This window comes from Loxodonta africana, chromosome 11 (assembly GCF_030014295.1).
Source record: "Loxodonta africana isolate mLoxAfr1 chromosome 11, mLoxAfr1.hap2, whole genome shotgun sequence".
NCBI lineage: Eukaryota > Metazoa > Chordata > Mammalia > Proboscidea > Elephantidae > Loxodonta > Loxodonta africana.
The window spans coordinates 43,481,307-43,625,485 of record NC_087352.1 but is presented as its reverse complement, the minus strand read 5'-3'; positions in this window follow the sequence as shown (position 1 = coordinate 43,625,485).

Below are 144,179 nucleotides of genomic sequence, written 5' to 3'. Positions count from 1 at the left end.
TAACTCCGTCCTCACATGGCTGTTTTCCTCTAGTGTGTCTCTCTGCTTTGCTTCTCTTTTATAAAGGCACCACTCAGATTGAATTAGGATGATGGATGATGTCATGTTTATTTGACTAATAGTATCGTCAAAGACCCTATTTCCAAATAGGTTCACATTTACAGGTATCAGCGATTAGGATGTCAACATATCTTTTTTGGGGAGACAACCCATAGCAGTTGCTATTTAGTAAGAACGTGGACTCTCTCTTTTATTTAGAGACCTTGGTTAGTGATTGAACGTCAGTCCCATCCTTCGCAGGCCAAATGACCTTGGGCAAATTATTTACAATTGTAATGATGTTATCTACCTCACAAAGAGGTTGTAAAGAACTAAAGAGATGGTGTATCTATAAAAATATCTTGTAAACAATACAAAATTATAAAATCTAAACTGTTACAATATGATAACTCTCTTGGCTATACTGGAACTGACAGCCTTAGAGTTCCATTCTATTCTGGTAATTCAAAGATTCACTTATTTTTCAGAAGGGCATTTTCTGTAAACACTTTAATGTGATACTCACACACATGAAACAATGTGGTTTAGCCTTATCTGCATACTTAAGATGGGAATATTCTCACTTCATGATTAATATGAGAGTGAGAAGCTAGCTCAAAATATTTGTGGCATGTTTAAGGCTAATTAATCTTATGATCCTGCAAACCTGATCTGTTTCACAGTTTCTAAGCTAAAATAGAATATACATTATTGAGCTATAAAGGTCTTGGAATGAAATTTTCTCATAGCTTCATATTTATATATGAATAAGCATAAGAAATGGCATTTTGCTGGCTGAACTTCGGCTCAAACTTTGCTGACTGTGTACATTGATAGGTGGGGAATTGGGTGATGGGGTGTGCGTGTGTGTTCCACATGTTCCCCAACAATTTATCCAAATAGTTGCGGGTTTTCGTTTTATAACTGGCAGAAGAGAATGTAGTCTGCTTGCGTACAGAGGCCAGGCTGGGATGGGAGGGGGCTAGATAGATTCAATGGAGTAGATCACATAGCATCTTATTTTTTGGATTCGAAGTAGATAAGGGAGGCCCAATACTGTTGGAACTTTTTACGGGAGGATCTGCGAGCTTCTTGACACAAGCAAGTGACAAGTGACACAAAGTCGAGGAGACAGTTATTCTCACCACTTCTGAAAGGGGCTCTGGGGCTTGCTGAATCTCTAGAGACCAAGTGTGGGCAAGAATGTGGGTCACAGGGACCTCCGTGCTGGTGGGAGCATATTCCAGAGCCTCCTTGTGCAGTACAAACACACAGTGCTGGGTGACATGAAGTTTACATGTTACTTTCAGACCCACCCATCACACACTTGTGTATAAGGAGAGAAACCTTCACGATGCGGTATAAAGTAGTTGAAAGCAACTTAGTGTCCATAACTGGGAGAATGGATAAGTGAAATGTGAATGGATATATGCCGTGGAATACCACACAACAGTTGGAAGCAATAAATTACAGTGAAACCTGTTAGAGCCGGAACTTATAGGGACTGCCTTGTATTTCCAGGTCTTGAAAGTTTTCTACCTTTGACAGTGTGCAGTCTTACCACTTTTGTGTTGCTTATTTTAGTGGAAATGATTTGTGTTTTCCTTCTCTGACAGATTTCTGCCTTACACAAGTTCCAGTTGTATATGTACATATAGTAACGTGGATAGATGTTAAAAATACAGTGTTGACTAGAAAAAAGCGAGAACAGAATAAAATCTGTAGTTCATTACCATTTATGGAAATAAAAACATATTTTAAAGGATCAAACATATGTAGGGAAACACATCAAACACAATGGATGTCACAAGGGGAAGGGGATTGAAGCTGCAAGCGCTGTAGAGACATCAGCACTGTGAAACCCACTGATGTCCCTGTAGGCAAAGAAGTGTATCTGTTTGTGGGTTATTTAGCTATGACATCACTCAGCCATTCTTAAATTACCTACTTTTGTCCACTTTGTTTATCCATATGATTCCAACCATTTGTTCACCAAATCTAGATGAATTTTAAAAGGCAGTGATGAGAAGGTTAATAAAGAACTAAGATGGTGAATAACTGTTGATACCTAATTTGGCAGCTTTGAGTCTATTGTATATTAATTTGTAGGTGGCTCAGTGTGTGAAGATTATTGAGGGTATATATAAAATTCTTAATGAAAACATGCCAGAAATCTGGAGAATCTTTGCAGAGAGAGGTGGATTTAAGAGGTAAGAATATTCCATCTTCTGGGAATAGTGTGTCTCCTCTTCATGAATAGCACAGTGCCTGGGGTTTATACAGAGATTTGCCTCTTTACCAACCTCCTTTTATGTGCTCTTTGGCTCCTTGGGGCCAGTGCTGACAGACAAAGGAGAAACCTCGTCCTTCTGTCTAGCTTACTTAATTCCTTTTTTTTCCTTCTGTCTAATCAATGGATTCTTAGATACACAGGAAGTTGACTAAAGTTGGCTAATTACGTATATTCTATAGAATTAGGTCTTGCTGTCAATCACCTTCTCTCAGTAGTAGGCAGAATAATGGCTCCAAAGATGTTCACGTTCTGATTGCCAATATCTGTGAATATATTATTTTGCATGTCAAAGGGGAATTAAGGTTGCTGGTGGAATTAAGTTTGCGAATCAACTGGCTTTAAGATAAGCAGGGTAGTCTGAATTACCCAGGTGGGCCCAATTTTATCATAACCCATTGCCATCAAGTTGATTTCGATTCATAGTGACCCTGTAGGACAGAGTAGAACTACCCCATAGGGTTTCCAAGGAGCACCTGGTGGATTCAAACTGCCGACCTTTTGGTTAGCTCTTAAACACTATGCCACCGGGCTTTCCAATTTAATCATAAGGGTCCTTAAAAGTAGAAGGGAGCGGCAGAAGAGTTGTCAGAGGGAGATGGGAGAATGGTCATAGAGATTTAACGATGCTGGTTTTGAAGATCAAGGGGGCCGTGAGCAAAGAAATGCAGGCAGCCTCTAGAAACTGAAAAAGGCAAGGAGACGGAACCTTCCTTAGAGCCTCCAAGAGAGATCACAGTCCTGCTGATATCTTGATTTTAGCCCAGTGAGGCCCGTGCCAGACTTCTAACCTTCAGAACTGTAAGATGATAAAATTGGGTTGCTTTAAGCCACTAAGTTTGTGGTAATTTGTTATAGCAGCAAGAGAAAATTAAGCAAATCTGTTTTTCTGTGACACAGACATAATCATATGCCTATACATCTACATTTCTCAAATTTGAGTTGACTACCCTTGCCGAGGACATTTTTTTTCCTTGTGTAGAGTACCTTTGTTTTGAAAAGCCATGCAGTTTTGGACTCAAAAGGTAGGTTTCAGATGAAACTAATAGAAAAATATAAAGTACTTAGTCATTCAAAAATGAGGAAAAAAAGTCAATGTCAGATATTAATATTTCATGGAAAGAACAAACCTCAGGCTATTCCCAGTAATTAGAGAAAAAAATACTTTAAAAGAGAATGAATTTTTTATTTTAAGTTAATATTCCAAAGTTTTAGTCAGTACTGAGTAAATTTCGCCCAGGACTATTTAGTAACCAAAGGAGATGATGTTTGATGCCTGGGTTAAGAAAGATTCGAGAGTGGTAATATTTGACCAATTTTTTCGATAATAGTTCAGATTGGTATAAAGAAAGCTATTTTTTAGAGTATGTAATGTTCTAAGATGATGTGGTGAAATGAGTTCCCTTATGTGGCCTTTTGCCTTGGTTCTTTGGAAAAACAGCTTGAGAGATTTTTCCCCTAAGGCTGGAGGAGTTACCTATGCCCTAATTTTGTACCCCAGAGGGTTTGTTACTTTTTTCCAGGTTGATTGACATTTCCTAGGCAATCTGTAAATAACTTGACTTTTTGTCCGGCCCTGGGCTGCAGCCTGCCCTGATTGGTATGCACCTTGGAGGGATTTGTCAATAGACTATACAGATGAGATGAGTGGTAGCCTACTATGCACATGAAATATATGCAGCATACCAGGAGGTGATTGGTCAGTTCATGACCCTGGTAGGAGTACCATACCTTGAAAATGACAAGGAGTTAGTGCATTAAGCAGCCAGTCTCACAGAGATTTTTTAAGAGACAGAAAAAAGCAGGAAGAGAAGAGAAGGAAGAAAGAAGATAGAAGAAAGTAGAGAGAAGAAAGAAGCAGAGAGAGAAAGGTGACAAAGAACCTCCTCAAAGAGCTGTAACACTGGCCAGGGGCTGTAGCACCGAAGACAGCGAGAGGCCAAGAAGGGGCCCAGAGGCACAGCCAGCAGTGACGACTGAAGGGCCAACAGGAACCTGTCCTGAGGAGGCTGACAGGAGCCTGTCCTCGGGAGGGGAACCTGCCCTGGGGGAGGCGAGGGAGAGGCCCGTCCTGCTGATAGGAGCTGAGAGAGGCTGTCCTGCACTGAAGAATGGAGACTTTGCCTGCATGCTTCCTGATTCTGAGTTGTAGCCTGTTGATCCCGTTCATTATCCTCCCTGAAGTTAGAGGTTCTCATGCTCCTACTAGTCCCATTTTACAGATGGCAATGTGAGCTTCCATTGAACTGAGATCCCTGGTTTCCAGATAAATGGCTCCCATTATGAAATTTTTCTGTTTACCGGTTTTTAATTTAATTGGACTGTGTATGCATGTGAATATATGATGAATGCTAATGGACAGTGAGTGTGGCCTCATAAAATATCTTAAGTGACCAGTATTTCTTTTAGGATGAATATTCAGGTATTGTGCCAACAAAGTGATATAGATGTGAGGGGTTCAGACTGCTGTGCTCTGTGCTCTGATGTCATCCCAAGGGAGTCAGACCCAGCATGCATCAGAGTAGAGACCTGAGCAGATCCACCTGGGCAAGCTTTCATTGGCAGATAGAGATTCCATGTACTTTTCCTAAATTGCTGTTGACTTCAGTGTGAATGTGCAAAGAACTAGAAAGCATCCAGATGCCTAAATCTTTGAAGAGACTAGAAAATATGATATTTAATTGGAGTTGTGCTTTAACACATGGGATAGGAGCCCTGATGGTGTAGTGGTTAAGAGCTTAGCTGCTAACCAAAAGGTTTGCAGTTCAAATCTACCAGCTGCTCCTTGGAAACTCTATGGGGCAGTTCTACTCTGTGCTATAGTGTTGCTGTGAATTGGAATCGACTCGACAGCAACTTTTTTTTTTTTTTTTTTAATGGGGGGATAAAGTAATAGAAACGCTGAGAATGTCTCTGACAGATTCAGACCTGTTTTGAAAGGAGAGGTTTAAGTGTGTATGTGTTTGTTATATCGAACCACTACTAAATTAATAATTAGTGAACCTCCTGCTGAAAACTAAAGGGGATGCTTTTAGTTCAGCTTACATATTAGCGAGTCTGTTTGAATGTTTTCCAGGATCCCTTTTTTTTTCTCTTTCTACCGTATTATTTTATTATATTACTTTCCCAAGTTTTTGCACTTTAAAAAGTACACATGTAAATTGCATAATGGATAGCTAAAATCACAGCACTTATTTGGGGTTCAATAATTTTGAATATTGCCCTATAGCACATGTAAATCCTTTGGAATATTACTTTAAGCATTGTACTTGATTGACATGGGACCTAGAGGCTCTGCAAAGTTCATTCCCCTTAGAAAGGGAAAACTTATGGATGTCTTCAAACTGATTAGATACCCTATACAGAGTTGTGGTAATATTATATGGTAGTATAAGAATTTTAAGGCACCCAGGTGGCATAGTAGTTAAGAGTTTGGCTGCTAACCTAAAAGTCGTCAATGTGAACCCACCAGGTGCTCCTTGAGAGAAAGATGCAGCAGGCTGCTTCCATAAAGATTATAGTCTTGGAAACCCTGCAGAGAAGTTCTGCTCTGTCCTATGGATGGCTCTGAGTCAGAATCAACTCGGCAGCACACAACAACATAAGAATTTTAGACACAAAGCTAGCATGATTCTACAGTACTATTAAAGGTGGATCAAATTCTGAATGACTTTAAAAACCAAAACCAAACCCACTGCCATCAAGTTGATTCCCACTCTTAGTGACCCTATAGGACAGAGTAGAACTGCCCCATAGGGTTTCTAAGGCCGTAATCTTTACAGAAGCAGACAACCACCATCTTTCTCCTAAGGACAGCTAGTACTTTCAAACCACCGAGCTACCAGTTTGTAGCCGAGAGCTTAACCACTGTGCCACCAGGGCTCCTGAATGACTTTAGGTGAGTTGAAGTACTGAGGAAATTTACACATATTTGCATATATGTATAATTTTCCCTAAGTAACTCCATAGAGCTATAGCTGTTATGTCTTGGTTTTAACACTGTGAGAAAACTAGACTCAGAACTTACTGATTTTATGTGTGGACTAAAAATGATGTTCAAATATGTAACTATATATATTTTTTTACAACTAATCTTACCATGTTCTCAAATCCTGTTCTTGCTGAAAATGCCAGATTTTGCCCATCCAAGTGTGTCAATCTTTCTTGTTTTAAAATTTAGCCACCTTGAGTTAATTACTCAGAATTTTAGGGAGTCCTACCCTGTTTCTGTTCTCCCCGTATTGCATCTTGGATGCAAAAGGAAATAGAGGTAATATAATGGCCTGGGCTCATGGGTGGGGGAGGGCTGGGAGGGAGGCTGCTTATGTGTTCAAAACTGTTGTCATTCATAGCTGGTGTTTTCATCTTGTTCAAGACCCAGCTCCCCTGTGCTAATTCAGCCAGCATCTTACTCTAGGCTGTAGCTGCTGTTTTCTCTACCACCTCCATTCATTCCCAGGCTCACATGATCCATCTTTTGGCCCTCTGCTATGAAGTCATTTAGCCCCTCAATTCTATGACTCTCCCTATCAGTGAGCGCACCAGCCAATACCGTGTGCAGCCTTACTCATCCCCTCTGTGACTGTATTAACACCTTAGAAAAACTGCCTCAGACCAATGCATGTGAGCACTCCCCTCCACTGTCTCCACTTGATTGTCCGAGCACCACCATGTTGGATGTAGTGCCATGCTGACCCCATGGTTTCCCAGGAGTGATGGAATCTTTCTAATCTGTGTCCAGGGTAATAAGAAACAAGACTCCTATCTAGGATCTCCATCATCCTTTCCCCCCAAATGATTCCTGGGGGATCTCTATTACAATCTCTCTCCTAAGGTTCAGTTCGAGGCGGAGAGAGACAGAGGGTAGTGAGGTTTTATCTCGTGCCTCTCTCTCTTTTAAACTCCAGTGCCTGAGTCTATAGTGACAAGAAAGAATTTTTCCTCAGGGTACAAACTTTTCTTATCTCAGATATCCTATGTTGTTTCACTAGCACTAGTTTAAGTGTACAACTATGTTCAGACTTCTAATCTTTGCTCTTAATATGAAAAATGCATTTATTTTTGCTATTTATATGATCTTTCCACCCATGCTTGGCGAGGCCAGCTTTCAAGTCACTGTCCTTGAAGGGAACATAAGGATGTTTAATTAGGAGCCCAAAGTTGAACAAAGTTCCCTTTGTTCTAGACTGTCTACGAAGAGATGGAGAGCTAAAGGGCAGCTCATTTATGCACCTTCTAAATAGTTGGAAGGAAAAAAAGAAAACTTTACCCCTGTTGGCATAGTCTTCTGAGAGCCAAACTTGGACTTTTCTATCTTCAGCTGCTACAATGCGGCTGTTGGTTGATGCGCTTTATTTGCCTTCAAATAGAGGAGCCAGAGAGTTCTTTTGCAAGTACGTTGTGAAGATGGATTCATTCCACAGGTGTTGTGAATCTCTGGTTCTCAGGAGACCAAGATCAAAGCATGTTTCAGTGTTCCTGGAGGCTGACTTGGACACAGGGCAAATGGGCATGTGTCCTTGTATCACACTGTGTGCATCACTGGACAATTGGGAGGCAGCAGTCAAGGGAGAAATGAGGTCATAAGGAACTACCACAACTGATCCAGCTGGAGATAAGTTCACAGGAGGAGGAGGGCATGGGACGTTAGAGATGCCGCTCTCCCCTGAGCTAACTCGCAGGTCGCTTGGGTGGGTTTTTGACACAAGGGGAGAAATGTTCTGAGGAGTTAAGGGAACAGACTTGTAGCAGGTAGCTCCATCTGTTAAGAAAGTAAATGAACCCTCTTTGCCTTCGTGGTCAGAGGAGAGTGTAATCCCACGGCTGAATGCCATGTCAAATGTTTCCACCTTTCCTTGGGGAGTGGGGGTGATGGTTTCCTCTCCTTTGGATAGAGGAGCACCAAAGTCACCACCTGTCAGAAAGGACACACCAGACCCACCCCTCACAGCAGGGGGTCCTTAACGCTAGGGCCTTGAGTGTCTAGGGAACTCATGAGTGGCATCCCGGGGTTGGTTCATGCCAACATCATGTGCAAGCTTGGTGTGTGCCTTTGTGCCTTAGTCTCAGGAGAGATGCTGTGACTTCAGCTGATTCTCAAAGGAACCTCTGACTCTAAAGCATCAAGGACCATTACATTAAAGGAAATAATGACATAAATAAGTAACTTATAACTTGGTACATTAAAACCCTTTTCTCTGTCCAGGAAATTCCAGTGAAAGAAAACAATGCTACTGATCACAGAGTTCATCCTCTATTTTCACAAATCTGTTTAGTGATAAAACTCATGCAAAAATGCCCACTCAAAAGAGAACAACAAACACAACAACAAAAGAGAACTAAAGTTTGCTTTGGGCCTCTTATGGATGCCCTCACAGAGCCCTGGACTACAAAAAAGCCGGGAACTAAGGATATCTTCAAATCATTGGAATTCCTCATAGGGAATTCAGCTTTAGATAACTCGTTTGTAAGCTGAGAGGTGGATGTGAGGACCAGCAATAGCATATGACAAATAACTTACTGTAAAGGGCAAGTTTCTGGGTGGAATTAACGATTTGTCCTCAGGAGGCCTTTATTTACAATTTAAAACCAGAGTGCCTTTTGTTGTTATCAGGCTGATAGTTACAGGGAAATTGATTCTCCTCACAGAATGTCCTGATGGTCCCAATAAGCCATTAAGTGCCTCTGGCCGGCCCTGCCCTGTTTTAGTGGCAGCTCTGCAGTGGTCAGCAGCATCCTCTCTGGCAGCAATTAGCAATAATAAGCAGGAGCTCACACAATTGATGGTGTAATAAGCCTTGGTAATGTGGAAGCAGCAGTTATGAAACGCTTCACCGAGTAGAGTTCCTGTTCATGCTGCCTCCCTCCCATCAATTTTCCAGGTAGCAGAGCCTAATGATGGTGCAAGGCAGTGGTGCTGGGACAGAAGGAGCTCAGACTCCGCTCTTCCCTGGCTGATGGAAAGACCCAGACTTTGCTTAATGTGATTGCTATGACTCCCTTCTTCCACCTCAACTGATGTTTCTCCTTGATTAACCCTGAAAGGGTTTTGTGGAAAAGAGGGTAAGGACAGAAAGAGGGGTATGAGCATGCTTTTTCTCTTATATCTGTCTCTCAAGTGAAAAAATTTAACCTATTCTTTACTTTTTATCATATCATAATAGTGGGTTTTGGTGGGTTTACTTTTTATAGAAGGATTTTAGAAATCTTCTCTGCTGTAAAATGATTTCCTCTATACACTTCAAGGAGTCCCTGTGTGGCGTGGTGGTTAACATGCTTGGCTACTAACTGAAAGATTGGTGGTTCAAAAGTACCCAGAGGCAACTTGGAAAAAGTCCTGGTGATTTATTTCCAGTGAATCAGTATTGAAAATCCTATGGGGCACAGTTCTATGCTGACACACAGGGGGTTGCCATTGGTTGGAGCCGACTTGGCAGGAACGGGTTTATTTATTTATTTTTTGGAAAACACTTCAACCTCATGGTTTAATTACTCTGTATATGCAGATGGTTCTCAAAATTATATCTCTGATTTCTCTATTGAGCTTCAGAATTGCATGTCCATCTTCCCACTCCATTTATGTATTTGAATAAGCAAACCCCAAGCAAAAATGTCCAAAACAGCAGTCAGTATCTCCTTGTCCCTATAATGGGGACTTTGCCTGCCACCTGTTCTTCCAACAGCACCTATGCTCTCCATTAGTGGCACTGCCAGTTGCCCAGTTCTCCAAGTCAAGAAGATAACACCTAGCCATCCTAGACTGCTCAATTCTCCCTATCCCACGTTCAGCCCATTACTATGACTTGCTGAGTTCACCTCCTAAGTTTTTTTTTTTGGATGCATTCTATCTTCTCCACACTGTCACTACACTTCTAGTTCAGGCCACATAGATGCTCACCTGTATATGGGAAAAGCTTCTTAATAGGCCTCCCTGCCTTCCCGCTACTCTTAAGGTATGTCCACACCATGGCCAGAGGTCCTGTCCATGAACCATTAAACATAAGCAGCCAATGTTGGTCATTTATTCTCTCCCATAGTATCCCCTCTGCTCTCCTGTGTTTCTGGCCCTTTTAAAAATGGTATCTTGCCTCATTAAGTTGTTGCTGTTAGTTCCCATTGGGTCAGTTCCTACTTATGGCAACCTCATGTACAAGAGAAAGAAACATTGCTCAGACGTGCCGTTTTCGTGATTGTTGGAATGTTTGAGTCCATCGTTGTGGCTATTGAGGGTATCTCATGAACCTTTCTCTCATTTCCACTAGCCCTCTACTTTACTAAACATGGTTTCATTTTCTAGTAGTTGATTGTTCCTGATGACATGTCCAAAGTAAGCGAGCCAAAGTCACGTCATCCTTGGTTTTAAGGAGCATTCTGCCTGTATTTCTTCTAAGACTGATTTGTTTGTTCTTTAGGTAAAAACATATGGTATATTCATTTCATGTACCAGTATACTAGCGCTGTCAAGTTGATTTTGACTCATGGTGACCCCATGTGTGTCAGAGTAGAACTGTGCTCCATAGGTTTTCAGTGGCTGATTTTTCAGAAGTAGATCACCAGACCTTTGTTCCAAGGTGCCTCTGAGTCTACTTGAATCACCAACATTTTGGTTAGCAGCTGAGTGCATTAACTGTTTGTACCACCCAGGAACATCCTTTAAGTAGGGCAGCATAATTCCCTGAGCTCCCCCTCATCTCACTAGCGATAGTTTCCATTCTCCTTTCTCGTTCACTCCCTGGTCCTCTGCCCTTCCGTTCCCTTCCATATGATTGTTCCTCATTGCAACTCTTCAATAAATACTTGGAGGCTGACTGTGTGAATGTCTGGCAGCCCTTCTCTCCTTGAACTGTACACTCCCACACTCTCAGGCCTTTGCAGTTGCTGTTTATGTGCTCATAGGTTCCAAATTATTATCTCTAGTCCTGACATCTCTGCTGAAGTACACCTGTACACATGACTGGTATTCCACACACAACACACCCCAAACTGAATCCCTCTCTGTTTCACCAAACCCACTTCCTCCTGCACATGTGTTTCTTCAGTGATAGCACATCATCAACCCACTTGCTCAAAGCAAGACACATTCGAACCACACCTGGTCCTATTTTTCCCTTGACCACAGCAGTTCCCTGGGCAATCCCATCCTGCCCTGGTGGTTCTACATAGTATCAAAGTGCTGCAGCTTCTCAATTCACATCTTCATCCTGGGGATCTCCCGTATGTAACTCTCTATTTAATACCCCCACTGGGACAGCCAGTAGACCAATCATACTTAGTATATTCACATTCCCTACTACTACCCTATTCCTATTCTTTCAGCTCATGGTACCAACCTCCCATGTCTCTGGTCAAAAGGAATCACACTTGACATCTCTTGTCCTTACTCCTCACATTCACTGCATCAGCCTAGCCTATCAGCTCTATGCTCCTCCAAATTCTAAGTCCAGTCCCTTCTCATCATCTCTCCTGCTTCTACTTTAGTCTCATTTATTTTTACCTGGACTACCATTAGCCCTCACCCCCCGCCAGATTTCGCCTCCTGATTATACTCTTGCCACACTCCTCCCAACTTAAATGTACTTAATGGCTAAAGAGATCTCTTTTTAAAGGAGTATCAATTTATATCATCTCCCTTCCTGAAACACTCAATGTATTGCCTTTTAAAAACAGATGAAAATCCAGACTGATGATTGGGACCTACAGATCTGGAACCAATCCCCTCTCCTTTTTGTTTATTCTTCTCCTCATTCAGTCTTTGCGGCTCCTGAATAGGCTAAGCTTTTTCTGACCTCAGGACCTTTGCATCAGCTTTTCTTGATCCCAGAACACTCTTTCTCTAGAGATTTGTGTGCCTGTCTCCTCATCATGCAGAATTTATCTCAGATGTCCCCGTTTCAGAAACACCTGCCTGACCCACCCTATCTAAGGAGGCCACACAACCTTGTCCAGCTATTTACCATTATTCTGCTTATTTTATTTGTAGAGCTGGCTAACACCTGTAGTAACCTAATTTACTCATTTGTTTATGTATTTATTACCTGCCTCCTGCCAGTCCCCACTAGGCTGTTAGCTGCATAAGAACAGGGACCTTTCTTATTTTCTTCACTATTTCATTCAGAATGATGGAAGTCCAATAGTAGATAGTCAACAAGTATTTGTAGAATGAATTAAAAAGTCTTCAACTTTTTTTTTCTTTCTTTCTCAATTCTGATGTTCAGTCAACCTAATAAATCCTGTATTGCCACCTCTTAAATATCTCTGAAATCTCAGGTCTCCTCCTCCTCTGTTCCTAACATAGTTTAGGCTCTTATCATCTCTCCTCTAGATTGCTAAAACAATCTTATTTTCTTGCCCGCGGTCATATTTTCTTCCAACCAGTTTCTCCAAGACAGCTGGAGTAATATTTCTACAGTACAAACATACTCACGCCATTGTGCAGATTAAATTTTTCATTGATTTACCATTGCTTTTTGGACCAAGGTCTAACTCCTTAATGTGATTTGCAAGAACCTCCATGATCTAAACTCTACTTCATCCATATCTCTACCTCCCTTGTTCTTTGGCATTTCTTGGTCCCCAGAAGAACCGTGTTTTCTCTTGCATCTGGAGCTCAGAATGGACCTCTTCTTTCTACCCCTTTACCTGACTAGCAGCCAACTGTCCTTCAGAAGTCACCTTCTTCAGAAAGTCTTTGCTGACTTGTCACTGTCATGCTGAGTATCTCTTCAGTTAGTGACCACAGAGACCTTTGTTTATTCCCACCATGGCAGTTACTACATGATATTCTAATTATGTATTTGAAAGGAGAGTATAGTTTAGTGGTTGAGAATACAGACCCTGAGGTTGGACAGAGAGATGCACATGAAATGAAAAGACTTCCCTGACCTCATAGATCTGAGAGGAACCATTTGGTGGTTTCTTCTCCCCTCCTTTCATCTCCAGCTTCATTCCCTGTCATTTCCTGCCTTTGAATGTCATGTTCAGGCAGTAACAACCAGGCTGTGTTTCCCTATACATATCACACTGAAGCCTCTTGCCTGGGGTGGTAAGTCCCAATACACACTCCATGTTGTACTTAAATCATCAGTGAAAATGCCTATCTTCCCTTCTAGGCTCAAATATCTCAATAGCACTATGTCTTACTCATCTTTGTAGTCTCAGTGCCAAGCTCATGCTAAATGTTCACTAAATGTCAATTGAACAAAGTGGGGAGAGAGAATAGAACTAGCATTTATTATGTGCAATGTACTTTTCCAGGTGTTTTACGGGAGTAAGAAGAAAGGAGGACATTTAAATAATAGGGAGTGAGTTTGTGTCTTGTTTTTCTTTCATTGTCAGGAAGGTATTGGCTCTTCTGCTTCTAAAGGGATGCAGCAGACTTTCTGACTATTTTATATGCACTATCGTGGGTACTTTCCCCTGCTTCACCCCACAGGATGGTGGGGCAAATCTAGGGTGTTGTTAGAAATATCTGTCATCAAATGTTTCTCTTGTGAAGAGTCCTCTCTGCTTTTCCTTCAACCTGTATCCTTTTCTTTTCTTCTTCAGGATCTGAGTACAATGAAGATTGGTTGCTTTGCTCTACCTCACAGACTTCTGGGGGAAGAGAGAACTCCTCAGACTTCCCTATTTCCATTTCCCGACATCTCCCCATGTTGCACAGAATAGGAAAAGAGTAAGGCTGAATAAAAAATAAGGTAAAGACAATGTTCCTCAGAGTATTGTTAGAGTTATATTGATTAAAATTTGAGAATATTATTTGTAAAAGACTGTCTACTCCGTGGAGAAAAGGCACAGAATATGAATTTATAAATAAATAAAATGAATAATTTCATTTCCCATAAGAGACAGAGAAAAAAATGGATTTTTTTTTCTTAAAGCAAGTTAAATTGCAAAGAAGAATAGGACAATTTGTGAATTTAAATGAATGCTCAAAATATTACAATTGTAACTGCATTTCTGTCAATATAAAGAGTGGGATATTTCTAAAGGATTAAAGATTAAATTTAATTTCAAACCTCCATGAGGATAATTTATTAAATGGAAGTGCTGTTTAGAAAGGAATTACTCCTGTACATAGATATTTGTTTGCGCCTTCAGGTTCTCAAATCGCACCAGTTTAATCTGGACTGAGTATTCAGAGAAGTTGCTCTGACTTCAAACATCTATTTTTAAACATTGAGGTAAAAAATATGGTCTGGGAGAATGTGCCAGCAGGGTAGATATTAGCATGTACTAAGTGTTGGCTTAATTAGCTACAACTAGAACCAGAACGAGTTGCTGTCAAGTTGATTCCAACTCATGGTGACCCAATGTGTTATTAGCTATAAAACCCACTGCTATCAAGTCGATCCCGACTCATAGCAACCCTACAGGACAGAGTAGAACTGCCCCACAGAGCTTCCAAGGAGCACCTGGCAGATTCTAACTGGCAACCTCTTGGTTAGCAGCCGTAGTACTTAACCACTACGCCACCAGGGTTTTATAAGAAAACTTTTATAAACAGACCGCAGCCTAAAATCACCAGCTCTTAACATCCAGTGAGTATGGAGATAATTATATTCTAGAATTCATAGTCCTGAGCATTTTTCCCCTCAACAACTCTTCAAAAATACATTTTGAAAGAACTGGATACTATTTAAATACGATGAAGTGGGAATAATTGGCAAAGTGTTGGTGCCTACACATTTTCTCAAAGAACGCATAATCTATATGCCTCCAGAGCCATCTTCCCACTTGGAAGTTAGGAGAAATTGTTCTGTACCTTGTTTTGCTGAAACTTTGCATATGAATAATTATGTCTGTTAAAATTGGTGCACATTGTTCCTATACTTAAACCTTGTCTCTCTAGGGTTGATGGCAAAGATGCTATAACACGAATGAACTGAGCTTGATCAGCTATGGACTTTATCACAACCAGACTGCTTTTAAGAACCTGGTCATCTGTGTGACTCTTGTGAAGAGGACATCAACAACGAGTGACATAAGCGATACTACCTAATCCCAGAGAATCCAGAATGTCTGCACTTTAGACAGCTCGGAGAGTTAAGTTGGGCTTTTTTTTTTTTTTTTTTTTTGGTGATCTAATATCCCTGAATTCCCATTCTAGATTTTCTCAAGTCACTTAACTTTTCCTTTGCTTTTATTTGTTACATCTGTTTTCATGAACATGACACTTACGTCTTGCTCTTCTTCTGGTCTTTTTGAATGATTAATAGTTTGGGGGAAGGAAATGTCAAAGCCCATCGAGCAGGTTGGGGTCTTAAAACTACTCTCAAAGATTCTAGGTTCAACCCATGGTTAGGTATTTTCTAAATCTACTGATGTTATGAAGGATAGGGCAATATTATTGCATCCTTGGATATTTTAAAAATTGCTACTCTTGGAAATTCTTTGGGAAAAGGGGCTACTATATATATCTAAAAGTCATATTATAAATATTCTTTAGAAATTAATCATCAGCTATTGAAGGAAAACTGTTTGCTCCGGATTTGGGGAAAAGGGGGTGGAAAGTGGTGATTAGCTGCTCTTGCTTTTAGCCTTAATGAATCACACATCTCTATTGATCGCTAATTATGATACTAACCTTGTTGAGCCAAGTTGGAGAGATTGAGGAGGAAAAAGAAGCAGAGTCTGGTTTTGTTTTTGTTTTTATTTGTGCTTTGATTTCTCATTACTATCAGATTATGACCTCATAGGCGAGAGGCGTTAATGAAAGGTACTTGAAATTTGCACTAATTACTTTGTGACTTTGAACTGTCATTGTTATTGTTAGTTGCCATTGAATGGGCTCCAACTCATGGCAGCCTATATACAACAGAATGAAACATTGCCCAGTCCTTACTATCATCTTCATGATTGTTGGTATGTTTGAACCCATTGTTGAAGCTGTTATGTCAATCTCATTAAGAGTTTCCTTTGTTTTCACTGACCCTCTGCTTTACCAAGCATGATGCCCTTTTCTTGCGATTGGCATTTCCTCATGACGTGTCTAAAGTAAGTGAGTCAAACTCTCGGCATTCTCGCCTCTAAGGAACATTTTTATTTTGTTGAATCTTCTCATGGCACTTCGAATTGTGATTTCTTCACTTAAAAAATGAGGGAAGTGAGTCTCAGAAAGTAAATGTGAGGGAGACAAATGGCTGAAAAATGGCCAAACTGGGGCTGTGATGCAGCTCCATGACTTCCCCATGTTCCCCAAAGACAGTGGATGCCAATTCTTTTTCTTTAGTCAAGACATCTGTTCAAGGAGCATTCCCTCAGAGCCCTGGTTCTGCTGCCTGACAGGCTGCTAACCCAAGCTAATGTGTTGAGTGTTAATTGGATAACTTTCTATTTCTCTAAGATTATATACCTGCATTTTAATAGAGATATTCTTCAGATAATGTATGAGTATAGAAGAATGGAGCTGACACTGACAGAGTCACCTGACCAATGGGTGGGGTGGCTGTTTCTGGGACATGGGTCTGTTAATGTTCTTCCAATTGAACTATGAGGTAGATTGACCCTACTTTGGAAATTCAAGAGAATTAGCCTCAGTAATGGTGTTTGTGCTCTTACGTATGAATATCGCCAAGAAGATTCATATGTGAATACCAGTCTTTCCCAGTGTAATGTTTTAGCTTTGTCCCTATTCATGGGAACTTATGGTTTTGTTACTTGTACTGCATATGGGGATGACTGATCAAAATGAAACCCATTATTTTCACTTAGGAAATCACTGTTGTTACTGTTTTTAATTGATGGTGCAAATGGTTAATGCACTCGGCTGCTAACCGAAAGGTTGAAGGTTCGAGTGCACTAAGAGGTACCTGGGAAGAAAGATCTGGCAATCTACTTCTGGAAAATCAGCCATTGAAAACCTTGTGGAGCACAGTTCTACTCTGACATGTATGGGATCCTCATGAGTTGGAATCCACTGGCAGCAACTGGTTAACTGGTTATCTTCACTCCAGGCTCCTGCTCAAGTGGCTTCTGTGCTTCTTAACAGCCCCCACTAGCTGTGCCACATTTCCGGTGCTTAACTGACATAGAACAAGTCCCCACACCTCTGCGTCAGTTGATTCATCTGTAAAATAAAACGGTGGCACTCAAGGGTCTGTAAGTTTCCTTTAAGTTCTAACACTCTTGTCCTACCCGGCTTGTAATCAACCCCCAAATTCCCTCACATTTCTGGGTGGTGAAATGAACAATCTCAGACTGAGATACTCTGATCTCAGGAATTTGAGGCGCCAGGTGGCAGTGGTCACAGCTTATCTCTGATCTTGACAAATTGTTCCTTAGGCTGCTGTGAAACTCATTACTTGAAAGAGATTTGAGGAAGCCCCAGTTACTGTGACTTTGGAAGGGATAAAGTCCTCCTACCTCACTTCTAATCTTCCTTTCATGGTGGCACCAGAAATCTTGATTTTAGCGACAATTTGTGAACACCTACCCATCTTCAATATTCGGTCACTTCTGGGTCTGATGGATGAAGAACCAAGGCCTGAGTTTTTTTCTTTCCCTGGGTAATGAATGCACTGTACTACCTCCATTTGCCAGAGATACAGGCATTGGCAGGGCAGTGAGGGAGCGGAACATTATGGCACAGAGAGCCCACTTGCTCTTCTCCCCGATAATGTGTTTTTGACTGCCAGTGGTAATCTTGAGCCCTGTTTCATTTGGTCCTCTTCTCTTCTCCAACTCCTTAGCCTACATTCAAAACTGCTGTATATTCATATAAACCCTCAACTTTTCCTTTTTGAGCTGAGTGCACTGAACATTTCTACTCATGCATAAAAGATGCCCAGCAAATTCCCATCACAGCCACAAAAGTGTTTATTTTGTTTTCTGAGATTCAAGCTCTGAGGTAGTGCCTTCAAGAGACAAGCACTTACGTTCTGCTATGTGATTTGGTTCAGGTTTTTTTCTTCCATCTTGTTTGTTTATCAGGAGTAAAAGAGGGAACTAAAGGTATTATACAGAGAGAGTTTCCCCCGGTGGCTAATGTTAGGTGTTTTGTGAATATATATGCTTTTAAAAAGAAAAAGAACTATGGGGAATGGGACATAATATAGATCAGGAGTTATTAGAAAATCCTTTGTAGAGTTGATTTGAATTATCTTGAATCACTAAATCTAAATTAAATGCAATGTAAATGTAAAACAGCTGACTTAGTAATAACATTTCCACCTTTTGATTGGCGAGCCTGATATAATTCTTAGTGCAAAAATAATCATTTTTAATTATTTTGGTAAATTACCTACGTCGTATATAAATAAGGCAAGTAAAAGCAATATTTTTGCATCATTCTGTAGCTTTCAAAGTTAATTTTCTCCTGCATAGCTCCGGTGTTCTGATCTCAAAAGATAAAGTGAGGAAGTAAAGGTATCTTATATCAACATGCTAAATTTTAAAGCATTCTTCTTCTTTTTTTTTTTTTCAGAACATAAGACTCTAAAAAACTATGACTTTCGTTCTTCATAATGAAGAATAATTTTTTAGTTACTCCAGAGGTGGGCAGTGTTGTTCACCTCCTCTGAAGCCTCCGTTTAAGGACCAATCTGGAAATTTCTCCTTTGGAGTTCTTATGGATGAAAATCACAGTCCAGTTGTCTTCCAATGCCACTATGAAAATACATATGCGATAACTATGCCCTGCTATTGATTAATCAGATTAGGTTTTACACTGTTAGAAGACCTGCTCAGGTTTCAAGAAGTGCTTGGGAAAATACCCACTGAACCTTGGGTTGGCTCTGGCTAGTTTTAGAGCCTATCTGGTTGAAGCAGCCATTCCAGGGTTTATTTAGTACAGCTCTGCCAGGTATTCCCATTCAAAACGCCAGACTGAGCCAACAGCTTAGTCATGCAAGGTCTAGTTGCCAGTGGAGTGCAAATTTCCTCTCCTGCCCCCAAATTGTTTCAAAGGATATGTTTATCCATAGAATATTGGCCAATGAGAATTCTTACCCCAGTCCATCAAGCATACCAAACAGTGTCCATATCTTTCTGTCTTTCCTTTTTACTGGTTGAACCATGTTCTTCTGGCTATGGCTTTACAGACAGAATAAAAAGTTTGAACAAGTATTTAAGATAGTGCAAAGATTCCATTTTGACATCTGAAGATTATCTAGATTAATTAAAAATCATCCAAATTAACTGGATTATTTTATAAATATTTATAAATCATAAATATTAAAATATTTAGAAATTATAAATAATTAAAAATATATTTGTTTTAAAATTAAATCAGAATACAATAGCTTAATATAAACATATATGTCCCACACTGCCATTTCTAGTAATTTATGCTTCTAAGTGTGGAAAAAAGCAGGTATGTCTTTAGCGCAGGTGTGGTTCACTTTGGATCCAACTTTCTAATGAATTTTAGGCAGTCAAAATAGTTTTGAAAACTCCTGGTGGAGAGAAGAGAATATACCTTCGTTTTAGAGTTAGCATCATTCTGTCAATGGAAATCAGATATTAATCAGATATACTATATTTCATAAAGGCTGACAGTTTAAAACAAAGCAACTTCATCAATTAATCTACACATAATCACATGGACACTGGGAGCAAGGAGTTTCAGAACTCTATCAGTGTGCTAGATTGGATATCATTATAGATGTTACCAAGGGAAAATTTGCCCGAGCTGAAAGAGTCATTTAGGCAAATGACTCTGCCTGATGGAAGGATTTGTATGATCAGTGTGGTATTTTCTGTAGCGAAGCATTACTTTCTGTATGTCTTTGATAGCTTAAGACACGTTCAGCTTGCTCTTTCTCTATACTTTGTTAAGGAAGCAGCTAAAGTAGTGGCTAATCATAATCTAGTCATAGACTTAAAGAGAATATTTAATAATAATAATAAAATCCATTCTGTTTTTTTAAATAAAAAATACAATTTGCCCACAAAGCTTTCAGAAAAGGAAGCCCTGGAGTTGCCCAGAGTGAACAAAATCAGAATCCAGTGCCATGTAGATGCAATAATTCTCTATGTCAGCACACCTACAGCTATCATTTGTTACAAAAGGCTTTTGGGAAACTGAAGGTAGGGCTCTTTGTTTAGCTAGAAACTTATGTGACTAGAAGGAAAATTGCTGGGGAGCATACAGAGCAGCTAATCTCCATTCTACCCTCGGAAATGTGCTCACCCTGCATTCTCTGGTATGAAAATAGAAAAATCGAGATGGCTAAGCATTCAGGTGATCTACCTGTCCTTGGGGTTCAGAATCCTGTTAGAAATGCCTTTATGGTTTCGCATTAACTGCAGGTCTATGAAGCTCTCCAGAGAGTTCCTTCTGACCACTGCTCTCCTCCATCTTCACTCCCCACAACACAATTTGTCAGTGACTTTTCAAAGTCCTTATGTTTCTCAGTCCTCTTTTGTAAAGCATCGATAAAGGTATTTTTTGAAGAATTAATGGAATATTGTATTATTGGGAGAAAATAACCTAGGCAATTGCGATAGTAAAAGTGAAGACTTTTGTAAAATAAATCTGTTTTACCCTTCTGAATTAAGAACTGTACCTACATGATTATCGTATTTCTCAACGTCTTTTTTGTAATTTCTTATCCCTTTTTCTGTCTTTTCAACCACATTCAAAGTTCCCTGAGGTGGAAACAACGTCTGTCCTACTCATCCTTGCATCTCTTGATGCATATGAGGTGAAGTGATGCTTAGATATTTGTTAAATAGTTAATAAATGACCCCAGGATGTAGGACATGTGGCGAAAATGTTATGAGAGTATATGAGATGTATAAGTCTCTCCCCACTATTTAGGATCCTTGGGAGTTGACCAACTGAATTTAAAATAGGGAAAACTGCTTGCTCAAATTAGGGGTGACTCTCCCTTCTTTGGAAACCCTGGTGGTGTAGTGGTTAAGAGCTATGGTTGCTAACTAAAAGGTCAGCAGTTCAGTCCACGAGGTGCTCCTTGGAAACTGTATGGGGCAGTTCTACTCTGTCCTATAGGGTCTCTATGAGTCGAAATCGGTTTGATGGCAACGGGTTTTTTTTTTTTTTTTTTCTTTTTTCCCTTCCTTGGTCCAGGCCAAATTTTTAATTAGAAAAAAAGAAAAAAAATAGTGCAGAAATTGCAACATACCAAAAGACTTGAAGGCAGGTCAAAGGTTATTTTACTGCCACCTTCATCTCTACTCAGAGTAATAATGGATAGTTATCACACAGCACCATAGTGGCCCCAGCCATCTGTTTACATAGTTTCAGCCCTGGCCTTAGGCGATGAACTTTTGGGAACCCTCACCCAACAGCTTTTCAGAGGGTAGACATTGAGGATTTTAAAAATAATTAGGTGTATATGTTTCAAAGGGTGGAGAGATTTCTGCTCATCTACTGTGGTTGTGCAGTGGTTAAGAGTTCTGCTGCTAACCAAAAGGTTGGCAGTTAGAATCCACCAGCCACTCTGTGGAAACCCTATGAGACAGTTCTACTCTGTCCTATGGAGTCAGAATTGACTTGATGGCAACGGGTTTGGTTTTTTACTGTGAGTTCTTACAGCTGAAATGATTGTCTTGATGAAACCAAATCTTTACTTCATTGCTGTAGGTTTACAGCAGGCAGGTCCTTCTTTGTTTATTATAACATTAAACAGAACATTCACACAATTATCGTTATTATTATTATTACATCAGGTATTTTGTTTTGCAGCTTCCCAAACATTTTATGCTCAGTTTGGTGGATGATGTGAAATTTCCTGTTATGCAAAAATTCACACACACATTGTAGTAGGACATATTTAAGAACGATAGTTATTTTCATCCTTTTTTTCTCCCAAGAGAAAGAGGGAAGATAATAAAATACATCTTCTCACTTATTGGCTATTTCATTATGCAACATTTCACATTTACAACAATAGTAAAAAATCTACTATCCGATTATTTTTGTATTAACGATGTATGTCTGGCAGTAACGGATGCAGCGATGCCAGGCAAGAATAACGTTGGCTATGATGGTTAAGGTTATGTGTCAACTTGCCTGGGTCATAAATCTCAGCAGTTTGACAGTTATGTAATGATGTAATTTGGCAGGTATGTAATGATGTAATTTGGCACATGTGTAACGATGTAGTCATCCTCCATTTTGTGATCTGATGTGGTCAACCTTCATTTTTGCATAACACAAATTTCACCCAATGACCTGGGCTTTGGAACCTATCCATGCCAGTAAGTGAGGTGAGAGTGTATCTAGTAGGTACTAAAGGTACTTCATGCCTGATTTTGATCCGTGAGCTCCTGGAATATTACATCAACTGTCACAGGAAGGATGCCTTTTACATCTCAGAAGCTTGAAGGAGACATTACGCAGTGGTAGAATTCTCACTATGTGGGAGACCCAAGTTCAATTCCCGGTCAATACACCTCGTGCACTTCTGTGTGACTATGATGCTGAACAGGTTATGATACCGAACAGGTTTCAGTGGAGCTTCCGGATCAGGTTGCCATGAGTTGGGGACAACTCAAAGGCCTCTAACAACAACTGTTATAGGAGGACAGTGTGCCTGCAGTTAGTGGTGGGGTTCCTGTCAAATCCCTCAGAAACCTGGTGCTGTGGAGCAGTAAGAGCTGGCAGAAAGGCAGACAGACAGGAACAGAGTCTGCTGCTTTGGGCAGTGTGCTAGATTTGGGGAAAATAGAGTTGAATAAGACCTTAACTGTGACCCAGAGGTTTTCGTAGACTGACCGGTAAGAGGAGAAAGGCACCTAGATACACACAAACCAGTGATTTTCCAGCTTTTAAAACCCACACCTTCTTTTGAAAATGAAGCTAAAGAAAATTGACACAAATCTCTCACAATACAGCACACCTGGGTTTCTGGAACCTAGCTCTAGGGTCATGACCTTGCCCCTCCTTGAGAACCAGACATCGATGTTAACTAATGATGGCAACACAATGCCATACATGTTCTAGTGGAAGTGTGGGCAGGGGGCTGTGGGACACAAAGGCCTGGGAAGCACTGCCTTCTGCATTAGGAAAGCTGTTGCAGTGGCGATCTTACCTGAACATAGCTGAATTTCACCTGTACACCAGCAAAATACCCCAGCCAATGCTACAACTGAGGCAATCTTACCCTGTGAGATCCAGAGCCAGAACCACAGGAATAGCCAGTAGTGATTGGCAGTGGAAATACTCCACTAGACTATCACCTTGTTTGAGTCCTTGTTTGGTTTTGCTCGGTTTTGCGGACTCATCTTTATCAATGTTCATATTTGCTGAATGCATTGGTAAGTGAAGTTCCATGGAAATACACAAAGGAACACTGAATTATGTCAAGATAGATGAGTGAGGGAGAATGTTAAAGATATTTCCTTCTGCCCAAAATCAATATCAGTGAACAAAAAAAAATATGGGAGGAACCATGGTGGTATAGGGATTAAACACTGGGCTGCTAACTGAAAGGTGGGTGGTTTGAACGCACTAGCAGCTCCATGGAAGAAACGCCTGGCAATCTACTTCCATAAAGATTACAGCCTTGGAAACCCTGTGGGGCAGTTCTACACTGTGCTATAGGGTCTCTATGAGTTGAAATTTTATTTTACTCTCTAGGGTAAATAGCTGTTTATTCCTGATCTTCCTCCTATGGAAACCCTGGTAGCATAGTGGTTAAGATTTATGGCTGCTAACCAAAAGGTCAGCAGTTTGAGTCTACCAGGCACCCCTTGGAAACTCTATGAGGCGGTTCTACTCTGTCCTATAGGGTCACTATGAGTCGGAATCGACTCAATGGCAATGGTTTTTTCTTTTTTTTCTTCCTCCTATGTGACATTCTTATATTCTTGGAGCTTGAAAATATATTCAAGACTAATGGAAAAAATAAATAAAATACCAAAAAAATTTAGACCCTTGTGTAAGAGATAACTAGATCTCCCTCTGCAAAAATATTTATTTGTAATTTGTCCTTTTAAAGAAATTTCATACTTACCATATGATTGGTGTGTTGATGTAAATTTAAATCATTCGATAGTCCCAAAATGTTTTGAGTTTAGCCCATTAGTAATAATGAGAGTTCAATGGCAGTATAGTCTCTTCACTAAATTCAGGATCTTCTCCTTTGGGGCAATTTTAATCAGATTTTAATAAGAACAGTGAACTAAACATGATCATTAAGGACCCTTTATACTGTATATTAATTATGTGTCAAGATAATAAGGTATATATTAGATATTTCAAGTATAGACAACAATAGAAAAGGGAGAAAGTCTCAACTTGCCTGTTACCAATATTAATTTATTTTTATTAACTGGTTTGAAAATACATTTTTAAAAATTATTTATACATTTCTTAATTGTCACCAAATGTGCCTTAATAAGAGTGGATTATTTCAACCAAAGTAAATAATTCATTAAATGATAAATGAAACACACATTAGGCACGCCAAAACGAAAGCACTAACCATTCTGTTTGTTTTATTTTTGTTTTTTCCTAGCTGCTTACAGATTGTCTCAACATTCAAATCTATAAACCACTTAGCACTCGACAACTCCTGCTGCGGCAAAGCTTTGCCACCGCTGAGTAATAGATTGTTTGGCAACCCAGAAAAATACATCAGAGTTAAGGGAAGAAGCGTGATGTTAGTGGTATTAAAAGCCTCCCTGCTTCATTCCGTGTAGCCTTTACTGTAGAGCAAAGGACATTCTTTGTCTTCAGTCCTGGGAGAGGACCTGGTCTGCCCTGAGAAATTATGCCTGCAGCATACTAAGCTTGTATAGTTAGAAATTAATGAAGGACAGGGAAATATTTGAAAATAAGAATGGCTCCTTGGAGTTAAAATAATTCTGATACTTCTTTGATAGTGAAATAAATTTGGCTTCACCGGTACATTTTTTGGTAACTTGGGTGCGGAAAGTTTTTGGAGATGTTTGGTTTTGTGCTGAGTGTGAAGCAAATTGCTTTTGACCCTGATAGAAACGTCACTTAAGCAAGTTTCAGCTGCTTTGGTGAAGACCAGAAACAAGAAGCCATAAAAAGACTCGACTTGTTCTATTTCTCACATGGTGATAACACAGCTGATGTTTATAACTTATTTTTGTGGCTTTACTTTTTTTTTCTCCATTGGTACTATGATATTTAATTCATGGCCTTTGTTGTCTACCATAGTTAAATAATGAAATTGTTAATAAAATAGCATGCTTGGCATAAAATTAGCAATTCTCTTCAATCTGTAACTGTTGAATATTCTTCTAGTCTCTATTTTCTTTCTTTGACTCCTGCAATAACCTCCCACTGGTCTCCTTGTTCTCAGTCTTGTGTTCCTCCAATCCATTGACCTCAAAGTATTCGGAGTGACTTTGAAATGCAGATCAGATCACATCAAATTTTGGCTCAGAGTCCTTCAATTGTTTCCATTGCACTTCAAAATATATACCTTTTTTCTTTTGTAAATAAAAGAAATATATACTTTCTTTTCAAGGCCTCCAAAGCCCTTTGTAACCTGGTTCCTGGCGGGTCCCATACCATCATCTGGCTCCTCTCCTCTACTCACGGCTGCAGCCGCATAGTCTTCTGAAGTTTCCTTCACCATGCCAAGCTCTTCCTCATCCATTCCTCGTGCTGTACTACATGACAACAGCTGGCATCCTTTTTTAGTGTCCTTCAGGTGAAAGCCGAGTGTGGAGTAACACCAAAAGCCACTAAGTTACAACAAAAGGTTGCTTTCATCCAACCTTAATTATTATATCAGGAAGCCCAGGCAAGCATTTAAAAAATTATTTTTTCCGCTTAATAAAATCATTGCAGTTGTTTGAATGTTATGCCTTTTTAGCATTCAAAGCTTTATTTTGTAATAGGAATGTTATTTGAATTTTTTAGTTCATTGCTCTTTTTTTATCATCTCTTCTATGCCCACTCCCAAAAGATTTTGGGTTAGCTTTTGGAAATTAAGTCCATTAGAAACTCAAGAAATGTGCTAAACACAGAGCCTTCATCTTTTCCTTCATCAACAGCTATGTGCCTGTAGTCATGCTACCATAATGTGGTAATTACCACCATTTTTAGGCCAGGATTGAAATTCTTGGTTTGCTACCTCTTTAACTATCCACCCATCCACTCATCCATCTCTATCTTTTTCTGTCTGTATATCTGCCTATCACTTTTAGTATCAAATAAATGATGATATATAGTCAAGTGTCCAGAACAGTAAGTACACAATCAGGAGAAAAACAACAAAAAACACTTTGAACTATGTCCCCACTGGTGAAATTGAGTAAGTCACTATGTATGCTTTAGTTTTCCTCAGTCATCTGAAGGAAGCTGATGTTTGGCCAGTACCAATCCTTTAGGATTGAAGATCGAGCGATTCATTTGATAGCATCTGTGAAATGTTCTGAACATCTCAGAACAGGATGTCCTACAAATACGATGTATTATAATCATCGTCTTTATCTCTTCTGCACCTAGAGCATACTATTTACCGTCTGTCTCACAGTGAAGCTGTAGGGATTAGTGAGGTAATATCTATAAGGTACTTAAAGCTACTTGGAATCAGGAGGTTGTGTAAATACAAGGAAACCTGATTATTCTTAACCCGATGCATTATGTTGTCATCACACTTTGCCTTTTCATCAAGAGTAGAAGTAAATAACTGATCAAATTCACACTGAGTGAAAACAGCAATGTAATGTTACGTTGCTTTGGAAAGAAGAGTGCGTGTGTGCTGTACACACAAGTATATATATTTGAAATGTCACTTGAATTCAGTCTTTTAAGCAAATGCATTTCTATTCTGAACTATTTCAGCTACTCTTAATATTAAGGGATGTGATGAAAAATTCTCACATCCTGGTTTATGAAACTAAATCTTTTGAGCCATACACTCTATTAGGAAGAAAATATAATAAAGTGAAATATAATGTCATTTTAGTAGCTTTGTGACAAGACTAGATTTAACTGTTTTCAGTCAGGATTTTGCTGAATCTACAAACACTTCAGCAACAAAAGCCTGGATTGACATTTCATAAAAACTTACAAATATTTCCCTTTTGTCTGAAATATATTATACTATACCGCTATATTACGTTGCTTTGCTAAGTGACAGATTTTGAATATTTTTCAGTTATTAAATAGTATAGAATATTGAATGACAGGGATAAAATTTTAAATTTATTTTCTACTCTTCCGTATTATTGCTTAGCATGATAAGCACCCTCTCTCTCACCTTTGAAGGATGGTGTTCTCTGTCCTCTTCTCTGGATTTCCTTTCTCCTTCTACCCTCGCCCTACCATCTATATGCTAATTATTCTGAAATGTGTGTCTTCAGTCAAGAGCTCTCTGCTGAGTTCCTTATGCTGCCTACTGTATACCTCATCCTGGATGTTTTACAGGCCATGTAGACTAAGGAAGTCTGAAAATCAACATGCGCCCTCCCAGCCACAGTTGGCCCCTCTATGCCCAGACAGGAATCTGCTCTCCTATATGATTCTAAACCAGTTGCAATGAGTGGATTCTGACTCATGGTAACCCCATGTGTGTCAGAGTAGTAATGTGTTCCACAGGGTTTTTAATGGCTAATTTTTCAGAAGTAGATAGTCAGGTGTTTTTTCCAAGAAGCTTTTGAGTAGACTTGAACCTCCAACCTTTCAGTTAGTGGTGGAGTGTGTTACCCAGTTGCACCACCGAGGGATTCCCCTCTATGGTTGTACTTACCAGTAAATGCCTGTGATTGCTCCTGGCCTAAACCATTATCCTTCACCCTCATCTCCATTTCCAGTTATTGACTGTGTCCTATCGTGTTGTCATTGTTGTTACATGCAGTCGAGTCAGTTCCAACTCCTAGCGACCCTATGTACAACAGAACGAGACATTGCCTGAACCCGCAGCATCCTCACAGTCACTATGTTTGAGCCCATTGTTACAGCTACTGTGTCAATCCGTCTCATAGATGGTCTTCGTTTTTTTTTTGCTGACTCTCTACTTCATCAAATATGATGTTTTTCTCCAGGGACTGGTCCCTCCTGATATCATCTCCAAAGGAGTGAGACAAAGTCTTGCCATCCTTGCTTCTAAGGAACATTCTGGCTGTACTTCTTCCAATACAGATTTGTTTGTTGTTCTAGAAGTCTATGGTACGTTCTATATTCTTCACCAACACCATAATAATATTTTTTGCCAACACCATGTCCTATTTTATATATATATATACACATACATATATATATAATTTCTCCCCAATAACTATTACTCAAAGAATGAAATGACTTCTCTTTTAGTTCTCAAACTTGCAACTAAAATCTTAACTCTAACATTTGCTTAGTTGTCCTCCTCCTCTGTAGGGAGTCATCAAAGCCTTAGAATCGGGTGACCATTTATCTGATAGACATACAGGTGTTGGCAATAGGTTTGATCTACTTTGTGGCTATAATTACATCAATGGCCTACCAAAGCCAAGTATTTAAATGTCCATGTAAATAATTTTTTTCCAAGAAGTCAGTTTGTTACTCGTAGGTTATTACATTGAAAAATTAAAAGTTTTGACTGATCATTTTCTATAGTAAATTATATAATTTTCTATGTTCTTAAAAAAAGGTATTCTGAAATTATTAAATATTTCCTTGAGGAGGAGGAATTGACATTTTGGATATCAACTGTGTTATTACAGTGTGATAAGTTAATGCTTACTATTGAGGTATGTAGATCTGTTGCCTGTTCACTAAATGGCTTTGGGCACCTACACTTTTGAAGTTCATGCTTTGATTACTGTCATGTTCAGATTTGATCCAGTTCGTGTGTCTGTCTTAAATTACATTTTCCCAGACGCAAGGGGTGGATCTATAAAGTTATCTTCCCTCAGCTCTTAGCACAAAGCTTGTCCAAGTAAGTTGTAGATTGCTTTCGATGGCAACTTTTTGTTAAAGTGAGGTTCTCTTTTAATTTCATTTTTTTGGAGGGAGCAAGGAATAGGCTAATAAAGCTAATATACATTAATAATTTTATATTGGGCTTTCCTTATAAATAGGTCTTGGGAGGTATCGTTTAATCTATAGCACATTTGCATGAATGAAGTAAAGATCTGTATGGAATAATTTTACCAATTATAGATAACTTAAATAATCCTCTGTTGCTGAGAAGAACACCTATTTTATGAATACTTAAATGTATATGAAAACCTGTGCTTCCCCCAACATTCCGAGAAGCTGAATCATATGAAGAAGAAGGTGCATCAGGATTGGAGGAGACTCATTAACAACCTACGATACGCAGATGACACAATCTTGTGCTTGCCGAAAGCAAAGAAAACTTGAAGCACTTACTGATGAAGATCAAAGACTATAGCCTTCAGTAGGGATTAACTTCAACATAAAGAAGACAGAAATCCTAACAACTGAATCAATAAGCAACATCATGATAAATGGAGAAAAGATTGAAGTTGTCAAGGATTTCATTTTACTTGGATTCAGAATCAATGCCCATGGAAGCAGCAGTTAAGAAATCAAACAACGTATTGCATTGGGAAGATCTGCTGCAAAAGATCTCTTTAATGTGTTAAAAAGCAGAGATATCACTTGAACCTGACCCAAGCCATGGTATTTTCAATCGCTTCATGTGCGTGCAAAAGCTGAACAATGAAAAAGGAAGAATGAAGAAAAATTGATGCTTTTGAATTATGGTGTTGGTGAAGAATATTGAATATACCTTGGGCTGCCAAAAGAATGAACAAATCTGAACAGCCATAATGTCCCTTAGAAGTGAGGATGGCAAGACTTTGTCTTGAGTACTTTGGATGTGTTATTAGGGGGAACCAGTCCCTGGAGAAGGACATCATGCTTGGTAAAGGAGAGGGTCAGTGAAAAAGAAGAAGACCACCAACGAGATGGATTGACACAATGGCTGCAACAATGGGCTCAAATATAACAGCGATCATGAGGATGGCTCAGAACTGGACAGAGTTTCATTCTGTTGTACATAAGGTCATTGTGAGTCGGAACAGGCTCAAAGGCACCTGACAACAGCTGTAGTATTTGCCATGGAGAAATAGTTAGGTGTGAAAGAGCCTCCTTCAAACAGGGTGGCACATATTTCATTCAGCAGAAAAATGGAGAGAACAATCACTTATTTTGAATGGAACCAGGATGACTTGCTGGGCATTACAAGCCCCTGGGTCTATGGTTTCCCTTGATCTGTCTAAAAGAAATTGGATCAATGTTCCTTTGGGATGGCTTGATGGCCCCAAGGGAACTTTAAACTCACATAACTCTTTTCCCTTATCTTCTTCATCAAGCTGCACTGAATTTGGATGCAGTGGCCCTGGGAATGGTCCATCTCCAAGCTTAATGAGGGCACACTTCTCAAAGGTGTGCTGAATCCAAATGTATCAGTGGGAAGGTTACATAATACAAGACAATCTTTCTTGGAGGATAAGCAGCCCTGGAGAAAAGGCAGCAGATTCTCTAAGAAGGTATATAGCATGGAGATCAAATGTCCCTGACTAGTCACAGCAAGACAAGCTGCTACCTACCATATACTCTCCTTGCTCACAAAGTGCTGATCATCCAGATAGCCAATCTGAGAGACTTACTCGGAATGACAGCACCACCAGCCCATGCACTGTAATCCATCCCAGCAGAAGGGGCAAGTTTTGACGCACTGGGGGGGAAAAAATGTGAGGCCCATTTTGTCCAGCTTCTTTTACTCTTGCAATCCTTACCTTTCTCTGACCTCCTGTAATCCATTTCATCTTCTTAGCTTTCATTTTTAAAATATGGTTACGACATGAATGGTTTGAAGCAGAAATAACATGATTTTCAACAAAGAATACTGACAAAAAGTACCCTGGGACAAGTTTGCCTGAAATATAAATTGTTTTTATAAGCATATACCAGTTTTCTTGCCAGTCCTGAGCTGTCACTTTGGGTTATTTTCACTGTAGTCACTGAGGACGTTAGCTGAAAAGCAAGCAACCAAGAGCGAATGAGGCAGAGAATGAGAGCGGCAGGGTAGGTCCCTGGAAAGCCTGGAACCAGCCACACACACAAGGAAGTATTTCAGCCCCTGCTCTCTCTCACCCACACACGTACACCCCATATCCGTATAAAGCACACATGCTCTAAAATCTCATTTTTCTTTCCTTGAATATACAAAATGAAAGACCAGAGCCAGAGAGTTTCTGTGAGTTCTCAGCTATGAGAAAAGAGAGAAATCAAAATCTTTCCCTCCCTAGTTTTAGTGAATTGAGTTAAAAGAGATGGATGGTTTTCAGTTCTTCATCTAAGTATCATGAATGCTCCTTTCCCCCATTTTCTTTCTCTACCTATTGGTCATCATTAGTGTGCTTTACCTTTGACTGTCAGGCAGAGTTGTGCCGAGCCCACTCCATTAATCAAGCAACAGATGGGGAATTAAGGCCTGAGAGGCCGGAATCCTTTCTTTCTATCCCCAGAGATTTATGTTCACTAGCCAGAGGCGAGAGTTATTGAGAGATGATCATGTGCTAATAAACTTTACAAATGGTAGCTTTTTTGGTATGTGTGTGTGCGCGCGTGTGTGTGTTTGTTGCTTGATATGTAAGAACAGTTGAGCAGACTATTAACTGTATATTTTCCAAACAACTTTTTAAAAGATATCTTAAATATAAGCTTTGTTTAACACACCAGACATACTCTAATACCAGTGCTTTGTTGAACACACCAGTGGTATTCTAATACCAGTGCTCAATGAACACTCTTCATTCCTTAGAGCACTTTTGAAACTAACTTAGTGCCTGATCTGGTGCAGCCGGTTTAATATTTATAGAGACCCAAAATGTGGTAAGTACCAAATGGGGCTGTTAAAAGGAAGGGTTCCGGGATGGCTTCATTGTGTTTAATTCCTAGAAAGCGGGAACAAAATGAATGCCTTGCTGGTTAGGAACAGGCCTAAGCAGGCATTTTTCTAGGACAGTTGACCTACTCTGCCCAAAGGCTATCCACCAATTTCTTTTTAAATGCACAGACCTTAGGGGTATAGCTCAATTGTTTTTACACGTACTCTCTCTCTATGTATGCATATACTGTATTTTTATGCAAATGACACACATCTTCTACCTTCGTTTGCCAAATCCGCCTTCCCCCGTGAGGTATTTTCGTAAGCACCACTATGCCGATATTTTTTACGTACATGTATATACATTCACCTTCACAATAGTTCTGTGAAATAGGATGTTAGGTGATTTAGACCTTGTACAAACACTGCATTATGTAGTGTATAAAGTTCACCTCGAGGTGGGCTTGGCTGGTGGAAGCAATCTTCCATTTGGGTGGGTGGAGAACACATTCTGCATGTCGTCAACTGTGTGTCACAGAACCATTCTCTGCATGACTCGGTTGAATCCCAAAGACGAGGCTGAGATCTTGATATTTTGGTGGCCTTGTTACCAGAAGGATGTAGTCAAGATGATCATGAACTTGGCTGAGTATTACTGCCAGCACCAGGTGCAAAGTTCAGAAAAGGGCCCTTCCCCAGAGGCTGGCCCTCAGCAGGCTCCAAACACTGCACAGGTCTGGGTTACCAAGCTCTGAGGGTAGTTCGTGCCCCAGGGCAGGAGCCATGCAGAGGTTAAAGTAGAAGCCCTGTCCTGCTCCCCGCTCTTACAGGTTTTGCTACTACCTCCTGGGTTAAAAATGATGGGGTGGGATTTTTTTCTTTTCCAATGTTAAATGTTTGCTAGCATGAATTTAAAGAGCTCTAATAAAGAGTCAAATTAAAAAACAAAAATATGACCACAGACGTATATGTGGTCAGACATTGCCTGAATGGACGTTATGTGGCACATAAGTATATATACATGAGGGTACACACACACACACACACACACACACACACATACACATACTACATCATACATATACATCATACATATTCATATACATATATTGTTGTTGTTAGGTGCTATGGAGTAGTTTCTGACTCGTAGTGACCCTATGTACAACAGAATGACACTGCTGAGTCCTGTGTCATCCTTACAATTATTATGCTTTAGCCCATTGCAGTAGCCACTGTGCCAGTCTGTCTCATTGAGGGTCTTCCTCTTTTTTGCTGACCCTCTCCCTTACCAGGAATGATGTCTTTCTCCAGGGACTGGTCCCTCTTGATATATATATACACACACACACACACATATGTAGACGGAAACCCTGGTGGCGTAGTGGTTAAGTGCTTTGGCTACTAACCAAAAGGTCAGCAGTTCGAATCCACCAGGCACTCGCTGGAAACTCAATGGGGCAGTTCTATTCTGTCCCATAGGTTCGCTATGAGTCGGAATCGACTTGATGGCCACAGGTTAGGTTAGGTTAGGTATATATATACACATATATATGATATATATGGAAACCCTGGTGGCATAGCAGTTAAGAGCTACAGCTGCTAACCAAAAGGCTGGTAGTCTGAATATACCAGGTGCTCCTTGGAAACCTTGTGGGACAGCTCTACTCTGTCCCATAGGGTCTCTATGGGTCGGAATCGACTCGACGGCAATGGGGGTTTATGATATATATACATTTCTATAATGTTGTTGTTAGGTACCCTCTAGTCACTTCCCACTTATAGTGACCCCAGGAACAACAGAACAAAACACTACCCAGTCCTGCAGCGTCCTCCCAATCATTGTTATGCTTGAGCCCATTGTTGCAGCCACTGTGTCAAACCATCTCATTGAAGGTCTTCCTCTTTTTCGCTGACCGTCTACTTTACCAAGCATGATGTCCTTCTCCAGGGACTTATCCTTCCTTACAACATGTCTAAAGTATGTGAGACCTAGTCTTGCCATCCTTGCCTCTAAGGAGCCTTCTGGTTGTACTTCTTCTAAGATGGATTTGTTTGTTCTTTTGACAGTCCATGGTATAGTCAATATTCCTTGCCAATACCAAAATTCAAAGGTGTCAATTCTTCTTCAGTCTCCCTTATTCATTGTCCAGCTTTTGCATGCATATGAGGCTACTGAAAACGCCATGGCTTGGGTCAGGTGCACATTAGTCTTCAAGATGACATCTTTGCTTTTCAACACTTTAAAGTGGTTAAATCTCTATATCTATACACACACATATGCATATATAAAATCTCTGTAGGAAGCAGTGGCGATTTAGTGGTAGATCCTCACCTTCCATGCAGGAGACCCAGGTTGGATTCCCAGCCGATGCACTTCATGTGCAGCCACCACCCACTTGTCAGTGGAGGCTTTTGTGTTGCTGTGATGCTGAACAGGTTTCAGCAGAGCTTCCAAACTAAGGTAGACTAGGAACAAAGGCCTAGTGACCTACTTTCAAAAATCAGTCAGTGAAACCCCTGTGAGTCACAATGATCCAATTCGCAGTCAATCATGGGGATGGATGGCACAGGACTGGGCAGCATTTTGCTCTGTTGTGCAGAGGGTTGCCATGAGTCAGGGGCCAACTCAAGGGCAGCTAACCACAACAACCCATGTAGCCACACCCAAGTCAAGATGTGTGTATCACCTCATAAAGCTCACTTGTGGCCCTTTCCCGTCAAACTCCCCAACTTCCAGATGTAACCACTTTCTGACTTCTATCACGATAGATTTGTCTGTTTATGAACCTCACATAAATGGAATTGTTCAGTATATACTTATTTGTGCCTGCTTTCTTTGACCTAACATGTTTTGGATTCATCCATGGGGCCCTCATAACTGAGATCTTAATAATAACAACAAAAGTAATAATATGAAGATTTCTTTGTCCTGTTTCCTTTGAGTTCCACTTTTGTTTCTTATTCTGTTTCTGTATGATCCACTGATTCTTTTCCCAGTCTATGCTCTTCTCTTTTCCTGCACCTTTCCTCATTCTATGGCTTACTTCTTTACTGCTAATTGCAGAAAAATCTTCAGTTCCATTATCTGCAATTGCTCCAAGTCACACTTAAAGTATGAATTGTCATCAATTGTTTTATCTTTTTGAAACACGGAAGCATTTCCCATCAGCTTTCCATTATTAGCTCTCAGATACCTATGGATGTCCTTTTTCTTGGTGCTTTCTTGCCCTGTGGTGTCTCTATTTTATGGACAAGAGAAGGTGGAATTATAAAGGTCAGCACTGCGTTTTCCTGGAGGAAAAAACTTCTAGGTTGAGTGCTACCTAAAAACCACCTGACTCCTGAGCAGAATTCATTTTTTAAAGTTACATTCTCTCAATGCACTAAAATCCAACACCCATCCCATTGGTTTTAACCTCTGACTTCTCTGCCAGGCCCGTTCAGGGGGTAACGTATGCTTGGATGACTTTGCAATTGTTTGGATAAGTTGCAGCTGTGTTGAAGAAGTAGCGTTGTATCTAGGTCTCCGGTTAGCGAGCTGATGCTTTGATGTTCATCAAAGTTGATGAAATCCTGTGCTCACCAACCTACCTCTGTGCAGAACACAATTGTGCAATGACTCTGAAAAGTCATACCAACTGACGCTTGGACGGGGAACTCCTAATCTGCTTTACTGATCTCATGCAAACCTGCTCTTGACCTTTGGAACCCTGGATTCTAAAACCATGAGTTACCTACTAGACTGAAGAAGGGTACCTTAAGGCTCATGAACATACAACTTACTGTGTTATCCTTACTTTGGTGGTCAGTCAAGTAGCAAAATCTCAAGCAATTCCTGCAGCAGTGTCTGAACGATAGTCAAAGCTCACGCTTATTCAGGTGCTTCGTGCCTGCACGGGCAATTTTATCTACTCTATTGGAATTTACCCTGTGCTGAACTGTCAAAAGCATTTCAACAGAAGGACCAGCATTCTATCTTTAGCATCAAGAAGGAACAACTTTAAAGCTTTAAAGATAAAGAATTTCATGTGCTAAGAGAAAGCAAAGGTGATGGTGTTTGCAATACAAACTCCCTGTAAACACAGCTTTCCATTCCCACCTCTTGGAATAAAGTGGCATATATGCCAGAGAAGCTGGCAACATACTTGTAGTGTAAACATCGTAACCTGTTCAAAAGCTGTTCAAGAAACATAGAGTGTGACCCCAACTGTGGGAAACTCTGATCTCTAAATATAGTCTCTGATTCTTTTGTGCTTCCTTTCCACCTCGTTCTCTTCCTCCTTCCATTTTTCTCCCCTCTTCTCTATCTCTTTCTTCTTCTCTCTCTTCCTTTATTTTCACTTTATATCTTTTAGTAAGTGTTTGGTGTGTAGCTAGTATAGACCAAGTATCCTTCTAGGCTTTGGCAATAATTACAGTAAATAGAGACCTAGCCTTCATGAAAGCTGATATTCTCCCTCTTTTCCTTCTTCTCTTTTTTCTTTTTCTTACTAATTTCATGCCATGCCACTGGGCTAAGACTAGAGTAGCCTCGTAACATAAACCACTAAATTTCAGCTGGTCACCTCTGGCAAACTTTTCAACAGAAACGACACTGCTACCCTCGGCCTCTATGAGCCTGGGCTGAGGCAAAAAACAAGAAGAGTGAAAAAGGTTCCTTGCATACGGTTGCATCTATTAGTGACAAGGAGTGATGCTACTGGTTCTGCCTGTCTGCCAGATGCCAGATCCCCATCTAGACCCCTGTTAGCTGTCGATTAGACTTCCTGATGTCAGTGATTATATTGCTAAAGCGCTAGCAAAGCCTCATCCCAGTAGTGGTTTCTGGGCTTGACAACTCTGAAGAGTAATTGAGTAGCAGATGAAAGACCAAGGCTGCCTGGCTCACTCTGAGATACTTTCATGGCTTTTAATTATTTTATATTCTCATTTGCTTCCTGCAGATCTTTAAACCCCTAGTCAATCTCACTGCGTGTTAGTTGGTCTGAGCAGCCGGCAGTTCAGCCCCAGCCCTCGCTGCCCTGTGAAGGCCCAGCTGAGATGAGTTTACCGGTTACTCCCCAGCAGAAGAGAATTTGAGAGCCACTGTGTGGGTTGAAATATTTCTTTCACTGTGAACATTTTCAATTTCTAAAATGATGAAAAATGACTTGGTTTATATTTCTTTTATATATTATGTACTCTGAATCTCACTACTTGTCTTCTATAATACTTGGCTCAGGGTCTTATACTCGGTAGGTGCTTAACTAATAATTGTTGGATTAAATAAAATTGGAAGATGATCACACACTCCACATCTGATCCTTCTATATGACGCTTCTTCCTTATTCAACTTAGTATTAAATCTATAAATACAAAGAAAGCTCTTAAAAAAAAAAAAAAGGAAACTAGTGAAGTCATTTAAAAAACCTTATTACACAAGAATTTATATACTTAATGCCTATACAAATTCAGGGCAACTTACACAAGTCCCCTGGGCAATTTATATAAGAGACTATTGATATATTTGGCACTTTCTTATCACTTCTGGGCATACTTAAAATACACAACACTTTTGAGTTATATTGATAAATGATATTGAATAAAAAGCACAAACAAATGAGTCTTAGAAGAAATAAAACTAGAATGTACCTTAGAAGCAAGGATGGTGAAACTTTGACTCACATCCTCAGAAAAGACCAACCATTATAAAAGATCAATCGCTAGAAAAGCACATCCTGTTTGGTAAAGTAGAAGGCCAGTGAAGACAAAGGAGACCCTCAATGAGATGGAGTGACGAAATAACTACAGTGGACTCAGACATACCAGTGGTCATGAAGGTGGCACAGGGCTGGGCAAAGTTGAGTTCTGTTGTAGATAAAATCATCATGAGTTGGAGCCTACTGCAAGGTACAAAAAAAACTAACAGCAATAACATAGGAGGCAGATAAATGTCCCACCTCCACCCCTCTGCCTCTAAATTTCTGATCCTGGGAGTATCAGGACCACATTCATGATTGCAGAGGATATGGGAAGTTTTCCATTTGGGAATCCTCCAACACAAAATATTTTTCTGATGCCCACACTCTATTATGAAGAAAAAAACAACTGTAGGTTAATTTTCTGCCATTCCTGGGTCCCAGGGTGGCTCTGTAGTTGCTGGTCATCCATAGGTTGGGGCTACATACTCATCCACTTTCTTGGAGCACTTAGTCTTCTCCCTAAATGCATGCTGATTTTTCGAGGAAGGAATAATAACTGTAGTTATATCTCCTTTCCTTTGGAGAGGCCACCTTCTCCTCTGCTTACACCTTCTGTCCCTTCTTGTTTGGTGGCCTCTTGGTCATGTACCGGAGAGCACCTTCAGGCTCTCCTGGGGACCTTCTTCACACCCTGCCAGTTCCCTCTCTAATGCGCATATGCCCCTGAGCTCATACCTCACTTTCTTTCTAATAGAATGCGTAAAGGCTCATTGTAGTTCCGTCTGGTCTTTATAGTCTGAATTGAGCTCCTGGGTTCCTAGAGGTCAAAGACCAGGCCATGACTGAGTCCTGAGTTATACACATGAATGAGTCAGCAAACACAATTTGCCCCCTGCAAAGAAGCACCAGTTCAGTGATACACAACCAAGACAACTGACACTGGACGTGGGAAGAAAATGTGCAATTGTGTCTGTCTACACAAAATAGAGGGCACAGATGTCTGTTCCTCTGCAGTACTCTCTGAAGTCAGAATATTCAGTGTGTTCGTATGTTAAGTGTCAGGTAAAATTCACTCTAAAATTTCATCTCCCAAGAAAGCAAAAAAGTATCAGTATGTACAGGATACAATGAGGAGACAGCCAGCAGAAGTGCAGGAACACTGGATGATTTGAAATTCAAGGAATGGAAAAGTGTGAACATGTAGACAAAGACAAGGCGGGTTCAAATAAACACACAACAAACAGAGGAGTATGTGTAAAGAACCTGATGAAAAAGAACTTGGAAAGGGTTATGAATGGAAGACTGAGCAGAAATAAAGCCTGTCCCACAGGCCATGGCCCAAAGCACCCTGTGGCTTTCACCAAGGAGAAGCTGGAGCCTGTATGGTTTTGTGGCTCTAAGAAGCAGTCCCTTGTTTAATTTTGAGGAGAAAAGAGGAAAAAACTGATGGATGCTCATGGAGAAAGTCTACTCTTAAAAGATTTAGGTAGCACTCAGGAAGGAAGGAGAGCGGAAAATGTGCTTACAGTATGAAGCTCTGTTGACCTTACTTAGCAGGAGCCCTGAGTCCCTGAGTAGGAGAAAATGGCTGGTCTAATGGGAGGAGCAACATGTTGATTTATAGCACTGGTGCTTTGTGGACATACAGAAAATAACTGTTGACCTCTTAAAGTAAACACAATGGACTGATCTACTGAATTAAGTATGTAACTGGTGGCCACAGCCCAGAATAGATTTCTTTTACTCTTAGGAGTAAGTAATAATAGATATAAAGCTGTTGTGGTCCACGAATTCTGACTCCTGGTGACCCCATGTGTCTCAGAGTAGAACTGTGCTCCACAGAGCTTTCAGTGGCTGGCTGATTTTTCAGAAGTAGATCACCAGACCTTTTTCCAAGGTGCCTCTGGGTGAACTTGAACTTCCAAAATTTTGGTTAGCAGCTAAGTGCATTAACTATTTGCACCACCCAAGGACTTCAATAATAGGTTAAAAAACAAACCAAACCCATGGCCATCAAGTGGATTCCAACTCATAGTGACCCTATAGGACAGAGTAGAACGGCCCCACAGGGTTTCCAATGCTGTAAATCTTATGGAAGCAGACTGACACATTTTTCTCCCATGAAGCTGCTGGTGGGTTCAAACCACCAACCTTTCAGTTAGCAGCTAAGCACTTAACCACTGTGTCACCAGAACTCCTTCAATAATAGATATAGTTACTCTTTAATGGATTCTTTCTTGTTATTCATTACATGTAGGAACAGGGTTGGGGCTGCTCAGTTCAGCTCATCCAATCTGCTCAGACATGTAAGAATCATAGAGCTGGAAGACCCAAACCTTCAACAGTATCGCATAACTAGATTCCCATCCAACCACCTCATTTTATAAATGATGGAATAGGGGCCAGGGAAGGTTAAGAGACTCTCCTAAAGTCATTCAGCTTGTGGCAGAGTTGAATCAGAACGCTGAACTTCTGATGCTGATTCCTAATCTACTGGGCTTGTTTGTTTTTTTTTTGAAGTTGGAAGCTGCCACCTACTCAAATTTACCTCTAGTCAATTATTTGGAACATTCAAAGAATCTCTAGATTGTTCACTTCATTGCAACCCTGTGTCCCTGGATGATTTGTTCTTTCTTTAACTTTTTTTTTTTTATAAAGCATCAACTTATACCAGTATCATCAATCAATGGTTTAGAGGAGAATCTACTCTAAAAGTGGGTTGGAACTTGGGGTTATATCTATATATGTTGTTGTTGCTGTTAGGTGCCATTGAGTCGGTTCTGACTCATAGCGACCCCCTGTACAACAGAATGAAACACTGCCCAGTCCTGCACCATCCTCACAATCATTGTTATGCTTAAGCCCATTGTTGCAGTCACTGTGTCAATCCGCCTCATTGAGGGTCTTCCTCTTTTTCGCTGACTCTCTATTTTACTAGGCATTATGTCCTTCTCCAGGGACTAATCCCTCCCAACAACATGACCAAAGTATGTGAGATGGAGTCTCGCCATCCTTGCTTCTAAGGAGCATTCTGGTTGTACTTCTTCCAAGACAGATTTGTTCTTTCTTTTGGCAGTCCATAGCATATTCAATATTCTTCTCCAACACCACAGTTCAAAAGTATCAATTCTTCGATCTTCCTTATTCATCGTCTAGATTTCACATGCATAGAAGGCAATTGAAAACATAATGGCTTGAGTCAGGTGCACCTTAGTCTTCAAGGTGACATCTTTGCTTTTCAAAACTTTAAAGAGGTCCTTTGCAGCAGATTTGCCCAATGCAATGTGTCTTTTGATTTCTTGACTGCTGCTTCCATGGATGTTGATTGTGGATCCAAGTAAAATGAAACTTTGACAACTGCAATCTTTTCCCCACTTATTATGATGTTGCTTATTGGTCTAGTTGTGAGGATTTTTGTTTTCTTTATATTGAGGTGTAATCCATACTGAAGGCTGTGAAATATGATCTTCATCAGTAAGTGCTTCAAGTCCTCTTCACTTTGAGCAAGCAAGGTAGTGTCATCTGCATAACGCAGGTTGTTAATGAGTCTTCCTCCAATCCTGATGCCCCGTTCTTCTTCATATAGTCCAGCTTCTCAGATTATTTGCTCGGCATACAGATTGAATAGGTAAATAGATATGGTGAAAGGATGCAACCCTGATGCACACCTTTCCTGACTTTAAACCACACAATATCCCCTTGTTCTGTTCCAACGACTGCCTCTTGATCCATGTACAGTTTCCTCATGAGCACAATTAAGTGTTCTGGAATTCCCATTCTTCACAATATTATCCGTAATTTGTTATGATCCACACAGTCAAATGCTTTGCATAATCAATAAAACACAGGTAAACATCTTTCTTGTATTCTCTGCTTTCAGCCAAGATACATCTGACATCAGCAATGATATCCCTGGTTCCGCATCCTCTTCTGGATCTGGCTTGAATTTCTGGCCCTGTGGATATATTGCTGCAGCCACTTTTGAATGATCTTCAGCAAAATTTTACCTGCACGTGATATTAATGATATTGTTTGATAATTTCCACTTTGTGTGGGATCACCTTTCTTGGGAATAGGCATAATATAAATCTCTTCCAGTGGGTTGGCCAAGTAGCTGTCTTCCAAATTTCTTGGCATAGATGAGTGAGTACTTCCAGCACTGCATCCATTTGATGAAACATCTCAATTGGTATTCTGTCAATTCCTGGAGCCTCGTTTTTCACCAATGCCTTCAGTGCAGCCTGGACATCTTTCTTCAGTACCATCGGCACCTGATCCTATGCTACCTCTTGAAATGGTTGAATGTAGGTTAGTTCTTTTTGGTGTAATGCCTCCATGTATGCCTTCCATCTTCTTTTGATGCTTCCTGCATCCTTTAATATTTTCCCCATAGAATCCTTCACTATTGCAACTCAAGGCTTGAATTTTTTCTTCAGTTCTTTCAGCTTGAGAAATGCCAAGTACTTTCTTCCCTTTTGGTTTTCTACCTCCAGCTCTTTGCACATGTCATTATAATACTTTGCTTTGTCTTCTCGAGCCACCCTTTGAAATCTTCTGTTCAGTTCTTTTACTTCATCATTTCTTCCTTTTGCTTTAGCTATTTGACGTTCAAGAATAAGTTTCAAAGCCTCTTCTGACATCCATTTTGGTCTGTCTTTTCTTTCTTTTTAATGATCTCTTGCTTTCTTCATGTATGATGCCCTTGCTGTCATTCCACAACTTGTCTGGTCTTTGGTTATTAGTGTTCAATGAGTCAAATCTATTCTTGAGATGGTCTCTAAATTCAGGGCAGATATACTCAAGGTCATACTTTGGCTGTTGTGGACTTGTTCTAATTCTCTTCAGTTTCAACTTGAACTTGCATATGAGCAATTGATGATCTGTTCCATAGTTGGCCCCTGGCCTTGTTCTGGCTGATGATATTGAGCTTTTCCATTGTCTCTTCCCACAGATATAGTCAATCTGATTCCTGTGTATTCCATCTGGTGAGTTCCACATATATAGTCGCTGTTTATGTTGGTGAAAAAAGGTATTTGCAATAACGAAGTCATTGGTCTTGCAAAATTCTATCATGCGATCTCTGGCCTCATTTCTGTCACAAAGGCCATATTTCCCAACTACTGATCCTTCTTCTTTGTTTCCTACTTTCATATTCCTATCTCCAGTAATTATCAGTGCATCCTGATTGCTTGTTCTATCAATTTCATACTGCAGAAGCTGGTAAAAATCTTCAATTTCTTCATCTTTGGCCTCAGTGGTTGGTGTGTAAATTTGAATAATAGTTGTATTAACTGGTCTTCCTTGTAAGCACATGGATATTATCTTAGCACTGACAGTGTTGCACTTGAAATGTTCTTTTCAGCAATGACTGCAATGTCATTCCTTTTCAAGCTATTGTTCATGGCATAGTAAAACATAGTAGACCATATAATTGTCTGATTCAAAATGGCCAGTACCAGTCCATTTCAGCTCATTAATACCCAGGATATTGTCATGGATTGACTTATGTCCCCCCCAAAATGTGTGTATTAACTTGGTTAGGCCATAATTCCCGCTACTCTGTGTTGTCCTCCATTTTGTGATTATAATTTTAAGTTAAGAGGATTAGGGTGGGATTTTAATACCACCCTTACTCAGGTCACCTCCCTGATCCAATATTAAGGGAGTTTTCCCTGGGGTGTGGCCTGCACCACCTTTTATCTCTCAAGAGATAAAAGGCATGGGAAGAAAGCAGACAGTTGGGGACGTCATACCACCGAGAAAGCAGGACCAGGAGCAGTGTGCATCCTTTGGACCTAGGGTCCCTGCACCTGAGAAGCTCCTTGACCAGAGGGAGACTGATAACAAGGGATCTTCCTCCAGAGCCGACAGAGAGAAGGCCATCCCCTGGAGCTGACACCCTGTATTTGGACTTTAACCTACTAGACTGTGAGACAATAAATTTGTCTTCATTGAAGTCTTCCACTTGTGGTATTTCTGTTATAGCAGCACTAGATAACTAAGACAGATATCAATATTTATGCATTCCGTTTCATTTTTGATGACTTCCAATTATCCTAGATTCATACTTCGTACATTCCATGTTCCAATTATTATTGGATGTTTGCAGCTGTTTCTTCTCATTTTGAGTTGTGCCACAACAACAAATGAAGGTCCCCAAAGCTTGACTCCATCCATGTCATTAAGGTCCACTCTATTTTGAGAAGGCAGCTCTTCCCCAGTTGTCTTTTGAGTGCTTTCAACCTGAAGGGCTCATCTTCTGGCACTATATCAAACAATGTTCTGATTCTATTCATAAGGTTTTCACTGGTTAAATCTTTTCAGAAGTAGACTGCCGGGTCTTTCTTCCTAGTCTGTATTAACCTGGAACCTCAACTGGTACCTGTCTGCTATAGGTGACCCTGCTGGTATTTGAATACTAGTGGCATAGCTTCCAGCATCACAGCAACATGTAAGCCCCCACAGTATGACAAACTGACAGACACTTGGGGGATATCTATATATAGAATTGTGTAAATTCAGTTTAGTTCCAATCTGCTTACAAATTTAATGGCTTTGTGTGAAGTAGGGACAGAAATAAAAAGTGGTGTGGAGATAGTAGTGGATATTCAGAAAGCCCAAGTCACTACAATCACCCAATGTTAAAAGGAGCAGGGGAAAAAAAAAAGTTTGCAGCTCTAAACTCTGCTGACCTTACTTAGCCAGGTACATGTGTTTGTTGGAAACATTGACCATAATCTTCTCAACAGTCCTTCTTGGAAGCTATTATCAACCCCACTTTATGATAAGGACATTGAAGCTCAGAGAGATACCATGGCCAAAATGGCCAAAATCCTTAGACTGCTCCAAGTTGTGAACCCAAAATTCATCCTATGGGGACTCTTGTCTGTTTTTATAAATTTATACATGTATTGTTTTGTGACATTGGTTATAATCTCCACAGTGTGACAGCATGGTCCTCTTTCCACCCCGGGTTCCCTATGTCCGTTCATCCAATTACTGTTCCTTCCTGCCTTCTTGTCCTGCTTTTGGACAGGAGCTGCCCATTTGGTCTCATATATTTGATTCAGCTAAGAAGCATGTCCCTCACATGTTATTTTTTGTTTTATGTGCTTGTCTAATTTTTGTCTGAAAAGTGGGCTTTGGGAATGGTTTCAGTTCTGGGTTAGCAGACTGTCTAGCGGCCATAAGTCTTGGGGGTTCCTCCAGTCTCTGTGAGACCATTAAGTCTGGTCTTTTTTGATGAATTTGAACTTCGTTCTACATTTTTCTCCCTCTCTGTCCAGGACTGCCTGTTGTGATCCCTGTCAGAGCCGTCATTGGTGGTAGCCAGGCACCATCTAGTGACTTTGGTCTCAGGCTGGTGGAGTCTGTGGTTCTTGAGGTCCTTTAGTCCTTTGGGCTAATATTTTCTTTGTGTCTTTGGTTTTCTTCATTCTCCTTTGCTCCAGATGGGATGGGACAAATAGATGTACCTTAGATGCTGCTCACAAGCTTTTAAGACCCCAGACATTACTCACCAAAGTGGGATGTAGAACATTTTCTTTATGAACTGTGACTTAAATGTCCCCCGAGACTGGTCCCCAGGCCCCAGCCCCAGCTACTATGTCTCTCAAGGTGTTTGGCTGTGTCTAGGAAACTTCTTTGCTTTTGCTTTGGTCCAGTTGTGCTGACTTCCCCTATATTCTAGGTTATCCTTCCTGTCACTGAAATTGACACTTGTCTCCTGTCTAATTAGTGATTCCCCTCCTCCTTTCCCACACTCATAAACATCAAAGGATGCCTTTTTCTGTGTGTAAACCTTTTCTTGAGTTCTTATAATAGTAGACTCATACAATATTTGTCCTTTTGTGATTGACTTATTTCACTCAGCATAGTGCCCTCCAGATTGGTTCATGTTGTGAGATGTTTCGCAGTTTTATCATTGTTTTTTATTGTTGCATAGTATTCCATTGTGTGTATGTACCATCATTTGTTTACCCATTCATTGTCGATGGGCATTTGGGTTGTTTCCATCTTTTTGCTATTGTGAATAGTGGTGCAGTGAACATGGGTGGGAAGATGTCTATTCGTGTGACGGCTCTTATTTCTCTAGGGTATATTCCTAGGAGTGGAATTTTTGGATCTTTATGATATTTCAATTTCTAGCTTTTTAAGGAAATGCTATATCTGTTTCCAAGGTGGTTGTACCATTTTACATTCCCACTAGCAGTGTATAAGAGTTCCAATCTCCCCCTAACCTCACCAACATTTGTTCTTTTGTGTTTTTCGGATTAGTGCCAGTATTGTCAGGGTGAGATGGTATCTCAATGCATTTTTGATTTGCATTTCTCTAATGGCTAATGGAGCTCTGGTGGCAGAGTGGTTAAGAGCTCAGGCTGCTAACCAAAAGATCGGGAGTTTGAATCCACCAGCTGCTCCTTGGAAACCCTACGGGGCAGTTCTACTCTATCTTATAGGGTCGCTATGAGCCAGAATGGACTTGGCTCACAAAAATAACAAATGGCTAATGATCGAGATCATTTCCTCATGTGTCTGTTAGCTGCTTGAATATCTTCTTTGGTGAAGTGTCTATTCATATCCTTTACCCATTTTTAAAGTGGATTATTTGTCTCTTTGTTGTTGAGGTGCGTGGTATCTTGTAGATTTTAGAGATTAGACCTTGTCGGTTATGTCATAGCCAATTTTTTTTTCCCAGTCTGTAGGTTCTCTTTTTATTCTTTTGGTGAAGCCTTTTGATGAGCATAAGTGTTTAATTTGGCGGGGGGAGGGGGGGCTCCCAGTTATCTAGTTTCTCTTCTGGTGTTGGTGCATTGTTAGTTATGGCTTGTGTTGTATTTATTCCATGTATTAGGGCCTCTAGAATTGTCCCTATTTTTTCTTCCATGATCTTTATTGTTTTAGATTTTATATTTAGGTCTCTGATCCATTTTGAATTAGTTTTTTTGTATGGTGTGAGATATGTGTCCTGTTTCATTTTTTTACAGACAGACATCCAGTTATGCCAGCACCGTTTGTTAGAGACTGTCTTTCCCCATTTAATGAGCTTTGATCCTTTGTCAAATATCAGCTGTTCGTAGATGGATGGATTTATGTCTAGGTTCTCAATTCTGTTCCATTAGGGTATGTGCACGTTATTATACCAGTACCAGGCTGTTTGGACTACTGTGGCGGTATAATAGGTCTTAAAATCAGGTAGTGTGAGGCCTTTACTTATCCAGTGATGCTTACTTATCCAGGGCCTCTTCCCTTTCCATATAAAGTTGGCGATTTGTTTCTTCATCTCATTAAAAAATGTTGTTGGAATTTGGATTGGGATTGCATTGTATTTATAGATCACTTTGAGTAGGATTGACATTTTCACAATGTTGAATTTTTCTATCCTTGAATATGTATGTTTTTCCAGTTAAGTAGGTCTCTTTTGGTTTCTTGCAGTAGTGTTTGTAGTTTTCTTTGTATAGGTCTTTTATGCCACTGGTTAGATTTATTCCTAAGTACTTTATCTTTTTAGTTTCTCTTCTTGGCTGTTATAAATGGTATTGATTTGGTGATTTCCTTTTCAAAATTCTCTTTTTTGATGTAGAGGAATACTACTGATTTTTGTATGTTAATCTTGTATAGTGCAACTTTGCTGAAATCTTCTATTAGTTCCAGTAGCTTTCTTGTGGATTCTTTGGGAGTTTCTGTGTATAAGATCACATCATCTGTAAATGGGTATAGTTTTACCTCTTCTTTACCAATTTGGATACCCTATAGGGACTCTTAAGGTGAGACTTCAAACATGTGCAGCACAGCTACCCAGGGAAAACACACAGATTTCTGGTTCCATCCTAAATACAAAGAATTAGAGTCTTTCAGGGGGTGCTCCTTGTTCTGCATGTTAACAAGCTCCCAGGTGATCTCTGTGCACTTGGGCTGTGGAGAACCATTGCATGAGTCCCTCAGTTACAGCAGCAGGTGTTCTGATCCCAATTTAAGTGTCAGTGTTTGACATAACCATTCTATTTTGACAGGAATCGTTCTTTTTCTTTGGGCCTTCCTGAACCTGAGTCTAGTACATTTTCTTGGGCCAAACCACTGTTTGCACCTTACTGCTCCCTGATATGTGTTTAGGGGGCCTGCAATAATGATATCTCTGTGACTCAGAATAAAGAGTTTTGTAAAATTCTTTTTTCTCCAGCATCTACATGGCTTAAAGTAAGGGCTGCAATCAGAGTTTCTTTAACATCTATTAAAAATTTCCTGTGAGAATAAAGGTCTTGTTTTTTTTCCATCTATATGGATTTATTTAACACTATATATATTTTACTTTTTATTTTGTAAAAGCATAAAGGTAACATTTTTATTTTTTATGAATACTGATTCCACTGTGTTCTCTTGAATGTCCCTCTTACCTTTGGGAGTGGGGTTCTCAGATATCTCTATGTCTACTTCCCTGAATTTTCAGTCTCTTTTAGTTATAAAAACAGTCTATCTTGGCTATCAAGATTTAGACCCATCCATTCTAAAACATCAAACTCAAAGCTTTCATCCTTTCTCTGCAGGGAGCAGTCTTCTGGACCCTGTTCAGCAATTTGAAGGTGATGTGGAATTCTCTGCTCTCACCTTCCTCTGGTTGGGATGGGGAGGAGGGAAAAGAGAAAAGACATTTCCTTGTGCCTGTGTGTATGGAGTGTCTATTCTCTTCTAGGTTGGCTGCAGTTGCTCTACCCTTACGTTAACAGCCTCGCCTCACTGGTGACAAGACTGTTTGTTGTCCCCTGCTATTGGTGGGGGCTTCTTTTCTAACACTGAGAGGCCATTCGATAGCTCCTTTGTCCTGAAGTCTCCCTACACACTTTGGCCCTCTTGGGAGCTACTATCAAGGTAGCTTATGACCTACAAATTTATTTAGGTTTTCTTAGCCCAAAGGAAGCCTATTTATCCTTGCCAGACCAAACGGTGGGAACACAGGCTTCCTCTTTCAGCTCCCTTTCTTCTCAAATCCCTTTCTTCACTCCCTGAAGCATGTGGATTGGGGCATGTTCTCTACCAGTCAATGGCTCACAGTTTTTAGGCAAGAGGAAAATCATCTGTCGCTAACCAAGTGGAAGTGGTTTGGGCACCTATAACCTATAATAAAGGAGGAAGATCCCTATCTGGTGTTACACAAACTCTACATCCACCCAAAAGCAAACCTCTTGTCATCATTCTAAGACTCATGTTTTCTTTATATCAACCAGAAGTGGGAGGTCAGGCGAAGGGAGCAGAGGGATTGTAATGCTTGTGTTGCTAAAAAGACGCCTTTCAGAAACTGTTGGGATGAATTTAAAATGTGTACTATTTAGCAAACATGCATTTTCACTCAACTGGAAGCTCTGGTTGACAATTTTTGGGAATGTATATATATGTATGTATTTTTTGTTGTTGTTGTTAGGTGCTGTTCAGTTGATTTTTGACTCATAGGGACCTCATGTGACAGAGTAGAACTGCCACATAGGGTTTCCTAGGCTGTGGTCTTTATGGGAACAAATTGCCAAGTCTTTCTCCTGTGGAGCTGCTGGGTGGATTTGCAGCCCAGTGCTTAACTGTTGTACCATCAGGGAACTCTCTGTCTTTTTCTACCTCTCTATCCTTCTCCCTCTCTCTGTTTATATGTATATATATATATGTGTGTGTGTGTTTATATATATATATAAACACACACACACATATATATATCCTACTTACTTTTTTTTTTTTTTTTTACTTACATTAGTTTATAATTATATTAAGGAAGTTTAGCTTTCTTTACTTTGGTGACTATATTTCTATGATTATAACTCTGGTATGTATAGGCGCTAGAGTATAAGAATTTTATATTGGTAGCTGTATTATCACTATAAACACAGAATTAACTTTCTATTTTGTTAAAATGTTAGTTCCTGTACGCTTCGTAGTGTATTTGACAACCTGGATGAATTTTGAAGTGAACTTTGAGGACTATAGACATGAACATTTGAAGTGTTTCTGGGGGGGGGCTTGATTGACTGCTCCTAAAATTTTTTAAAAAATAGAATACTAGGGAGAAAAAAAATGTCAGGAGTCATTTAGACTAGTCCCTGCTTCCAAGCAGTTAAATTTGGACCTGTTGCAGTCTATACTTGTTCATTTTTTAAAAAAATCCTGTTTGATGGAAGCCCCACAACCTTCTTTGGTGTTGGTTCACTCAAGTGTTTTTTTACTACCTAATATAAATCTCTCCTACTCTGATGTAAGCTCAGTTTTTGGTGTCTTACAGTCTTTGTTGCTGCAGCTGTTTGACTTTTCCTCTAAATTTGATTCCAATGGTGGATAAAAGTAATCATGGAAATTCCCCTCAGACCTAATCTCATGCTCGGAGGCCTCAGGCAAAATGAATCTTTCTCCAGACAGCTTCTAAGCCCTGTGGAAACTAAGAGAGGACAGTGGAGGGCTGGCAGCACTGGCTGCTTCCTCCACCCTCCAGACCCATGGGAGGAAAAGGGAAAGCCAACTTCAGAGGGGAAGGAAAGGAGCATACAGAGGGCAGGAAGGGTGAATAAGGAGAAGGAAACTGAGGGTGTGGAAGTGTCAAAAAATCTTTGAAGCTGCCCCTTCCACGGTAAAATCTGCGTTCCCCAGCTCCCCTTTTATGCAGGATGTGGTGTTGGGACAAATCCTGCTGAAATTTCCCAGCACTTCACTGTCCTTCATTCACTGTCGAGTGATATTCCTTAAGCATCCTTTCCAAAGATGAGAAGAGATGATCAGTTGTAGGCAGCCAATCCACTGGCCATTTTCGCTGTCATTAAGTACTGGAGGAGTCCCTGAGTGATGCAAGTGGTCAACATACTCAGCTGTTCACTGAAAGGTTGAAGGTTCAAGTTCACCCAGAGGTGCCTTGGAACAAAGCCCTGGTGATCTACTTTCAAAAAATCAGCACTGAAAACCCTGTGGAACATAGAACTACTCTGACATACAAGAGGCCGCCATGAGTCAAGTCAACTCAATGGCAACTGGTTGGTTGGTTGGTAGGGGCAATGTATATTTAATGCTTGGCTGAAGGAGGACAAAAGAAGGATCCAGAGAGGCAAGAAGGGTGAGATCCCATGGATCTTATAGTGAAGCAAGCTGAGTGTGTGAAGGGGCATGTATGAATAGAAGTTTTAAAGTAGGGGTCTAAGGAAGAGCACCTTTGATACAGGATTATGAAGTAAATTTATAAACTACATTTTTGGCACTGACTGTTTTTTGAGAAATTTTAGAAGGGTCATTGATGTTTTTGTATTAAGTTAATAGAACCTTTTTTTAAATTGTGCTTTAGGTAAAAGTTTACAGAACAAATTAGTTCCTCATTCAACAATTTATGCACAAATTGTTTTGTGACATTGGTTGCAATCCCTGTGATGTGTCAACACTCTCCCTTTCTCCACCCTGGGTTCCCTGTTCCCATTTGTCCTGTTTTCCCATCCCTTCCTGCCTTCTCATTTTTGCTTTTGGGCAGATGTTGACCATTTTGTCTTGTATACATGATTGAACTAAGAAGCACATTCTTCACATGTAATCAAAACTTTTAATGTTAGAATATCTTAATATGATGACCTATATTTTTGTTTTTGTTTTTGTTTTTGAAAGCTAAGAAGCATTTATATCAGCCCAACATGGAAGTGTGATTACCTTTGCCTCCTAAATATTCACATTTTCTTTCCTGTGTGTTTGGGGTGGAGGGAAGAGGCTTTCATTTTGCCGTTATTTCCTTGATAGAAGGGAGGCCAAGTATTAAGAATGAATGACCATTTCTTCTGCATTTAATTGTTTAGAATCATCCAAACCTAATGAAAGAACTAATCTGAATTACTCTCTCCAAAGTTATAATTTTTATACCCAATGAAGTCCTTTTTTTGTAATAAAGGTAAAAGAGGCCAGAGTAAGGAACCCTAGTGCGTTAAATTTTTATTATTTTCAGACAAGGCCAAATTATAACCCCTATTTCAATTGCAGTGGAGAGAATTTAAGACCTCTATACCTACATTTTTAAAAAGGTTAAGAAGAGTTGTACACAGCTGACATTTCAGAGTATGATCAAAGTGTACCTCAATCTTAAATATATACTTTAAATGTGTCAGACACACCACATCACCTGCTCACCATAGCATAGAAACTTTCCCAGAGACCCCTCTGACATTTCCTGACTGAGTGACTTCATTCTTCAGTGTGTCCTACTTTCTGCTTGATAAGCCACTCTATTTAGCATCACGTCTGCTAAGGAGGACCAGTTTCATACTGGTAGCAGATTGTGTCTACGCTTTTCTTTCAAATGCCCCTATCATTTTTAGATATTTTAAGTGATTCTAGTTACCCTTTCTTTAATGGCAAAAAGGAGGGCAAGAATTCAAATCTTGCCACATAGCAAGTTTAGCACAAATGTCAATATTTTGTGCCATGTTGTGCCTGCTCTGATGTTATCTTTGAAAACTCTGAGAATTAACTGTGATGTTCAGATTGATTAAAAATGTACTGTGGCTCCAAAATCAAGTTGTCAAAATCAACAAGACATTTTGTAAAGACAGGAAAGCATGCTACAAGGAAAGAGATCACAAGGCCATGTGTGTTTTTAAAAATCTATTTGTTGTTGTTGTTAGGTGCCTTTGAGTCGATACTGACACATTGTGACCCTATGTACAACTGAATGAAACGCTGCCCTGTCCTGCCCCACCCTCACAGTTATTGGTATGTTTGAGCCCATCATTGCAACCACTGTGTCAATCCATCTCGTTGAGGGTCTTCCTCTTTTTCACTGACCCTCTAATTTACTAAGCATCATGTCCTTCTCCAGGGACTTGTCTCTCCTAATAACATGTCCATCTCCTAGTAACATCTCCTGATAATAAGACTTCCTATGCTGACTTCCAAGGAGCATTCTGGGTGGAGTTCTTCGAAGACAGATTGGTTTGTTCTTCTGGCAGTCCGTGGTATATTCAATATTCGTCACCAACAATGTAATTCAAAGGCATCAATTCTTTAGTCTTTCTTATTCATTGTCCAGCTTTTGCATGCATATGAGGTGATTGAAAATACCATGGCTAGGGTTTACATATGGAGACCCGGTGGCATAATGGTTAAGAGCTTGGCTGCTAACCAAAGCTTGGTGGTTGGCAGTTCAAAACCACCAGCTGCTCCTTAGAAACCTTATAGGGCAGTTCTACTCTGTCCAATTCAAGTACGTCCTTTGATTTCTTGACTGTTGCTGGCATGGGATTGACTGTAAACTGAAATTCTTGACAATTCCAGTATTTTCTCTGTTTATCAATGATGTTGCTTATTGATCCAGCTGTGAGGATTTTTGTTTTCTTTATGTTGAGGTGTAATTCATACCGAAGGCTGTAGTCTGTGATCTCCTTCAGTAACTGCTTCAAGTCCTCTTCACTTTCAGCAAGCAAAGTTGTGTTATCTGCAATGCCATGTTCTTCTTCATGTAGTCCAGCTTCTTGGATTATTTGGTCAGCATATAGGCTGAATAAGTATGGTGAAAGGACACAAACCTGACACACACCATTCCTGATTTTAAATCATGCAGTATCCCTTTGTTCTGTTTGGAATACTGCCTCTTGGTCTATGCACTGGCTCTGCATGAGCACAGTTAAGTGTTTTGGAATGCCCATTCTTTGCAATGTTGTCTATAATTTGCTATGACCCACACAGTCAAATGCCTTTTCATAATCAATAAAACACAGGTAAATATCTTTCTGGTATTCTCTACTTTCAGCCAGGATCCATCTGACATCAGCAATGATACCCCTTGTTCCAAGTCCCCTTCTGAATCCAGCTTGAATTTCTGGTGGTTCCCTGTCAATATAGTGCTGCAACCATTTTTGAATGATGTTCAGGAACATTTTACTTGTGTGTGGTATTGTTTGATAATTTCTGCATTCTGTTGAATCATTTTTCTTTGGAATTAGCCAAATATGGATCTCTTCCAGTTGATTGGCCAGGTAGTTGTCTTCCAAATTTCTTGGAACAGACTAATGATTGCTTCCAATGTTGCATCTGTTGGTTGAAAGATCTCAGTTGATATTCCATCAATTCCTGGAGGCTTGTTTTTTGCTAATGCCTTCAGTGCAGGTTGGACTTCTTCCTTCAGTACCATCAGTTCTTGATCATATGAAAACTCCTGAAATGGTTGCTCATCAACCAGTTCTTTTTGGTACAGTGCCTCTCTGTATTCCTTCCATCTTCTTTTGATGCTTCCTGCGTCATTCAATATTTTGCCCATAGAGTCCTTCACTATTGCAATTGGAGGCTTAAATTTTTCCTTCAATTCTCTGAGCTTGAGAAATGCCAAGCATGTGCTTCACTTTTGGTTTCTAACTGCAAGTCTTTGCACATATCTTCATACCACTTTGTTTTCTCAAGCTGCCCTTTGAAATATTCTGCTCGACTTTTTTATGTGACCACGTCTTCTGTTTGTTTTAGTTACTCTATGTTCAAGAGCAAGTTTCAGGGTCTTTTCTGACATCCATTTTGGTCTTTTCTTTCTTTCATGTCTTTTTAATAAGCTTTTACTTTCATCATACATGATGTCCTTGATATCATCCCACAGTTCGTGTGGTCTTCAGTCATAAGTACTCAGTGCATCAAATCTATTCTTGAGATTGTCCCTATATTCAGGTAGAATATACTCAAAGTCGCACTTTGGCTCTTGTGGACTTATTTTAATTTTCTTCAGCCTATTTATTTAGCCCTGTCCATTTTCAGTAAATGTACCAATATCCCTCTTTGAATTTAAGATAGCAAAACTAATAGGTGGGGTGAGATTGCTCAAGATTTAGATAAACAGCAAGACAACAACCCATGTTGAGCATCCCTTTATATACACACTTCTTTCCTTTAGAAAAATGATGTTTTTCACAAATATTTTGTTGTGAGAATATTTAGAGTCAAATATCTTGGGTATTGTTTTCTTTTCAGAGTTGGGGTTATTTTGCTTAAATTGCACAATAATTGTTGCGTGCTATTTCAGTGGATTTTTTTCTATTTTATTGTAAACCAAAAATGATACCTTTCTTTACAAATGACAGGCAGGCAGTACAGTTGAGGAAGGCACCATCATTAAGGAAAGCATATTCTTTGTTGGTGTGCTTTCCATCACGGATTGAAGGAATGGAAATTCAAGGGCCCCAGAAAGGTGGATCAGAGCCGCAGTGTAGAGCTGCAAGTTATAGTACAGGCATTACTGAGCTGTGAAAAGCCTAGCTTCTCTTAGCCTTCTTGCTTCACCCTTATGTAGAAGGCCAATGTTTAACTAGAGAGATGTTCAGTTTAGAAAAAATGAAATTCAATTCCACAGACATGTACTAAGAAGCTGCCCTGCAAAAAGCACAGCTATAGTCACTATGGGGCAAAGAGAAAGTCTGCTAGGCTGTAGATCTTATCTGCAGAGATTGAAATGTAGGGCAATCACTGTATTCTACATGTGTATGTGCAAACATGTGCTCATGAGATGCACATACAAACTGTTATGGATTGAATTGTGTCCTCCCAAAATGTGTGTCAACATTGTTAGACTATGATTCCCACTATTGTGTGATTGTCCTACATTTTGTGATCTGATGTATTTTTCCCATGTGTTGTAAATCCTAACTTCTATGATGTTAATGAGTCAGGATTAGAGGCAGTTATGTTAATGAGGCAGGACACAATCTATAGGATTAAGTTGTATCTTGAGTCAATCTCTTTTGAAATATAAAAGAGAGAAGCGAGCAGAAAAGAGGGGAACCTCCTACCACCAAGAAGGAAGAGCCAGGAGCAGAGTGCATCCCTTGGACCCAGGGTCCCTGCACTGAGAAGCTCCTAAACTAAGGGAAGATTGATAACAAGGAGCTTTCCCCAGAGCCAACAGAGAGAGAAAGCCTTCCCTTGGAGCTGGTGCCCTGGTCTAGGAGGACTTTTAGCCTCCTAGACTGTGAGAGAATAAATATCTGTTTGTTAAAGCCATCCGCTTGTGGTATTTCTGTTATAGCAGCACTAGATAATTGTAAAAAACAGCATGGGGCCACCATCTCACCTCCTCTAACTTTAGAAAGGGAAAGGAGAATCAATATCAACAGCCCAAGACTGATTCCTATGAGGCAGGGTCAGACATATCTCCTCTGTCTGCCCTTTTTACCAATTCTGACACCAACCACACCTCCCATGACATTCCCTACTTCTCTTCTGGGTTCGATAACACATTGCAGTGGGCACTCAGAACTCACAGGCAATACTCACGATTATAGGGTTTAGTATAGAAGTAACAGGTTACAATTCAGGCTCAGGAACACACAAGGATACAGTTCGTCCATCGGCTCAGCCTCTTCCCAGTTGGGCCTGCAGACACACCTCTGCCTGGTCCTAGGCTTCTGTCCAAAGGCACTCAGCTTTCTCTCTCTGTGGGCCAGGAAACCCACGATGCCATTTCTTGCTGCCGGGTCTCTGCTGCCAATCTCTCCTTCCTAGCTGATGGTGGGTTTTTCTCTCTTTCCCACCTCTGGGGTTGCTCATTTCAAGCCCAGTGGGATGGCAAAACTGACCAATCCGTTTTGTAGGCCACAATTTTCCTACCACACAATTCCACTCAGTTACTTGTGTGAGAGTTACAAGACCATAGCTAGAAAGACCACACACAAGTAGTCAATCACGCCGCAATGACTAAGACACAAACACTCACACAAATATACCAAAGCCTCTAGCAAGGCTAAAAGTGAGAGAACACATTCATTTATCCACTCCTAATTCTTCTCTTTGTTTCTTACTCTTCTATATTTTTGGTTTTGAGGGACACACACAAAAAAATCCAATCCCCTTGCTACCAAGTCAACCCCAACTCATGGCAACCTCAATTCATGACAACCCCATGTGTGTCAGAGCAGACCTTTGCTCCACAGGGTTTTCAATGGCTAACCTTTCAGAAGTAGATGGCCAAGACTTTCTTCTGGGTGCCTCTGGGTGAACTTGAACCTCCAGCCTTTCAGTTAGCAGCTGTGTGTGTTAACTATTTGCACTACCCAGGGACTCTGATCTTCACTTAGCAGAAGTAAGAGTCAAAATATAGAAAGAAAGTCTTCAGTCACTAGCCATTCTCCAACTGAGTCTTCAACATGCCTGCTATTTGGGCCTCTGATTGCAAACCCACTAGATGCTACGCCCTGTCTTCAGAGCTCTTTCACACCTTATTACCTCAGAGTGACACAGAGTTAGAAGGAGAATAGGGAAAAGAAAATAATATGGTAGGGCAAGGAGAAGAATTTCAATAAGAAGAGTATTCAACAATTTCAAAAGCTAAGGGGAGCTATAAATGGATGTGTTAAGTCAATAAAACCATAATCTCTAAAATGAAATATTTGTTTCCAGTTAGAGTATAGAGAACAATTTATTATTATCAAGGTCATAAGACATTTTGGACACATTATTAGTTGATAGTTTCTCATAGAAAAAAAAAGAAAATAACTTTTTAAACAGATGTAATCTGCACAAGAAATAAGTAAGCTGTTTGGAGAAGGAATCAGAGAAATTATAATGGAGTCTAAATAAAACTTACTGCTCATCAGTGTGGATAAAAATGTCGAATAGCATGTAAGTACCGTTGAGAAGTGAATTGTTCCAGTTTGCTTCTATTTACCCATTCTGGGTCTTCTAATAGATGTTACTTTCTTATGTGGTGTTTTGTTTCCTGTGCTTTGTTTGATTTATGGTTAATTTCTAAATTATTTTTACAAATGTCCAAATTAAAACATCTTTTATTCACCTTCCTACTCCCTCCACCCTCCAGGATTAAGGAAGACTGTAATTTGTAGAAACAAATAGTTAAGAAAGTGTATCACCACCAAGACTAGGGTCAGGGCAAGGAGCAGAGAAGGATTCTATTGATACGGAAAGGAGCCTGGGAGGGAGGAGCCAGAGTGGGCACAGAGCTTCCAGGAATCCTCTCACTGAAAAAGGCTCTTTCCAGTTACCACCGAGTTAACTCTGATTCATAGCTGCCGCATGTGTGTGAGAGTAAACCTGTCTCCCATAGTGTTTTTGATGCGTGATTTTTTGGAAGTAGATCACCGGGTCTTTCTTCCAAGGAGCCCCTGGGTAGACTCAAATCTCCAACCTTTTGGTTAGCAGCTGAGCACATTAAGGCTCGAGGCTGGCTTTTACTCCAGTTAATTAGAAAACTTCTACTCTTGGGCCTAAACAGGGAGGGGGCTTCTATGCAGTGACCATGTTATTAGCCATTCTGGTTGTAGTATCAGAAGGCATGAGGTGTCTTCCCAGAGAACATGATCGTCATAGAAATGAGATCTTCAATAATTAGCCTTCTCAGACTGACTCTAACACTCATGTTATTGAGGCCTCTGCACTGTTGATTTGGATGTAATTGATAACTCGTCAAAACACATTGAACAGAAGACTTGGAACCATTCATGTCCTCAAATATTATCTACCACTATGTATCTGATTTGCCCTAGACAGTAAGCAGAATAAGACAATGAAAATTACAGTGCTTTATCTTAAGGAGGGGGGGAATTAATGTAAAGTTTTCTTATTTCTTTACGATAATTTGAAAACTAGGCATTTTCTTCAAAAATTGTATTTTTTTTTAATGTTGTTAAAAAAGAAATGTCAAGTTCAACATCACATAGTAGTGAATTCCTTGCTTACAGTGATAGCTTATAACAGGAATCATCTACCAAGGTATAAAATCTTTTATGTTGGCATACATTCTAATAAAAGTAGATAATTGCTTTCAGACCATTAAAAAATGTATATGGGGGAATGCCGATTTTCTTTGTAGTAGTTTTAAAGATGGGGAGTTATAAAAGTGGATTTCATGAAAAGGGATATTTTTACTGTTAGCTTCAATTATATAAGTGTAGGACAACCTCTATAAAACAAATACAAGTCAAACCTTTGAGGAATCACTCTTCTCTCCTTTAGTAAATACAAAAACTGTAACACATTCAGCCTGGAATTTTAGATAACACTTCAAGGAACCTTAAGCTTGTTCATTAATTTATACAATATGGAACTGTGACCCTGCTAGTTAACCTTCTGGAAAAGTCATCGCTTCCTGAAATCCCGACTTGCCCTTGCACCATCCTGTCTCCCCTTTCACAGGTCCCCAGGACTATGACTTCAGAAGCCCTCCTTCACCCCATCTTTGGAGAGCTACATAAAGTTGAATGGGATTCCAGTCCCTGATTGTGACAGCCCTGAGTCACCCCTACGTACTTACTTATGATCTTCTCTGTTGCCACATTCCGATCCTGCATATCCCCATCCCCAGGAAGTGACCCTCGACCTCATCACTGGTTTCCAAACTTGTGTGAAAACCCTGTGGATCACAAATGTCCTACCCACAACCAATGATGGAGATTGTGGAGGACTGCGCAACATTTCCTTCCCTTGTACATGGGGTTTCCATTAGTTGAGGGTTAACGCAACAGCAGCTAACAACAATGCTAACAACTCTCACCCCAAGTGTTTAAGAGGTTTCATTCTTTTCTGAAGGTTAGTGGTCTCATGCAGGGATTCATGTTTCTCCCTCCCATTTTTACTTCCCTTTTTTCTTGCACCTTCTGCCACCTTCCAAATGGAGGAAAAATCCCGTTTTGTTCAGGGTCATGTGAGTCCTTCTTTAAAACCTTGGGGGTCCATAAAACTTCCATCCCAAAAGTCTTATCAAGGCCTTCTTCCAACTCCTACCTGCTACTGAGTGAGCACAATTCTTTCCATGTTTTTATATCTCAAAAGTTTTTCCAAATATGATTTTTTAAATCCTTATAATGCCACCTGAGATGATAAGTGTTGTGAGTTTTTATGTTTCAGATGAGAATAACTGGTCCAGAGAGGGAAGGCTCAAGATTCCTGATCTGCAAGAGAGTAGGAAAACCAGGGAGAATAAAACCCAGTACCATTTCTTTCAGTTGTACCCAGGACTGTTTAGACAACAAACTCCTGAACTTTGTGAAGTCTCTCACTTCACAACATGGATGGATAGATTTAGAGACACACAATTCTGTGAAACCAGGTCCTACCCCAACAAGAAGAAAATACCATCCTATCAGCAGATACACATTTGAATGGCTTTACAATGAATGTGAAATATGTAACCCTCCTTGTCTTTGAAGCACATCAAAGTTGGTGGGTGGGAGGGAGGAGGGGCACCAGCTCTTAGTCAGCTCCTTTGTTAGCAGCACATTTTGGACCAGGCATGACATGGTAGCGCCTCAGTAGAGCTGAGCCTATGATGGAAAATATCATTACATGCTGCTATGGTATAATTTTGTATCTCCTATTTTAAGTGCTACAGCTGTTAACCAAAGGGTCGGCAGTTCGAATCCACCAGGCACTCCTTGGAAACTCTATGGGGCAGTTCTACTCTCCCCTATAGGGTCGCTATGAGTCGGAATCGGCTCAACAGCATGGGGTTATGGGACTTCTCTTTTCATCACTAGCAATAATTCTGGAGGAAGTCCTTTTCTTCCCTTCCATTGAAACACTTCCTTGTCATTCCCTCTGCTATATCTGGACAATGGCTGTTTGAAATGTCTTAACTGCTCAGTGTTTATGTACTTCTTGGCTCTATCTTAAGATGGAGAAGAACTTTTCATCTAGCCAGGATTTCCAGAGTCTACATTGTCCATTGCTAAATTACCCTAGAAAATCTCTAAATGAAGCATTCACTCCCTTAACCCATTATTGCAAAATAATAAACTGTCCCCAACAAATGATGCTGTGCCTTCCTGCCTCCTTAATTTGCAGGAGCTCAGAGTCAGCCCTTTTACTCATTCATGAAAATGAGAAACTCTCATAATATATATATTCAAGGAAAACTTAAAAAAGATCATAAGGCATGACCGGTTAAAATGTGACCACAGGAAAGGCTTGTTAAAAAAGGAATATTGGTTTATTCAATATAGTATATGACTCAGAGCAACCATTAATCCCTAGTTGAAGAAATACGTGATTACTTTTTGATAAAACTATTGTACAATGGAAACTTTATTGACTCAGCCCATTATTCCAGGCCCTTGAGTTGTGGACACTTTTAATTTTTTTTATATATATAAAATTATCTATTTGTTATTGCTTTATAGAAGAAACAATTCATATAAAGTAATCTTTGCACTGTAAAATTTTAGATATCTTGTATAAGAAAATTTAGGGTCCCTGCAAAAAGATTTATTGAAAGCTTATTGTGTGGTAGACACTAGGGAATTGGGAATAAAAAGGCAAAATTTCTGATAACTAAAGAATAGACAGATATCCAACCATTTATATGATGTGTTATGATAAAGGAATGCTATAATAATAGCATTCTGTGAGCGCTTATAATGGCCTAGAAATTTGTTTCTAAATATTTTCTTTTTTAGCTCATTTAATCCTCTCAGGAACCTCATGGGCTACATCCTATTGGTGTTCTGTTTTTATGAATAAGCAAACTAAGGAACTAAAATCAGCCCAAATTACAGAGCCAGTAGGTGGTGGAACAAGTATTTGAACCAACAGAGTCTTAAGTTACATCACACTATGTAGCAAAAATAGGAAATGCTTGTTTGTGAACAGGGGAGAGGAGGGATTTCACAAGCAAGGTATATTTGATACGTTTTGAAGATCGAGTATAATCTGATCCAACAACAAACCGAGAAGGACGTCATAGGGATAAATAGACTAGGATGAGCAAAAGCAAAGATGTGTAGAAGCACTTGATATATTCAAGAGATAGGTTATCATTCAGGAGTTGTTTGTTCAGAGATAGAGGGAAGAAAGAATTTCTGCAATAATTTCAAGTCTTATTTCAGGCCCGAGATTACTTTTTTTTTTTTTTTTAAAGTTATGGAACCTTTCAACTCTAATACATTTTTTTCACATCTTCATCACAAATATTCATAGTTAGCGGCATCCAATCACACGCAACATATACAACGTTGCCAAATGTTGCCATTCTGTAATGTGAAATGAGTGGATGCATGTGTGTGAATAGATACAGACTGGTAGTATACATGATCATTTTCGCTAAATAAAATATTATTTTTCTCCAGATGCATATGAATAGGTTGAAAACACTAGCTCAGATAATGAGCAAACAAGCTAACATGCAATGAAATCGTTTCCATCTCCGGTAAGCCCAGCTTCTTCACTTCGTTAGTTTTTAATTAAACCTCTGACTGATTAAGTTCTCCATCTTTTTTCCACACACTTGGCTTATAAAATTTCCTTCATTTCATTCTTCACAGTCTCCAAGAAGGGTGAAAAGCAAATTGCTTGATTCACCTCTGCTATCTTCCTCTTGCACATCATCAATTATTTTATGTTACAATGCAAAAAAAAAAAAAAAAAAAATCAGAAAAGCAATTCACCAAGACGAGAATAGAACGCATAGAATATAGAGAATACGTAGACACAGTGACAGCCCAGGACCTAGTCGATAGGGGTAAAGGTCCTCCCAGAGTACCCCAGTTTCTTTAAGATACGTGCCTGACAACAGATGAAAAGTTTCCTGGGCTTCTGAACCTGATTCTGATGGTTCTTAAGGACAACCAAAGGGGAGAGGGGCTGAGCTTCTGTAGTTGACCATGTGGAAAGATGGTGGACATTCTCACCCTTGCCCTAGGTTCTGCACATGTTAAGGGTGGGCGCTTTATCAAGGTACTGCCCTAAAAGTTTAATTAAAAAAAAAATAAATAAAAAACTGCACAGGCCCACCATATTTTCTTTAGAAGTTGAATTCATTCACTCTTTGTCTTTCATTTGTTATTTATGGGGCAAATATTATTCAGAACTGCTTTGTGAGTTTAGGTGAGCTGAAATGGGGAAAGAGAACAATCAGATACATAGGAGCAACAACTGGAAGTTGTGAGCTCCAGGAAGCCAGGGAAAGACAGGTTTTAAGAAGTGGCCAGTGGGGATATTGTCAGGATGTCTCAGAATGCGAAGGGAGAAGCTGTTCCTGGGCTCAGCAGGAGGAAGGTCACAGGGACTTTACCAGGAGAGGTTAGAGTGAGGTGGTGGGGGTAGAAATGAGGTTTGAATGGTTTGAAAGTGAGTGGGAAAGAGGACCCTGTTAATGGCAGGTGTAGGTTACTCCTGATTTTTTTCTGCGAAGGTCAGTGGGAAGATACTGAAGTGGTGGGATGTGGAAGTCGGGATTCCAGGGGTTCAGAGGACTGCAGGAGACAATGCATTGCTTATGATACTTGCCTTTGCTTGGGGCTTGAGCATGTACACGTTTTATTTCAGTACCAAAATGTCTTCAGGTTTAGCAATAGAGCAATTTTTAGACAGTTAATCAATATACCTCTTCTACCCCCTTCTCTCTTAATTATGTAATTATCTACAGAGCTATGTCAAGAATGACCAGGCTGAGCTCTTTTCTCCCCACATTTAGCTAGGAGAGTTCTATTCCCTGAGTAGACTTATCTTGCTCCCTAAATTTTAATTCATTAAGTGTGTCACCTGAAAGCAATCACCCTTGCAGTCAATCCCCCGAATAAAACATCTGCCTTTTCAATTCAGACAGCTATAAGCGAAGAACTACACCAGGGGAGCAGAATTACGTTCTCTTTTGGAAAGTAGAGATGTTTACAAAGACCTGACTGTGACTCCTGTATGCAACACGGGCCGCGGCAGGAAGAGGGCGATTCCCGCTCACCTGGGAACATCCTCTCAGCCCTCTGTCCTGTATTAACTGACTTTTGACAGCTGCCTCTTGAGACCTGCAAGCTCAGAGGTCATTAGTTCCCACGGTGCTGTGTTTTTCGGTAGCATTTGCATGACACTTTTGGTTCTAACATGCGTTAATGGCTAAGAGCTGCGGCTGCTAGCCAAAAGGTCGGCAGTTCAAATCCACCAAGCACTCCTTGGAAACTCTATGGGGAAGTTCTACTCTGTCCTACAGGGTCGCTGTAAGTCCGAAAAGATTTGATGGCAACGGATTTTTTGTTTGTTTGTTTAACAAGCTTTACCATCATTTATCTTATGAGTCCTGGAGGCGCCATTCTGTGAGTCTGCTAGGAAGCAGTTCTACTCTGAAACACGTGAGATGGTCATGAGTTGTAATTGACTCTAGGGCAAATGTTTTTGTTTGTTTAGGAAGGTTTGATGTGGGGGATGGGATGATACTTGTGCTGACTTTTTCACAAACCTTGTCCTAAGCACAGAACTCTAAGGGCAGCTGCTGAACACCTCACTCTAGATAATAGATTTAGTCTCTGAGAAGTGTGGATCAGACACTGAAGGAGATGGACATGTGCTGTGAAAGTGCTGTTTTTTAATCTTTCCCTGAGCATTTGAGCCCTGCAGGAGTTTGGCTTTTGGGTATTGCTGGCAAACAAAGCTCGTGGAGACCCTGGATAATAGAAATAATGAGGAGTTCCATAGGTCCTGACTGTTTAGGCCCCCCTTTCTCCTACCTGAGCTCAGCTAAGCCCTTAGGGCTGTTTGCAATCATTCCCACCCAGGTCCTGGACTTCCCTGGCAGGCCTCTGTCACTGCTGCATGTCTATACTTTTCTTGTTGGGACAAGTGAGCAGGACAAATGGAGCCTCTGAGAGACTGTCCTCTGCTTTGTGAAGAAAAAAAAAAAGGACTACTGTGATGATTTCCTGCCAAGCAGCCCACACAGTGGCATGCAAGCAAAGAAAGGATGGGACTTTTTGTGGAGCAGAAGTGTTTCAGGGAATGCTGGGCAGCAGAGAGTAGAAGAAACATCTCTAAGATGATCTAGGCGAGGCTCCCTTATCCCTCACATTAACTAATGCTGCTTTGTAAGTCATCAAAGGACTTACCAGTAAAAACCAGTTGGGGTGGAGTAGACTCTGACTCATGGCAACCCCATGTGTTTTGGAGTAGAACTGTGCTCCTTCTGGTTTCCAATAGTTGAAGGAATAAATCAGCATGCAGAACTTTTTTTCATTTTTTTTCCCTTCTTACCCCTGTCCCACCTAAAGCTAAGGCTTTCTCCCAAGGCACTTCTGGGTAGACTCAAGCCTCCAACCTTTTGGTCAGTAGCCAAGCACAACTGTCTGCCCCACCCAGGAACTCCTCAGGGGACTTAGAATTCACAGGTTCACAGGTTGGACAGAGAATTAAGACACTGGTTTGGGGGCAAAACTTTACTAACCCATTGCAGAGGGAAAACAAATAAATATGCTTCAGTCTTATGTACCAGAGGTTACACAGAACATATACAGTATGTGAAACAAAGAAGCTAGTTTTAGGTGGAATAGGGGTAAGAAGGGGAAAGAAGGGGAAAAAAATGAAAAAAGTTCTGCATGCTGATTTATTCCTTAACTGATTAACACTAGGCATAGTTGAATGGTATATGCCAAACATTCTTTTAATTGCTTGATATATATGAACTCATTTAACTGTCATAGCAACCTTATGTGAAAAGCATTGTTATGTACCATTGAATCAATTCCTACTCATACCAACCCTATAGAACAGGGTCGAAAGGCCCTGTAGGGTTTCTTAGGCATGCAAATCCTGGACAATGAATAAGGAAGACTGAAGAAGAACTGATGCCTTTGAACTATGGTGCTGGTGAAGAAGATTGAATATACCATGGACTTCCAGACGAACAAACACATCTGTCTTGGAAGAAATATACCCAGAATGCACCTTAGAAGGGGGATGTATTTTGGACATGTTATCAGGAGGGACCAGTTCCTGGAGAAGGACATCATGCTTGGTAAAGTAGGAAAAAAAAAAAAAAAAACCCGCTGCCGTTGAGTTGATTCTGACTCATAGTGGCCCTATAGGACGAAGTAGAACTGCCTGCCCCATAGGGTTTCCAAGGAGCACCTGGTAGATTACAAACTACCAACCTCATGGTTAGCAGCCAAACTCTTAACCCCTATGCCAACTATGGTTTCCTGGTAAAGCAGAGGGTCAGCGAAAAAGAAGACTGTCAATGAGCTGGACTGACACAGTGGCTGCCACAATGGGCTTAAGCATAACAATTATAAGGATGGCACAGGACGAGGCAGTGTTTCGTTCTGTTCTACATAGGGTTGCTATGAGTTGGAACTGACTCAACAGCACCTAAAAACACAACATAGTTGAAAATCATCACTACCTCCTACAACAGATGTATTTTATAAATGATTAAAACTCAAAATTTATTCATGAATGTTTTACTTTAATAAAAAAGTTTTTTTTTGTTTGTTTTTTTTTTTTTACAGTTTCCTAACATTTTAAGTCTGTGCAAAGATGGTGTTTAAAGAGTTATTTTTCAGTTAGAAATTGTAGTGCCCTTGTCATATTATTTGACAGTAGGGCTCTCACCTCCTTCCATGGAATTCAGGAAATACAACTGAACACATCTATAACTTCAATTCTGTAACATTGAAATTTTTTCTTCTTTGTTATCTTTACCTCAAATTGATTAGTCGGGATATAGGCAATTTGTTTAGGGCCCCAGAGCATCGATATTCTATATCTTTCAGCTTTCTCGTCTGCTCAGAGAAGACAATTTACAAAACATTACCTGAATAAACCAAGGATTTTAGGCCCAAGTATTGCTTCATAGTTTCCTTTTAATTAAGGATCATTTTCTTCTTAAGGGAGACTTAAGCTTCTAATTTAATATTTTCTTGCTTACAGAGGTGGCTTTATACTAGTCTCTTTCCACATTAACCCATAATTTCTTCCATCGCACTGTCCAGAGTTTAGGGTCTTCTGCAGCTGACAACCCTGAATGCCGTTTTGATTTTCTTCTTTCAAATCTAAGGTTGGATTATATCTGTTTCGGGGGGATCCCTGATTATTTACCCAAAATTGTAAACAAGATACCTTGTATAAGGCTATGGACTATGGAAAGAGCATAGAATTTAGACACCAAAGATCTGGGTCTTTGAGCCCATGATCTTCCATTTTCTCATTCAGCATCGTAATATTCTCATTTATAAAACAGGAATATATACATATATATATTTAACCTATTTAATGCTTAGAGTTTAAATTAGGTAATATTGTTTGTTTTTTTTTACATATACAATCTCATTTAACTAAATCAACAAGCAAACTGTGACCTAATTATGGGCATTATTACAGATAAGAAAAAACATACAACTACGTTGGTGCATCTCATTTTAAATTCAGGACCACAGTCTTCACGTGAACCCTTAATTCTGCCCAGGAATCATTCTTTAAGCTCCCTAGCCCAGGGTTGGCAAACGTTTTCTGTAAAGGTCTGGACAGTAAATATTTTCGACTTTGTGGGCCATATGGTCTGTGCTGAAACTGCTCAGTTTTGCTATTTTAGTGCAAAAGCAGCCTTGGACAATGTGTAAACAGGTGAGCGTGGCTGTGTGTCAGTTAACACTTTATTTATGGACACCGAAATTGGATTTTATATAATTTTTACATGCCTCAAAATATTTTCCTTTTGATTTTTTTCTCACCCATTTAAAAATGTAAAGACCATTCTAAGCTCCAAAGCCACATCTAATAGGCAGTGGGCAGAACTTGACCTGAGGGCCTTAGTTGCTGTTCCTTACTGTAGTCAGTTTCCTCTCCCATTGCCCTATGAAACTATTTCATTCCTTTTCTTTGCCAACTTCCACCATCTCTTCCCTCAGCCCCACTCTCAGCCGAGAACTTTGCTTCCTACCTTCTTGGGAAAACGGAAGCAATTAGAGGAGAATATTCACAGACCCTATCACATCGTCATCGCACACCTGCCCTCATTTGCCCCCACATTCCCAGCCCTCCTGCCTCATGCCATAGAGATCCACCTGAGCTCTTATTTAAAGTCAGTCCCACTGCCTGTGCTCTGGAATGGCACATCCTCTTGTCTACTCAAGGGAATCACGCCAGGACTTCCTGCCCTTCTCCTGGATCATTCCCATGAACGTTCAGGTGTGCTGCCACTTCTTCCATCTTAATAAATGAAGAAAACTATCTTCATTGCACCTGCCTCAGCTGTTACCATACCGTTTGTCTACTCTTGGAAAGACTTTTCTGTACACACTGTCTCCAATACCGTCTCTGTTATTCTCCCTCTTCAAAACTTTTTATTATTTGTTTTTTTAGTTGAGGAAGATTTTACATGGAATAAAATAAGTAGAGAGTAAATATGAAGTTCAGTAGTTTTGACAAACATGTCCTCTCAGTATCTAACACCCAAATCAGGAAAGAGAATTTTTCCATCAACCCTGAAAGCTACCTTTAACTTCTTTCAACTAAGGCAATCAATATTTAGATTTTTATCACCATAGATTAATTTTGCATGTTTTTGAACTTCCTATGAATGGAATGTGCCTGGTTTCTTTTGTTTCAAGTTGTTTTTGAGGTTTGACTTATTTGTGTATCAGTGTAAACATACCATAATTTGTTTATCCATTTTCCTGTTCACGGACTGCTTTTTTTTTTTTTCTCTCCAGTTCTGGGCTATTATAAATAAAGCTGCTATGTATATTACTATGCAAGTTTTCTTCTGAACTCACATTTTCCCAGGTTTGGGGTAGATATGTGTTTAATGAACTGCCAGTTTTTCAAAGTGTTTGTGTTATTTTCCCTTTACCACTAAATATATAAGACTTCTAGTTGCTCTGCCTCCTCATCAGCACTTGATATTACCAGTTTTTTTCTTTTTTTAATTTTAGCACTTCTGGTAGGGGTGTAGTGGCATCTCATGGCATTTTCCTGGTAATGATGTCAAGTACCTTTTCATGTATTTTTTGGCTATCTGTTTGTCTTCATTTTTTCAAAAAAAAAAAATGGGTTGTCTGCCTTTCTCACTGATTTATAACCATTATTTATATATTTTGAATATAAGTCTTTGTCAGTTTGTGGTACCGTGGGGGCTTGCGTGTTGCTGTGATGCTGGAAGCTATGCCACTGGTATTCAGATACTGGTAAGGTCACCCATGGAGGACAGGTTTCAGCTGAACTTCCAGACTAAGTCAGACTAGGAAGAAGGACCCGGCAGTCTACTTCTGAAAAGCATTAGCCAGTGAAAACCTTATGAATAGCGGCGGAACATTGTCTGATATAGCACTGGAAGGTGAGCCCAATGGGTTGGATGGCACTCAAAAGACGACTGGGGAAGAGCTGTCTTCCCAAAGTAGAGTCAACCTTAATGACATGGATGGAGTAAAAGCTTTTGGGACCTTCATTTGCTGATGTGGCACAACTCAAAATGAGAAGAAACATCTACAAACATCCATTAATAATCGGAACCTGGAATGTACAAAGTATGAATCTAGAAAAATTGGAAATCATCAAAAATGAAATGGAATGCATAAACATTGATATCCTAGGCATCAGTGAGCTGAAATGGACTGGTATGGGCCATTTTGAATCGGACAATTATATAGTCTACTATGCTGTGAATGACAACTTGAAGAGGAATGGTGTTGCATTCATCGTCAAAAAGAACATTTCAAGATCCATCCTGAAGTACAACTCTGTCAGTGATAGGATAATATCCTTATGCCTACAAGAAAGACCAGTTAATGGAAAGACAAGTTTCCCAGGTCTGATATCTCTGCATATTCAACAGAGCCCTCACTGACCCACAACAGGGAACTGAGGGCTGAGGCTCCCTCCAGACCACCCAGCCTCCTGCCTTAGGGGTCTAAGGAGGATGACACGTACCAAGCTGTAGAGGTACTTGCATTGGGGGCCTAAGGTACAGCTGCAGAACCCACCCACCAAGGTGCTTTAGGAATAGAGACACACCTACCTCACTGGCACTTGAGGGAAGCCTGTCAGCATCCTGTCCTCCCTGGAGTGTGAACCTCTGCTGCTACTAGAATCTGGTGCACACAACTATCACCACTACTTCTCAAGGTGGATAGGTGACAGGGTGCATCACACACTTGATGACCCAAAATCAGATTCTACTCAAGAATAGTGAATGGACTCAGGCATATATATCTGGTAACAGCCCAAACCAGCTGATAATAGGTCATAAGTAAGTCAACAGCTACAACAATCAAGACAGCACAATCTAGTAGCCCATCTACGTATATTGAAAGAAAACAAAACAAGATAAGACTCAGTGAGCAAATATAGAATAAATCACTACAATATCTTAGTGATGGCTTGGAGACAGCAGTTGATATCAAACCACATAAAGAAGCAGACCATGACTGCTTCTACGACCCCCCAAACAAAAGAATCAAAATCTTTCCCAAATGAAGATACGATACTGGAATTATCAGATACAGAATATAAAAAATTAATTTACAGAATGCTTCAAGACATCAGGGATGACCTCAGAAATGAAATAAGGCGATCTGCAGAAAAAGCCAAGGAACACACTGATAAAACAGTTGAAGAACTCAAAAAGATTATTCAAGAAGATAGTGGAAAAATTAATAAGTTGCAAGAATCCATAGAGAGATAGCATTCACAAATCCAAAAGATTAACAATAAAATTACAGAATTAGACAATGCAATAGGAAGTCAGAGGAGCAGACTCGAGCAATTAGAATGCAGAGTGAGAAATCTGGAGGACCAGGGAATTAACACCAACATAGCTGAAAAAAATCAGATAAAAGAATTAAAAAAAATGAAGAAACCCTAAGAATCATGTGGGACTCTATCAAGAAGGATAACTTGCGTGTAATTGGAGTCCCAGAACAGGGAGGGATGACAGAAAACACAGAGAGAATAGTTGAAGATCTGCTGACAGAAAACTTCCCTGACATCATGAAAGATGAAAGGATATCTACCCAAAATGCTCATCGAACCCCACTTAAGATTGATCCAAAAAGAAAAACACCAAGACATAGTATCATCAAACTTGCCAAAACCAAAGATAAAGAGAAAATTTTAAAAGCAGCCAGGGATAAAAAAAAAAAAGGTCTCCTACAATGGAGAATCAATAAGAATAAGTTCAGACTACTCAGCAGAAACCATGCAGGCAAGAAGGCAATGGGATGACATATACAGAGCACTGAAGGACAAAAACTGCCAGCCAAGGATCATATATCCAGCAAAACTCTCTCTGAAATATGAAGGCAAAATTAAGATATTTACAGATAAACACAAGCTTAGGGAATTTGCAAAAACCAAACCAAAGCTACAAGAAATACTAAAGGAAATTGTTTGGTCAGAAAACCAATAATATCAGATACCAGCACAACACAAGGTCACAGAACAGAACATGCTGATATCAACTCAAATAGGGAAATCACAAAAACAAATTAAGATTAATTAAAAAAAAATGCTCAAAACAAGGAATCATTGAAGTCAATATGTAAAAGATCACAATAATCAAAAAGAGGGACTAAATACAGGTGGCATAGAACTATCATATGGAGAGGGATACAAGGCGATATAGGACAATACAAGTTAGGTTTTTACTTAGAAAAATAGGGGTAAATATTAAGGTAACCAAAAAAGAGGTATAACAACTCTATAACTCAAAATAAAAACCAAGAAAAACGTAAAGACTCAGCAAACATAAAGTCAAATACTATGAAAATGCGGAACACACAATTTACAAAGAAAAACGTCTCAGCACAAAAAAGTAAGTGGAAAAATGAAATGGTCAACACACATAAAAAGGCATCAAAATGACAACACTAAACACATACTTATCTATAATTACGCTAAATGTAAATGGACTAAATGTGCCAATAAAGAGACAGAGAGTCTCAGACTGGATAAAGAAACACGATCCGTCTATATGCTGCCTACAAGAGACACACCTTAGACTTAGAGACACAAACAAACTAAAACTCAAAGGATGGAAAAAAATATATCAAGCAAACAATAAGCAAAAAAGAAGAGGAGTAGCAATATTAATTTCTGACAAAATAGACTTTAGACTTAAATCCACCACAAAGGATAAAGAAGGACACTACATAATGATAAAAGGGACAATTGACCAGGAAGATATAGCCATATTAAATATTTACGCACCCAATGACAGGGTTGCAAGATACATAAATCAAATTTTAACAGAACTGAAAAGTGAGATAGACACCTCCACAATTATAGTAGGAGACTTCAACACATCACTTTCGGAAAAGGACAGGACATCCAGGAAGAAGCGCAATAGAGACACGGAAGACCTAATTACAACAATCAACCAACTTGACCTCATTGACTTATACAGAACTCTCCACCCAACTGCTGCAAAGTATACTTTTTTTTCTAGCGCACATGGAACATTCTCTAGAATAGACCACATATTAGGTCATAAAACAAACCTTTGCAGAATTCAAAACATCGAAATATTACAAAGCATCTTCTCAGACCACAAGGCCATAAAAGTGGAAATCAATAACAGAAAAATTAGGGAAAAGAAATCAAATACTTGGAAACTGAACAATACCCTCCTGAAAAAAGACTGGGTTATAGAAGACATCAAGGAGGGAATAAGGAAATTCATAGAATGCAACGGGAATGAAAACACTTCCTATCAAAACCTCTGGGAAACAGCAAAAGCAGTAGTCAGAGACCAATTTATATCGATAAAATCGCACATACAAAAAGAAGAAAGAGCCAAAATCAGAGAACTGTCCCTACAACTTGAACAAATAGAAAGTGAGCAACAAAAGAATCAATCAGGCACCAGAAGAAAACAAATAATAAAAATTAGAGCTGAACTAAATGAATCAGAGAACAGAAAAACAATTGAAAAAATTAACAAAGCCAAAAGCTGGTTCTTTGAAAAAATTCACAAAATTGATAAACCATTGGCCAGACTGACTAAAGAAATACAGGAAAGGAAACAAATAACCTGAATAAGAAACGCGAAGGGCCACATCACAACAGACCCAACTGAAATTAAAAGAATCATATCAGATTATTACAAAAAATTGTACTCTAACAAATTTGCAAACCTAGAAGAAATGGTTGAATTCCTAGAAAAATACTACCTACCTAAACTAACACAATCAGAAGTAGAACAACTAAATAGACCCATAACAAAAAAGAGATTGAAACGGTAATCAAAAAAACTCCCAACAAAAAAAAGCCCTGGCCCGGACGGCTTCACTGCAGAGTTCTACCAAACTTTCAGAGAAGAGTTAACACCACTACTACTAAAGGTATTTCAAAGCATAGAAAATGACGGAATACTACCTAACTCATCCTATGAAGCCACCATTTCCCTGATACCAAAAGCAGTTAAAGACACCACAAAAGGAGAAAAGTACAGACCTATATCCCTCATGAACATAGATGCAAAAATCCTCAACAAAATTCTAGCCAATAGAATTCAACAACATATCAAAAAATTAATCCACCATGACCAAGTGGGATTTATACCAGGTATGCAAGGCTGGTTTAATGTTAGAAAAACCATAAATGTAATCCACCATATAAATAAAACAAAAGACAAAAACCACATGATCTTATCGATTGATGCAGAAAAGGCATTTGACAAAGTCCAACACCTATTTATGATAAAAACTCTCACCAAAATAGGAATTGAAGGAAAATTCCTCAACATAATAAAGGGCATCTATACAAAGCCAACAGCCAACATCACTCTAAATGGAGAGAACCTGAAAGCATTTCCCTTGAGAACAGGAACCAGACAAGGATGCCCTTTATCACCGCTCTTATTCAATGTTGTGCTAGAGGTCCTAGCCAGAGCAATTAGGCTAGACAAAGAAATAAAGGGCATCTGGATTGGCAAGGAGGAAGTAAAATTATCTGTATTTGCAGATGACATGATCTTATACACAGAAAACCCTAAGGAATCCTCCAGAAAACTACTGAAACTAATAGAAGAGTTTGGCAGAGTCTCAGGTTATAAGATAAACATGCAAAAATCACTTGGATTCCTCTATATCAACAAAAAGAACATTGAAGAGGAAATAACCAAATCAATACCATTCACAGTAGCCACCAAGAAGATAAAATACTTAGTAATAAATCTTACCAAAGATGTAAAAGACCTATACAAAGAAAACTACAAGATACTACTGCAAGAAACTAAAAGGGAGCTACATAAGTGGAAAAACATACCTTGCTCATGGATAGGAAGACTTAACATAGTAAAAATGTCTATTCTACCAAAAGCCATCTATACATACAATGCACTTCCGATCCAAATTCCAATGACATTTTTTAAGGTGATGATAGAGAAACAAATCACCAACTTCATATGGAAAGGAAAGAACCCCCGGATAAGCAAAGCATTACTGAAAAAGAAGAAGGAAGTGGGAGGCCTCACTCTACCTGATTTCAGAACCTATTATACAGCCACAGTAGTCAAAACAGCCTGGTACTGGTACAACAACAGGCACACAGACCAGTGGAACAGAATTGAGAACCCAGATAGAAATCCATCCACATATGAGCAGCTGATATTTGACAAAGGCCCAGTGTCAGTTAATTGGGGAAAAATAGTCATTTTAACAAATGGTGCTGGCATTACTGGATATCCATTTGCAAAAAAATGAAACAGGACCCATACCTCACACCATGCACAAAAACTAACTCCAAGTGGATCAAAGACCTAAACATAAAGACTAAAACGATAAAGATCATGGAAGAAAAAATAGGGACAACCTTAGGAGCCCTAATACAAGGCATAAACAGAATACAAAACATTACAAAAAAATGATGAAGAGAAACCAGATAACTGGGAGGTCCTAAAAATCAAACACCTATGCTCATCTAAAGACTTCGCCAAAAGAGTAAAAAGACCACCTACAGATTGGGAAAGAATTTTCAGCTATGACATCTCCGACCTGGGCCTCATCTCTAAAATCTATATGATTATGTCAAAACTCAACCACAAAAAGACAAACAACCCAATCAAGAAGTGGGCAAAGGATTTGAACATGCACTTCACTAAAGAAGATATTCAGGTAGCTAACAGATACATGAGAAAATGCTCTCGATCATTAGCCATTAGAGAAATGCAAATTAAAACTACGATGAGATTCCATCTCACACCAACAAGGCTGGCATTAATCCAAAAAACACAAAATAATAAATGTTGGAGAGGCTGCGGAGAGATTGGAACTCTTATACACTGCTGGTGGGAATGTAAAATGGTACAACCACTTTGGAAATCTATCTGGCGTTATCTTAAACAGTTAGAAATAGAACTACCATACAACCCAGAAATCCCACTCCTTGGAATATACCCTAGAGAAATAAGAGCCTTCCCACAAACAGATATATGCACACCCATGTTTATTGCAGCTCTGTTTGCAATAGCAAAAAGCTGGAAGCAACCAAGGTGTCCATCAACGGATGAATGGGTAAATAAATTGTGGTATATTCACACAATGGAATACTACGCATCGATAAAGAACAGTGACGAATCTGTGAAACATTTCATAACATGGAGGAACCTGGAAGGCATTATGCTGAGTGAAATTAGTCAGAGGCAAAAGGACAAATATTGTATAAGACCACTATTATAAGATCTTGAGAAATGGTATAAACTGAGAAGAACACATACTTTTGTGGTTACTAGGGGGGGAGGGAGGGAGGGTGGGAGAGGGTTTTTTACTGATTAATTAGTAGATAAGAACTGCTTTAGGTGAAGGGAAGGACAATACTGAATACATGGAAGGTCAGCTCAACTGGACTGGACCAAAGCAAAGAAGTTTCCGGGATAAAATGAATGCTTCAAAGGTCAGTGGAGCAAGGGCGGGGGTTTGGGGACCATGGTTTAAGGGGACTTCTAAGTCAATTGGCAAAATAATTCTATTATGAAAACATTCTGCATCCCACTTTGAAATGTGGTGTCTGGGGTCTTAAATGCTAACAAGCGGCCATCTAAGATGCATCAATTGGTCTCAACCCACCTGGATCAAAGGAGAATGAAGAACACCAAGGTCACACGATAACTAAGAGCCCAAGAGACAGAAAGGGCCACATGAACCAGAGACCTACATCATCCTGAGACCAGAAGAACTAGTTGGTGCCCGGCCACAACCGATGACTGCCCTGACAGGGAGCACAACAGAGAACTCCTGAGGGAGCAGGAGATCAGTGGGATGCAGACCCCAAATTCTCACAAAAAGACCAGACTTAATGGTCTGACTGAGACTAGAGGAATCCTGGCGGTCATGGTCCCCAAACCTTCTGTTGGCCCAGGACAGGAACCATTCCCGAAGACAACTCATCAGACATGAAAGGGACTGGACAATGGGTAGGAGAGAGATGCTGATGAAAAGTGAGCTATTTGTATCAGGTGGACACTTGAGACTGTGTTGGCATCTCCTGTCTGGAGGGGGGATGGGAGGAGAGAGAGAGCTGGAAGCTGGCAAAATTGTCACGAAAGGAGAGACTGGAAGGGCTGACTCATTAGGGGGAGAGCAAGTGGGAGTATGGAGTAAGGTGTATATAAACTTATATGTGACAGTTTGACTTGATTTGTAAACATTCACTTGAAGCTTAATAAAAGTTAATTAAAAAAAAAAGAAAGACCAGTTAATATGACTATTATTCAAATTTAGGTACCAACCACTAAGGCCAAAGATGAAGCAATAGAGGATTTTTATCAGCTGCTGCAATCTGAAATTGATTGAACGTGCAATCACGGCGCATTGATAATTACTGGTGATTGGAATGCAAAAGTTGGAAACAAAGAAGAAGGATTAATCGTTGGAAAATATGGCCTTGGTGATAGAAACAATGCCAGAGATCAAATGATAGAATTTTACAAGACCAATGACTTCTTCATTGAAAATACCTGCTTTCACCAACATAAACAGCGACTATACACATGGACCTCACGAGATGGAACACACAGGAATCAAATTGACTACATCTGTGGAAAGAGATGATGGAAAAGCTCAATATCATCAGTCAGAACAAGGCCAGGGGCCAACTGTGGAACAGATGCTCAATTGCTCATATGCAAGTTCAAGCTGAAACTGAAGAAAATCAGAGCTAGTCCACGAGAGCCAAAATATGAACTTGGGTGTATCCCACCTGAATTTAGAGACCATCTCAAGAATAGATTTGATGCATTGAACACTAGTGACCAAAGACCAGACGAGTTGTGGAATGACATCAAGGATATCATCCATGAAGAAAGCAAGAAGTCACTGAAAAGACAGGAAGAAAGAAAAAACCAAGATGGATGTCAGAGGAGACTCTGAAACTTGCTCTTGAACATTGAGCAGCTAAAGCAAAAGGAAGAAATGATAAAGTAAAAGAACTGAACAGAAGATTTCAAAAGACACCTCAAGAAGACAAAGTATTATAATGACGTGCAAAGAGCTGCAGATAGAAAACCAAAAGGGAAGAGCACGCTCGGCATTTCTCAAGCTGAAAGAACTGAAGAAAAAACTCAAGCCTCAAGTTGCAATAGTGAAGGATTCTATGGGGAAAATATTAAAGGATGCAGGAAGCATCAAAAGAAGATGGAAGGAATAAGCAGAGTCATTATACCAAAAAAAATTAGTCGATGTTCAACCATTTCAAGAGGTAGCATATGACCAGGAACCAATGGTATTGAAGGAAGAAGTCCAAGCTACTCTGAAGGCATTGGTGAAAAACAAGGCTCCAGGAATTGATGCAATATCAACTGAGATGTTTCAACAAATGGTTGCAGCGCTAGAGGTGCTCACTCATCTATGCCAAGAAATATGGAAGACAGCTTCCTGGCCAACTGACTGGAAGAAATCCATATTTATGCCTATTCCCAAGAAAGATGATCCAACTGAACACAGAATTATAGAACAATATCATTAATATCACACACAAGGAAAATTTTGCTGAAGATCATTCAAAAACGGCTGCAGTAGTATATCAACAGGGAGCTGGCAGATATTCAGGCTGATTTCAGAAGAGGACGTGGAACCAGGGATATCATTGCTGATGTCAGATGGATCCTGGCTGAAAGCAGAGAATACCAGAAGGATGTTTACCTGTGTTTTATTCTCTATGCAAAGGCATTCGACTGTGTGGATCGTAACAAATTATGGATAACATTGTGAAGAATGGGAATTGCAGAACACTTACTTGTGCTCATGAGGAACTTTTACATAGATCAAGAGGCAGTTGTTCGGACAGAAAAAGGGGATACTGATTGGTTTAAAGTCAGGAAAGGTGTGTGTCAGGGTTGTATCCTTTCCCCGTAACTACTCGATCTGTATGCTGAGCACATAATCTGAGAAGCTGGACTATGTGAAGAAGAACGGGGCATCAGGATTGGAGGAGGACTCATTAACAACCTGTGTTATGCAGATGATACAACCTTGCTTGCTGAAAGTGATGAGAACTTGAAGCCCTTACTAATGAAAATCAAAGACCACAGCCTTCAGTACGGATTACACCTCAACATAAAAAAAAAAAAATAATAAAGAAAACAAAAATCCTAACAACTGGACCAATGAGCAACATCATGATAAACAGAAAACATTGAAGTTGTTAAGGATTTCATTTTATTTGGATTCACAATCAATAGCCATGGAAACAGCAGTTGAGAAATGAAACGACCCATTGCGTTGGGTAAATCTGCTGCAAAGGACCTCTTTAAAGTGTTGAAAGGCAAAGATGTCACCTTGAAGATTAAGGGGTGCCTGACCCAAGCCAAGGTATTTTCAATCACATCGTATGCTTGTGAAAGCTGGACAATGGATAAGGAAGACCGAAGAACTGACTCCTTTGAATTGTGGTGTTGGTAAAGAATATTGAATATACCATGGACTGCCAAAAGAATGAACAAATCTGTCTTGGAAGAAGTACAACCAGATTGCTCCTTAGAAACAAGGATAGTGAGACTGCGTCTTACATACTTCGGACATGTTGTCAGGAGGGATCAATCCCTGGAGAAGGATATCATGTTTGGCAAAGTACAAGGTCAGAGGAAAGAGGAAGACCCTTAATGAGGTGGACTGACACAGTGGCTGCAACAATGAGCTCAAGCATAACAATGAATTTAAGGATGGCACGGGATAGGCATGTTTCATTCTGTTGTACATAAGGTTGCTATGAGTCTGAACTGACTCGATGGCACCTAAGAATAACAACAACAACATACGTATTCCATATGTGGTCCATATGTGGCTTGTCTTTTCTTTTTTCTAACAGTGTCTTTTGATGAGCAGACTTCAAATTTGGTGAAGTCTAATTTATCAATTTTTTACTTTTATAGTTAATGCTTTTGTGACCTATTTAATAAATCCCAAAGTTGTGAAAATATTTTCTTCTAAAATCTTTATAGTTTCAATCTTTTCATATATTTATTGATTTGGTTTGCTAATATTTTGCTAAGGATTTTTGTGTCTATATTTTTGAGGGGTATTGGTCTGTAATTTTCTTTCAAATTTTGCTATTAAGTTTTCCTAGCATCATAAAGGAAATCCTGGTGGCGTAGTGGTTAAGTGCTACAGCTGCTAACCATAAGGTCGGCAGTTAGAATCCATGAGGTGCTCCTTAGAAACTCTACGGGGCAGTTCTATTCTGTCTTAGAGGGTCACTATGAGTCGGAATTGACTTGATGGCAACCGGTTAGTATCGTAAAATGTGTTTGGACTGTTTCTTCTTTCTTGTTCTTGTTTGTGTAAAATTGGTGCTATTTCTTTTTGAAATATTTGATAAAATTTACTAATGAAGCCATTTGGGTCCAAAGGCTTGTTTGTGTTTGGTGATTTTGTTTGTCTGCTTCTTTTGGAAGTGGAGAGATTTTAAATTATGGTTTCCATTAAAAAAAAAAAAGAAGAAGGCTATTTCTATTTATTCTTGTGACAGTTTTGGAAAGTTGTATTTTGCAAGAAACATTTCTATCATCTAAACTGTTGAATTTGTTGACATGAAACTGTTCAAAATATTCTATCATCCTTTTAAAATTTGTAGGACATTCTGGATTTCATTCCATTCCTGATATTGATAATTTGTGTTTTCTTGGTCATTCTTGATATTTTATTAATCTTTGCAAAATATCAATTTTTTGGCTTTGCTGATTTCTTCACACTAGTCTGTTTTTTATTCCATTGAATTTTTTACTCTCTCATCTTTATTAAATTAGGTAATATTTTTAAAAATGTAATTTGCACGATATTAATTCACAGTAAAGTTAAAATTGCTCTGTAGATATTCTAGAAACCTTTTTTTTTCCTTTCTTTCAAGTAAATATTGTCAATATCCAGCTATAATTCAAGCTCTTTCAGGGAAAGGATCAACTTCTAATTGTTTTTTCTGTCTAGTATATTAGAGTCAGTAGCCAGTAAATACAGTGGGACTCATTCATAGAAAACATCTAAGTTTCAGATGAATAGATCCCTTCTTAATATTCTTGTATCACTATTTTGTGTTATTCATGGGGAGGACTTCATAAAAAAAATTTTTTTTGAAGTGAGCCTTGTTTCTTGGCTTTTGATATTAAAGATAAAATTTGGCAAATAGTGGGGTTTACTAACTAAAGAATATATAAGTTTTTAACCTCAATGACAACTTTCCAGTAGCCTTATTTAGCCCCCTTGATCTATTCAGCGTCATTCCACATTATGTAGTACCTTTGCCAGTGGCTGAGCTTGTTTTCCCCAAAGGTCTCAAGCATTTTAAGGCAAACGCTATTACAAAGTTAGACAAAATTTTTCCAGTAATCTAACTGTAAATGGCATAACATACACTGTCTTAGCCAACCCTAATAGTTTTAATAGAATATTAATGAATTTTATTTATTTTCTCACAAATGTCATTGTACACAAAACTAATCATTTTTTTTTTTTTTCTCAGATACACATTTAATGAGGACCAGGCTTGAATTCTTGAGTCTCTGAGATTCAGTGACTCTATGTTGGTTCAGGCTGTGGTCAAAAATTTGCACACTTCCTACATTTTGGGGGTCTGGGTGATGTCCCTCCTCTACCTCAGAGTGTGGCTGAGGGCAGTCACAGCCAAGCTCTTTGTGTGGTGGGCTCAGTCAGGGTCCTTCAGTCCAGGTAGCTGAGCCTCCAACAGGATCTGCCTGCACACTATGTCCAGCCCCTTTCACATAGTGTCTCAAAGGCTGGGTGGGAGCAAATGGACTTGGAGAGGGTTGAACAACCCCAAGCTGGCCCCCTGCTGGTCTGGTAGGCCCAGCTTTCCCTACCCTGCACAGGCTACCCTAGTACCGTTCACTGCACAAGGCTATGGTGTCTGGCCACTAAAGACTCCCAACTACTTCACCCCCCTCCCATTGTGGCATACAGGTCAGGGCTACTGTGACACAACCCAGTGTGTAGCCTCTGGGGTCAGTCCACCTGCCTGTGAGGCCCCCTCTGACCCTTCCTGGCTCTATGACCTTGATCTGAGTGTTAGGCTCCTCATTGGTAAGACATGTATGATATTCATTCCTACTCCAAAGGGCTGATCTAAAATTTGGTGAGTCCATGTAGATAAAGCTCGTAATACAGTGCGTGGCACGATCAATCCCCGAATAAACTGTAACAGTTTGGTTTGCTCTCCATGCAGCATTTGGCTGTATCTCTCAATGGTCCAGCTTGGGTGCTGTTCTTGTCATTGCTAGCTACTTCCACACCCAGCTGGACATTTGGGAAACAGAAAAACAAAACATGCTGAACAATGGGCAACATGATTAAGTGTTGGTAGACGTAGGCACAAACACAGATGAGAGATGGATTCAGATGTTAACTTCAATGAGGCCAGGAACGTACTTTGCCAATTGTGCTCTTTTGGACACTAGTGGTATAAAAAGTGAATACCCTCATCAGTTTAGCTATTTTAATTTGGACATTGGGAGCTTTTCCTTTTTGGATGCATTGTCTAGAAATTTCTCTTTGCCTACTGTGTCAAGTGTCTACTCTAGAAGTGAGCTGGCATTTGGGTTTCTTCACTAATTTTCCTTTTCCTAATTTACTTTGTACCCAAAGACACAGAAATGGAGTCAAGTAGATATTTGAGGAGGAGGTTTGCACAATGAACAAGGTTGCTTCTACGTCAAGATTGGATACCAAACTGCATCTTATCAATGCATATGGCAGTGTTCCTTTATGTCTGCTTCACCTCTTGGCAAAATTATTTTACTACCCTGAACTTCAGTTTCCTTATTTCAAAATGAAATTAATAATACTGTGGTAGACAAAATAATCGCTCCCCCAAAGATGTCCATGTCCTAATCCCTAGAACCTATGAATATGTTACTTTACCTGTCAAAAGGAACTTTGCAGATATGGTTAAATTAAGGATCTTGTGATGGGAAATTATTCTGGATTTAAAAAAAAAATTATTATTATTTTTTTACAAGGAAAAGAGGGCAGTGGGAGAGTCACAGTCAGAGATGAGATGTGATGACAGAAGCTTAGGTCAAAGTGCTGCAAAGAAGGGGCCATGAGCCAAGGAATGTGGACATCCTCTAGAAGCTGGAAAAGGCAAGGAAATAGATTCTCCCCTGAAGCCTCCGCAGCCCTTCTGAACTTTAATTTCAGGACACTTGACCTCCCTAGCTGCTGTAAAAGAATAAGTTTGTGTCACTTTAAACCACTATGTTTGTGATAATTTGTTACAGCCAAAACCCAAACCAAACCACACCAGTTGCTATTGAGTTGACTCCAAGTCATGATGAGGCCCTGTGTGTCAGAGTAGAAGTGTACACCGTAGAATTTTCAGTGGCTGATTTTTCAGAAAAGGATGCTAAAGTCTTTCTTCCAAGATGCTCTGTGAGGACTTAAACTGCTAACCTTTTGGTTAGCAGCCAAGCACTCAACCATTTTCACCTCCAGTAGCCATAGGAAACTAATACAAATGCATACTTGAAAGTTTATGAAAAAGTTTAGAGATGATGTGTGTTAAGCACGTAGTAGGTGCTCAGTAAATGACATCATCACCGTCTCTATGCACTTTTTCTGATAATACAGCCTCCTGGCCTAAAAAGTGATAGCTATATTTATAAAGGCAATAATGGTGTCAAAACTTAGGTAGTATTTTATAGCTTATAAAGCTACTTCATGGGCATTATTGAATTTGAACCTCATAAAAGAATCAGTGAAAATTAAAATTGTTAAAACAATTACAAAATTCTAAATATAACTCTCATAATATTCCCTAGTTTACATATGAAGAAATCAGGAATTTTCGACATTTGCCCAAAGTCATAAGGCAAGTGGCAAAACCTGAAATTGCAGCCCAATATTCTAAATTCAGTCCCAGGGTGGTGCAGATGGTTAAGTGCTTGACTACTAACTGAAAGGTTGATGGTTAGGACCCATCCCAAGGCACCTCAGAAGAAAGACCTGGCTATTTACTTCTGAAAGGTCCCAGCTGTGAAAACCCTACGGAACAGTTCAGCTCTGTGCACATGGGGTTGCCATGAGTAAGAGTCTGAATTCAGAATGTTTTTTCCACTATATTTTTGCTGCAATCTTCATATTCTCTGCTGTTCCTCCTTGTGACTAAAGTCTGTTGTATAGTTTCCTTTTCATTTGCATCTCTCTCTCTTATTTTTTGGTGAAGGTAAAAATTCAAGGAAAAATACAATAACCTCCATTTCCGTTTTCTTCTGTACTTCACCCCTATGTTCTAACCACAGACATTTCCTGAAGCAGGGTTTTTTCTTCTTCTTCCAGGGTTCTTTGGAAACCTTTCTAAAACTTGAAAGTAACCGCCTGTCTTAATGTTATTCCTTTACTCTTAAGCACCACACAGTGACAGAACACAAAATAGCCAGTGCTGGAGAATCCTGGCTTCTGTTCTGTTGCTTTATGGTGCCACACATTTGTGGAACAATTCACTCAACCTTGCTAAGCATCAGCCTCCCCTTCTGAAAATCGAATGGCATTGCTCTACTACTCGGAGATGTTTTCAGAATAACAGCTTCAAATGGTTAGGAAGCTTTAAAAATATTCCTCTTCCATTTAAATGCATGTTTCAAAGCAAGCTTCCAAATGTCCAGCGATTCAAAAACACCTTTAGGTAATATACTCAAAGTAAATTCCAGCCATTGATTGGTTTGACAGAAATGAACTCCTAGGGTGTTGCAATATATATCTCCCTTTATTACCACGTGTGCTCAATCACCCTGCAACGCAGGGTCAAATCTGCTAGAATAGCCCTTCAGAGGTGTTTGTCTTGTTGGGTTCAGGATGTATTCCTTTCAGGCTGTCAAGGTACAGTTTACTTCTTTTTTAGGTGGCTCAGTTCAAACTGGTATCTGTTATAGGTACTCCCTGGCTAATGAAGCCTTTTTATTTTCTTGAAGTGTGATGTGACCCAGGGAAGTGTAGGGCTGAAGAAAACAAAGAAAAATAAAACAAGAAAAAACAAGAGTTCAACCCAAAATAAAATTTTTAAGATGCATGAAGCAATTAAGAAACTAAGAATCGACACCTAGTTCTGTGAATCTTTAATTGGGATTTTCTGCAGGTGCTACCTGGTGGAGCCTAGTCAGGAACTGTGGCCATGACCATGGGCTCTGTCCCCTTCAACAGAGAGGATCGGACACTTGATTCTTTCATGGCTTTCCCTGAGGGATAAAGTGACTCGTTATGCAGAATAAATTAAACAACCTGGGAAATAAAAAGGCGATCACCGTTGTGATGATTTCATTTGTGTGGCAAATTTGATTTCAGAAGTGGCACAGAGGTGTGAAGTCAAAGGTTAATCCTCCCTGACTAAGTACTCAACACACTGAGCTGATTAGTTATTGTCTGCGATAGAAGGAGCGTAGGGAAGCACCTGTTGTCGAATGTCTTACTCCTGAACTCTCTTTTTGAGATTCATTTCAAATTATTAGAGTCCAAGTAGGCCAAGTCATTCCAAACAGAAAAGACAAGTGAGTATTTGGAGGCAGGAAGTTAATTATACTAGTCCTAGTTTGCAGCTGCAAGCACTATTCTATTCTTTTAGATGGTATCACGTATGTGTTCACATTTCACTCCCATAAAGTGCCCTATGAGGTGATGGACTCCCTGTCATACAGATGAGGAAAACTAAGGACCAGAAACTTGAAGGAGCTTGCCTGAGATTACAAAGGCAATAAATGGAAGAGGTTTAAAACTAATTTAACTCTGAATTTTTCATCCTCTCTGCTACCATATAACATCATCACCAAAAAACATTGAGCAAAAAATAGCCACCAGTTGCTGTGAAATTGATCCTGACTGATGACAACCCCATGTGTGTCTGAGTAGAACTGTGCTCCATAAGGTTTTCAATGGCATAGTTTTCCAAAGCCATTCTTTTGAGGTGCCTCTGGGTGGACTCCAACTTCCAGCCTTTTGGTTAGCAGCTGAGCATGTTAACCATTTGCACCACCTAGGGACTCAAAACAAAAAATAAAGACCTCTTCATGACCTCCTGCAACATTTTTCTACTACACAAAGAAATACAATAAAATGTCAATTTTATCCTTTTTTTACTCAATGCTTTTTTTTTTTTAATTGATATACCAAAGGTGGAACTGGAAAATATATTAGATATAAGGATATCATCCAACCACTGATACTAAAACCCCACTTCGACATGGCTTCACCTTACTCTGCTGTGGTTCCCCCCTCCTTTTTGTTCACCAGGGTCTCTAACCATGGTTTGTCCTGAGCCCGCCACCCTTGCAAACTGCAGCCTCTAACCACAGTTTGTATCTGGCACCAGATCTCTGTGCATGTACCGGCCAGGATCTCGACACATGCGCAGATTTGGAGACTTGTGTCTTTACCTGACCCCAGACCTGAGCATCACCGGAGGAGAAAATATTCTCTGGCACACAGAACCACCCAAGCCCCTTTACAAAGTGAGAGGTCCCATGATGCAGACTTACTATGAAAAGTGACTCAGCATGACTCAGCACCCAAATCTCCAAATATGGGCATGGGAGGGCTCAGGTTGTAAGGCTTCAGGGGGCAATCCCTGCCACCTGGGGATTCAAGGACATAAAAGCCCCCTGATCCCTTAGGCCGGGGAATGCGTGGTCTTTCGGCTGCTAGGCCCCGTGTTGATCCTTCTCTGAGCAGACAATAAATTGCCACTTTCTGTTTCCCTTGCAACTAGTGTCTGTCTTATTTTGATCTGCTAATAGGACAGGACAAGAACAATACAATACAATACTTCTTTTATATCAAGATGGTGCCCAAGATGTCAATGAATACCCCTGACAGCAGGGCTTTGTCTTGTTTATACTGTACCCGTGGCATAGAGCTAGTGCTCAATATATAACTATTGATTTAATAATAAGCCAATAGGAAAATCATAGGTTTGAACTCTAGACATGATAATAATTCATTCAACCATCTAATTTCAATATTCAGTTTTCCAAGGAAACATTAATATGGAATACATGCCAATTTAAGAAGAAATAAATCAAAGAATGTATTTATGCAAATGGGACAATGCTTGCAGCTCAAATCCAAAGAGTTCTGTCATAGCAACCCTAGTTAAGAGAATAGACTCAACTGGTCACCTCATCGGCCCTTCCTTGGAAGCTCAAGGAGGCAAAGGCAGAGGAGATCAATGCAGAAAGCCTCACCTGGTGATTTCTTAGAGGTCCAAATATTGAGACAGCAAAAATTCTGGGAGCAAACCCAAAACCCAGAATGCAGCTGCAAAGTCAGGTAATGACTATGGGTAAGGACATAGATTTCTGAAAAGTAAAAGGAGCTACAAAGGAAGCCTTCTCACTCATAACAAAGATTGACCTGTCTTAATGATCTTTCAGTCATCCAGGCATAGAGAAAGGAATTGCTGTCAGCACCAGCACCTTACCAAAACCAAACCCATTACCATTGAGTCAATTCCAATTCCTAGTTAACCTATAGGACAGAGTAGAACTGGCCCATGGGCTTTCAAAAGCTGTAATCTTTAGGGAAATACAGTGCTACATCTTTCTCCCTCCAAACATCTGGTGGGTTCGACTTGCCAACTTTTCAGTTAGCAGCCGAGTGCTAAACTATTGCACCACCAGGGCTCATTTGGATACAGATGACCCAAAACTAAGGCTGTGGAGGTGTTGGAGTGATAGAGAATGATAAAACTCTGCTTCTGGACTGAGTTTGCTAGTGGAGCTAAACATGCAACATCGTAGTTAGAGTGTAACTTGATTGCTATTTTACTAGAGGCAGAAACAGTGCTGTTTAAGTTCAGAAGAGGAACACAGTACTCTGACAGCTGAGTTGAAAATGGTTTTATTAATAGAGTGAGCTTTGACTTGGGTTTTGAAGGAAGAGTGTGATTTTGACCTAAGAAAAGGAAAATAAAGTCATTCCAGAGAGAAAGTGGAGAATGTGCAAATATTAGCGAGAAGGCAGGGAAAAAAATGTTTGGGATATGTCCTGTTTTGGCACCTGGATGCAAAAACGGTTTGAACTCCACTACTCATTTAAAGGTTGGGATTTTAAACCCACCCAGTGGTGCTGCAGAAGAAAGGCCTGGTATTGTGACCAAATTCCTCAGGTTCTTGTCCTGTCCTTTTAGCCTATCAAAATAAATGGATGCCAATTGCAAGGAAAACAGAAAACTGTTAAATTTTTTGTCTGCACAGACAAGGAGCAACATGGGGCCTAGCAGCCGAAAGACCATGCACTACCCGCCTGATTGGATCAGGGAGTTTTTATGTCCTCAAGTCCCCAGGGGGCAGGGATTAGCACCTGCAACCCTACAACCCGAGCCCTCCCATGCCCAAATTTGGAGATCCATGTGCTGAGTCATGCTGAGTCACTTTTCATAGTAAGTCCACATTGTGGGACTTCTCGCTTTGCAAAGGGGCTTGGATGGTGCTGTGTGCCAGAGAATGTTTTCCCCTCTGGCAGTGTTCAGGTCCAGGGTCAGGTAAGGACGTGATTCTCCAGATCTGCACATGCGCCAAGATCCTGGCCTGCACATGCACAAAGATTTGAACTGCCCCAAATATAAACTGCAGTTAGAGCTGCAGTTTGCAAGGGCAGATTCAGAGCAAACCAAGGTTAGAGGCTGTGGTTTGCAAGAGTGGCAAACAAAGGGCAGGGGGAAGCTACAGTGGAGTGGCATTTCAGTATCTGCTTCTATAAAGATTACAGCTAAGAAAACCTTATGGAGGAGTTCTACTTTCTATCACATGGAGCCTCCAGGAGTTGGGATTGACATGATGGGAGCAGGTTTACTGTCTCTTTTGAGTATCTTATTAAGAGATAGAAACTTCTCACCAAGAAAAATGGACATAGCTGTCTCCAAACCAAAATTTAATATATCATTTCCGGGTCATTATGATCTGTTTTCAGGAGTCTTGGTGGCAAAGTGGTTAAGCATTCTGCTGTTAACTGAAAGGCCGGTGGTTTGAACCCACCAACCACCCTGAGGGAGAAAGATGTGCCATTCTGCTTACTTAAAGTTTACAGGCTTAGAAACCTGATGGGGCAGCTCTGCTCTCTCCCATGTAGACGCTATGAGTTGGAATGAACTGGATAACAATGGGTTAGGTTTGGTTTATGGTGTGTTCTAAAATCAGATTTTCTATTTTCAATGTTGAACTAATCCTGCAGACTCTATTACTGCCTACCATCAGAAGCAGACAAAATTATTTTGCTTTTTAACTCCTCATTTGATCATTCAATGCATTTTTGTTTACAGCACAGTGTGCTGAGATTTAGATAACACTTCTTCAACAGAGATCGAGTTTCTAATTCACTGCAACGTTTCTTTGCTTTCATCAGAGAATTTTATTTCTTTTTTTTTTTTAATTCCTCTCTGTTCACTTTGGGCATAACTGTTGGCATCTGTAATATGCACAGGCACTACATCTGCCTACAAGTGAGTTCCTGTACTCACTATTCAATGAAGCAATGAAGCGTTTGAAATGCAAGAACATTTCTCAAAACGTTGTTGCTAGTTAATAATTCTTCATGCTCTGAATGTTGCATCTCTTGCACCCTGAGTCTATTAATCTTCAAAATAACACAAGTTACATGGCTCTGTCATTATGCTTCCTTACAGAATACAACAAAAAACAGGGTGACAGAAGAAGGGAATTCAGTCAAGGGTTTTCTTATTGGAATCTCTCAGGCAAAATATTGTTTGGAGAGGCTTTTATTTAAACCAAAGAATAAAGAATTTTATTGAAATCATATTTTAGCCCTAAGTTTTAGACACAAAAACAATATTCTGAAAAATCAATAAGATTTTGATAGAGTAGAAAAATAGAGTTGGATCATAACCACATGTAAGATATAGAAAATAATAAAAAAAAATTTAAAGGAATTTGTTTCCTTATAAGATTCCAAATATGAAAAATGAAAGATACTACCCATTATGTGTTAGGGAGGGTGCACCCAAAGTGTAAGTTTGTATAAATTTCCTGGAGGATGATTTGGCAAATTATGTCAAAACTAAGAAAAAGAAACCATACCATTGACTTAGCAATTCCTCTTAGAATTTATTCTTGGAAACTGTAACAAAACCAGTTGCCATCAAGTTAATTCCAATTCATGGCAACTCTGTGGGGTTTTTAATGGATGATTTTCAGAAGTAGAACATCAGGTTTCTCTTACACGTCACCTCTGGATGGACTCAAATCTCCAACCTTGCAGTTAGCAGGGACTCCCAGAAAGTATTAGATACAGTTATAAAGATGTTTGTACAAGGAAGTTCATTGTTAAAATGGTCAACATATCAAAGAAAATGGGAAACAAATTAAATTTCCTGCAAAATATGATTGGTTGACTGGGTACATTACATGCATCCATGCAGTAAAACACCTTGCAACCGTTAAATGTGATCATGTAGATGAATATTTATTCACATAGAAAGGGATTTACAATATTAAGTGAGCAAAAGTCGGTTAATTTAAAAATGTCCACTACAAAAATAATGAAAATGATCCTTTAAGAAAATTATGTTTATATATATCTTACAGGGAAAAGCATGGAAGTATTTGCAGCAGAATGTCAGTTGTTATTATCTTGGGGTGATGGGATTTTATGTAACTTTTTTTTCTATTTGCTTATCTGCATTTTCTTGCCTTTTTTTCAGTGAACATGTGTCATTTGTGTGACAGAAAATAGGAGAGGTATATGGCATATAGGCAAAAGATATGCATAATTCATTTAATAATATTTTATTACATAACCTGGATATGTATACAATTTATCTGTGGATATTATAAAATTCTTTTTTCTTTACTCTTCACTCAATATTCACATTTTTCCCACTATAGATGGGGCAAATACTAAGCTAGATTAAGCAAACTAAATGAGCAGATGTGGATAAAAGCTCTGTAATAAATTCCATGTGAGAAACCTATGGAGCAAATCTACAACTGGCCAATTCAAGACTCAATTAACAGAAAATTTGCAATCTGGTCAAAATAAATGTTCAAATCAAATGGCAATATGCCTTACACTGCCTCCTAACTAAAAATGAAATCCCATACAAAAAGAATATTTTAAAATTTCAACTTTCCTTCCAACTCTCAGTGGTACGAGAGAACAATTTTTAATGACACCTGGCAGATGATATTTCATATGTAAATTGAACCTTGCCCGAATTTTCTCACAAAAGGAAGCAGTGCCTTCACGGCCCTGAGTTTCTTGAGCTAACAGAAAAAACCAGGCTTCAATTCACTCACTCATGGTGAGTCATTCAACAAGCCGTATTGAATGGCTGATATGCATCATACTGGTTTTGGCCCTAAAGGAGCCCTGATGGTGCGCTGTTTAAATGCTCAACTGCTAACCGAAAGATAGGCATTTTGAACCCATCAGCCACTCTGCAGGAAAAAGATGTAACAGTCCGCTTCTGTAAAGATTTGCAACCCTGGAAACCCTATGCGGCAGTTCTACTCTGTCCTATAGTGTCCCTATGAGTCAGAATGAGGTTGGATTTTGGCCTTAGAGAAAGGAAATTGAGTGATGGTCATTGTCCTTAAAGAGTTTGCACATAATTTGAAACTAAGAATTACACATGAAGTTGTTGAGTAGCAGTGAAGAGTGGTATGTTCTTACATGTCTAGACCACTGGTAAAACACTTAGCAAATGAGTTCAGAATGGCTAAGAAAGGTTATGGGGAGAATGAGTTAGGACTCAGAGGATGAACTGGAATGAGATACAGGAAGGGAAGGGTAAAACCACTCCGAAAAGGGAAACAGTCATATGAGGAGTGTAACATTTCCTTTCTAAATTATTTTTTAGTTTAGTTTGATGGGATGCATGTTGTGGTGGGCTCCAAATTTAATGCTGGTTCTTCTCTTGGACTATTGAATTGAGAGGTAGGAAAAAGGTATGCAGGGGAAGAAAAAGGAATGTAAAGAGTTGATTTTAAAATGGAATGTTTGCTGTGTGATGTTTTATTCATTCATTAAACATACTTATGGGATACCTGCCCTGTCCCGAGAACTGTGCTACACACTGCCAACACGACCGTAAACAAGGCAGACATGGTTCTTCACTTGTGTAAAACTATTAAGAATAAGACCCTGGTAAAGCTTTTTCTAAATGCATTCATTATTCCCTTGGTATACATATAAAATGCAGTTTATTATTAGCGCACAAGTCCACTAAAAAAAAAAAAAAATCCACTAAAATAAAATTAAAAATGCATTACTATATTGTAATGTCTTTCAAATAAATCCATTATAAGTATAAAAAATACCACCATAGATTTTTTTGCTTGAGTCCTTTATTTTAGGTATCTGCTGGGGTATGATGGATTTCAAACTTTTTTTTTAAACAGGACTCCCAGGAAGAAATACATCAAATCTCAGTAAACATATACACAAATGCACACACACAGACACAGACACACACATACACACACAAATGGAACAAAAGTTTCCTGAGAAAGTTCTTTATTACTTCTGACATATCAGAAAGTTCCTATTTTATTCTGTTGAATTCTATTCTTTTTTGCTTAAAGAAAGTTTTGTTCACAAGCCAGAAAATCAATTTCAAAAACCATTAATAAGTCATAATTCACAGGTTGAAGAACACTCCATTTTGTCATTTCTGAAGTAACAGGACATGTCAATGAATTTATTCTTTTAAGTTAATAACCATTTGTTGGTGACCCAGTCTGAGCCAGAAATTGATCTAGAAGCCTCAGAAAGGTTACATGGCTCTCCTAAAACCGAGGTAAAAGCCAGACTATTTCTACAATAAAATCACAAAATTAAATTCATCATGAACATAATAATAATAATCTATTATTACTGGATAATAAAAAATACATTTACATAGGTATTTTTCTTAAAATAATGTTCATAAGCATTTGCAAGTTTTATCTGAACAGAAGATGTAATAAATAGTTCATGAAATGTCTTAATAGGTATTAATTAAATATGATAAAACTGTAGACACTGATTGAAAGCATTGAGCAATGTATCTGGTTTCAGCCTTCAGGAATAATTTCGAATTATATGTAAGAAAGGAAAAAGTAATGTCTTGTTTTAAGCGTTCAAATACCTGTATTAAGTGATAAGCTCTATAATTATTTGCTTTATTTTATTTACCAATATCTGGTTGATAAGATGTCTGGTAGTACTTTGAACATTATGTTAATTGGAAAGCAAATGGTATGATTATTTGGTTTAGAACAAATTAGAGCACTGGTTTTCAAAAATGTTTTGAATGTACATGCCAATTTGTTAAACCTTTCTGAGTATGCACAAATGTCTATTTATTTATACATGATACTACTGCTTTGACATATAATCTGCATTATAAAACATACTTAAACTAGAAATGTAAATAGAGATCAAATAAATACAGTCAACTCTCATTATTCATGGTGGTTATGTTCTATAAAGTTGTGGCAAACACTGAATTGGTTAATACTGAACAATTGCTTCTAGAGAAATAATAGGGTTAGGTACTGTGAGCCAAGACATGCTGAAGAAGAGTAAGGTGTGGGGAATTTTCTCTCAGGAAGTAATACTTAATATAAAGAAACAGTAATTAAAACAGTGTATTTATTAAATATATACACTAGAGCAAAAAACAGACTAGAGCACCCAGAAATAGATCTCTATGGGAAGAAATGGACCAGTCAATAAATGGTGTACATATGAGAAAAAAAAAATTTGTCCTTACTCCATGCCATACATAAAAAAACAACTCTAAGAACATTAGAAGCCTAATTACAAAATCAATCCATAATTTGTTATTATCCACATAGTCGAATGCCTATGCATAGTCGAAAAAACACAGGTAAACATCCTTCTGGTATTCCCTGCTTTCAGCCAGGATCCATCTGACATCAGCAATGATATCCCTGGTTCCATGTCCTCTTCCGAAACCAGCCTGAATTTCTGGCAGTTCCCTGTCGATATACTGCTGCAACCATTTTTGAATGATCTTCAGCAAAATTTTGCTTGGGTGTGATATTAATGATATTGTTCTATAATTTCCACACTCAGTTGCATCGACTTTCTTGGGAATAGGCATAAATATGGATCTCTTCCAGTCAGTTGGCCAGGAAGCTGTCTTCTGTATTTTTTGGCATAGACGGGTGAGCACCTCCAGCACCGCGTCTGTTTGTTGAAACATCTCAGTTGATATTCCATCAATTCCTGGAGCCTTGTTTTTCACCGGTGCCTTCAGAGCAGCTTGGACTTCTTCCTTCAGTACCGTCAGTTCCTGATCATATGCCACCTCTTGAAATGGTTGAACATCGACTAATTCTTTTTGGTATAATGACTCTGTGTATTCCTTCCATCTTCTTTTGATGCTTCCTGCATCGTTTAATATTTTCCCCATAGAATCTTTCACTATTGCAACTCAAGGGTTGAATTTTTTCGTTAGTTCTTTCAGCTTGAGAAACGCTGAGCATGTTCTTCCCTTTTGGTTTTCCATCTCCAGCTCTTTGCACATATTATAATACTTTACCTTGTCTTCTTGAGCTGCCCTTTGAAATGTTCTGCTCAGTTCTTTTACTTCATCAATTCCTCCTTTTGCTTTAGCTGCTCGACGTTTGAAAGCAAGTTTCAGAGTCACCTCTGACATCCATTTTGGTCTTTTCTTTCTTTCCTGTCTTTTCAGTGACCTTTTGCTTTCTTTGTGGATGATGTCCTTGATGTCATTCCACAACTCGTCTGGTCTTCTGTCACTAGTGTTCAATGCATCAAATCTATTCTTGAGATGGTCTCTAAATTCAGGTGGGATATACTCAAGGCCACATTTTGGCTCCCGTAGTTTTGCTCTGATTTTCTTCAGTTTCAGCTTGAACTTGGATATAAGCAATTGATGGTGTGTTCCACAGTCAGCCCCTGGCCTTGTTCTGACTGATGATATTGAGCTTTTCCATCATCTCTTTCCACAGATGTAGTCAATTTGATTTCTGTGTGTTCCATCTGGCGAGGTCCATGTGTATAGTCACCGTTTATGTTGGTAAAGAAGGTATTTTCAATGAAGAAGTTGTTGGTCTTGCAAAATTCTATCATTTGATCTCTGGCATTGTTTCTATCACCAAGGCCATATTTTCCAACTACTGATCCTTCTTCTTTGTTTCCAACTTTTGCATTCCAATTGCCAGTAATTATCAATGCATCTTGATTATCAGTGCATCTGGATAACATTGTGAAGAATGGGAATTCCAGAACACTTAATTGTGCTTATGAGGAAACTTTACATAGATCAACAGGCAGCTCTTTGGACAGAAGAAGGGGATACTGATCGGTTTAAAGTCAGGAAAGGTGTGCATCAGGGTTGTATTCTTTCACTATACCTATTCAATCTGTATGCTGAGCAAGTAATATGAGAAGCTGGACTATATGAAGAACTGGGCATCAGGATTGGAGGAAGACTCATTAACAACCTGTGTTATGCAGATGACACAACCTTGCTTGCTGAACATGAAGAGGACTTGAAGCACTTACTAATGAAGATCAAAGACCACAGCCTTCAGTATGTACTGCACCTCAACATAAAGAAAACAGAAATCCTCACAACTGGACCAATGAGCAACATCATGATAAATGGAGACAAGATTGAAGTTGTCAAGGATTTCATTTCACTTGGATCCACAATGAACATCCATGGAAGCAGCCGTCAAGAAATCAAAAGATGCACTGCATTGGGTAAATCTGCTGCAAAGGTCCTCTTTAAAGTGTTGAAGAGCAAAGATGTCACCTTGAAGACTAAGGTGCACTTGACTCAAGCCATAGTATTTTCAATCGCATCATAGGCATGTGAAACCTGGACAATGAGTAAGGAAGACCGAAGAAGAATTGATGCCTTTGAATTGTGATGTTGGCAGAGAATATTGAATATACCATGGCCTGCCAAAGAACAAACAAATCTGTCTTAGAAGAAGTACAACCACAATGTTCCTTAGAAGCAAGGATGGCGAGACTGCGTCTTACATACTTTGGACATGTTGACAGGAGGGATCAGTCTCTGGAGAAGGACATCATGCTTGGCAGAGTGCAGGGTCAGTGGAAAATAGGAAGACCCTCAATGAGGTGGATTGACACAATGGCTGCAACAATGATCTCAAGCATAACAACGATTGTGAGGATGGCTCAGGACCGGGCAGTGTTTCGTTCTGTTGTGCATAGGGTCGCTATGAGTTGGAACCAACTCGACGGCACCTAACAGCAAGGACAACAACAACTACAAAATGAAAACTCAGCATTCTATGTTAGAGGAAATGGAGGAAAATATTTGAGCTAACTTTGGGTTATGGAAGATTTCTTTAAACAAGGCATGATATTTTTTTAAGCAAAAGCTTTAAAAAATGACATCAGTAAAATTAAAACAAACAAACCACACAAGCAAACTATCATTGTTGTAAAATAATAAAATGTTAAAAAAAATTAAAAAAGACAAATGCTTCTACTGCATATAAGCAGCAATTGTTAGAATGCAGAATATATAATGATCTCTGCAAATAAAAGATAAACAATGCAGAAGAAAAACAGAGAAGGAATGTGAACAGGTGAATCACAGGAAAAAGACAACACCACCATAATCCAATAAACACATACCAAGATGCTGAACTTCACTAGTTACTGCCGGGCAGATGCAAATAAGAACAAAAAGAGTGAGAAGCCATTTCATAACCATCAGTTTGGTGAAAGTATTTTAACACAACAGATATTGGTTAGAAACTGTGCTCTCATAGATTGCTGGCTGCTCTGGGTTTTAAATTGTGTCCCCCATGTCCTTGAGGAAACCCTGGTTGTGTAGTAGTTAAGAGCTATGGCTGCTAAGCAAAAAAGATTGGCAGTTTAGATCCACCAGGCACTCCTTAGAAACCCTGTAGGGCAGCTCTATTCTGTCTAATAGGGTCGCTATGAGTCAGAATCTACTCAATGGCAGTGGACTTGGTTTAGTTTTTTATATCCTTGAAGTTCTAACTCCCAGTACCTACGAATGTGATCTTACTGGAAATAGGCCTGTTGCAGATGTAATTAGTTAAGTTAAAAGTGAGGTCATTAGGGTGGGCTTTAAACTGTTTATGACTGCTGTCCTTGTAAGAAGAAGGGAAGAGACAGAAAAACACAAATGGAAGTACAGAGGTGGATGTTGTGGTCATGCTACTACAATCTAACGTGTTCCTGGACTACCAGAAACTGGAAGAGACAAGGAGGAATTTCCCTCTATACCCTTCCCCAGAAAGAGCATGGCCCTGGCGATACCCAGGATTCAGACTTCTAGCCTACAGAACTGTGAGAGAATAAATTTCTGTTGGTTTAAGCCACCCAGCTTGTGGAAATTTTGTTACAGCAGCTGTAGGAAAGTAACACATTGGTGGAAAGGTACATTGTACAATCCTTTTAGGGGGCAAGTTTGCAAAACATAATATTGGGATCTCTCTGGTGACAAGTCCTGCTACCACTTTAAGACCCAGCATAAACACAACCACCTCTGTGAAGAGTTCTGTCATCATTACAACAGTAATGACCATTAGTGCTTACTGAATTCCAGGGAGTGTCCTAATAAGTGCTTCACAGGTACTACATCCTTAAATTCTCACAATAACCCAAAAGAGATCACCTGCTAACCAAAAGGTTGGCAGTTAAAATCCACCAGCCTCTGCTTGGAAACCCCATGCGCAGTTCACCGTCCTCTAGGGCTGCTATGAGTCGGAATCAACTCTATAGCAACTGATTTTTTTTTTTTTAAATTATCATCCCCACTTCATCAATGAGGAAACTGTGGTATCAAGAGGCAAGCAAACTTAAACCAAATAAACAGTCCTTGTGGCATAGTGGTTAAGCACTCGGATGTTAACCCAAAATGTCGGTGGCTTGAACCCACCAGCCTCTCTGCAGGAGAAAGAAGTGGCAGTCTGCTTCCATAAAGTTTACAGCCTTGGAAACCCTATGGGGCAGCTCTACTCTGTTTATAAGGTAGGTATGAGTCGGATGCAAGAAACTTAGCCAAGGTCAGTTAGCAAATGGAGGATGGAGAATGGAACCACGCTGTATGACTACAAAGTCCTCAGGTCTAACCACGAAACTCTGATGCTGGCTTGGTTCTCTCTCCTCCAGCATTTCCGGGCTTCTATTGTGCCATATATATAGCTTAACTATTGCATTTGTCACATTATGGAATGATTTGTGGCTGTCATCCTCACTAAGCTATCAGATCCTAAAAGTCCTAGGGAATCATTATTTCCTGGCAAAGTGCCCAGGACATGCTGTTAGCTGCCACTGAGTTGGCACAGATGCATGGCAATCCCATGCACAATAGAACAAAACACCACCTGGTCCTGCTTCATCCCCATGATCAGTTATGGATCAAACTGCCACGATCCAATGGATTTTCATTGACTGATTTTTAGAAGTAGATCTCTAGGACTTTCTTCCTAATATGTCTTAGTCTGGAAAGTTCTGCTGAAACCTGTTCAGCATCATAACAACACTCAGGCCTCCATTGACGGATGGTGGCAGTGTATGAGGTGCACTGGCTGGGAATGGAAGGTGAGAAATCTACCACTGAACCACCACTGAGCCCTGCCCAGTACATAGTAGAAGTTAAAAACATTTATTAATAAATCGGTTATGAGACTATAATGTAGATTCCATTGGTATGTATAATTAGATCTTAAAAAAAAAATCAAATGTTAATAGAAAGTTTCAGTACAGAAACACTAAAAAAAAAAAGCCTTTAAGTGCCATTGTTTCATGTGTATTTTAATTAAAACTCCAAATAACTAAGTAAAAATATAAGCTACTCTGGTGTCTTTGAGTATGCATCAGACTATCTTCTGTGGAAATGCTTTAGCATTTCAGTATAGAATATGTTGCAATGAATTAAAAATTCAGAGGGGTGTTTTCATATCATTTTTTCCAACCAAAGGAATTAATATTTAATAATATTTTTATGCTTATAATCTCTCATAACACATCTTAAGCACTCACATACATATATTTATTTCTTTTTATTTTATAAACACATACATACATACAAACATATGTGTGTCTTCTTTTTTTATTAGCAAAGCCATTTCACATTCTCTAAAAAAGGGCCATTCCTTTCTTACTGGGCAAAGAAAATATGCTACTTTTGCCCAGTTAGTTCCTCTTCGAAATTACTGAATTGCACTGATGGTAAGGGGAAGATGTCTGTGAGATGTTCTCCAAGGGAAATCCAGTTACCTTTTAACTTTATCACATTTAAAGTGGTTGCCAGAAAGGGTGCTGACTTTTGACAAAAGAGTCTTCTTCCTTATTTCTTAAACTCAATCTCTACCAAAATTTATTGTCTCCATTTTTTTTGCTGGTTTTTCTTTCACTTTAAACGTTTTACCTGCTTATATTGTTCAGTTTGGGGTTTGACTTCCATGGCCGAGGAAGTGACCCTTTCTTACGTTAAATCTTGGCGATGGCAATCCAAATTAACAAATTTGTTTCCAAGACTATCAGGAGGGACACATGAATCAAAACAATACACTTTGCAGCCTGAACCACTGACTCTTAATTTTCTTGTTTTTAGACTCAATGCTGTTACAGAAAATAAAAGCCCAAGCCCTTGGTATCAAAATTACTATTAGAGAGAATTTATCATAATCGAAGTGTCCTTGAGAATAAGTGCATGGGGCTAGTCTAGTACTGTTCAAAAAGGACATCTTGCTTTGCATTCTAGCAAACACAACCAAGTCTCCACAAAGGGAACAGACCTCATCTTATGGCAGCCCACCCTACATGAAAGAAGGAAAGCAAGCTGAAAATTGGGAGAAGAGTTGATTTCACTACACGTTTATGTTAATAGGGTATTTGACTTTTGAATGCTTCATAAACCTTGTTATGCTCTTTGCTATTTGAGGGAGTAAAACAGCTGGAACACTGCCAGAAGCCTTAATTGGAATCAGCTTAGCAGGGGCTGACAAGGTTTCCTAGTGTTTAGTCTCAAACTTATTATAAAAATGCAAAACTATGTGCTATTTATTTTCTATCCCTCTTTAGTCTATGCCCGTAAAGGTAAGACTTGGCTGCATTAGGAAATAAACTCATTTCTCCCTTGTCTGCCCTGGGCCAGTGCTCTGAGTGCAGCAGCATGGGTATTGGCTTTCCTAATTAGCTATGGCCTCACTTCAGATGCAACCCTGATGGGATGGCGATCCCTCCCCGCTGCATTTTCATTATTGGTGAAATGATCACTCACATGGCCAAGCCGTGGTCAAGTTACCGAGCTGTGGTCAATCTGTCACCCATATGGTGAGCTCAAAAGTGGCTCTTGGGGGCTCTTAGTTTTCTCCTACCAAAGGATCACATTTGCTACTTGACAAATATCATAAGCAGTCTCTTGGTTCTGTTTCAAGCCATGGGAATTAGATGAGTTTTGTGCTTCTTCTAAGTCTTAGGGAATTCATGCTTTATATTTTGGGTTTTAGTTGGACTTTTCAGTGCCCAATTGGCTCCAATATTACAACTTGCCTGTACTGCTTGTTATACTGTTGTTTGCAAATAATTCAATTCCACTGTGTACCAGGCAGAACTCTGGTAGCCTAGTGGTTAAGAGTTTGGCTGCTAACCAAAAGGTCAGCAGTTCAAATCCAACAGCTTATCCTTGGAAACCCTGTAGGGTAGTTCTACTCTGTCCTATAGGGTTGGCTATGGGTCAGAACTGACTCGTCAGCAATAGGTTTGGCTTTTCAGGTTTTTACGTGGCAGGCAATGTGCTGGGTACTAGTGACACTAATAAATACATAGTTCCTGTCTTGAGATTTTTATAACGTTTTTGGAAATGAAGCAGAAATTTGAATAAATAATTTAAAAATTAGTGATGAGTGGTCTCTAATTCAAATTACAGATGGTTTAGTAGACTCAGAGGCAACTTATCCTAGCGTTTCACTAAAACATCCATGAGAACACAGAAAAGGATGAAAATTCAAACTAAAGCTAAGATTGATGCCAAGCTAATGATAAAATCTGGAAAGAATTTTTTATTATTATAAGATAAACAGAGGTGGGTGGAAAAAGTCAAGCACATTTTTCAGGTCAAACAATACACCGGCCTGCTTTCTGGAAAAAATAACTCCAGAAATGAGACAGAGATCCTTACGTATTCTTCAATACCTATCCCTGGATCAGAATACCTCTGCTGGTACTTCACAGAGAACTGAGTAGATAATTTTTCGTAATTTGTGAATACAATTTGCAGTGGTCTCATCTCCCTTCTACCTCATTCTTCTCACAGATTGAGGATATAATTTGGGAAGTGTCATCCCATGAGTCATGCAAGGTAGGTAGAATCAGCAGCAGAGGTAGAAACAGTAGCACAATTAAGAGGAAATAGATAACTGGAATGGTCCTATATTTTAAAAATTGAATTTCTAGTAAAATTCCTTCCCACAAAGACAACTCCAGGTGCAGGTGGCTTTACTGGTGAAGTTAAATGATCTGTCTCTTCTTGAATGTGCTTGTGTCTCTCAAGGAATTTGTCCATTTCATTCATCTAAGTCATTAAATTTATTGACATTGAATTTTAAAAATATTTCCTTATTAAAATTTTAACATCTGTAGGATTTGTACAGATATCACGTCTCTCATTCCTGCTACTAATAATTTGTATTTTCTTAAAGGTCTATGAATTTTACTGTTTCTTTTAAAAACCAACCTTTGGTGTCATTGATTTTTCTCTACTATTTTTCTAGTTTTTGTTTAAATGATTTCTGCTCTGATCTTTTCTTTCTTATGAATATTTTGGGTTTCATTCACTCTTCTTTTTCTGATTTTTTAATTAAGATGAATGCTATGGTCATTGATTTGAAATTTTTTCTAATATCGGCATTTTATTCTATGAATTCCCCTTTAAGTAGTGCTTTAGATTCATCCCATGCATTTTAATATCCTATGTTTTCATTTTAGTTAAATACAAAATACTTTCTAACTCCCTTTGGATTTCTTCTATGACTTGCAGGTTACTTAAAAAAAAAAAAGGAAAGTGTTTTAATTAGTTTCAAAATATTTGGGAATTTATCAAGTATCTTTATATTACTGATTTCTAATTTAATTCCATTATTGCTAGAGAATGTATTTTGTATGAGTTAAATTCTTTATAATTTATTGAAAAAAAAATTTATGGTCCAGATGATGGTGGATCTTGATAAATATTCCGAATGCACCTAAAATGAATGCATATTTTGCTGTTGATGAGTGGGATATTCCATAAGGGTCAATTAGTCATAAGTGTTGTTTAAGTCTTCTTCTAAATTCTAATTGATTTTTTTGGTATACTTGTTCTATTAATATTTCAGAAAGATATGCTAAAGTCTCTGATTATAATTGTATATTTTTCTCTTTTTCTGATCAGATTTATTTTTTGCTTCATGCATTTTGAAGCTGTTATTAGGTGCATACACATTTATGAACTGTATTTCCTCACGATATTTTGACTTCTTTATAATTTTAGAAAGACCCTCTATCTCAGATATTAAATTTGCTCTGAAATATGCTTTTCTGATTTTATTATAGCCATTCTAATTTTTTTTTTTTTTTTTAGTGCTTGCATTGTATGTTTTCCTCATCATTTTACTTTTAACTTTTGTGAGTCTTTATATTTGAAGTGAGTATCTTGCAGGCATTATATAATTATTGCTACTTTATCCAATCTGACAATTTAGGCTTTTAATTGAGCTTTTTAATCCATTTATATTTAATGTGATCTTAAAATAATTACCTGTATGTCTACCATTCTATTTGTTTTCTATTTGTCCCATCTGTTGTTTATCCCCCCTTTCCCTCTTTTTCTGCTTTCTTTTGAATTATTTCAAGTATATATTATGATTCTAATTTATCTTCTTTGAGGGCTAATTGATTATACTTCTGCAGTAATTTTTAGAGTTTTTTTTTTTAAATAAGGGTTTATAGCATATATCTTTTAATTATATAAAAAAAAAATTAATTATATAGTCTACCTTAAAGAAATATCATCTTACTTCTTGTGTTGTATAAGAACCTTACAACAGTATATGTTCATTTTTCTTCTCCTGAAATTTATGCTATTATTTTATACATTTTATTTCTATATATATTATAAACATCATAATACATTCTATTATTTTAATTTTAGTAGTCAATTATTTTTATTTTTATTTATTAATTATGATCATTAATTCTTCCTAAAATTTACAACTGAAATGTAAAAATTTTTATACCTTTTCCCACATACTCAAATGCTTCATGTAATCTACCAGATTTCTTCTTTTCCTTCTTTCTTTATTTGATTTTAAAGAAATTTAAGTAATAAGAAAAAAATATTTTTATTGACTCATGTTTACTATTTCCAAAGGGCTTCATTCCTTTTTGTATATCCAGATTTCTATCTGTTATAATTTTCCTTTTTTATTATCTCTTTAAATTTTCTTTTAGAGGATGTCTGCTAGTGATTAATTCTTTCAACTTTTGTAAGTTTTAAAATTTTATTTTTTTCTTCATTTTTGAAAGATATTTTCCCTGGGTTTGCACTGTTTCTGACAAGAAATTTCCTGTCATTCTTAAATTTGTTCTTCTGTAACTGAGTATTGTTTTTTCTATTGCTGCTTTTAAACTTTTCTCATTATCACTGTGTTTAAGCATTTTGATTATGATGTGCTTTAGGGTAGTTTTCTTCATGTTTTAGTGTTCAGAGTTTGTTGACCTTCTTGTTTCTGAGGGTTTATAGTTTTCATCAGATATGGTAAAAAAAAATCAGCTATTATTTCTTCAAAAAATTTTCTCCCCCCTCGCCCCTTGCCCTGTTCAAGGATTACAATCAAATGTATATTAAGTTTCTCAAAGTTGTGTCACAGCTCACTCATGCTCTGTTCTTTTATTTTTTTTCTTCGTCAGTCTTTTTTCCTTTCTGTGTTTTATTTTGGACAATTTCTTTTGCTATGCCTTCAAGTTCACATAGTTATTCAGAGACCCAGGATGATGAAAGCTCCACCATCTGCAAATGAGAAAGCTAGAGGGTCATACACTGCATCTTATGCTTCAACCGAGAAGTGACATACATCATACAAATGATCATATGGCCCAACATAACTGCAAGGAGGTTGGGAATTGTGGGACAATCCATGAATATTCAGTGAACACATAATATACTGCCACATCAGGGTACAGGTAATGTTATTTTTATAACACAGGTACTATGTCCACATATCAGGTTCTATATTTATAGAGGTCCTCTGTGAGCATTAGGATTATTTTTGTTTGAATGTATACTTTTTCCTTCTCTATTTTTTTAATAATAAGCATTTACTGCTTTTGTAATAAAGAAAAAAATTAAATTTGATTCTATACGTAAAAGAAAATATTTTGGGGGCCAGAGCGTGACAGACCATTGTGCAATATTAGGGCTTAAAAAAGTGACAAAGAAAAGAAGGACATGGAGGATACTGAAAACGCATTGGCAGAGAGAGGATTTACCAGGGAGTTAAATGTGGAAGTCATTAGTGAAGAAAGTTTTCAGAAGAAAGGAGCTAATTGCAGAAGAATTCCTAGGCACTGTGGGAAACAAGAAAACAAAACTGGGAGATGGATTTGGGGTCCTATTTTCAGGGTTAGCCAGGTGTGGCTTGACTCCAGGGGAAGTCAACAGTGGCAAGAGCAGAGAAGTGGTTCATAGGAATGAAGAAGCTGAGACAAAAAGAAAATGACAGTCATAAGAATGGGGTCTTGAGATAGGAAGAAAATTCATTGTGTGGAAGATAAAATGTGCCAAGTTGTTATTTCATACTGTGAGGAAAGCCAGGCATGGATGTAATCTCAGTATTGTTAAGGAATACATATATGTATCCTTCATGTTGCTGGTCTTGAGAAGTGTTATGAATTGAATCCCCTACACGTCTGTTAGTTTGTTGTACTGTGGGGGCTTTCGTGTTGCTGTGATACTGGAAGCTATGCCACCAGTATACAGATATCAGCAGGGTTATCCACGGAGGACAGGTTTCAGCTGAACTTCCAGGCTAAAACAGAATAGGAAGAAGGACCCGGCAGTCTACTTCTGAAAAGAATTAGCCAGTGAAAACCTTATGAACAGCAGTGGAAAACATTGTCTGATATAGCACTGGAAGATGAGCCCCCCAGGTTGGAAGGCACTCAAAAGACGACTGAGGAAGAGCTGCCTCCTCAAAGTAGAGTCAACCTTAATGACGTGGATGGAGCCAAACTTTTGGGATCTTCTTTTGCTGATGTGACATGACTCAAAATAAGAAGAAACAGCTGCAAACATCCATTAATAATTGGAATGTGTAATGTACGAAGTATGAATCTAGGAAAAATGAAAACCATCAGAAATGAAATGGAATGCATAAACATTGATATCCTACGCATCAGAGAGCTGAAATGGACTGGTATTGGCCGTTTTGAATTGGACAATCATATAGTCTACTATGCTGGGAATGACAACTTGAAAGAGGAATGGTGTTGCATTCATTGTCAAAAAAAGAACATTTCAAGATCTATCCTGAAGTACAGCGCTGTCAGTGATAGGATAATATCCATACAAGGAAGACCAGTTAATACAACTATTATTCAAATTTATGCACCAACTGCTAAGGCCAAAGATGAAGAAATTAAAGATTTTTATGAGCTTATGCAGCCTGAAATTGACCAAACATGCAATCAGGCACATTGATAATTACTGTTGATTGAAATGTGAAAGTTGGAAACAAAGAGTAAGGATTGGTAGTTGGAAAATATGGCCTCGGTGGTAGAAACCATGCTGGAGATCTGGATAATAGAATTTTGTAAGACCGACTTCTTCATTGCAAATACCTTTTTCCACCAACATAAATGGCAACTATACACATGGATCTCACCAGGTGGAACACACATGAATCAAATCGACTACATCTGTAGTAAGAGATGATGGAAAAACTCAATATCATCTGACCATCAATGGCTCATATGCAAATTCAAGTTGAAACTGAAGAAAAAAGGAACAAGTCCACAAAAGCCAAAGTAAGACCTCGAGTATATCCCACCTAAATTTAGAGATCATCTCAAGAATAGACTTGACGTGTTGAACACTAATGACTGAAGACAAGATGAGTTGTGGAATGACATCAAGGACATCATGCAGAAAGAAAGTAAGAGGTCATTGAAATGACAGGAGAGAAAGAAAAGACCATGATGGATGTCAGAGGAGACTCTGAAACTTGCTCTTGAATGTTGAGCAGCTAAAGTGAAAGGAAGAAATGAAGTAAAACAACTGAACAGAAGATTTCAAAGGGCGGCTCAAGAAAACAAAGTATTATAATGACAAGTACAAAGAGCTAGAGATAGAAAACCAAAAGGAAAGAACATGCTCCTTTTCTCAAGCTGAAAGCACTGAAGAAAAAATTCAAGCCTCGTGTTGCAATAGTAAAGGATTCTATGGGGAAGATATTAAACGACGCATGAAGCATCAAAAGAAGATGGAAAGAATACACAGAGTCATTATACCAAAAAGAACTAGTTGACATTCAACCATTTCAAGAGGTAGCATATGATCAGGAACTAACTGATGGTACTGAAGGAAGAAGTTCAAGTTGCACTGAAAGCAGTGGCAAAAAACAAGTCTCCAGGAATTGACGGAATATCAATTGAGATGTTTCAACAAATGGATGCAGTGCTAGAAGTACTCACGTCTATGCCAAAAGATATGGAAGACAGCTTCCTGGCCAACTGACTGGAAGAGATCCATATTTACGCCCATTCCCAAGAAAGGTGATCCAACCAAATGTGGAAATTATCAAACAATATCATTAATATCACAGGCAAGCAAAATTTTGCTGAAGATCATTCAAAAGCGTGGCACCAGTATATTGACAGAAAATGGCCAGAAATTCAGGCAGGATTCAGAAGAGGATGTGGAACCAGGGGTATCATTGCTGATGTCAGATGGATCCTGGCTGAAATCAGAGAACACCAGAAGGATGTTTACCTGTGTTTTATTGACTACGCAAAGGCATTTTACTGTATGAATCATAACAAATTACAGATAACATTGTGAAGAAAGGGAATTCCAGAACACTTAATTGTGCTCATGAGGAACCTGTACATAGATCAAGAGGCAGTTGTTCAGACAGAACAGGGGGATACTGAGTGGTTTAAAGTCAGGAAAGGTGTGCCTCAGGGTTGTATCCTTTCGCCATACATATTCAATCTGCATGCTGAGCAAATAATCTGAGAAGCTGGACTATACTAAGAAGAATGGGGCATCAGGATTGGAGGAAGACTCATAAACAACCTGTGTTATGCAGATGACACAACCTTGCTGCTGAAAGCGAAGAGGACTTGAAGACCTCACTAATGAAGATCAAAGACCACAGCCGTCAGTATGGATTACACCTCGACATAAAGAAAACAAAAATCCGAGAGGCGGAGCCAAGATGGCAGAACAGACAGATGCTTCCGGCGAGCCCTCTTTACAACAAAGACCTGAAAAAACAAGTGAAACGAATATATTTATGACAAGCTGGGAGCCCTAAGCATCAAAAGGAAGCTTAGGCAATGAACCGAGGGGCAGGGAGAGGAAGAGACCGTTCAGAAGCGGAGAGGAGTTACCAGACCTGAATCACGGAGCGCCTTCAGGCACCATTCCTGAGGCGGCGGCGGCGGCGGCGGGCTGGTACTAGCATTTGGCTGTGGTTTCTTCAGGGAGAAGCAGCCAGCCACACAGCCTACTCACACCTCCGGAACCTGAGAAGAACGGGGCTCTTGGCAAAAGCTAAATACTTGGTATGTTTTACCATGCCCCCCACCCCCAAGCTGGCTTCAGCAGCTGAATCCCTGGGCCTGAGATAGGCCCTGTTGAGCACCTACAGCCATCCTCCTGGCCTTAAGGAAGGAAAAAATTTGCAACTGGAGGGAAAAGATAAGTTGCTAGCTCCACTAACCGGGGGAGCTCAGGATAGAAGCAGCTCCTGTCCAGGCATAAACCATCCATGGACCTTGTGCACCTTTCCCTTCTGCATGGACCTGTGTGGGCCTATTTTGGGAGAATAGGCCCTTGTTGGCAAACTCCAGCCATTTCAGCTGTGCGGTGGAGTGGTGGGTGTTAGATGTCTGACATTGTTTTTCCTTTTAAACAAGGTCCTCACCTACCCGCATCAGGGTCCTAAGGATTGGTAGCTCCACTCAGGTCATCCAGCCACCCACAACAGGGGTCCATAGATAACTGGTACCTCCCAGTCCTTACAACAAAAAACTTTGGGTGCCCATGCTCGCTCTGCAGAACCTACCCACCAGCACGATCTAGGAAACAGGGACGTGTTTTCCTCAGAGACACTTGGGGGTCGGTTCTCAGCCCCCTGCCTTGTTCAGAGCGTGACCCCTTGCTGCAATCAAATACCGGTATATACGCCAATCACCCCCGCCCCTGTAAGACTGTAGGACAGAGCCTGTACCACATACTTGATGATCAGCTACCTGGAAACCTGAGCTGAATTCATATAAGAAAACTGAATGGACTCCTAGACTGATATACCTGATAACAGCTCTAGCCAGCTGGGGACAGGACACCAGAGCTCCAAAGGTGAAAATAATCAAGCTGGCTCACTCAAGCAACTCATAGGGGTACACCAAAACAAAACAAAGCAAGCAGCTATGACACAGTAAGCAAGCATAAATTAATACAATAACTTATAGATGGCTCGGAGACAACAGTCAATATCAAGTCACATAAAGAAACAGGCTATGATCACATAAAGAAACAGGCCATGATCACCTCAACAGGCTCTCAAAACAAAGAATCCAGGGATCTTCTAGATGAAAGTGCATTCCTGGAATTACCAGATGCAGAATACAAAAAGAAAGTCACCAAGACATATTATAATCAAACTTGCCAAAACCAAAGATAAAGAGAGAATTATCAGAGCAGCTACAGATAAACAAAGTCACCTACAAAGGAGAGCCAACAAGAATAAGCTCAGACTACTCAGCAGAAACCATACAGGCAAGAAGGCAATGGGATGACATATTTGAAAAATTGAAGGAAAAAAATTGCCTGCCGAGAATCATATATCCATCAAAACTGTCTCTTAAATATGAAGGTGAAATTAAGACATTTACAGATAACCACAAGTTCAGGTAATTCGTGAAAACCGAACCAGTACTACAACAAATACTAAAGGGAGTTCTTTGGTTAGAAAATCAATAATATCAGGTATCAACCCAAGACTAGAACACCGGCAGAGCAACCAGAAGTCTACCCAGACAGAGAAATCCAAAAAAAAAAAAAGGAAGATTATACAAAAAAAAAGCTCAAAACAGGATAAAAGCAATGTTTTTATATAAAAGGAGACAACATTAGAATAATAAAGAGGGACTAAGAAATGTAATCATACACCTTCCATATGGAGAGGAAGATATGGCGATACAAAGCAATAAAAGTTAGGTTTAAATTTAGAAAAATAGGGGTAAATAATAAGGTAACCATAAAGGAGACAAACTATCCTACACATCAAAATAAAATACAAGAAAAAAAATAGAGACTCAGCAGAAACAAAATCAACAACAATGAATATGAGGAAAGGACAACATATAAAGATAATCTACTCAGCACATAAAATCAAGTGGGAAAAAGAAACTGTCAACACCACACAAAAAAAGGCATCAAAATGATAGCACTAAATTCATACCTATCCATAATTACCCTGAATATAAATGGACTAAATGCTCCAATAAACACAGTGGCAGATTGGATTAAAAAACACGATCTGTCTATATACTGCCTACAAGAGATGCACCTTAGACTTAGAGACACAAATAAACTAAAACTCAAAGGATGGAAAAAAATATATCAAGCAAACAGCAATCAAAAAAGAGCAGGAGTGGCAATATTAATTTCTGACAAAATAGACTTTAAAGTTAAATCCACCACAAAGGATAAAGAAGGACACTACATAATGATTAAAGGGAAAATTGACCAGGAAGATATAGCCATATTAAATATTTATGCACCCAATGACAGGGCTGCAAGATACATAAAACAAACTTTAACAGAATTGAAAAGTGAGATAGACAGCTCCACAATAACAGTAGGAGGCTTCAACACACCACTTTCTGTGAAGGTTAGGACTTCCAGTAAGAAGCTCAATAGAGACACGGAAGATCTAATTGCAACAATCAACCAACTTGACCTCATAGACTTGTACAGAACACTCCACCCAACAGGTGCAAAGTTTACTTTTTTTTTTCTAGTGCACATGGAACATTCTGTAGAATAGATCACATAAAAAAAAAAAAAAACATATTAGGTCATAAAACAAACTTTTGGAGAATCCAAAACATCGAAATATTACAAAGCACCCTCTCAGATCATAAGGCCGTAAAAGTAGAAATCAATAACAGAAAAATTGGGGAAAAGAAATCAAATACTTGGAAACTGAACAATACCCTGCTCAGAAAAGACTGGGTTATAGAAGGCATTAAGGAGGGAATAAAGAAATTCATAGAATGCAATGAGGCTGAAAACACTTCCTATCAAAACCTCTGGGACACAGCAAAAGCAGTGCTCAGAGGTCAATTTATATCAATAAATACACACATACATAAAGAAGAAGGGCCAAAATCAGAAAACTCTCCCTACAACTTGAACAAATAGAAAGCGAGCAACAAAAGAATCTGTCGGGCACCAGAAGAAAACAAATAAGAAAAATTAGAGCTGAATTTAATGAATTAGAAAACAGAAAAACAATTGAAAGGATTAACAAAGCCAAAAGCTGGTTCTTTGAAAAAATTAACAAAATTGATAAACCATTGGCCAGACTGACTAAAAAAATACAGGAAAGGAAACAAATAACCTGAATAAGAAATGAGATGAGCCATATCACAACAGACCCAACTGAAATTAAAAGAATCATATCAGATTACTGTGAAAAATTGTACTCTAACAAATTTGAAAACCTAAAAGAAATGGATGAATTCCTAGAAACACACTACCTACCCAAACTAACACAATCAGAAGCATAACATCTAAATAGACCCATAACAAAAAAAAAAGAGATTGAAAAGGTAATCAAAAAACTCCCAACAAAAAAAAGCCCTGGCCCTGATGGCTTTACTGCAGAGTTCTACCAAACTTTCAGAGAAGAGTTAACACCACTACTACTAAAGAGTTAACACCACTACTATTTCAAAGCGTAGAAAATGATGGAATACTACCTAACTCATTCTATGAAGCCAGCATATCCTGATACCAAAAGCAGTTAAAGACACCACAAAAAGAAAAAATTATGGACCTATATCCCTCGTGAACATAGATGGAAAAATCTTCAACAAAATTCTAGCCAATAGAATTCAACAACATATCAAAAAAATCATTCAGCACGACCAAGTGGGATTCATACCAGGCATGCAGGGATGGTTCAACATTAGAAAAACAATTAATGTAATCCATCTCATAAATAAAAGACAAAAATCATATGATTTTATCAATTGATGCAGAAAAGGCATTTGACAAAGTCCAACACCTATTCATCATAAAAACTCTCAGCAAAATAGGAATTGAAGGAAAATTCCTCAACATAATAAAGGGCATCTATACAAAGCCAACAGCCAACATCATCCTAAATGGAGAGAGCCTGAAAGCATTTCCCTTGAGAACGGGAAACAGACAAGGATGCCCTTTATCACTGCTCTTATTCAACATTGTGCTAGAGGTCCTAGCCAGAGCAATTAGGCTAGACAAAGAAATAAAGGGCATCCGTATTGGCAAGGAAGAAGTAAAAGTATCTGTATTTGCAGATGACATGATCTTATACACAGAAAACCCTAAGGAATCCTCAAGAAAACTACCAAAACTAATAGGCGAGTTCAGCAGAGTTTCAGGTTACAAGAAAAACATACAAAAATCAGTTGGATTCCTCTACATCAACAAAAAGAACATTGAAGAGGAAATCACCAAATCAATACCATTCACAGTAGCCCCCAAGAAGATAAAATACTTAGGAATAAATCTTACCAAAGATGTAAAAGACCTATACAAAAAAAACTACAAGATACTACTGCAAGAAACTAAAAGGGACCTACATAAGCGGAAAAGCATACCTTGCTCATGGATAGGAAGACTTAACATTATAAAAATGTCTATTCTACCAAAAGCCATCTATACATACAATGCACTTCCGATCCAAATTCTAATGACATTTTTTAATGTGATGGAGAAACAGATCACCAACTTCATATGGAAGGAAAAGAAGACCCGGATAAGTAAAGCATTACTGAAAAAGAAGAAGAAAGTGGGAGGCCTCACTCTACCTGATTTTAGAACATTATACAGCCACAGTAGTCAAAACAGCCTGGTACTGGTACAACAACAGGCACATAGACCAATGGAACAGAATTGAGAACTCAGATATAAATCCATCCACATATGAGCAGCTGATATTTGACAACGGCCCAGTGTCAGTTAATTGGGGAAAAGATAGTCTTTTTAACAAATGGTGCTGGCGTAACTGGATATCCATTTGCAAAAAAATGAAACAGGACCCATACCTCACACCATGCACAAAAACTAACTCCAAATGGATCAAAGATCTAAACATAAAGCCTAAAACGATAAAGATCATGGAAGAAAAAATAGGGACAATGTTAGGAGCCCTAATACAAGGCATAAACAGAATACAAATGTTAGTAAAAATGACGAAGAGAAACCAGATAACTGGGAGCTCCTAAAAATCAAACACCTATGCTCATCTAAAGACTTCTCCAAAAGACTAAAAAGACCACCAACAGACTGGGAAAAAATTTTCAGCTACGACATCTCCGACCAGCGCCTGATCTCTAAAATCTACATGATTCTGCTAAAATTCAACCACAAAAAAAAAAACAACTCAATTAAAAATTGGGCAAAGGATATGAACAGACACTTACTTCACTAAAGAAGACATTCAGGCGGCTAACGGATACATGAGGAAATGCTCTCTATCATTAGCCATTAGAGAAATGCAAATTAAAACTACAATGCCATTCCATCTCACTCCAACAAGACTGGCATTAATCCAAAAAATACAAAATAATAAATGTTGGAGAGGCTGCGGGGAGATTGGAACACTTACACACTGCTGGTGGGAATGTAAAATGGCACAACCACTTTGGAAATTGATTTGGTGTTTCCTTAAAAAGCTAGAATGGAACTACCATACTACCCAGCAATCTCACTCCTCAGAATATATCCTAGAGAAATAAGAGCCTTTACATGAACAGATATATGCATACCCATGTTTATTGCAGCACTGTTTATAATAGCAAAAAGATGGAAGCAACCAAGGTGCCCATCAATGGATGAATGGATAAATAAATTATGGTATATTCACACAATGGAATACTACGCATCGATAAAGAACAGTGATGAATCTGTGAAACATTTCATGACATGGAAGAACCTGGAAGGCATTATGCTGAGTGAAATCAGTCAGTTGCAAAAGGACAAATATTGTATAAGACCACTATTATAAGATCTTGAGAAATAGTTTAAACTGAGAACACATTCTTATGTGATTACAGAGGGGGGAGGGAGGGAGGTTGGGAGAGGGTTATTTACTGATTAGAGAGTAGATAAGACCTACTTTAGGTGAAGGGAAGGACAATACTCAATACAACGAAGGTCAACACAACTGCACTAAACCAAAAGCAAAGAAGTTTCCAGAATAAACTGAATGTTTCAAAGGTCAGCAAAGCAGGGGCAGGGGTTTGGGGACTATGGCTTCAGTGGACATCTAAGTCAATTCGCAAAAGACAATCTATTAAGAAAACATTCTGCATCCCACTTTTAAGTGTGGTGTCTGGGGTCTTAAACGCTAGCAAGTGGCCATCTAAGATGCTCAACTGGTCTCAACCCACCTGGATCAAAGGCGAATGAAGAATACCAAGGACTCAGGGTAATTATGAGCCCAAGAGACAGAAAAGGCTACATGAACTAGAGACTACATCATCCTGAGACCAGAAGAACTAGATGGTGCCCGGCCACAACCGATGACTGCCCTGACAGGGAACACAACAGAGAACCCCTGAGGGAGCAGGAGATCAGTGGGATGCAGACTCCAAATTCTCATAAAAAGACGAAACTTAAAGGTCTGACTGAGACTAGAAGGACCCTGGTGATCATAGTCCCCAAACCTTCTGTTGGCCAAGGACAGGAGCCATTCCCAAAACCAACTCTTCAGACATGGATTGGACTGGACAATGGGTTGGAGGGAGATGCTGATAAGGAGTGAGCTACTTGCACCATGTGGACACTTGAGACTGTGTTGGCATCTCCTGTCTGGAGAGGAGATGGGAGGTTCGAGGGGGATTTGTCTTTAGGCCTCAGACAAATCACCACATACATTGAAGTCTAATGTTTGTTAGCAAGGTCAAAAAGATACAGTCCTTCTCTATCTCCCTCCTCCCCAACTTAGGGGGCCATGATGCAGTAGGATGTTTGTTAAACCACCAAAACCAAACATGTTTCTGTCTAGTCATTTCTGACTCATAGCGACCCTATAGGACAGAGTAGAACTGCCCCATAGAGTTTCCAAGGAGCACCTGGTAGATTTGAACTGCTGACCTTTTGGTTAGCAGCGTAGCTCTTAACTACTACGCCACCAGCATGTTTGTTAGCAGGGTTAAAAGATACAATTGGTCTCCTAGGCTGAGGGTGTAAAATAGCTTGCAGAGGAAGTTATGTGGGTCTCCTCAGCTGTCGTTCAGGAGGGGCACACATTGCATAAGCTTACAAGCCACACAAGTGGACCCACCTGGCCAGGGGGAGACTGGCAGTAGGTAGAGTTCCATTTAAGCCCCTCACCCATGGCACAAAGTGGGGTGTGCAAGGAAGAATTGTCGTCTCTGATCAGATGGCTTTTGAGCAGGGGTCTGGGGAGAGGGGCTGCTCATTATGGAAACTTACCGGTTGTATGTGGTATGATTTTTATAAGTAATAAAACCTAGTCTCCATGAGTCTGAAACCACCTGATAGCAATGGGTTTTCCATGTGCCAGCGTGTGCTCAGGCTCTAACTGGAAGGATGTGACGTTTATGGAGCAATCCATGACAGTTTTTGGTGCCATTTTTCTAGTGGCCTTCTGACTACCTAGAAATTGGGTACAACCTGTGAGCACCATGTAGGTTTGGAGTGTTGTCTCACATTCTCTAATTATTTTCATCATTTCTTTTATGAAGGGATTTAACACAACTGGGGGAAAGCCAGTAAAGGTGGAGCTCCTGGCAGCAGCACTTTCTTGTATTTTACCAGCAGTTTGGCTGAGGCCCAAAATTTTGTAAACCTACTGGGGGGCGGGGGGAGCAGCTGCAATTAACTCTTCATGCCCTCATTGGTGACTCTAAATTTTTAAAATGAGCACCTCCACCTCCAAGTAACTACTAAAGCATTCCCTCTAACCACATTGAGTCCTCTTCCTGAGAGAGTTCCTGGTAAACACATTTCCCTCATGTCATTACATTTCCTATAAATTTTTATACCCACATATGGCTTTCTGGATCTCAGACCAATTCCTGCCAAAAAAGCGCTGTTGTGCTTCAATATCCAGCCTTTAGATGTTTGGATTTCGAGTGATTAACTCTTTGTTAAACCCATGCTCCCTCATTCATTTCTTCTTGTATTGCATCCTCTAGTTTCACATTTCCAGGATGTTCTAAGAACAGATGATGAGCTGACTGAGCACAATGCATGGCAGGGCAGTAATAAAATTCAAAATCTACTGATTTCAGCCACTATGCTGATAGTAGTTGCAACCAGGGTATTGATGACAATACATGGAAAAGCTTTATGGCAAACATGAGGAATAATTCAACTGTCAAGAACTGATAGCAAATGAGAAAACAAATAAACACCCTCCAAATTATTCTAAGAGACTCAAGAGCAGGAAACAAAACTGAGAGCAACAAGGGATAGAAATGGGGAGATTATTTTCTTCTGCCTCTGCAAAACTATTTTGTTGTTTCTGCCCTTTAAAGAGCATAAGCTAAAGGCCTTCTTCCTAAGACCTTTGCCTGACCTTGCCATTAAAGAAATGGATTATAAAAGAGCAGAAAACGCCAGCCCTGAAGGTTCCATAAGAATACAAATCATGGGGAATAGGAATTGGAAAGCAAAGACTGTTCTTGCTGAATTTATCTTCTCTGGAGCAAAGGCTTTTTGCCTCCTCTCCCCCTTAAGCTCATGGGTGGAAGCAATGAAATTCACTGACATAACTGGGCCAGTTGCTTTTTATTTCAACTATGCTGTGAGGAATACTTGAGAGCAATCATCTGTGCTCAGTAATTGGCTGATAAAGCTCAATATCCTGAGCAATTACAGTCACTGTTCATTCAGGAAATCCTCCATACATCATTTAAAAACAGGGCAAAACTGTAAATTATTGTAATACTAACCTGTGAAACACGAGTAGAACATACCGTTATAGTGTTAGGAACAAAGATTTAGAAACCGAATGGCAATTCTAGTCAGAGAAAACACAGGTCACTGCAGTTTCAAGGGGAATGAGAAGGAAGGACAGCTGTGACAACCCTGAGTTATTCCCAAAGCAAGTTTACTTGCAAGAAAATCACCCAAGAATGAGACTATAGGGGTTCAGGGGTTATGGTGAGATTTATAAATAGAAAAAACCAGAATAGGTGCCCATCTGAGGTTAAGACAGTCGGCCACAATGTGCGTATAGACCACAGGGCTGGAGGGTGAGAGACCCTCACGTGCTGTCTTCCCCTGTGTGACTCTGTTTCCATTTCTATCCTCTTTTATAAAATGCCATTCTGAAGGGATTAGAATTAGGGCCCACCATACTCCAGTATAGAAGCCCTGGTGGTGTATTGGTAAGAGCTATGGCTGCTAACCAAAACGTCAGCAGCTCTAATCCACCAGGTGCTCCTTCAAAACTCTAATCTGTCCTGTAGGATCACTATGAGTCGGAATCAACTCAACGGCAGTGGGTTTGGCACTCCTGCATGACTTGGATAACTTAATTGATAACACCTGGAAGGAAAAGCCCTACTTCCCCAAACAAGGTCACATTCCCTGGTTCTGGCATTAGGACTTTGACATATCTTTTTGTGGGGCACAATTGAATCCACAACACTAGCAGAGTTACTCTTAGCCTAATTCCCACTGTTGTACCTGGGTTACAGAGGACAGGCAGCATGGCAGGTTCAGAGGTGCTTGTCTTGCCTCACTAATGTACTTCTCAGAGCCTTACTAAAAGGAGTGTCCTCTGGATCCCCTGGAAGTGGTATGTGTGTACAGGGAGGTGGGCTGGTGACCAAGCGTGATAAGCCCATTCCAACATGTCTGTTTCTTTAAAACTTTGGGCTCTTTCCCCTGTATATGTTATAGCAGGGAAGATCTGGCATCTCAACCTCATTAAATTTAACCCAAGGTTAATTCCAAGTCTTAGTCACTCAACCAAGAAAACTATTAAAGTCCCAACCAGCTACATGGGCCAATACATTAAAAATGCAATCTCTGGTAAGTGTGCACATATCAAAAAATTTGATCCATAAATTACTCTGTCCTAGGTCTATTTCCCTTAGAATCCATTTCCACATGTATTTCCTGGCTTTATGCCAATATTAATAAATACAATAAATTAACAGTATAAATTAACAAAACCTTGCAATTCTTTTGGTGTATAAGCTATTTCTTCCCAGATTAGTCTTTGAATTTCCCACCTTGAAACATGCTTATGTCTAATACTGGTTATGGAGAATAATACTAGTGAGGAAATGGGGTGCTTGGGGTGAATTTTGAGAAGAGTGAGCAGCCTCCTGCAAGACAATTGCCCCAGGTGAAGTTATTACCTGTCTTCAAGTAAGGGGGAGTTAGTGTTTGTAGTAGAGTTAGAAGGGCAGACTGCTGCCACTGGCCAGAGAGGCCCAAAGTTACCATATGGTCAGCTTTCTCTTAGTCCATCTGAACATCTCCTTTTCAAATCTCATCGTCAAAGATCATTGTGAAGATAAAATAAGTGTATTTTTAATGTATGCATGTGTCTTCCCTACTAGATTAAGCTTTTTCAATGCTCGGATTATATACAATTCAATTGTGATCAGTTCCTGACAAGTAAAAACCAAACCAAATCAAACCAGTTGTCTTTGAGTGGGTTCTGACTTATGGCAACCCCACATGTTATAGAGTAAAACTGCTCCATAGAATTTTCTTGACTGTTATCTTTACAGAGAAGTATTCATTTCTTCCATGGAGCCATTGGGTGAGTTTGAACAGCCAGTCTTTAGCTTGATTGCAAACTACTTGCGACATTCAGGGACTTTTGCCTGGCAAATATAAGGCCTTTAATACATGTTGCTTGAATAACATAATTGAAAAGGTCTACTCAACTTCTTTTTATTATTATTTTTATTGTACTTTAGATAAAGTTTTACAGAACTAGTTTCTCATTAAACAGTTAGTACACATTTTGTTTTATGACCTTGGTTAACCACCCCGTGACATGTCAACACTCTCCCCTCTCAACCTTAGGTTCTCTATTACCACCTTTCTTGTCCCCTCCTGCCTTCCAGTCCCTGCCCCAGGGCTAGTGTGCCCCTTAGTATTGTTTTGTTCAATGGGCCTGTCTAATTTTGCCTGAGGGAAGAACCTCTGGAGCGACTTCATTACTGAGCTGAAAGGGTGTCTGGGGGCCACACTCTCGGGGTTTCTCCAGTCTCTGTCAGGCCAGCAAGTCTAGTTTTTCTTTTTGAGTTAGAATTTTGTTTGACATTTTTCTCCAGCTCTGTCCAGGACCCTCTATTGTGATCCCTGTCAGAGCAGTCAGTGGTGGTAGCCGGGCACTATCTAGTTGTGCTGGACTCAGTCTGGTGAAGGCCTCAGAAGATGTGGTCCATTAGTCCTTTGGACTAATATTTCCCTTGTATGTTTAGTTTTCTCCATTCTTCCTTGCTCCTAAAGGGGTGAGACCAGTGGAGTATCCTAGATAGCCCCTCACAAGCTTTTAAGACCCCAGACACTACTCACCACAATAGAATGTAGAACATTTTCTTTATAAACTACGTTATGCTGATTGAGCTAGATGTTCCCTGAGGCCATGGTCCTCACAGCCCTCAGCAATTCAGTCCCTCAGGGAGTTTGGATTTGTCTATGGAGCTTCCATGATCTTACCTTGTACAAGCTGTGCTGGTTTCCCCAGTACTGTGTACTGTCTTATCCTTCACCAAAATTACTAATTGTACTATTGTTCATTTAGTGCTTTTTCATTCCCACCCCTCCCTACCCTCGTAACTATCAAAGATTGTTTCTTTTTGTTCTACTCAACTTCTAAGGAGCCCTGGTGGTACAATGGTTAAAAGGTCAGTTGCTTACCAAAAGGTCAGTGGTTTGAACCCACCAGTAGCTCCACAGGGAGAAAAGACTTGATAATCTGCTTCCATAAAGATTTCAGCCTAGGTAACCCTGTCTTATACAGTCGTTATGAGTTGGGATCATCTTGACAGCACCCAACAACGACAACTCCACTTCTAAGTGCTTTGGCAAATTGCCACTGTTTACCACTCTGGGGATGTCTTCTTTTCTACAGTCTAATACCACTCTCACTAATCTTTCTCTCTATACTTCTCTCTTAGTCTACCCCAAATATGACCGGGAGGACATAGCTCTCAGAATGAGTTCAGTTTAGGGGGAAAATATATCCTTGAATGGGAATATGTTACTGACTGATATTTCTACTTTGGGGTGTCAGGCTATCCCACTGACTTTGGCAACTTGGTAACAGACAGCTAAAGTAGATAGTGCCTGCATTTGAATTCCTGATGAGGCACAAGGGCCTCATTTTTGTAATCCCCCTGTCCATTAGGGGTATATGTTGCATACTGTGATGAAAGGGAAGTTAATTTTAATGAGCATCTCCAAGCCCCCTGTGAAGTGTCTCTCAGCAACAACTGTGACTTTTTGTCTTAGGAGATCTGTACCAGGTGGGTCAGGCAGGAACTCACTGACAGAGAGTTCTTGAGTCAAATTGAGAATAGTTTTAGCTAACAGAGTCTGAGACAGTGTGGAGAAACAAAATTTTTAATAAGGAGCCAAGATTTGTCTTACAAGGAAATCACTGCAGCCAACTCTAAGGGGTGAGGCAGGGATAAGAAAAGGAAGAATGGAACCCAAAACCAGACGCCATTCTCAACCTGTTCTTCTTTGTCCATCTGCCACCATGAAACTGGAGACGAAGAACATTTTGACTTGTTCTCACCTTCCTTGTAGCGAGAGGTAGTCTTGAGATGGTTTTCTAGCCAAAGATGATGTCTTGGGAAGTTCCTGGGAAATATTTAATTTCTCCCTGACAAAAAGGAGAAATTTCTGGTCTTTGCCAAACCTGCCAGCCTCTTTCACCTATTCTCCTTCCACATTTATTTCCAACAAATGTGATCGTGATGTCTGGAGCTACAGCAACTGCTGTGAGATCATGAGGAGGAAAAGTAAATACTAAGATGATCAATCAGGAGGATGTGAAGAGCCTAGATTCTTAGCTGCTAGATGTAGATAGATAAATAATTTTGTTAACTATTTATCTCTACCTATATGGAGTCTTTTTTCAAAAAAAAAAAAAGATAAGCTGCATGCTGTACTTACAAGATCTTGCAAAGCATTCACCTTTCCTGAACCTCAGTCTCTAATAGTAGCAATCGGAAATAATGCCTTCTTCACAGGAATAAATCAAGTGGGATATGCATGTGAAAGTGCTAGATGAACGCAAATGATCTTTTTAAGCATATTAAATGTATTCTGCATGAATATACCAATTTTAGAACACAAAGTTTCTATATTAACACGAGAGAATAACATTCACATTTAGAAAGCAGAAACTCACGCGACATTCATTCTTATCCCTGTTCTTTCTACAAATTTACTTTGTAATTTTTAGTAAGGCATTTAACCTCTTTGACCTTGTTTCCTCATCCGTAAAGTTGGAGATAGTAATGTTTATCCTACCTATGTTTTGGGTTGTTCTTAAGATCAAAGAAGGCAAAATATTGGAAAAGCTTTCAAGAATAGATTGTGACATGTAAGTATATACTATATCATTAGTGATATTCATATAGAAGACTAGAATGTCCAGCTGATGTCAACATGGAGATCAAATACTGAACAGTCAACAGTCAAATACTGAATAATCTCTGGTCCCTTCTGAAGAAACTGATTTTTTAAAAACCAGTTGCTGAGTCGACTCTGACTCAGGGGCACCCATGTGTATCAGACTAGAGCTATGCTCCATAGGGTTTTCAAGGGCTATTTTTTTGGAAGTAGATTGCCAGGCCTTTTTTCCAAGGTGCCTCTGGGTAGACTCTAGCCTCCAACCTGTAAAAGCCAAGTACTTTAGCTTTTTGTACTATCCAGGGACTTCAACACTTGTTTACTAGGGATTTATTTTTATTTGCATATTTTTAAGTATCTACTCCCATGCAGAAGAGGGGGTCAGATTATTCTGAATTCCTAGATATTCTACTATTATTTATTACTGCCCTATGATGGCCTGGCACAGGCATGCCTTAGGAAAATTTGAGAGCTTCATGAATACAGGAAACTAGAGAGGTATTTAACAGAATAAAACATAAGAGTGATTTGAAAAAAAAATAGATTTATTTGTCCAGACAAAACCATTTCATTTTAATAACTTTATTAACAAACTGTCTAAAATGTTATTTTACATGAGAAAGTTCATAGTCATTTCTAGTTCTTTGATATAGGAGTCCCTGGGTGGCACAACATCCACCTGTAGGTTGAAGAATTCTGACCTTTGAAAGTAAGGTTGTATGACTGAAGGCTGAGGAGGTTGTTAGGAACTGGGCTAACTTTCCAAATGTTTGGTTGATGTAGAGCATGAGGCGAGCTTCTCAAGTTCATTGTGACCATTTCATGGAGAGCGATAGAATGGACACTATTTGTACAACGTGAATATACATCCTGGATCACTTTCTATAGGGGCTTGCCATCCTTCACTGTAATCAGTGGTATCTGCAGTAGCTCTCACCGTAGGCTGAAAATATTCTATTAGAGAACTGAAGCTCCCTCTCTCTCTTGTCTTTCCCCCAAGCACCGTCCTTCGCAAAATCTAGACATCCATACAGATTCAGACACCCTTTCTTCTCGCAGAGCTGACAGCCCTTGCTCAGACCATAAATGTTATTTTTAAACCTTCCGTTGCTTACTGTTACACGTTTTGATAAGGTCTTGACCACCAGGATGATGATGGGTTGCTGCTGCCTGTCTGTATTCTTATCAGGCTGTTTCTAGGGAAGTCTCTACCTTTCTTATTACCTTCCTGTCTGCCTTACTCTCAGGCAGCTCTGTCATTGTTAGGAGCAAGAAGTTACATGAGATAGAAAAACACTGATCCTCTCCCAAATCTAATCAAATTCAGTGCCTAAAATGCGATTATTACCATTATTATAAAGACTGCCAGAAAATGTCTAAAAAATATAAATTAAGATTTACACTTTTCGTTCGACGTCATTTAGCTCATGGTATGAGACCACTGCTTTCCATGGGTTGTGGGGGGGCAGGGAAAAGCATCTGACCTTCCCACGTGATTTAGGTCACTAAGTCAAGACACCATCGTTCAGTCTTCTTTAGTGGTCTCTTGGGCTTTGATGACTACGATCAGCTCCTTGGTTTCCCTTTCCACTGGGATTCCAGCCCCAAATAGACCAAGTCTGAGCTTAAACACAAGTGCAGTTCAGCTGTCTTCAAGAACTCTTTAAGCTCAATGGGAAGTGTCCTTCCTAGTCCTGACCTCCCGGCCTCCCCCCTAAGGCAAAAGTATAGGTCAAGCGGTGCTCAAATGGTACAAAACAGCCTGCTGTTGTTTTAACCCCTGTCCTCTTTAAACGGAGAAAGGTTGCTTTGAAAACTCATCTTCATACATTCTCAGACCTTTCTTACATTTAGTCATCATACCCATCCACTTCAGCCACAAGATCTCTTGACTAAAATTAGGCAGGAGAACCTGATGAACTAGCATGAGTATTGCAGATTAAAGGCTGATCTAAATGTTTAGAGTCTGGCATGTTTTAAAATCCACTTCTCCTGCTGCCTTGTGGGGGATTATCCTGGACAACTCCTATAAATGCTAATGGGAATTATGCATGTACAACTCGTCAACAGTAATGGGTGAATAAACCTTACGTTTGTTAAGTAATGGAGCATCCATTAGGGAAGGGTGAGTTGGTTAACGTAGGTACCAGGTTCTGGATTTACCTGAGTCAAACCCCTTAATGGGATGCTTATTTCATGCTTTGTTCCAATGAATAACTCAGTCTCAGTGAGTGCATCATTAAACAAAGCAAATTAATTATCTGTGCAGTTTGGGAATTGATTTAAAATATTCCGGCCAACCTCAGAAGTGTCTTTGTTGTCCTCTTCAAAATACTTCCAAATAGGACTCATAGAATTTTCCTTATTAATAAAACTGAGAAGCATACCTGGAGAAAAGCCAAATTCAGATGTGCAGTATTAATTTTACAACCGAAGGTAGTTTGTACAAGAAGCAACAGTGAGGCCACATATTAGTGATTATTGCTGCTAATTTTGTGGTTTATGGAGCTTAGTTTTAATTTTTATATCCTAACCAATGAAGCACATTAGATATTCATGTAATCTACTTCGAATGAAACATAATACAAGGTAGACATAATTTCCTTCGGAATAAACTTCTTGTTAGTTACCATTGAGTGGATTCTGACTCATAGTGACCCCATGTGTTACAGAGTAGAACTGTGCTCCATAGGGTTTTCTTGGTTGTAATCTTAAAGGAAGCAGATTGCCAGGCCTATCTTCTGCAGTACTGCTGGATGGGTTCAAACTGCCAACCTTTAGGTTAGCAGTTGAACGCAAAGCGTTTGCGCCATCTAGAGACTGGGAACAAACTACTTGTAAAAAGGAAATTATGACGAAGACTTCTAAACTCTAAGAAAGACTTTTTTCGTGTCTATTTCAGTGGCAATAATAGGTAAATTTTTATGATGCACACGCAACTTAATTTCCCAATTCAGTGCTGTTGTGTAGCAATTATACCATTCATTCTTGGGAGCATCAACCATTTCTTCATGTCCAGTTGTAAAAGAATATAGCATGATTAAGGCAACTTTCCTTTAAGGAAATTGGCTTTTGACTAAAATGTGCTACTATCATTTTTAATGCAAGCTTTCTTAAAAGCTTTGAATATTAACAGCTGAGGTTAAAACCAATTTCTAGTATTTCCAGACTTGACGTCATTTTGTCAGAGAGTAGGAGAATATTTTAACCAAGACTTGCAGAAAATGAATGTAGCATTTCTTTTTTCTTTGATCAATAGATCTCAGTTTAAACATCATTTCTATTAGCCAGAAGGGCCCCCAAGGTGAGAAGAACAAAGCCCCTTTCTTCCCTTCTCTCTTGAAACTCACCCAGGAACAGTGCAGAGAACAAGAAATTGAAACAAAAATTCCATAGTCTATGAACCTTGGAGACATCTGTAACCCCAATTCACAGTATGTGAACAGAGAGAGCTGAAGATGAAGAAAGAGTAAATGACTTAGTGGGGCATAAGAAGGTCAGCCCCAAATGTCTACAGACGGAGCTGGTGATGGGCAGCAGGTCCGTTTACCCTACAGAATGCTGAAAGAAAGGCTTAGGAATTAGAGGTGCCAGAGAGCAGAAAATGCAGGGAAGGCTGGGATGGAAAACAAGGCGGTTGCTCCAATGTCTTTCTAAGAAGTCTTTGGACCCCTGTGAGCCCACCTCACCATGTAGCTAGGCGACTGCTCTGTCACCTCTACAGCAGATGTTCTTATTTGAATAACAGGAGTTCCAGAAGGACAACAGAGAAAACAAAGGAAGATAAAATTTTAAATACACAATACCTGCAAATTTTTTGAAACCGAAGGCATTCATTTCCTTATGGAAAGGACTCTCCGAATGCCAGTAAAATAAATGAAAATACAAACTCCTCAATGTCAAGTCGTTTCCGACTCATAGCAACCCTATAGGACAGTGTAGAACTGCCCCATAGGATTTCCAAGGCTGTAATTTAATCTTTATGGAAGCAGACTGCCACATCTTTCTCCCTTGGAGTGTCTGGTGGGTTTGAACTGCCGACCTTTCAGTTAACATCTGAGTGCTTTAGCCACTATACCACTAGGGCTCCTTATGAAAATATATAACCCACTGCCATCGAGTCTATTCTGACTCATAGAGACCCCATAGGACAGAGTAGAACTGCCCCATAGAGTTTCAAGGAGTGCCTGGCAGATTTGAACTGCCGACATTTTGGTTAGCAGCTGTAGCACTTAACCACTACGCCACCAGGGTTTCCATGAAAATATATACACACCAATATTCATCATCATGAATTTTCAGAATATGTGGACAGAAATAATGGTCCTTAAAAAAAATAACAGTGAAAGCAAACACACACACACACACACACACTTCTGTGTGGTAAAACATCATCTACCAAGCCAAAAGGTCAAGGACAGACTGAAAAATACTTACAATTTTTATCTTAAAGAACTAATATCCTTACTATACAAAAAATTCCTAGAAGTCAAAAAGAAAAAGCCTAACCATTCATCAAAAAAATGATCACGATGTCTAAACAGATCACAGAAAGGGAAATATGAATGCTACTTAAAATATGAAAAGAAGCTTATTCTCCCTCATAATAAAAGAAATGCAAATGCAAGTTACAAGGAGATGTAATTTTTTTAATCCAGCAGGTTGACAAATACAAAAATTTGTCACTTTGATTTGTCGAAACTGGGGAAACAGGTCTCCTAAATAAACGTGATTTGTGTATATATAGGTAGTACAACCTTTTATACAGAGACAATGTATTGAAATTTCATATCACTGTAAACTTTGCCTAGAACATTGGTTAAGTGACAATTTATCCTATAGATAGACTTGCGTGCTTGGAGAAGATTTGGAACCATAAAAGTTGACAAGAAATCAAAAGTAGGTTATTGGCTAAATAAATACAGTACTCAGCTCAGTAGTTTGTCAGTGTTTTCCCACCATAAAGTGTTTAAACCTCTTGTCCTTGGCAATGTTGTCTCTGGCATATGAACTTGAGCCTGAACCTAACTGGAATCTCCATTGCTCCCTGTATTAGCTTCCTACAGTTACCATAACAAAGGCTGCTAACCAAAAGATCTGTAGTTGGAACCCATCAGCCACTCCATGGGAGAAAGATGGGGCAGTCTGCTTCCATAAAGATTACAGCCGTGGAAACCCTATGGGGCAGTTCTACTTTGTCTTAAAGGGTCACTGTGAGTCAGAACTGACTTGACAACAATGGGGTTTTTTTTTGGTCATAACAAAGTACCAAGAAGTAGGTGGCTTAAAACAGTAGCAATTTATTATCTCACAGTTCTGGAGACTAGAAGTCAAGAAATTGAGGTGTCAGTAGGGTCCTGTTCTCTCTGACAGCTCTAGGGGGAAGATTTTCCCTTGCATCTTCCAGCTTCTGGTGGCTCCTGGTATACTCCTTGGCCTTCCTTGGCTTGTAGGAGTATACCTCCAACTTCTGCCTCCGTCATCATGTGTCTGTCTTTCCAACACGTCTGTATCTGTGTCTCTTCCCCTCCTTTTTATAAGGACACCAGTCATATTGGATTGGGACCCACCCTCCTCCAGTATAAACTTATGTTAACTGAACTGATAGCATTTTCAAAGACCCTGTGTCCAAACAAGGTCAAGCTCACAGGTACAGGGTTAGGACTTTAACATATCTTTTTGGGTGACACAATTCAATCTGTAAGACTCTTCCTGGGTATTTCACACATTGCACTTTTGCTACTTCCTTTCCTCTTACAAAATGCTCTTGGCCCAAATCTTATCAAATTTCTGATGTCCATTGCATCCCAGCTAGAATTCAGCCTTGATGACTGCACCTTGCTAACTGCCTTCACCCTCATGGATACATCCTCTCTCTGAAACCCTGCTATATTTGTGTGCCCTTGCTGCCCATCTGGGACTTGAAAAGTTCCTTTTTGTTTTGTTGTCTTTTACGTATAGGAATATCTTACCCTTATTACTTGTGGAGATCTCACTCATTTCTTGGTCTCTCTGGGTTTAACACTTAAAAGATGCAAACAGGAGTTTAAAGCCTTCGTTGGATCAAGATGAACCATTTTAGACAGCACACCCCACAGCAAGAGTAGGGGGCCGCAAAGCTGTTGTTATTTTTTTTTCTTTCCCTTTCTCAACTTGGACAGACAATTACACACATTATATGTCTTTGTATCTTCAGTGTCCCAGAATTCTGCCTGGAATAGCAAGTGGTCAATAATATTCATTGAATTTAACTCAATTAAGGACAATTTTGTAGAGATGGTGAATTTTCAGAGCTGTTTGGATAATACAAAGGAGACGTGACAAGCTCTTAGAAAAGGATGACATTCTAAGCACATTTCTTCTTTCTAGCATTTTGAAAATGAATCAAAAGGGGGGAAAAATTAGGGGAGAAGCAAGTTCTTGGATGAAAAACCAAGTAACATAAATTTTAAATTGCTGTAGACAGTATTATAGAAACTCCTCATTTCTGCAATAATTCAGTCACGTATTTCCATTTTGCCTTTAGAACCATCTTGCTGGATGCCTCAATTTATGTTTTCACCTTAAGGAATTTCAAGTGGAAATACTGTATCCTAATTTTTTATGAACTAATAGGGTTGCTATGAGTCGGAATCAACTCGACGGCACTGGGTATGAACTAAAAGATAGAAAATTCAAGAATACATATCAAGGGAAATGCAAGATTTTATTCAAATAATAGAAATCACAGCTCATTAGATAGTGTCTGTCCCAGAATATAAGAATGCAGTAAAAATCAGATCTTGGGTTGCCAGTTTTATCCCTATTTTTTTAAACCAAAAATAGCCTCATCATTGCTCTGCTAGATTTTAAATAAAGACAAAAGGAATTATTTTCAAAGGAGCATTTGTTTTTCCTAGTGGTCATCAGAAAACAAACAGGACAATTTTTTTTTTAGATTGAAAACATAGGTAGAATGTAATTGCTCAAATGTAGTTTAAAGGTGTTTTGAATAGAAATAGCAAGTCAGTGAAGATTAGGTAAAAACATGAAACATGGCTTACGAACTTTGAAAATATACAAAAACACATATATACATGTGTAGCACGCATTATACCAGAATCATAGAAGGTTACAGTTGAAAAGGACCCAGAGATGAGGGCACAGACTTAGAGATGACAGCATTTATCCAGTATTCACAGCAGCCCATGCAGAGCTGGGGCTAGAATCAAACAGAAAGGAGTTGAGAACATTTCTATTTGGAGTCAAAACAGGTTTAGGTTTTCATAATGCCTGATATTGGATGCAAAGAAATGATAATGTAAAGTGTTTTCCTTGGTTTTATGCGTTTTCTCCTTTCCTTTGTGAAATATACAGATTAAGCCAAACTATGTGTACTGCAGTGTGAGGTTCTTGAGTTTGTTATCAGGTGCCATTGAGTTGATTCCCACCCATGTGATAGAGTAGAACTGCCTCATTGGATTTTCTTGGTTGAAATCTTTATGGAAGCGGATCGCCAAGTCTTTCTCCTGTGGAGCCAATGGATAGGTTCAAACGCCCAAGCTTTGGGTTAGCAGCTGAGCACTTAACCATTGTACCACTAGGACTCCTTCTGTGTGATAACTCTTTCTACATCTCCACTGTCTGAACATAAGGCCCAAAGCATATCAATAGTGGTTACAGTTGGTAGTCATTGCCCACCTGCCATGTTAATTACTCTGATTGCTGGCTACGTATACTAATAAACTTAATCCTCACTACAGCCATGTGGTTTACAGTGTTGTTACTTTCCCATATAAGCCATAAGGAAACAGTCCAGGCAAGGCAAAGCACCCTCCAGGGTCACAATGGCAAAGCCAGGTATCAAACACAGGCTGCCTGGCTTGGGTGCCCATGCATGTAGCACTGTGCTATGTAGGATTTTACTAAATGTTTGCTGATTAAGGGATTTAGTGCCTGAAAGTGCAATATCGCTCTGGGATATATGAACACAAGCAAAATTATTTCTCCTCAATATATTGCACTAAATCATATTTAAAAAAAAAAAAATCTTGCAATGAGTTGTATGGCAACTGCCTATAGCCACCCCCGCCATCCAGTTCCTACCAATTACATGCTAGTTAGAAAATCAGGTCTTATTCAATTATAACGGTGCCTTATGTCTAATTAAAGGACCCCTGGCAGCACAGTGGTTAAGTTCTCAGCTGCTAACCGAAAGTTCAGTGATCCAAACTCACCAGCTGCTCTTTGGGAGAAAGATGTGGTAGCCTGCTTCTGTAAGGATTACAGAAAACCCTATGGTTCTACCCTACCCTGTAAGGTCACTGTAAGTCAGGATCAAGTAGACTGCAATGGGAATTATTTTTTAAACCTTTCTGTGTAGAAATCAAGAAAACAGTAATTTCAGAGCTTCGAGAAGCTGTTTATCTCTGCGTTGGAACATTTCTATTTTTCTTGGAAAACCACTGCAAGTATCTACAAAATAAAACGGAGACATCTAAGTATCCGCAAAGTAAAACAAAGACACTTTTTACAATTGAGTGGCTAAGTTTCCTTTTTGATAATAATTAGTGTGTGGGTAAGCTTTAGCAGAGCTTTCCTTTGGTTGAAGTATCTGTTCATGAACACCCCAGTTTGGAAAACTGTATTCACCACTTTGTTAGGTGTCCTTAAACCCCATTCCACACTGTAGCAATTTGCCAGTAATTCTGAAATCATAGGAACTTCCTTGTCTAATCGCTTCTCCTAGACCAGGAAGATGGTTTGTAGTGTAGGAGACTAGCTTCTGAGTTGCAAACCATAGCATAAGGAAGAAAGCAGCAATAAAGGAGTCTACCGGCAAAGTGGCCAGTTAAGTGGGGAGATGCCCTGATGACCTGGCCTAGTGCTACACCAGCAGCTGGGAGGCATGGCCAGAATCAACTTCCAGTGTCCTTTTAAAACATCAAATGACTAGCTATTCTAGGAGCACTTAGTTCCTATGGCTCATATTTAAACATATCAAACCTGACTACTGTTGAGGCCAGTAGGAGTCTTAAGTCTTCAAATGAATCATTCTGCCCAGTCCAGAGGAGAGGCTTCTTAGCGAGAGGTTAAGAAAAGGTTAAGCTCTCCTTCACAATGGGCAGGCTGCTGAAAGCTTTGTTTAGTGCAGTTTCCTGTGCTGCCTTTCTGAGGCCTTGCCGGGGCGACATCTTCTGTGCTAAGTGGAGTCAACGGGCTTGTGCATTTCATTCAAGTGGAAGTTCTTTGCTTCTTCCTGGGAGTGTAAAGACAACGGCTTCCATGTAAACGCAAACAATGGGTCAGGAGGTACAGCTTATTAATTAGAGAAAGTATAAGCTGATTCAGGGATCAAAACTACTCCGTAGGCGTTATATGCCAATCTCATTATCCTACATGGAGTGGAAGCATAATTTTGGAACTTTACTGGCTGTTTGGTGACCTTGGGCAACTCAATTGGTTTCTCTGGTACTTATTTTCCTCATAAAATGATGAAGCGGCATCTTTAGAGTTCGGAATTCTTTGATCCTGTGAACCAGTGGCAAAAAATCAAAGACACGTAGCAGAGAGGAGGGAATCAGGCCATTATCATGTCTCAGCTCGCTAATTAACTCAAGGACGTTGGAGAAGTTATTGAACCTCCAATTCTCAGTTTCTAATTTGTTACATAAGATTTTTACACTCACTTGCAGATCTGTTGTGACAATGAGTTAAGGTAAGGTACATAAAGTGATCAATTTTTTCTGTTGATAAATGGTAGCAGAACATGTAAGAAAATGTAAGCAGTTGTATGAAGAATGATGATGTTCATGCAATATCCAGTAATTGATCTTAGCTGGAGCATAGGGTATGAGGTAGGAGGCAGACATTGAGAAATGGCTTGTGCAAATAAGTTTGCTGGCATTAAAATAATTTTCCCCATTGCATTAAATTCCTTGTTTTCATTTTGCCAGTTTCTGACATTATTGTATAAAAGGAACAGATGTAAGGAGCCCCAGTGCCACAGTGGTTAAGTGTTAGGTTGCTAACCAAAAGGTTGGCAGTTTGAATCTACTGGCCAGTCCTTGGAAACCATGTGGGGAAGTTCTACTCTGTCCTGTAGGGTAGCTATGAGTTGGAATTGACTTGACAGCAATGGGTTTTTGGGCGGGTAACAGATGTTGGGTTTTTGAACAGATATAAGGAGCCCTGGTGGCACAGTGGTTGAGAGCTCGACTGCCAACCAAAAGGTCAGCAGTCTGAATCCACCAGCTGCTCCTTGGAAACTCTGTAAGGCAGTTCTAGTGTATCCCATAGGGTAGCTATGAGTTGGAATTTACTCAGCGGCAATGGGTTTGGGTTTTTTTTGGTTTTGAAGATAAATTTATAAGAGATGATACAATCAAGATGCTAAAACCTATTTATTCAGTTAAAATGTGTTACCTAGGTAGCTCAAAAATACATTCGAGATCAGTTTTGCAAGAAGTTAAAACATTTTTTTCCAGGCTACTTAAAGATCTATCCATTCTTTCTAGTGGATTCTTTAATATTTAGCATATTTACAGAATTCTACAAAATATTGTGTCTTCATATGTATCTTCCCTTTTGAGATTCACAGCAACTTTGCAAGGTAGCAGAGGGTGTGGGGAGGCATTATTATTCTCATTGTACATATGATGATATTATGGTTCTGATGAAGTGATTTTCCAACTTTCACCATGTATCAATCCTGACTCTTAATTGGAAAAGTCAGAACTTCTTTTTGCTATTAGGAAGGAAAGGAATGTACTAAAGGGTCTTTCATAGTTCATGGACCCTCTGAGCTGGCAGAAGACCTAAGCTTGATGGCCAGGTAGCCATAATATTGCACCAGTTATACAATACTATACCAGTAAAGATGGCACTGTCCCTACTGCTGGGCACAGATGTGGCATCTCACCCTGTGACACTGGGCAGGAGACATTACTCCTGGAGGCCTAATTTATGCTGCCTCTGAAAACTGAAGGCCTTCAACAGCAGAATCCATTCTGTGAGTCACCTGCTACTGCAAATCAGTCGCCTGGAAATCAATGTCCTGTGAGTACATTTGAGTGTGGAAGCCTGGTGCATCCCTGCTCTAGGCTGACCAACTCTTCTGCTTTGCCCAGGGCTGTAGAGTTTGAGCACTGAAACTCCCATATCTCGCTTAAGTGCTCCTGGTCAGTTATATAAAATAGAATGGGTCTTCTCACTCTTAATTTCCCTTCTGTATTGGACATTATTGAGCACCTTCTCGTGCAAACACTCCTTTTTTGCAATAGGATATCTAGTTCCTGATTATCCTCTTATATCTCTGTACAGCTTCTTCTTTCTTCTATCATTTGAAATATAATTCCCTAAAGAGTTTATTTTCTTTTTTTGCATTATTCTCTTCATAGTCTACATTGTCTATCTTGCTATATGTTTCTATTACTGAAAATCTATGAATTAACCCCCAAAATATTTGTCTCCAGCCCTAGATATCCTCCAAATTCCAGTTTCACTTGCCCAGTTAAATCCTCATATGGACCCTCCAGGTTATAAGGGTTGATGCTCGGAGATAAATGAACCCTCTTCTCTCCTAAGCCCACTCCTACTCCTCTGTCCTTTGTGTCCATCTAGGTGTCCATCACTGCCATCTCTGTCCAACCTCCAACTCTCTAGGACCTGGACTTGAAAATTCAACACTACTTTTTATTTTCCTTTCCACACATTGAATTGGTTGCCAGATTAAGTCAGGTATGGGGCCATATACTTTCTTCTTATTCTGCACTCTCTTAAACACTTCTAGTTCTTTGTTTTTCACCTGGATTTCTGCTGGCACCCCCAGTCAGCGATTGCCAAGTGTGAGTTTCTGAAGAATGTGGTGATGGTGGTGGGGGGGGGAGGGAGCATGTTGCACTGAAGTGTTCACGACCAGTTGATCCAGCATTGGTAAGGGGGGAGGCAGATTAACTAGTAAGCACAGTTATGCACAGGCTAACAGTAAGCAAGGTGTGCATGGGATTAATTGTGTTTATTTACTACTCTGTAGTGCACCATTTCACATGGGTTTCACCACATCAAAGATGTGAAATGGTACACTACAGATTCCTAAGTAAGCAGAAGTAAGCCTGTGCATACCTTGTTTATTGGGTAATCCATCCCTGCCCCTCCCCAACTTGGGTCTTTCTCTAAGAACTGTTAAAATGGTATCCTAATTTGACAGGGAAGGGGAAGCATTTGCGGTGTGCAAACAAGGCCCTCCAGGATTGGCCATGGAAATGACTCGTGTGGTGATCTTCTATACCTGTGGTCTAGAGAGGCATACAAGGAAGGGACACAAAATGATCAACACAGAGGAAGTAAATTTTAGATATTTTCCATTTATTTGATTTTCAAAAAATAAAATAGAGAACTATATAAGCTTTACTAGGATTGATCTCTGTCTTACCACTTGGCCTTTGCCTCTGGGATTGTGCCCATCTGGGCCACTGGGCTCAGGAAAGCTGGCTGCATCTTCAGATCTGCCCTCCTATGGTGTGCATGTCAGGCTTCATGAGCACCTGGGCATGGATGGCGCCAATTGCTGGTCCCAAGTGGGTACATAAGGTTTCCATATGACTTGAATAAACCACATTCCCACGTATAGAAGGGTCACGTGTTCCTGACTATACTCAGGAGGAAGAAAGCTCCTTCCTACGGTGAGTGAGCAGTGCCACCATCATCTGTTCTTTTGTTAGCAACATGGTGCATGAAGTTTCAGTTTAGGTCTCCAGCTCCAACTCATGGCGGCCCCATGTGTGTCAGGATAGAACAGTGTTCAATAGGGTTTTGTTTTGTGTGTGTGTGTGAAAATAAACACAACAAAACTCTCTCCATTCCACAGTTTCAATACATAAGTATCAGTGACATTGGTTACATTCTTCACACTCTGTCAACATTCTTGTTATTTATGTCCTAGCTGTTTCACTTCCATTTGCTTAATCTACCTGTCTCCCAATCTTCCCCTGTATGCTTTAAAATGACCCTTCGGTCTTATATAGATTTTTTTTCTTAAGAAATGCAATACTCAAGGGTGACCATTTTTACTCTTTGAGCTAAAATGTTACTTAGTCTAAAGATCACTTCAGGGCACAGTTTCAATTCAAGATTTGAAGAACAAGTCTTGGTGACTTCTCCAGACTCAATCGGTCCGGTAAGTCTTTTTTTTTTTTTTAAAGAGTCTGGAGTTCTATTCTACCTTTTTATCTCCACAGGGTTTTCAATGGCTGACTTTTCAAAAGTAAAATACCAAATCTTTCTTCCGAGGTGCTCCTGAGGGGTCTTGAACCTCTAGCCTTTTGATTAGTAGCCAAATGCATCATCTACTTGCATGATCTAGGGACTTGTTCAGTTTAGATCTAACCTGACGTACGGGTTTACCAGTTATTTTATCTAGTTTTAACTAAACAAATCCTCGCAAAATAAAAGTGGGTAAAAACATGCCTGAACAAAATCAGGAGAAAATACGAAACATTAAGCACAAGCAAGCAAAAAAATGACAAAATCTATACTCCTGTTCCTAGCAGAAGCTCCTTGCCACTCTGATTGCAACACAACATCATGATAATCTAAATAGATATGACAAGAAATAGGCATCAAACCCTCTAAATTAACAAGAAGACTATTTAAAATATGGTTGAATTTCCATGCAACATGCTAGTTGAGAATAAAACTTGTCTTAAGTGGACGTTGTGCCTTGAGGTATTAGCTAAAGATAGCATGTAGCTGTCATGATTTGTAAGATGTATAAAAGTTAAGCCTGAATTACATGATTAATTATACATATGGTGTATATAACATGAGAGCAAAAAGGTTTCTTGTACCATAGACAAAATGTAGTAAATATGTGTTCAATATATTATTACAGCTCTTAATTTCTATATTGGAATAAGTAATAGAGTTTATTATTATATAATCTGTAAATAAATTAAAATCATATATTAAGGGTATATTTTAAGCTTTCTTCTGGATGTATGCATAACCAAAAAGTCTGCAGACAGATGTCCTTTACCAACTAAGACAGGAAAACTTGACCCAAGCAAGCAGGCTCACCACTCGGATTTGTACACATAATTAGTTTATATCGTGTTACTTTTAAAAATAACATAATTGCCCTTAAATAATATCTTGGGTTTTTTATTTAGTCAAATAAACAATTTATTTTTAAGACTTAGTAGAATAAAAGAAAAATAGGAGAAGTTTATTCTTATCAAATGGGGGGCATGGATTAAAAACCGAGGAATATTTGAGGGCCATCACTGGTTTCTTATTTGCTATCGAGTAATCGAAATCTAACCTAGCTTCAAATTACTCCACAATATAATTCCCACATTTACCTGTGACATTAGTTTTCCATCCATTTTTTTATTGTACAAATTGTGTCTCTCTCTCACAATTGTCCATTTTATTTGCTCAGGCCCAGCCATTCACTTGGAATGTCTACCCTTCAGTTCTAACATCTCTACATGCTCTAACTGCACTGTCTTCAAAGGCTATCACCTCTACTACAGACTACCTCCAAATCTCTCCGATGGTAATAATCTCCTTCTCTTTAGGACCCTCTCCTCTTCACAATTCATCTTTTTTTTTCTTTTGTGGCGCTACATTTTTTATCTGTATTTTAGCAAATTTTGTGTTTCTTATTACCCAAGCTTCTTAATGTTAGGGACTCTTCCCAGTGGTTTCACTTGAGGGGGGGTACAGGGGGTACAGATCACACGAGGTAACACTGTCAGAGGGGGGTGACACCAAAATGACTGTTTATAAAATTTTTGTATAGAGTTCCAGCAGAAATTTATTATTTTTTATAAAAATATTCCTGTAGTTGGTTGTAACAACAAAAATAGTTTTCTTTTGTGGCACTACATTTTTTATGCCTAAGCCCAGTTTACATGTATCAATATACCTAAAAGGCTAAAACTCTATGCCTAATTTGCTTTTTGAACCTTCTGATGTTCTCCAGTCAGAGCTGTCGTTGTTACCCAATTACAAAGGCACTTTGTCATGTGGTTCTGTTTGCATACACTACAAGCACACCCTGCTTTCATTGCTGCTGCAGTTTTTATAGTTGCTGATTTTGTCAAAATTTCTGTGATTTTAGCTTCAATATTGTGGTAATTAGTATTTGTGATCTATATCAATAACTTTTTTGAGAATTAAGTAATAATTAAAGGAAAAGAAGAAGAAAAATCAGAAAAAGTTCTTAGTTACAAACGATGTAATTCAACTTAGAAAGATTTTACAAAACTGATCCCTCCTGATAACCAAAACCAAACCAAGCCTGTTGCCAGTGAGTTGATTCCAACTCATAGTGACCCTGTAGGACGAAGTAGAACTGCCCCATAGAGTTTCCAAGGAGAAGCTGGTGGATTCAAACTGCCAACCTTTTGGTTAGCAGCCATAACTCGCCATAACTCTTAACCACTGCACTACCAGGGGTCCCTCCTGATAGTATGTTTAAAGTATATGAGATGAGGTCTCACCATCCTTGCTTCCAAGTAGCACTCTGGCTGTATTTCTTCCAAGACATGGTATAGTCAATATTCTTCACCAACACCATAACTCAAAGGATCAATTCTTCCGTCTTCCTTATTCATTGTCCAGCTTTCCCATGCATATATGGTGATTGAAAATATCTTGGCGTGGGTCTGGTGCACCTTAGTTTTCAAAATGAGATCTTTGCTTTTTTACACTTTAAAAGAGGTCTTTTGCAACAGATTTGCCCAATGTAATACGTCGTTTGATTTCCTGACTGCTGCTTCCATGGGCGTTAATTGTGGATCCATGTAAAATGAAATCCTTTACAACGTCAATATTTTCTCTGTTTTTCATGATGTTGCTTATTGGTCCAGTTGTGAGAGTTTTTTTTTTCTTTATTTTGAGGTGTAATTCATACTGAAGGCTTCACGCTTTGATGTTTATCAGTAAGTACTTCAAGCCCTCTTCACTTTCGGAAAGTGAGGTTGTGTCATCTGTGTATTGCAGGTTGTTAGTGAGTCTTCCACCAATCCTGATTCCACATTCTTCTTCATTCCACATTCTTCTTATTTGCTCAGTGTACAGATTGAGTAAGTATGTTGAAACAGTGCTACCCTGATGTACACCTTTCTTGATTTTAAACCATGCAGGATCCCTTTGCTCTGTTCCAATGACTGGCTCTTCATTTACATACAGGTTCCTCAGGAGCACAATTAATTGTTCTGGAATTCCCATTCTTCTCAATGTTATCCATAGTTTTTTATGATCCACACAATCAAATGCCTTTGCATGGTCAATAAATCGCAGGTAAACACCTTTCTGGTATTTTCTGCTTTCAGCCAAGATACATCTGACATCAGCAATGATCTCCCTTATTCCACATTCTCTTCAGAATCCTGCTTGAATTCCTGGGAGCTCCCCGCTGCAACTGCTTTTGAATGATCTTCAGCAAAATATTACTTGTGTGTGATATTCATGATATTGTTCAATAATTTCTTCATTCTGTTGGGTCACCTTTCTTTGAAATGGCCACAAATATGGATCTCTGCCAGTTAGTTTGCCAGGTAGCTGTCTTCCAAATTTCTTGGCATAGATGAGTGAGTATTTCCAGTGCTGCATCTGTTTGTTGAAATATCTCAATTGGTATTCCATCAATTCCTGGAGCCTTGTTTTTTGCCAATACCTTCAGTTCAGCTTGGATTTCTGTTTTCAATACCACTGGTTTTTGATCATATGCTACTTCCTGAAATGGTTGAATGCCGACCAGCTCTTTTTGGTACAGTGACTTTGTATATTCTTTCCATCTTCTTTTGATACTTCCTGTGTCATTCAATTTTTGCCCTTAGAAACCTTCAATATAGCAACTTGAAGCTTGGATTTTTTTTCTTCAGTTTTTTCAGTTTGAGAAATGCCAAGCATGTTCTTCCCTTTTGGTTTTCTAACTCCAGGTCTTTGCTCATTTCATCGTAATGTTTTACTTTGTCTTCTTGAGCTGCCCTTTGAAATCTTCTGTTCAGCTCTTTTACTTCATCATTTCTTCCATTTCCTTTAGCTACTCTATGTTCAAGAGCAAGTTTCAGAGTCTCTTCTAGTGCCTATAATTACAGAGCTTGAAAAAAATGTCTTTGAGTAATTTAATATCGGCTTATAGTTTCACTGTGGTAAAATTACTAGTATCAGATCTTTCCTTATGAGCAAATGTCATCAACAAGGAGGAACTAGGGAGTGAGTTAAGTGACACTTTTGTGAACCTAAAGGGAGGAAAAGAAAAGGGGAGGTGGTGCAGGTGGGGTCCCACAAACAGGGGTATACATTCTTTTCTATGTGAATGGCATGTGGGGCCATGCAGTGCCCGAGGCTGCTGAAGGCAACCCTTTTCTTGGTCTTTCCTATCAGTGGGGAGGGAATGTTCAAGGAACCCCAGTCTAAGCCTGAGTTTGCTCTGAGACTTGCAGTCTGGGGTCACTCAGGCTGGGTTAATCTGCTTGCTGCCCTTGGTGGGCCCTTCCCTAGAGTCGGCAGGGTCCTGAGAAGCTGGTGCTCTGGGATCACCATGCTGAAGGGTGCCTTGTAAAATATAAATATGAAGAGCTGATCCCCAGGAATTCTAGTTAGGGAGGAATAATCGGTCCACATGGGGAACAATAGCCAGAGCAGATTAACTGCAAAATAAACAAAGGTCTGGTTCTCATGTTAATGACTTCAATTGTGAAGAACAAAAGAAGAGAAATAGGAGAAAATGTTGTTTATTGTAAGTTTTTTTTTTTTTTTTAATGGATCATTTTCCTCGGTTTCTGCTGTCCTTGTTTCTTAAACTCTTTGCAGATAATCATTGGAAAATGGTAATCTCAGCTGTGTGTGAATGTGTGGGGAGATTTTGTGTATATGTGTTTATTTATGTATCTTCCACATCATCCCCCTCACTTCCTTCCCAGATTGCCTTGTGCACAATAATGCTCTGTCTTGCCTTAAACAGGGGTGGATTAACCAGTAATCAAGGTATGCATGGGTTTATTTGTGTTTACTTACTAACCTGTAGTGAAAAATTTCACAAGGGTTTTACCATATCAAAGATTAAGACAAGATACAGCATCAAAGATGTGGTGAAACTCATGAAATTGTTCACCACAGAAAAGTAAATACGCACAAGTAGGCCCCTGTGTACCTTGCGTATGGATAATTCACCCCTGGTTTAAGGGTCGCTATGAGTTATGAGTTAGAATCGACACGAAGGCACTGGGTTTTGGGGTTTAAGGATGGACATGCATCAGGGAGAGATGGGGGAGAGGAGATAACTTCAATTCTTTGGGTTAGACGAATAAAGAGACTGTATAAAGAGTTTCTTGCTGGTCTGAGGAGGGAAACATGGACTTCCAAAAGTGTGTGTAATATCAGCACATTAATCTGTGGGAAAGTGTGGAGAGTGCATGGTGTGGAAGTCTCAGCTAAAATGTCACTTGGGCTCTCAAGGAGAAGCTGCAGCACTCCTCACTGCTCTTTTGTGGGAGTTCCACCAGTGGAAATATTTATCTCCCCTAACATTGGAGCCCTAGCATAGTGGTTAAGAACTTGGCTGCTAAACAAAAGGTCCACAGTTCAAATTCACCAGCCACTCTTCGGAAACGCTATGGGGCAGTTCTACTCCGTAGGGGTAGAGCTATAGGGTTGCTATGAGCTGGAATTGGCTTGATGGCAAAGGTTTTGGTTTTTGGTAATATTAATGGGCAGCATATTGTGTATCTGAGGGATAGACCCATCAGGATATGGGGACAAGTGATGGTAAGGCACAATTAGCCTTCCCTGATGAGGGAGACAAAGGAAACTAGGAAACCATTCAAGACATGCTTTGTTTCTCCCTAGAAAGTTCCCTCCTGCCATGTATTTACCATCCTTGGGTTATAATGAATTTGAAGGGACCTTCAGGAGAACACAGTGATCTGCAAACATGTTTAGGCTCCGAAGTGCATCTGACTTTATGTGAATGAAGTATGAAGCTGTTAGCATGAATTAGCCAAACATTCTAAGCTGCATCTCATAACTTAAATGGAATTTTAACGTTGAACTAATGTACTGATCCTTTTTGTTTTCTTTACTCTTTCAGAAAAGCATTAAATGTTCAATAAAATGTATGTAGCCGAGAAAAGAAGAAGCATGGCAGTTTCTGAGACAAGTAATGGTCTGAAGAAAGGGAAAGATTATGCAGTGTGGGGTGAGGGTGGGGGGGCGAGGCTGTGGAAATGATGAGAAATACAAAAATTTCATATTGATCTTTTGGGGCACTGGTATTGTCATGACACTTGGATAGACCCCTAATGTCTGCCTTGGGCTTTGTAGGCCACCAAGACAATAATTAACACTTGCAATTTTATTGTGACGGAGGGACTATGATTATACCCATCTTACAAATAAGAAAACTGAGACTCAGAAAGCCTAAATACCTTGTTCAACATCACACAACTACTAAGTAGAAGGATCAGGATGTAGATCCTAGGGCCTGGCTCCAAGAGTGAGCTCTCATCCACACACTGTGCAGCTTAGATTGTGTCCATCCGGACCATCGGCTCAGGAAAGTTGGCTGCACCTCCAGATATGTCTTCTCCTGTTTTGGGGTGCATGCCAGCCTTTATGAGCACCTGGGCTTAGATGGTGCCAACTGCTGGTGCCAACTTAGTGTTGACTACTGTGTGTCTGCTGTTTACCCCCAGGTGTTCTATTCTCAAATGTATGATCCACAAAGGCAGGGACTTTGTTTTCCTCCCTTCTATCCTCCAGCATGTGGCACAGTGCTTGGCCTAGCTCCGGCTCTCAGGGAACATGTGTGAGATGAATGAAGGGCCATCAGAGCCCACTGTGGACTGCTTAACTCCCCCAGTGCAAGCTTTTGTATTCCCAACACCAAGAGAAGAACCTAATTTTGAAGCTACACTTTTGACAGAATCTTTTGAAGTTTCTTATTGAAAGGGGACTAAGTCTCAAGCTCTTTTTCAGCAGAGGACACAAAGAGGATACCCGGAAGAAAAAAAAAGCTCTGCTAGTGTTTGACCGACATTCCCTGCTAAAAATGCTAATAAGCCAGCTGAGTAGCTTCTTGAACTTGATGTGATGATTGAATTGGTTTGAAAAGGAGTGGACTGACCCTTGTAAATGAGTTTAACTTGCTTTTTCACATGGATAGAGACTGTCAGTTTCCTGTCATCTATGCTGGCCCTGAACAGCTCTTTACGTTCTCTGTGTCGGTGGACACACTTTTTTTTTTAGTCCTGATTTCATACAACCTCAGGAAGAACCTTCTGCTTTCCTTGGAAACATGCCACTGTGATGGATACCAACCAAACTCCTTCTCCCCCTTTACCTTCAGCTCCTTGTCAAGGCCCTGCCTCCTACTCTCTTCCTTTGAAATGCCTTTAAGTAAAAGGGAGGTGAGCCTACTTCCCTGTCCATGTTTGTCTATTACTCAGAGCCCAGCCACCTTCAGAGTCCTCAATTTTCCAGAACAGGTCAGCTGGGTGGAGAGGACAACACTTATTCAAGTCCATTGGAAAATCACTTGGGAACACCTCCGTGAAAGCCAGGCAACTTCCTCCTCCTATTCCAGCCTTGAGAGTGTGACTGACAGTTTCTTCTCCCCTGAGGTTCTAAAAGACCAGACCTGGAGACATTAGCTCCGGTGCCCAAAATCAAAAGTCTAGGCTCATGGCTTTCTTTCTGTCCAGCTCTCGCTTTTGCTAAGGTCCTTAACCATTTCCCTCAGCTGGTTCTGACTCATGGCAACCCCACGTGGTACAGAGTAGAATGGCTTGAACTGCCAAACTTTTGGTTAGTAGTCAAGCATAATCCGTTTTTGCCACCCAGGGACCTTCACTAAGATAAACGGAAAAAGCCCATTGCCGTTGAGTTAAATACAACTCATAGCGACCCTATAGGACAGAGCAGAACTGCCCCAGAGGGTTTGCAAGGAGCGCCTGGTGGATTCGAACTGCCGATCTTTTGGTTAGCAGCTGTAGCTCTTAACCACTATGACACCAGGGTTACATTTGCTACAATAAAAAAAACCCATTGCTAAGATAGCTGCCTGGAATTTGAAGTCCACCAACAGCATTTTCTTTTAAGGCTGCCAGCATCAAAAGCTTCTTACCTTGTTCTCTCTTTCACTGTCCCCCTCCCTTTAAAAAAGACATATTAACTGATTACCAACAAAGAGCCCCACTCTTTAGCACATCCTACAAATCTCATGTGTAAAGAAATCATACAATTTTAGATAAGAAAGAAAAGAGAATTGATGTTTTCAAGCACAAGGTCCAATAATTACAGTAATTTATTGTTCTTTGGATCTCTGATTGCCAATATCTTCAGATGCCTTCAAATGTGATTTTATGGCTTTAGATATGGCTTCACTGATGCTTTTGAACATCCCAGTAAGTATTGACAATTTGTCTTTGAATGACTGACAGTGTTATAGTTTTATTCTAATGAGAGAAAACAACCCTAGCTTTATAGAACAAGATGAATATTGCAGGCAAAGAGTTATAGTGGAACGTGAGCAGGGGAAGCGAGTATCTCTATCTTGAGATGAGGTGCAAACAGTGGCATTGTCCCTGCAGGACTCCTGCATAAAGATACCAAAGCAGTTATACATGCAGGTATTTATACCCTTTAAAAAACTTAGTAGAAAATGAAAGAAGGGACCAGTGTTCAGGAAAGTGATGGGGAGAAGAAAAGCAACTCCAAATGCTATGAGCTGCCCTCAATCTCTGCAAGAACTTCTCCATGACCCCCAGCAGAGATTGAGGGCATCTCCAGGCTTACAAATCTCAAACCAGTTTGTTTGGTTGACCTTATCCCATTCACTAGCCAATCAAGTTCCCCAAATGCATTGCTTGCGGGTTTCCGTGGTTGGTTGGTCCGGTTAGTAGAGTGAAGAAACACTTGTCTTCTGTGTTTTCACTTGCCGGAGGTACAATTCAAAACCTCTGTAAATACACTACAACTATTTTATGATGAGCTGCTGCTTGACCTTGGCTGTGACTTTTCCAGATAATATTATTAAGTGACAGTGACAGTTTTCATGCTAATGCTAACTGATTTTTTTTTTTTTTTGGGTAAATTATTTTGGACATTAGACCTGTTAACATTCCTATTTATAATTTTCAATTTCTTTTGTGTATTTTTTTTTTCTTGACATCTTTTGCTTATATTTGGTGTCCCTGAATCCAAAGAAACTCAAGCTTTTCTTACTGATGTATGGAATGTTTTTATCTTAACCCAAGTTGTGATTTCATGGTAAAGTGATTTCTCACTAGTAAATTCTATCAATATTCCAATTTAGAAATTCTCATGAAACACATTTTGATTTTTCTCATTTTTCTCCCCTCCCTCTCCATGACAACTCTGGTGTTGTTGTTGTTGCTGTGTGTCTTCTTGTCAACTCCAACTCATAGCAACCCTATATAACAGAGCCCCCATAGGGTTCCCTAGGCTGTCATCTTTAAGGGGGAGTCCTGGTGGCACAGTGGTTAAGAGCTTGACTACTAATCAAAAGGTTGTAGTTCACATTCACCAGGCACTCCTTGGAAACGCTATGGGACAGTTCTACTCTGTTCTATAGGGCCGCTATGAGTCAGAATTAACTGGACGGGAACGGGTTTTTTTTGGTTTAATCTTTAAGGGAACAGCTCATCAAGTCTTTCTCCTATGGAGCCACTGATGGGTTCAAACAGGCAACCTTTTAGGTAGCAGCAGAGTGCTTAACCATTGTGTCACCAGGGTTCCTTCTCTTTCTGTTACTTAAGGGTATTTGGCTGATATCAGTATCTATATTTATTAAGAGTTCATCTGCTCCTGCTGCTTTTTCTGCACCTGGAGTTCTAATCCTTTGTTTGTGACAACATAATCATTTCCACAGCAACCAACTGTGTTGTTGCAAAGCAAGAATTAGACTTCAGGTGAGGAATAAGCAACTATGGGCTGATGAACTCTGAAGAAATAAAGAGTGCCATTTATATGCAAATCTCCTTAAAGGTGGTGAAGGGGAGAGTGAGGCACTTGGCAGAAAGGAGTGAATAATAAAGAAACAGCATTGTTTTAAACAGACCTGAAAAGGCATTTTTCTTCCTGGGAATTACTGGTAGCGTAGTGGTTAAGAGCTATGGCTGCTAACCAAAAGGTAGGCAGTTTGAATCCACCAGGTGCTCCTTGGAAACTCTATGGGGCAAATACCCTATCCTATAGGGTTGCTATGAGTCAGAATTGACTTGATGCAACGGGTTTGTTTTTTGGTTTGCTGAAGAAGGGAGCCCTACTGGTGCAGTGGTTAAGGGCTTGGCTACTAGCTAAAAGATTGGCAGTTCAAATCCACCAGCCACCTCTTGGAAACCCTATGGGGCAGTTCAACTCTGTCCGTAGGATCTCTGTGAGTCAGAATCAAATTCAAGGCAAAGGATTTACCGAAGAGAAGCCCAGGTGGTGGAGTGTTGAAAGTGCTTGGCTGCTAGACAAAAAGCCAGTTGTTTGAACACACCAACTGCTTACTGGGAGAGAGATGTGGCAGTCTGCTTCTATAAAGATTCACAGTCTTGGAAATCCTATGATTTCTACTCTGTCCTGCAGAGTTGCTATGAATCGGAATAGACTGGATGGCAATGGGTTTGGTTTGAGTTTCATTTTGCTTAAGATGCTGGTTGGTTTGTGAAATAAAAAGTAAATCTGGACTTGGCAAAGGGACTTTATTTGAAAGGATTATTGTAAAAGATCAGAGGAACTACTGCAATAGGGGAAGGGACACTATGGCCAAAGGGAACTCTTTGACCTGTATCTTAAAGCATCTCCAGGGTTAAGCAAAAAGGGATTTTCTTTTATAACCCATTGCAATTGAGTTGATTCTGACTCATAGCGACCCTAAAGGACAGAGTAGAACTGCTCCATAGGGTTTCCAAGGAACACCTGGTGGATTTGAACTGTGACCTTTTTGGCTAGCAGCCATAGCTCTTAACCACAGCTCCACCAGGGTTTCTTTAATAGGGTGGGGTAAACAAGGCTAGGAAGAACTATGTGTGGGGAAGTGGAATGAAATAGTGTTGAGATCAGATAGTATAGGGTGGGGTAAACAAGGCTAGGAAGAACTATGTGTGGGGAAATGGAATGAAATACTGTTGAGATCAGATAGTAGATCAGAGAATGTTTTATGCAGGGACAATCTGTTTGCAGGAGGGTTAATGGTCT